We start from the raw sequence: 136,441 nt of genomic DNA on the forward strand, positions 1-136,441 counted from the left end.
TAGGAAGCTGGGGTCTCCACCCCCACACTCTGTGCAGCCTGATGCTCCAGCTGCTCCCTGAACTCCGTCACCGGCGGGGTAGCAGGGTCCACACCGGGGAAGACCGAGGCCCACCCGCGTCTGCTTCCACGGGGAAGCTCCCAGCCCCTGGCGCCGCTGCCCACGCCAGAGCGCCGCCCTCTCCCCAGGCCCGCGTGCCCCCCCCCCCTGCCCCGGGCCAGCAGGCCTCTCCTGCAGCGGCCAGGGCGGCGTGGCTGAGCCTGGTTGTGTGGCGTGGTCAGGCTGTGTGTCTGGGTACTAGGTCATGGAGTGCAACATGAATTGTGGTGACGAGGGCACCCAAAGTGGGGGTGGGGTGGGGGGGCACCCATGGTAACATGGGGAGGGCTGGCCCCAGATACTGTAAGTAAATATAGGAACCCAAGTTCAGAAAGGCCGGTGACTGCTCTGAAGTGTCCAGACTGTGGGCAGACACCCCGGAGGTCACTTGGAAGGACACGGAGGAGAATCAAAGGCGAGGTCCCTGACCTCCGGGGCCCGCAGCCGAGGGTAAACACCAGACAGTCCGCCGCGGGCACGGCTGTGGCGCAGGCTGAGGAGCTGGGTGGGGGGCAGGGAGGGCCCGGGCTGGGCTCGGGGCTGGGGCACAGCACGAAATGGAGCTCAGAGTCTGGGGGGAGGCAGACAAGCAGAGCCAATCCAGGCCCTGGCGGAAGGCCTGGCAGAGGTGTGTGCGCGGGGCCTCCCCTCGGGAACTTCCCGAGGCAGCGGGGCCTGCTGTGATTGTCCAACATCCCCGGGCAAGACGCTCGACCTCAACCTCCTGGAAAAGGGGGCCGAGTACCTAGACATTCGGCCGACATTGCTCCACGGGTTTCCAAGAAACGGCTAAGGACAAGCCGAGTCACGGTTGCACCATCCAGGAATGTACCCGAGCCTTACTCAGTCTTGTTTTCTCCAGTTTCGAAATTCCTGAACTCTGCGTGCTTGCACACTTCCCTCCACGTAACTTCGGGGGATCCCAGACATTTAAAGCACCGGCTCTCCGTTAAACCGTATCCAGCCCGTTCTCTCCCAGGCGCCCCTTCCCGGCCTGTGGCGCTTCTTCATGGCCACCAGCGTGGCATGGTTTGGGGCTCCGCTTTTCCGTTAGCATCATTTCACACACACATCCCAGGAATAAATGCAGTTTTCAAGAGCCATGCCATGTTCCAGCACGTGCCCTGTCCTGCAGGGTAGCTTGTTTCTGCCAGTGACTATGGCCTGGGACAAGCCCTGGCCTTCTATGGGACTCCCACCTCTTCCTTCCTTCCTCCTTCCTTCCTTCTTGCTCTCGCTCTCTCTCCTTCCTTCTTTCCTCCTTTTTCAAATATATGTTTTTATTGATTTTTATAGAAAGGGGAAGGGAGAGAGAGAAACATCTATTGGTTGCCTCCCGTATGCACCCCGGACCAGGGATTGAACCCACAACCCAGGTATGTGTCCTGACCGGAATCAAACCAGTGACTTTCCCACGCACAGGAAGACGCTCAACCAACCGAGCCGTCCGCCAGGGCTCCATCCACCTCTCTATCTGTAAAACTCTAAAGCCTTCCTAAGCCTTGGTATTCTATGGCTTTTCCAGCGGTGGAATGCTAAACGGTATCCCACAGCAACAGTCCCGGGGTGTGGGGAGAGCCCCAGCATCGCTGGAGAACTCCCTATGAGGCAGGAAGGCCCTGAGCGGGGTACTGACCTAGACCCCTTGTCCTGCAGCCTGGGCAGCCAGCCACAGGAGGAAGTGGGGGTGCTCGCCCGCCCTCCCCCTGTAGTAAAGCCACAGCCCTCCAAGTCTTCCCCCCTCCCTCCATGACCAAGCACTTTTGGAGCCTGGGCCCAGCCCCTGAGGACCAGCAGAGTGCTGAGTCACGGTGGGACAGCAGCTTCCACCCCCACCCCCACCCACACCCTCCTCCAGAAACATCGCGGCTCTTCTCGCCTGTGGCTCCGCCCACGGAGGCTGCTGCCCTGGAGGCCAGCCAACTCCCCGCCTCAGAGTCACGAGGAGCTGGGCCCAGGGGAGGGAGGCTGAATCCTGGTCAACAAAGGTCCAAAGACCAGGCCCTGGCTTCGGAAGACTCTAGAAGCTCCGAGTTGGCAGTTCTGACACCTGGGTTCCCAGAAAGTGGAAATGCCCTAAGAACACACCCCCACACACACACACCCACACCCACACACACACACACACACACACACACACCCCAGCACAAGATGTTCCTCACTCCTCCCAGCGACCACCACAGCCCGGCCCTCGGCTTTGCCACAAAGCCCTCCGCAGCTGCTGTGCGGCCCAGGGCCCAGCCCACCCCATGACAGAGCCGCCTTCCTGCGGGCCCAGCTCCACCTGGCTCTGTCCACCTGGGAGTCCTGGGGGCCTGGGACTCGGCACCTCCAGTCCGAAACCTCTCTGGCCTTCCCCCAAACTGCATGTCCTCCCGCGCTCCCTGTCTCCGCGAATGGCAGCGGCAGCCCAGGCAAGACGGTGGGGGGCTCTCTTGCCCGCCTCCCACTCCTCACCTCTACCCCCCCCCCCATACCCAGTCAGCCACCTCATCCATCCGGGCTTCTCCAGGTCTCCCAGACCCGCCTCTGTTCCTCGGCTAATGAGAACTGGGACTGCTGCCTCCCAGCCAGCACCCAGCCTCTGGCCTGACCCCGTCCATCCTCCACATTCAATCCACGCGGCCATCTGTTCACCCCACAAACACTGAGCACCGAGCAACAAGCCCCTTGCCGAATGCTTGGAGCCCAGGAGGAAGACGAAAGTGCCGCCTGCTCCCAGCAGCTCACCGCGGCGGGCAAGGAGATGAAAAAGGCATCCGAAGGGGTGACTCACACAGATGGACATACGTTATGGCTATTCATCTCCACTACTGCTGGCCATGTGAACTTGAACTTCGTCTATGGCATCTTTCGTCTCACAGCTTGTCATTGTTCAGCATCAGATCTGCCAACTGCCCTCTTATGGCCCTCGACAGGCTCAGAAACATACACCCTGCCCCCAAACTCTAAGGACATCTGTACATTCGAGTAGCCTCCTAGGCTTCTTCCTTTCAGGCTCGCCTGCTCCGTCCGTCTGGAGCATGTTTTGAAACACAGTGAGTCATTGTCTTCACATGACTCGCCATTGTTCCAGCGTGATCTGCGCACCCGCTCGTTCCCTCGTTTGAAATGCTGCTTCAGCTCCTGCCGAGTTCCCTTTCCTGCGGGCAGGGCTGTTTTGTTGCCCGTGGGCTCATGTCTTCCGGGGCCAGTACCAACCGCTCGCAGGACTTCAGTGATTTTTAAACTATGTGCCAAGAGGGCGAATCTACCCTCGTGCCCCCGGCCCGTGCTTATCGTTTATTCTATACACGTACTCTTGCCGATGAACGTCCGAGATTGTCAATTTCCCCCAAACCACTGCGTTTTCTAGAAATTGCATTGGATGTACAGGTTCAATTTAGGAGAATTGACATCTTTACACAACGGAGGTTGGCCCTCTGGAAACATGGTCTCCTCGTTGATGCCAGTTTTCTCACCTGCCCCGCAGTAAACACGTATGGTTTTCTCCCCACACTTCCTGCTGACTTTTCCCCTCGGGACTCGAAGCCTTTGTTGCCAATGTAAAATGATGTTTCTTTCATTACGTTTTCTAACTGGTGGTGACTGTTATACAGGCAAACTTTGCAACGGGTCACTGTGCTGTCCTCTTACCCTAATTCATTCTTCTGATTCCGGGTAAGGTTTCGGAAAACAAAACCAGCCTGGCATCTCCCTGGCTAGGAATCCCTAAGTGTCTCATGTCCCCCGGACAACATTTAACCCCTTTCTAGGGCACGCGGCCCTTCCTGGCCTGGCCCTGCACACCCCCCCCCCATCCCCCGCCAGCCTTCTCCAACAGGACTCTGCTCTCCAAGCCAGTGCGCTGCCCCAAGGCACCTTGGACGCGGTGCATGTTCACACCTTGACACCCGCGTGCACGTTCGCACCTTGACACCCATGTGCACGCTCGCACCTTGACACCCATGTGCACATTCACACCTTGACACCCGTGTGCATGTTCGCACCTTGACACCCGTGTGCACGCTCGCACCTTGACACCCGTGTGCACGCTCGCACCTTGACACCCGTGTGCACATTCACACCTTGACACCCGTGTGCACGTTCGCACCTTGACAGCCGTGCAGTGGCCTTCTCTGCCTGGAACCCCGCCTTCCCCTTCACCTGTCCTTGAACCGGTTCTCCCAACTCGGCCGGCCGGCCGAGCCTCGCTCTGAGGGAAGCCTCCTGTCCGCTTCCTTCAGTGGGCGCTGCCCCCTCTCACCTTCCCCCCAAAGTGACCCGCGCTCGCTCTGAAATGAACCAGGACCCAGGAAGTGCCACCTTTTGGGCTATTTTAATAGAATGCCCCCTCCCCCGCCTTTCTTTAAGGTGAAGTCCAGCTTCCAGCTTCCAGCTTCCGTTTGTGAGCGTCCTGAGCGGGTCCTGGGCCGGTCCCCACCCCCGTGCCCACAGTGAACCGGGCAGCCGGCGGGCGGGGGGCCGGGGCGCGGCCTGGCTCCGGTCCGCCCCCCACGAGCCGCACGCAGCGGGCCTGCCCTCGCCCCGGGCGCCCGTCCCGCCGAGGAAAGAGGCCCCTTCAACATGGCCGCCGGCCTCTCCAGCTCCCAGTCGCGTCTCCTTTTTCCCTGAACTCCGATCGCGGAGTTTGAAGCGCCACCTGCGATTTTCTCAGAAACCCGGGCGGCTCCCCGCCCCGGGCTCCCGCGGGGAGACAGCCTGTGTGCCCGCCCCCCCCCCCTCCACCCCCGCTTTTGTTGCACAAACTGCCCGGGAGCCATGTTCGCTTCCCGCACAAGGAAAGGCGGGCGGGCCCGTCCGAGGCGGAGCCGCCGCCCGGCTGCGTCCCAGCCCGGGGAAGAGAAAGTGCGCCCGGCCCGGCCCGGCCCGGCTCCCTGGCCTCCCACGTCCCCGGGATCTCGGGGCGCGGTAACCGCCACTGAGACCAGGCTCCCGACCCGGAGCCTCGGGTGCCGTTAGGGACCTCCGGACGCCCCGACGCCCCTGGGCCAGGGAGCAGGACCCAGGACGCCACTGGGGTCCGGGCCCGAGCTGGGCCCCCCACCCCCACCCCCGCCCAGGTCGTCCCTCCAACCCCACCAAGCGTTCCACACGCGCAGAGCGCCCCCTCCCTCCCTCCGCCCCAGCCTCACCCCCTCCCTCCCTCCGCCCCAGCCTCACCCCCTCCCTCCCTCCGCCCCAGCCTCACCCCCCCTCCCCCCCGCTCCGCGGCGTCTACGCACCCCCCGGCCCCCCCACGCGCCCCCTCCACCCCTCCGCCGCGCGCGCAGGGGAAGGGGCGGGGCTTAGCGGCGGGCGGGCGGCGGGATTGGCCAGCGTGGGCGGCCGCGGCGGCCGCTATAAAAGCCCGCGGGCGGCCGCCTGCGCCACAGTCTCCGCGGAGAGCGGCCGAGGTTTCCTGCTTCAACAGTGCTTGGACGGAACCCGGCTCCTCCGCCCCTCCGCCGCGGCCCGCCGCCCGCCGCCCGCCTCCCGCCTCCTCGCAGCGCCCTCCTCGCAGCGCCTCGGACCCCGGACCACCCCCGGCCCCCGCCTCCGCTCCAGCGCCGCGCAGCCGCCGCGCAGCCGCCGCCCGCCATGACGTCCACCGCGCCCGTCTCGCAGGTGCGCCAGAACTACCACCAGGACTCGGAGGCCGCCATCAACCGCCAGATCAACCTGGAGCTGTACGCCTCCTACGTCTACCTGTCCATGGTGAGGGCGGCCTCCCCGGCGGGGCGGGGGGCGGAGGGCGGCCGCCGGGCTGGGCTCCCGCTCCCCCCGCGCCCCTCGGGAAAATGGAGGCCGCGCGAGGCCTCCCGGGACGCTCCTTGGCGCAGAAATCCCGGGCGCCGGGCCCTTCCCGACCGCCCCCCGGGAGGGCCGCCTCCGCGCCCCGCCTGTGTCTGCGGGGAGCCTGGCTGCCGGGCACTCGTGCCGCGGACACAGCTCTGCAGTCGGGAGGGGTTTTGCCTTTTCATCCCTTCCCCTGCGTCCGATCACGTGCCCCGATGCCCTCGGCTCGCCTGGCTAACGGGCCGAGAGGTCCGGCTCCCCCCCCCCCCCCCCCGCCCAGGCTGCGCCGGAGCCTTCTGGGTAATGGTGTCGAATAGCAACTTGGGGGCTGATGCGAAGAGGCTTATCTTCCGTGGGCGCCCACTCCCGAGCCGCTGCCTCCACCCCGCGGCCCTGCTTATCTCGGAGCCCCACTGGAATGGGAGCGAACCCCTGAGCCACCTCCCGTTTGGGGGGACACCAGGTTGTCTTCGTCACCCAGCCTGGTGTCTGCGTCCTTAATTTTTTTTTATTTTTGGGGGGTCTAAGAACTGTAGCCCTCTAATCGGACTCTCAGTTCTTGGATAAAATCCACCAACAGTTACTGGGCAAGTCATTTTTGTCTGTAACGGGTGGGGGTCAGTTTCCCAAAATCCTGGTTTAAGGGGGGGTGGGGTGGGCGGGAGTTTGGTTGGAGTTGCCTGATTGAGCCAGTGACCCGAGCTTAGCCGCGTCCCCGGTGGCTGGCGAGCAGACCTGGATTTCTGTGTTAGGAGCTCCTCGCACAGCGAGCATCTAAAAACCGAATCCAGCGCCGTCCACCGACGTGAGCGTTGCCACAGTGGCGACCTCGCCTCGTGGGTTAATTTTAGAAATCCCTGTCTGCCTGCAAGCCGCGCTCATGCTTGAACGTGTCGCCAGGGAGGAGGGGGCGAAGCTGGGGAGACTCTCCAGCACCCTCCCCGGGGGATCGGCCACCGGCACCGGCTGGGAGAACTCCGCCGCAGCACGTTCCACACGGAGGCAGTTCCTCCAAAGTCCCCACAGCAGACTCTCCATTTCAAAGCCCGGGCTTCCTTCTTCCATTTTAGAGTAGAGACTAATGATTGTGGTGTTCCGTCCAGGGACACAGCCTGCCCCTGACCTAACTCGCTCCTGTTCCACTTCAGTCTTACTACTTTGACCGCGATGACGTGGCTCTGAAGAACTTTGCCAAATATTTCCTTCACCAATCTCACGAGGAGAGGGAACATGCCGAGAAGCTGATGAAGCTGCAGAACCAGCGAGGCGGCCGAATCTTCCTCCAGGATATCAAGGTGAGCGGCACGAGCTTCCTAGATGACCTGGCGGCCTCGGGGGTCGGAAACCGCTCAGATGCTAGCAGTTGCCCTTTTATTTTCATTTTTTATTTTAAATGTTTTTATTGATCTGAGAGGGTTGGAAACTTAGATGTCCTTTCACCAAAAGGTTTGCCTGCCAAATTGTCACGGTGTGCTTGGTAGAGACTCGGGGTGCCTTGCCCTAACTTCCTCTCCTTCAGAAACCGGACCGTGACGACTGGGAGAATGGGCTGAATGCAATGGAGTGTGCTCTGCACTTGGAGAAAAGTGTGAATCAGTCGCTGCTGGACCTGCACAAACTGGCCACTGACAAGAACGACCCTCACGTGAGTCGGCCTGAGGGAAGGGAAGGAACAGCCTCCTTAGGTGCTGGCGGTTGACCGGCCTTCTCCCCGTTCTGTGTTTGCAGTTGTGTGACTTCCTTGAGACGCACTACCTGAACGAGCAGGTGAAATCCATCAAAGAACTGGGTGACCACGTAACCAACTTGCGCAGGTTGGGGGCCCCTGAAACTGGCATGGCCGAGTACCTCTTCGACAAGCACACCCTGGGCAGCTGTGACGAGAGCTAAGCCCCGGCTGCTTCCGGGAGCCTCGGGTGCCTTCCTGCTCACCCAAGCCGTCTGCATGTTGGAGTTACCTTGACCTTTTCTATGACTTGTACCAAATCACCCCTCATGTCTCCTTTGTACCCTCCCTTCAAATAAAGGAGTTTGGTACCCAGCTGTTGTCTTTGAATCCTTGGGATCCGCTTGCAGTGTATCCAGGCCACCTTTGCTAATTCCGGAAATGCCCGGCTTCACACTAGTTACAAATGAAACGCCCAACAGGACGTGTGTTCGTGAAAATCCTTAGTTTATTAATCCTTAGTTACATGAGACTCCTGAGTTTGTGAAAGATGCCAAGGCGTGGGGGTGTGGAATTCGGATAGGACTCTGGGACTCCTGGTCCTGAATTACATGTTTCTAGTGGCTCATTCTAGCTTTCGTTATTTTTATGTGCAAGAGGCATTTAAAGGCTTAGCCCTGAAACTAAGGGTTCTCGTTCTCCATTGAGCTAACCATTTGATTCAGGCTGTCGGGAACGTCCGTGTGGACAGCTGTCTGTCTGACTGGGTCAGGGTCCCGCTGGTGTACACACGGCTGGGACCAGGCCGTGACGCCGCCCCTGGGGAGACGGGCTAGGAGTGTGCTTCGTCCCTGTGGGAATGTGAGAAAGTTCACGTGAATATGGAAAGTACCTTCATCCCGGTACATCAGCTGCAGTGACATCACTGCGGCGGGAGAGCTGAGGTTGAGGCATCTGAAGTACTGAGAACGACTAGTGCCGGGGTGCTGCAGAGCTGGTACCACCCACCCCCAGTCAGCCACAGTGATGTTCAGGTTTCCATCTAGCCTGGGAGCTAGGCAGATGGTGGCCCTTTTAAGATCTCAGCTGTGTATTCTGACCACAAGTAACTTCTTGAAAATCTAGAAATAGGAAGTTAAACTTCCCTCCCACATGATGGGGGTGGGGCGGGACGGATGTATAACAGGGTGAGTCTGCTAAAGATGGGATCAAGGGGGAACTGGTGGGTGTGACAGCTTGGATTGACCCCAGGAAGCAGGGAGAGCGCATTGAAGTTAAGTCTTGCTGAGGTGCCCAAAGCAATGATGCCCCCAAGGGACCTGCATGCCCTCAGCCCTCCAAAGGGTGGCCCTTTGCCAAGCTTCAGGCCCGTGAGCGGTCTTGGGGGACTGACTGCTCACACAACCTCAGCTAACCCTGGGCAGGGAGGTGAGTTCTTGGGCTACTACTAGAGCCCCCAGCTCTGCCCCATGGGATTCTGTGTCTCCACGCTTTCCAAGCGAGCTGGACCCAGGGATAACATCGCCCCATCGAAGCCTGGGCTGGGAGCCCTCCCCAGCGTTCCCGTGAGCAGCCGCCGCCTCCCCCGAGGTCGCAGGGACTTCCTCCTGGTGACGCCAGGCTCTCGGGTGAAATGAACAAAAGCCCCCAACGCTTTCCCAGGGCCCCTGCCCAGGTGGCCAAGTGTGTGCCCCAAGCCAGTGCTGGCACAGGTCCAGCCTGCTCGGCAGTGATGGGACCACGAGGAAACCATGGAGGAAGGGTAGGCTCAGAGCAAGGGGAGCTGGGGCGGGGCTGGAGGGCGCCCAAGGAGGGGGTGCGGTGAGCCTGGTCGGCGGGGAGCACAGACCTGCTTTCCAAGGCCCAGTAGGGACCGTGGTCTGTGAGTGCCGTGTGGATGCTGCTCGTCGATCGTGTATGTGGCTCTCGGAGATGCCTCTCGGGGGCCGCTGACGTGTCGGTCAGGTTAAACTCCACAGTTTTCCTCTTGATGTGACACAATTCCAGGGGCTCCATCGAGGCCCCTGCACACTCTGGGAGCAGCGCCAAGCTCCTCCTGGTCCCTCGCGCCCCAGGCTGCGGGCTCTGGTCTGCCAGGACGCCGGGGCCTCTGCGGAGACTGGAGGGCGCCGAGGGTCCTGGTGGGAACACCATGGGGGTGGGGCTGAGCGGCGTCGGCGGGGCACTGTGGTAGCCGGACCTCCCATACAGTGCAGGGGGCTCAAAGGCTTCCTCCCCCCTCAGCTTGCAGGCCTCGCTGTCTTCCGGGTCCCCGGAGCACTTCCTGGCACCCCGGAGCTGCTCGGGCTGGCCCTCAGGGCGGAGGCCTTCCTTCCTGGGCAGCAGTAGCTTGGTCTTGGAGCTCGTCCTGGTGGGGGCGTGGGGGGGGCTGCAGCCCCAGGAGGCGGCCGAGGATGCCAGCGTGCGCGCCCTCCTCCCTGGCCTCCCCCGGGCTGGGCTGGAACTCCATCTCTTCCTTGTGCAGACTGGAAAGAAGCAAGACGCTGAGGGCTGAGTGGGGGGACAAAAGGACCAAACCTGACCTTATTTCTCCCTCCCCCCCCCCCCCTCGGGCCCCAGGTCAGGGACACACAGTCTTCCTCTCAATGCCCTGACCCGCCTCTCCTGACCCACCCTGTACCCCCTCAGTCACCCCTCCCGGCCCAGCTCGCCCAACTGCTCCGCGGCTCCCTTTTGCCCGTGTTAACATTCAGGCTCCCTAGCCTGGCGTTTGTGGTTCCGCCCGGGGAGCAGCATCCCCAAGGAGAGAAGTCTGGCTTCCAGAGCCCCAGGCCTCTCCTCTGCAAGAGAAAGCCCCCCGACCGACCGCAGAGCGGCCTGCCCTCGCCCTGTCCAAACCCCCAGGCTGCAGGCCCTCCCTCCAGGAGGTCACAGTGACCTCTCCTCTGTCCTGTCCCTTCGCAGGCCTCCGGGACCTGCGCTGTGTATCCAGTTTCGCTGAAGTGTGTTCCCTGGAGGCCAGGCCTATGCATTACTTCCTGTTCCTCCCCCTCCATCTCCACAACCTTCAGTGGCTGGAGTGCAGATCGGGCAGATCGAAGGCAACCTCCAGAAATGTCCCCATTGGTCACCTTCCCAAGCCTTGCTCACGCCGTTAGGGAACCCAGCTAATTCTGGTTCCAGCTAATAGGATGTTGTGTCCTTAAAAGAGCAAGGAGAGAGCAGAGCCCAACACTGGGGAAACCTTGATAGACTTGCACCAGAGTCCTCTCCACTCTCACCCACGTGGGCGGCCGAGGCCTCCACTCTGCAGCACAAAGTCTACCCAGACGGTACCTGTGAGGACCCAGCTTCCTGCTGGGGCGTGCCTGCCACCCCGCCCCATTTCAGGGACACCCCATCCCACCGCCACCAAATGCTCCCAATGCTCCGGCTTCTCAGAGAACAGTCCTGGACCTGCGTCAGGAACCAGGCCCTGACACCCCAACGTGTCACTGGTCACTGGCTGCCCTCGAGTAAGTCCTTCCCTCTCTGGCCTCAGGGTCCCTCTGTGGGCACAGGGGCTTAGACTGGAGGGCCGGAAGCAGGACAGGGACAGAGTGCAAGGCGTGGCGGTGAACCAGACAGACTGGCCCACCGTGCTGCCTGCTAGCGATGTGACGGTGGGCAGGCAACTGCCTTAACCTCGCTGAACCTGGACTTCCCCATCTGAAAACGAGCTGGCCAACCAAGGTTCCTGGGAAGAAGGGCTCAGCACAGCGCCTGGCACTCAGTGGGCCCCCAGTGTGCGCTAACTAGGCCAGCGGTCGGCAAACACATTAGTCCACAGAGCCAAATACCAACAGGACAACGATTGACATTTCTTTGGAGAGCCAAATTTTTTGAACTTAAACTTCTTCTAACGCCACTTCTTCAAAATATACTCACCCAGGCCGTGGTATTTTGTGGAAGAGCCACACTCAAGGGGCCAAAGAGCCGCATGTGGCTCATGAGCTGCGGTTTGCCGACCTTCTGTTCCCAGGCAGGCCCACGCACGGGGGTTTTCTCCCCACCAAAGGGGTTCCCTGGTACTGCCCACCTGATGTTGAAGGTGGAGCCAAAAAAGGAAGGTCGGCGAGACTGGGCGGACGCGGCCGTGTAGGGGGGCTGTGGCTCCGGGTCGTTCCAGTACATGTCCCGCTCCACGGGCGGCAGGTCCTGGTGCATCTCGTCCACGGCCAGCAGGGACACCTGGCCGCCGGGGACAGAAGCAGAAGTCCGACAGAAAGGTCAGCCAAGCAAGACCAGGAACTTGCCAGGTGACTGGGAGAGGCCACTTCCGTGTCTCTGGGCCTCAGTTTCCCTACTTGCGAAATGGAGAGACTGACACCTACCCGAAGCCTCAACACCTGGGGTGAGAATCCTGGGAGGGGAGAGGAGGCCATCCAGGTGAGGCCTCTCTACAGAACTTCAGGGTCCCCGTCCCTGGGTCCAGTGTGGGGAGAGCTCAGAGCACGGGCTCCCTCCCTTCCCCCATACCTGCAAGCTCCTGTCCACAATCCAGTTGGTCTCAAAGTCATCGTCATCTTCTCCGAACGGGTTGATGAGCTGCTCTGCCACCTTGGGGACAGGGGAGGCCCTGGGAATCCTCCTCGCAGCCCGGCAGCCTTGCTCCCCTCGCTTAAACCTCAGCTCCTGGCATTTCCACCCCTGCCCCTCTCCCAGGACACACACACCCCGCCCCCCCCACGCCCCCCGCCTGACCACTGTCTCCAAAGCCACTGTGTCAAGGCTCCAGCCCCCCACACAGGGGACCCTCACCCACATTGCCTTTCCCTCTGGCACACCGGCCCTTTCTGACTCCCCTGAGCCAGGCAGTGGTATAATCTTTTCATTTGTTCAGTTACTCATTCATGTTTTCAGACATGTATTTATTCATGACCTTTGGATGCGACAGACATACATGCTGTGGCTGTGCTGAATGAAAGGGTCGGCCAGGCGGGCAGACTCCCGGCACTGACTTCTGCCGCCTCCCAGGCCCTGTATGGTGGTGAGTGCAATGCGCTAAGCATGTCAAACTCGCGGCCCACAACGAATACTTTGGCGGCCCAGGTATGTAAGAAACGTTTTAATAAAAATTTCGTAACTTAACTTTTACAATATCCTGTTACGCATAATTATTAATAACTACAGCATTCGCTAATGACTGATGACTATAATCGTGTTGCATTCATTTCCCTTATGCGCCTTACGCGCAGGCGCACCATTTCTCTCCACTAACACCAGCAGCGAATATTTTAGCAGCCGATGGCCACGTCATTAGTCTTGGACTGACTTGTTCGGTGTGCGCAACAGGAAGTAATTCGCTTTCGGAGAACAAGAAAAATAGGCTTATTTGCATTACGCTTATTAATTTGTGCAGTTATTCAGTGTCTGGTAAGTGAATGTTCAAGAAAAAACATTAATTTTTATTAAAATGTTCTATTATTCTATGCTAACGATGACTCATTCATTTCAGCCCTTTGTCTTCAGCGTGTCTCTATCGAAGTAAACCTACGTTTCTATGAAAATGAAGCTTTTGTTTTTTGCGGCCCACACACACTTACCCCTTGTGTATTTGGCCCGTGTCAGCCTTTGAGTGTGACAGGCTTGCACTAGGGCATCAAGGGATATCCTGCAAGCCGCGGGGCACCACAGGGGAACTGCAAGCAGCAAAATGGTGTGGTGGGGCCTGGCCGGTGTGGCTCAGTGGTTGAGCGTCGACCCATGAAACAGGAGGTCACCATTCGCTTCCCAGTCACGGCACATGCCTGGGTTTGGGGCTTGGTCCCCAGTAGGGGGCGTGCAGGAGGCAGCCCATCAATCATTGATGTTTCTCTCTCCTCTCTGAAATCAATAAAGATATATATATATATATATATTTGTAAAATATATATTTTATTGATTTTTCACAGAGAGGAAGGGAGAGGGATAGAGAGTTAGAAACATCGATGAGAGAGAAACATCCATCAGCTGCCTCCTGCACATCCCCCACTGGGGACGTGCCCGCAACCAAGGTACATGCCCTTGACCGGAATCGAACCCGGGACCTTCCAGTCCGCAGGCCGACGCTCTATCCACTGAGCCAAACCGGCTTTGGCGATATATATATATATTTTAAAAATCTATTTTATTGATTTTTTACAGAGAGGAAGGGAGAGGGATAGAGAGTTAGAAACATCAATGAGAGAGAAACATCGATCAGCTGTCTCCTGCACACCCCCTACTGGGGATGTGCCCTCAACCAAGGTACATGCCCTTGACTGGAATCGAACCTGGGACCCTTGAGCTTGCAGGCTGACGCTCCATCCACTGAGCCAAACTGGTTAGGGAAAGATATATATTTTATAAAATGTTTTTTAAAATGGCGTGATCCGGTTTAATCTGTAGATAACTGGGGGGCGGGGGTAGCTGTGTGTGAGTGTGTGTGTGTGTGTGTGTGTGTGTGTGTGTGTGTGTGAACATGGACAGAGGTAAGAGAGGGAGGCACTACCACCATCACTGTTACCAAGAAACAAAGGACGAGCGGGAGAGTGGGCGGGAACTGGACAGAAAGAGCGGACAGGCCACTGTCAGTCAGAGTTCCTGTTAGAAAGAGCTGGGCGTGATGGGAAGGAAGGCTTGGATGAGCCACGTGGAGTGGGGACAAGGACCCCCAGTCGCCACGCGGACAACCTGAGTAAAGAGAGACGGTGCTTATCTGCCTTCTGAAGAGGGGGGCAGGGCCGTCAACCTCAGGGCTCTTGCTTACTAAGCAGAGGAAACATATTGGGGGCCTAATCGTGGGGGACAGGGAGAAGGTGCCTCGCCAGCGCGGCCTGCCGCTGCCACTTATTCCGTGCTCACCCCTTGTTCTGGACAAACATGAGGAGACCATTCCCTTGAGGAGGCATCGAAGGTGTGACAACCGAGCGTCCCTGCGTCTCTGCCTGCTGAGCCCCAGCCCTGTGTCCCCTCAGACAGGCTCACGCATCTGCTCCCCTTGGGGTCTCAGGTTCTTTGTGTGTAAAGAGACGGAGCGACTAGAGGGCCGGGGTCAGGACCCAGTGTCCTCCTCCCGCTGTGGAGACTCCTCTCCTGCTGGCCTGAGCCCTCCGGCCACGCCTCGCCCCGCGGCTCACCTTCAGCCAGCCAGCGTAGAAGAAGAACTGCAGGCATGTGAAGACGGGGACAACGAGGTCCAGCTCGTGGCCAGGGTAGGCCTTGGCTGGGTTCAGGAACTGCCGCCCAATCAGGCACGCCAGGAAGAAGCTGTACACCGCCACGGTCACCACCTGGGCAAGGAAGGGGCGGGCAACGGGCTGGGCGGTGGGGTCAGACCTGGGGTCAGGCAGCTCCCAGGCTGGGAGGACAAAGCCTTGCTCTGACTTACACACTCACGGGACTTGGGGTCTCTGCGATCCCCTCTTTAAAATGGGGATAATCACACTGCCTCCCCAGGCTGCACCAGGCCGAAGCCTGGACTCGTCCAACTGTCACCTGCAAAGTCCAGACCCAACTCCCAGGTGAGCCTCTCTCGGCCTTTAAGTGGGTCCTTCCTGGGTCCGCCTGGCCTCGGTCTCCCAAACGGGCAGCTTCACCAGCTTTGTGCTCACCTGCGTGTACACCAGCGGGACACTGATCCAGTCGTAGGCATACAGTTGTCCACACTGCGTACGCAAGGTGTTCATCTCCTGGGGGGCAGGAGGGAGGGCTGAGGTTCTGACCACCACCTGCTCTCTCCCAGGCTCCTCCCCAGGTACCAGGGTCTGGTGCTCAAGGTCCAGCCCTAGCTGTGTGGTCATGGGCAGCCCACCCAACCTCTCTGTGCCTCAGCCGCCAAATCTATCAAAAAGGAACCAGGCTCTCAGAGGCTCACTTTACGGCAGGGAGGGGAGGGGCCTTGGGAGGGGCCCATGGGGCTGGGAATCCTATTGGAAGAGAGCCTTCTGTTGGGAGCCTTGTTCCATTGGGGGCACAACCCTCCCTGCTCTGCAGCAGCCCCATCAGCGTAGCGGGCTCACGGTCAGCAGGCTCTGGAGCAGGACAGGGTCCCGGATTCGACCTCCGATCCAAGCTTTCATTGACAGGTTGGCAAACCACACCCAGGGCACCCAGAACGTGTTGTGCGGCAAGCTCAGTTTTTCCAAGTGCCTGTGTTCCGCGGGGGTCATGAAGCCTGCGGGGGTAGAGTGAAGAAGCAGTGTGTGTGTGTGTGTGTGTGTGTGTGTGTGTGTGTGGTGGGGGGGGGGTACCTACAGAAGGGGTGGCTGGCCAGGTGGCCAGGCCCTGTGGGGTCCCAGGATTTAGGCCCAAGTCCCTGCTGAGCCCGTAGGGACCTCGAAGCCTCTTTGCCATCCATCCTCTTTCTTTCAAAGAATAATTACAGAGTCCCTACTATGTGCTGTTCTGGGCTGAGCACGTGAGAGGGGTCTGTCTTATGAGCTGGGACCTGGTCAGAGACCGAGGTCCCAGATGCACAGGCTTGGACACCGAGAACAGGAGAACGGGATGGGGATGGCGGAGGGGGCAGACCCTGGTTCCTCAACTCTTCCCAAGACGCCCCGGTCCCGCTCCCCACTCCCAGCCTCTACCTGCCCTTCCCTTAGCCCTCAGGGTCCTCAGCCCTTACCTCCAGCCCCCTCCCCTCCCCTCCAAGGGTAGCTCCCTGGCCTGGGCCCACCTTCAGGCCCCTGACTCCACCCCGCCAATTCGCTGACGTCTAGTCTCCGCCCCGCTCCCGGCCCCGCCCAATCGTCAGCCAGGGGCCTCTGGTCCGGCCCCGCCCCGCCCCGCCCCGAGGCCCCGCCCCGAGGCCCCGACCAATCGTCAGCCAGGGGCCTCTGGTCCGGCCCCGCCCCTCCCCGAGGCCCCGCCCACCTGCGGCCACCAGGTGCTGGGCGGTGGGGAAGCGCTTGTAGACCGCGGCGCTGACGCCGCGCAGGGTGAGCACGCCGCCCAGGTTGGCGTAGCGCATGAGCGTCCGCCGCAGCCGCCGGCCGTGCTCGTCCTCGCCCTCCACGAGGCCCGACACCAGGTTCATGAGGCGGTCGGGCCACGGCAGGTTCTCGTACTGGCTCCACCAGCGGGTCACCACCAGCGTCACGTAGAAGCCTGGGCGGAGGGGCGGGGCGAGGGCGACGCCTCGGTGTCTCCAGCCCCGGCCCTCCTGGAAGGTGCTCGGGAGCCGGCCGTCGGAGCCCCGCGTGGAGGTGGAGGGCGGGCCTCGAATGACCTCTCCCGCACCCCTCCCCGCCCCCCCCCCCAGAGATCCCGGACCCTTCCCGCCCGCGCAGGCTCCGGGCGTGACGTCAGCGCTCCCCGGGAAACAGGTCTGGGGCGCTCCCAGCAGGAGTCCTTCCCCGTGTCTGTCTCAGTCCCTGTCTGCAGTCTCCCCGAGAGGACTGACATGACCCTGGCCTCCCCCTGCCGTCTCCCCATCTCCCGGTGCAGGGCCCCCCTAGCAGCCGCGGGACCGACACCCGGGAGGGGGCTCACCCAGCACGAAGGAGATGGGGATGAGCTGGATGTAGCTGTCGCAGTAGAGGGTCAGCTTCTCAAACAGCAGCTGCTGCTCCTCCGTGAGGGCCATCCTGGGGGGGGGGGGGGGGTGGCGAGGCTGGCCCGGCCCCAGCCAGGCCTGGGGGAGCAGTGTGGCCGCCCCCGCCCTCCAGCCTCCCTGTCCCTTGGCTGCCGCCCAGGGCCCTTCCTGTGGCCTGAGCCGGGTCCCACTCCTCCTCTGGGGCCCTGAGCCCCAACGGGCTCCGTGACTGCAGGAGGCCCCAGGAGGCTTCTGTGAGGGGTCGGCACCTCCCCACCCCCCCACGGGCCCTGCCAATCCTGCCGTTTTCTGGGGCCCTTTTAAAGGATCCAAAGGACAGTTGTTTTTTTAAGTGGATTAAAACAAAGGGTGTTGGTCTTTTTAAAAAATGTATGGAGGGAGGGGTGGCGAGGCAGAGCACAGGGTTTGAGGGCTGTGGAACTTCTTTACAACACGGCGATGGTGGGTGCAGGCCATCCGTTACCCACAGAATGCGCACCCCCAAGGTGCACCCTAACGTACACTGTGAGCGGGACTGGGGAGTAATGGTGTCCGTGTGGGTTCATCTGTGAAAACAAGTGTACCATCTGCCGGGGGTGTTGATAGTGGGGGAGGCTGTGTGTGGGGGGGGGGGGGGGTTAAATGGGGACTCGCTGTACCTTCTGCCCAATTCTGTGATGAAAGACCGCTCTAAAAAAGAAATCTAGCCCTAGCTGGTTTGGCTCAGTGGATAGAGCGTCAGCCTGTGGACTGAAGGGTCCCAGGTTCGATTCCAGTCAAGGGCACATGCCCGGGTAATGGGCTCGATTCCCAATAGGGGGTGTGCAGGAGGTAGCCGATCAATGATACTCTCTCATCATTGATGTTTCTATCTCTCTCTTCCTCTCCCTTCCTCTCTGAAATCAATAAAAATATGTATTTTTAAAAAAGAAATCTATACTAATAAAGGGGTAATATGCTAATTAGACCGGACATCTTCCGGGCGACCCTCCGGATGTCCTTCCAGGCAAAGTCACGGTGGCAGGGCCAAGGCAGAGGCAGTTAGGGACGATCAGGCGGGCAGGGGAGAGCAGTTAGGGGGATCAGGCCGGCAGGGGAGAGCAGTTAGGGGGATCAGGCCGGCAGGCAGGTGAGCAGTTAGGAGCCAGCGGTCCCGGATTGCAAGAGGGATGTCCAACTGCCGGATGTCCAAAACCGGCAGTCAGACATCCTCTGAAGGGTCCCAGATTGGAGGGGGTGCAGGCCAGGCTGAGGGACCTCCCCTCCGCGCCCCGTACATGAATTTTGTGCACCAGGCCTCTAGTTCTAATAATAAAAGAGGAGTATATTGGTGCCCTGGTAAGAACTCAAGAAAACCAATGGGCTTTGTGATTAGTATTACCACTATGAACTAGAGAACTTTAAGTATTGGATATTTCCAATCCATTCCGTCATGAATGCTTTTCCCATTTAAAATGCTATCATATATTCAGAGATTCTATCTGTCCTATATTTTATTGTTTAAAAAAACATTTTGTTGAGGAATAACAAAGGTACAGTCTGGACCTGAGGGCCCGTGTGGGGTTCGGGAAGACGGGCTGGCTGAATGGGACCAGGGCCGCCCTGGGCTGGAGGGATGGTGTCTGAGATGCTCCCTGTCAGTCTGCCTCCTTTCCCCGCCCCCCCAACCCCAGCCACCCAACCCCCACCCCCGCCCCCTCCCCACCCAGGGCAGGCCCACAAGCTCAGCGGAGCCTTTTAGGCCTCGGTACATGGCCCCTGGATGGTTGGCGGTCTCCTAGGCGCTCGAGGCCTCCGCTGCACCCCGAGGCCCCCCGAGGCCCCCCTGCACCTGTAGATGAAGCGGATGGTGTAGTAGCTGAGCAGGAAGATGAGGAACTCGCCGTAGAGCAGCTTGTAGATGCTGCCTCGCCAGCACAGCAGCAGGCGGGAGAAGGAGCCCAGGCGGGCGTTGGCCACTCGGTGTGAGTAGGTGACGGTCATGGTCAGGCCCGGAGCTGCAGCAGGTGGGCTGGTGGGCAGAGAGGACACTGATGGGGCCGGAGCGAGCAGGGGCCTTGGTCAGAGCCTGAATGGGGCTCCTGTGTGACCGGAGCCGGGACCTGTCCCTGCTCTGGACCGCAGCTCTTCCTCAGGAGACCGGTGTGCGGATGGGGTGGTCCCTCCGGCCCGCCCGGCTCCGGCTGCCTGTGGGAGGAAGGCGTGGGCCCAGAGGCCGCCCACAGCCTCGGCAGGGAGGACAGAGAGAAGTCTGTGTCCTTAACTGGCATGGCAAGGACAGCGACAGTGCACACACTGGGCCAGCCTTCTGTGCTGAGCCCATCCCGGTGGTTAGCGCCCCCAGCGCCCCCAGCGCCCCCTGGAGAAAGGTGGGTAAGAGGCCTGGGCAGTCTTGTCCACTGTCCTGTCCCCAGAGCCCAGAACAGCATTATAGGACAGATAGAATCTCCGAATATATGATAGCATTTTAAATAGGAAAAGCATTCATGACCGTTCAAATACTGTTCAGATATTAACATTTGAATGGCAGTGTTCAAATAATGCTCCCGCAGGGTGGCCCCGGCCTTGCCCCTGCCGTCTCCCTGCCGGGGACGCTCTTTCTGATCTATTGCTCGCTTCCACTTCAGCTCATCTCTTCAGGAAAGGTGTCCCCGGCCCCTACCCGGCAGCAGCCGCCCACACTTCCGGTCCCTCACGTGCCCAGCGGTCCTACCCGGCACGCAGTTATCTTACAATCATATTTGCAACTATCTGCTTGTTGACGGCCTGTCTCCCCCTAGCCCAGTGGTCGGCAAACTCCTTAGTCAGCAGAGCCAAATAGCAACAGGACAACGACTGAAATCTCTTTGGAGAGCCAAATTTTTTAAACTTAAACTTCTTCTAACGCTACTTCTTCAAAACAGACTCGCCCAGGCTATGGTGTTTTGTGGAAGAGCCACACTCAAGGGGCCAAAGAGCCGCATGTGGCTCGCGAGCCGCAGTTTGCCGACCACGGCCCTAGAGTGCAGGCCCCTATTGTTTCTCAGTGAAACTGTGTTGAAGCCATGACTGACGCTCACCCTCCCCCCCTGCTCTGAGCAGCCACACGGCTGCCTCTGCCTCGCGCACACCCAGCCCATTCCCGCCTCAGTGCCTTTGCACAGACGCCAGCGCCCACAGCCCTGCACACGTGTTGCCTGTGTGTATACATCACACACACACATGCGGGGACAGTCATCGACCCCAAAGGCCCCCACAGCCCCCGCCAGCCCGCCTGGGCGACCCCTACTCACAGGAGGGGCTCCAGGCTGGCGGGGCGATCCCGCCAGAGGTCTGGCCACTGGGCGGTGGGACTCCCTGGGGTCCTGTGAGCAGTGCCCCCGCCTGCACTGGGGCCTGGCCCTGCCCGTGCGGGTGCTAAGCCGTCACCTGACTCCCTACGGCAGCACCTCCACAAAGGAGCCCCGTGTTCCTTCCTCCCCTAAGCCGCCCAGAGCACAGGCCCCTGGCCCTCTAATTCCTTCCTGGGTGGGGCGGGGGCGGGGGCGGGGGCTGAGATTTCCGGTAACCCCCTCCACCGCGGCCTGCCAATCCTGCGTCTTCTTGGGGCCCTAAGACCCCGAAGCTTCTGGCAGGCCGTGCTGCGGGGAGGGGGCGGGAGCTGCCGCAGAGGGCTCCCCTCCCTGGCCCCGGGCGCTGGCAGCACCGGGGGACCCCCTCTGCATCCTGGCCGTGCCCGGGCCCCCCTCAGCGGTCCTGGCCGTGCCCCGGTGTGCGGGGCTCCGGCCTCTGCTCCTCTCCGGCCTCCGTGCCGCTCTCTGCAAAGGATGGCGTTTCTTCAGAGCCCGGCCCCGCAGTCAGAGCCAGAGTTCACGCATCCCGCAGGGAGTCCGAGTGGCTGCTGGTGACATGGCTGTGACATGGCTGTGAGGGCTGTGACATGGCTGTGACATGGCTGTGAGGGCTGTGACATGGCTGTGAGGGCTGTGACATGGCTGTGACATGGCTGTGACATGGCTGTGACATGGCTGTGAGGGCTGTGACATGGCTGTGACATGGCTGTGAGGAGTTAGCAGGCTGGCTGTGAGTGAGGAAGGAGAAAGGCCTGGGAGCGTGTGGGCCCTGCGGGGCGGATGGCACGGTGGATCGGTGGGCAGTGCGCTCCCGGCCTCCCCGCGGCGGGTGCGGGGCCCAGGTGAGGGCAGCGGTTAGCGGCTCAGTGGCTGCCCCTCCCGTCGCCCTGCACCCCCCGCTCTGGGCTCTCCTGGGCGGAGGATGGAGCCGGCTCTGGGCTCTCCTGGGCAGAGGATGGAGCCGGCTCTGGGCTCTCCTGGGCGGGAGGATGGAGCCGGCTCTGGGCTCTCCTGGGCGGGAGGATGGAGCCGGCTCTGGGCTCTCCTGGGCGGGAGGATGGAGCCGGCTCTGGGCTCTCCTGGGCGGGAGGATGGAGCCGGCTCTGGGCTCTCCTGGGTGGAGGATGGAGCCGGCTCTGGGCTCTCCTGGGCGGAGGATGGAGCGAGGACGTGTCCCCGAGAACGCAGGGATGCTCACAGCGGCGGTGGCGCTTGGTCTTCAGGGGCCCAAGGATGGCCTCTCGGGTCTTTCTCCAGGGGCCGCGGGGAGCGAGGGGCCGCGGGGAGCGAGGGGCCGCTGCACGTCTAACAGCGGTGGCCTTCGAACCCCCTTCCAGAAGCCCCGGCTCGCGGTCTGACCCGGAGCCTAACATGAACCCGCCCTCCCTCTCTGACCCCCCCCCCCCCAGGGGTGCACGCTGAGACGCAGGGGACTGGGTGCCTGCTGTTTGGCCTCCAGAACTCAATGCCTTAAAAATGACAATCCTTTCCCGGTGACCTTGGTGGTGGCGTTTTCTGTTCCCGGCAAACAACACGATGGAGTCTCCTCGGATCCGGGGCGCCCTGGAGGGTGCTGTGAGCCCTGCCCCCGGGCTGGGGGGACACTTTCCCACCCGGGAAAGGGGCGGGTTCACGTGGACCTCAGTCTCCTCATCTGGGAAGTGGGACCGTAGCACCTCGCTCGGCAGCCGGGTGAGAATGCGGGGCCAGAAGCGTTTTAGTCGGCTCTCCAAACCGGAGACTCTCACGTCCCACAAACCGGGGTGCCTCTGCCCGCGCTCTCCCCCCGCTCCCCCCCCCCCCGCGCCATTCGTCCGCACGGGGTCCTGGCGCTGGTGTTCTCTCTCAGGTTCCCCCGCGAGTCCAGTGCCCGTCGGGGCCGAGAGCCCGCTGTAAGGAACACTGCCCGGCCCTGCACCCCTCCCCACCACACAGCACCCGAGAGCGCCTTCCATTCGGCAGGTGACTGACCAAGGTGTGTTCTAAGCTGGAACGTGTGCCTGGCACCACGCCCGGCACAGACACGCTCACTCCGTGTTGGTCGAAGGAGCACAGGAAACACGGGCCGCTGTGGCGACAGGAACAGGGTTCTGCCTCCCGTGGCCGCTGGAGGGCGCCCGTGACCAGCGGGCTCTGGCCGGGCCTGGCAGCTGGGTCCGCGGCCTGGGATCTGTGTGGACCTGGAGCGGGCATGGGTCCCTCAGCTCCCTGACCCCGACCGGCAGCTGTGGGGCCGTGAGGGGAGCGGGGAGACAATGGAGTCCTCCCTCCCTTCCCCCGAACTGGGATTCCTTCACAGTATCCCCAAAGTCCCACCGGGACCAGCTGGCAGAGGGGCCCGGCCTCCCCCCCCTCCCTCCCCCCCAGATGCCCCAGGACATCCCCACACACCGCGGGCGCTGCGTGCTCCGGGCACCACCCCAGGCACGGGGCTTGGCATCCCACTGCGCCTTGGCCACGAGCGTCCCCAGCCGGGCGGGGCACCCCGAGCGGATGGAAGGGCATCGGGCATCAGGGACAGCCCGTGGACAGTCACCGAGGAATTACGGAGAAGCGGGTTAGTCGGCATGACCCGCCTTCCAGGAGAGGATGCTGAAGTTCACGGCCTGCCCTGCCCAAGGTCACACAGCCCTGAGGGCCAGGTCGGGACTGGAACATGGGTTTTCTGTTTTGAATCCTGGGCCCTTTGCATTTCCCGCCATCGCCTCGCAGCGGGGGCTGGATTCTGAGCCCTGCGTGGAGGGCAGCGGTCCCTGCGGGGTGAGGGGGGCTGAGGGTGCCCGGGAGAGGCTCTGCCTCAGCAGGGCCCGTGCTCTCGCGTGCCCTGGCACAGCGCCGTCCCCGCGGGCAGGCAGAGCAGAGCTGGCCGGTGGGTGGGGGTTCCCACGGCAGAATGCTGTGGCCTTCTCCTCTAGGATCACCGTGGCAACAGGATCATCACAGAGGGTCTGCCACTGTGCCCCCCCCAGGACCTGCCTCAGCCGGGCAGGAGGAAGGGGGACCCCGCTTGGCTGGGGCAGTGGGCAGGGGCCGTGGGGCAGGCCTGGATGCTGCCTCCAGGCTCGACACAGGGCACCTGCCAGCCCACATCCCGCTCTTGGGCCAAACAGAACAGGGCAGAAGCCAAGACAGACAAGCAGGGCACAGCGCACGGGGAGGGGAGGGGTACGCCAGCCTGAGGCCCGGAAGCAAGACAGACTCCTCTGCCCTCGGCCCCGAGGTGCGATAGGCTCAACAGTCCAAGAGATGGACACGTAAGCCGTGGCTCCTGCGGAAGGACCGGGGGCTGAAGAGGCAGGGAGAGCGGGACGCCTGCCGGGCCCGGCTGCGCCAAGCCCAGGCCTTCCCCTGCCGGCGGAACAGCATGGACTAGCCAGCGCCAGGCTCCGGGCAGGGCATTCACCGCCGCCTTCGGAGGACGCTGGGCTCCGAGCCACCCCGTCCCCATGGTCTCTGCCCCGCTGAGGCCAGCCAGGTGAGGCACGGCCCCGCCACGTCCCCACCCCTCCACCCACCAGCGGGACCTGGGGCCGGTGGGCAAGTGAGGAGGAGGAGAAGGAGCATCCTGGGTCAGGCTCTCCTGGGCGTGAGGAGACCTGGAAGCTGTCTCGCATTCACTACAAGCCGGTGGCCTCAGCTTACCTCCCCTGTCGAATAGGCACGTTGAGGGTTTGACGGCTCTGGGAGGACATGAATGGCTTCTCCCCCAGCTGCTCCCTTTGCAGACAGACACCCGGGCCTAGAGAGAGAAGCCGGCTCGCCTCGAGTCCCCAAGACTCCACTCGGAGCTGGGAGGGGAAGGAGGTCGCTGGCTGAGTCGGAGCAGGGTGTCTCTTTACTGTTCCAGAATGTTCCTGTGGTTTTAGCTCCACAAGCACACGCTGAATGCAGCAGTGCTTAGCGCTGTGGTGGGCCTTTCTCCCCTGTGCTGCCTCCTGCACGCCCCCCACGGGGATCGAGCTCCAAACCCAGGCATGTGCCCTGACTGGGAATCGGACCGTGACCTCTTGGTTCCTGGGTCGACGCTCAACCACGGAGCCACACCAGCCAGGCAAAAGTTTTTAGTTTTGACGAAGTCCCGTCCATCGAATTTTTTCTTCTGTTGTCTGTGTTTTGGTGTCATAGCTAAGAAACGGTTCCCAAATCCAAGCTCGTGTTTTCTTCTTCTTTTTTTTTTTTTTTTCGTGTTTTCTTCTTAAAACCTTTATAGCTTTCGCTCTTCCTTTTAGGTCTTGGACCTATTTTGAGTTAAATTTCTATGGGGTGTGAGGTGCAGGTCCAACTTCATTCTTCCACCTACAGATATCCAGCTGTCCCTGCCCCATTTGTTGAAAGGACAGCTCTTCATGCATTGAACGGTGTTAGCACTCCTGGTGGAAATCGATGGGCAATCGATGTGTGGGTTTACTAGTATTTCTGGACGCTCAGTTCTGTTCCATTGACCCATACACTGAGTGGCCGGATCATTATGACCCCCCCATCAGTACTTCGTGGGCCACCTTTTGCCTTCAATACTGCGGCGATTCTTCTTGGCATGGACTCCACGAGATGTTAAAAGGTGATGCGAGGAATCTGACACCATGCCTGATGGACAGCACTGTCCAGGTCTGTGAGATTGGATGGTTGTGGAACCAGGTGCCTGATGGCTCTTTTAACTTCGTCCCACAAATGCTCAATTGGATTGAGATCTGGTGATGGTGGGGGCCACCTAAGCAAGGTAACGTCTCCCTCATGTTCTTGAAACCACTCCTGCACAATATGAGCACCGTGGCATGGCGCATTGTCTTATTGGAAGAAGCCATCTCCATTGAGATACGCCATCAACATGATAGGATGAACTTGTCAGCAACGATACTTAGGTATGTTGTGCTATTCAGACGTTGTTCCACACGAATTAAAGGACCCAAATCATGTCAGGAAAACATGCCCCAAACCATAGCACTGCCCCCACCAGCTTGAAGGGTTGTACTCATGCATGTGGGGTGCATGCTTTCATGTTCTTTCCACGAAATTCTCACTCTGCCATCTGCATGATGCAACTGGAAACGTGACTCATCGGACCACGTGACTTTTTTCCAATGCTCGACTGTCCAATCCTTGTGTTCCTGTGAGAACTGGAGACATTTTATCTCGGTAACTGCAGACAGCAAAGGTGTTCGAACAGGCCTTCGGCTTCCATATCCCATACGATGCAGGGTACGGCTAATGTGCCTACAAACGTCAGGTGGTCATAATAACCTGGCCACTCAGCGTATGTCTATCTTTATGATCTTTATGTACGATTGCTCGATTCAGTTTGCTAATGTTGCATTTAGAACTTCTGCATCTAGAATTAGGGATATTGGCTTATACTTTTCCATTCCATACATCCTTGTTGAGTTTCTCTTTTTCTTTTTAAAATTTTTTATTTGATCAAAGTAATAACGTGTATATAATTTCAAAAGTCGACGGTCACAAAAGGGTTTATAATGAAACACAGCAGTTTCCTGCTCAGCCACTCCCCTCCCCCCTCCAGCCCCTTCAGGCTGTGCCTCCTGGGGTTCACCCATCTTCATTGTCTCTAAGTAGCAGGAGTATACGGACCACCTTTTATTACTCATTTCATCTGTTGTCTTCCTCCCTGGGAGAGGAGGGTTACCTGATACCACTGTGGGTCAAAACAGTAAGGGCTAAGGAAATGTTTGGCCTTCACCTTTTAATGCTTTTATTCAAATGCTCTCAGTTGCTGAGCACTTTAGATTAGAAGGCATGACTATATTTTACACTCTTGGCTTTCCCCAAAATTAGTAATTGTCTTGTTTTTGGATTTTTGTTGGTTTGTTTGTTGTGCCTACTTATTGTTGGTTCTTCCCACTCCTTCCAGTACCTTCAGTCCCAGCAGTGAATAGGTCAGTTCTGACTGTCCATGGAGACATGGCTTCTAAGGACCAGCATTCTTCTCTAACGGGGCTGCGTGCTCTCTGTGCTGCTGCACAGCCTTTGTCCCGGGACTTCGCTCTTGTCCTGGGAATAGTCTTTCTCATTGGCCGGGGTCGGCTCCTTGCTTTCCTGAGCCCTCTGTCTCTCTCTCCGTGGTCTACTCCTCGGTTTTGGTTGGACACACGCTGTGAGGGGGCAGCGGCAGGAGGCACGGTGATGGCTGCGCTCAGCACCCCAGCGCCTGGATCGTCTCTCCCTCAACTCGGGCTAATCCTCGTCGGGGCCCACACAGGATGCCGAGATCCGCCCTCACGGGCATCCTGGCGGGGCCCTTTTCTTTCGCCCCATGGGGGTGGCTTTCCTGGCTCCTGACCTAGGGATTCCTTCCTTCGCCTGCTCCTCATTGTGCTGGAGGGCAGCCCTCAGGGGTCCCCGAGGAAGAGTCTGCTGAGACTTGCGCTTCCTGAGACCTGCATATGCGCGGGAACGCTAGTTTGGGCGGCAGGGAGGTCCGGGCTGGGAAGAATTTTCCTTCAGAATTCCGAAGGCGTTGTCGTCTGGCTTCTGGAGGCGCTGCCAAGAAGCCCACATCGGTTCTGATCCCAGATCCTTGGGTGTGAAGGACGCTGAGCTTGTAAGACCCTCTCGTTGTCCCCAGTTTCCTAAAATTGTTCCCGGATGCATCTCAGCATTTTCATCGACTCTGCTAGACACACGTGGGCCTTTGCAATGTGAAAACCCATACCCTTCCGTTCAGGGAAATGACCTTGACCTGGATGCTTTATTGTCTCCAATTTCTTCTGTTCTCTTTTTGGAATCCTTGTTTTTCAGATGTTAAATCTTCTAAATGTGTCCTCTAATTTTCTAATTCTTTATCTTTCATTTTTTTAGTGTTGTTTATTTTGGGAGCTATTCCCTCCATTTCTGTCTTCCAACCCTTCTTCAGAGTTTTTATTTCTGTCATCGTGATTCCTGAAAAATATTAATTCCCAGGCGTTCTTTCTGTTCTCTGGATATTTGCTGGTTTAGAATCCTATTCTGGTTTCATGAATGCGATTCTCTCTCTCCTCTCTCGGCACAGCCAGGATAGATTTTCCTTCTCTCGACAGCGTCTGTTTCTTGCACGTTGCTTTCCTCCCGCTTATCGGGATCGATTTCTGTCCTGTCAGAGTTTCTCGTTCGTTGTCTAGTCGCTTTCGTTTGCTCATCACTAAGAATGGGAACTTAAAATTCATGGGAAACTTTAAGCAGGCTGCCTTGTAAGCATGTCAAACTCGCGGCCGGCGGGCCGCATGCCTCGTTTATTTCGGTAAACGAGTTTGACATGCTTGTACGGTGCTTCCGAGGGCATTTCTTGGGCAAGGCTAGTCTGAGGGCTTTAGTTCTCTGTTCTCGGCCACAGCCCCCAGGAAAGGCTCTTCCAAGCTGCTGCCCGAAAGGTAAGGTCTGGCTGCCACGATCCTGGTGCCACGAGAGGAAGAGGGTCGGGGGTTTTCAGTGTGTCCGCAATCTCTTCGTCCCCTTAGTCAGTCCCCGGCTCACAGGCTCTGTTTTATTTATTTTTTAATATATATTTTTATTGATTTCAGAGAGGAAGGCAGAGGGATAGAGAGACAGAAACATCAATGATGAGAGAGAATCATGGATTGGCTGCCTCCTGCACGCCCCCTACTGGGGACCAAGCCCACAACCCAGGCATGTGCCCTGACCGGGAATCGAACCCAGGACCCTTCAGTCCGCAGGCTGATGCTCTATCTACTGAGCCACACCAGCCAGGGCCACAGGCTCTGTCTTACAGCTCAGAGACCAAATTTCCAATCTGATGCTGGACTTGGAAAGAAGGCGTTGCTCGATGGCATGAAGCCGGGGAGGAAACGTAGGCATTTAACTGCCTCTCGGCAGCTTTGAGGGCGCCCTCCGCGTTCCAGCCGCCAGCGCCTGTGCTGGGGGCTCTGTGGCTGTCAGTTACTGCTGTTTGGTCTCCTTGACATATTCACACGTGAGAGGGCTTTGTTGATACCTCACATAATTATACATTTGTCCAGTTTTCCCTGCGGCTCCGACGATTTTTACTTTAGGCTAATGATTTTTTAGGCTATTTTATTAGGCACATATCCTATATAATAAAGAGGTAATATGCAAATTGACCATCACTCCAACACACAAGATGGTCGCCCCCATGTGGTCAAATATGGCCGCCCCCATGTGGACACAAGATGGCCAACAGGGGAGGGCAGTTGGGGGGGACCAGGCCTGCAGGGGAGGGCAGTTAGGGGCAATTGGGCCGGCAGGGGAGCAGTTAGGCGTCGATCAGGCTGGCAGGGGAGCAGTTAGGCATCAATCAGGCTGGCAGGCAGAAGTGGTTAGGGGCAATCAGGAAGGCAGGCAGGCGAGCAGTTGGGAGCCAGCAGTCCTGGATTGTGAGAGGGATGTCCGACAGCCTGTTTAGGCCCGATCCTAAACGAGGGGTCCCAGATTGGAGATGGTGCAGGCTGGGATGAGGGGCACCCTCGCCCCCTGTGCACGAATTTTGTGCACCGGGCCTCTAGTTAATTTAGAATTGTCACATCTTTCTGGTGAATTTAGCTTTTATTTTGCTTGACATTATTACTGCATAGTGGCCATCTCTACCCTTAATAATGACTTTTGTCTTAAAGTTCAGTAATTAATATAGGCACGCTACCCTTCTTCTGTGCTGTATACGTTTTTCAAGCTTACCTTTTCTATAGCCTTACTCTGAGGTGTGCCAGGTGCATGTTTTTTAAAGCCATTGTCACCATTTTAAGGGTACAGCTTAGTGGCATTAAGCACATGTCCCTTGTTGTGCAACCATAACCATAGCCATCATCCATCTCCAGAACTTTTTTCATCTTCCCAAACTGAAGCTCTGTATCTATTAAACAAATGTCACCTCCCCTCCATGCTTTCCCCCTCTATGCTTGGATTTTACAGACCTTATCAGTCTATGTGCTGTATCCCTTTTAAACTTCTTTTTCATATTTTCCGTGTGTGACTCTCTGTGCTGCTTTCTGATGAATTCCTTAGCTGTATCTTCCAGGACTCTAATTCTCTCTTTAGCTGTGTCTAGTCTATTTTGTTGTTGTTGCTAATCCCCACCGGAGGATATTTCTCCATTGATTTTTAGAAAGAGTGGAAGGGAGGGGAAGAGACAGAGAGAGAGAAGCATCGATGTGTGAGAGACACATCAATTGGTTTCCTCCCACTTGCGCCCAACCAGGGCTGGGGATTGAGCCTGCAACTGAGGTTTGTGCCCTTGACTGAACTGAACCTGGGACCCTTCAGTCCACAGGCTAATGCTCTATCCACTGAGCCAAACCAGCTAGAGCATGTCTCATCTATTTAATCCGTTGTTGTGTATGTATATGTAATTTGGTCATCTATCTAGATAAAACCCTAATATGCAAATCAACTGAACGGTGGAACGACCGGTTGCTATGACACGCACTGACCACCAGGAGGCAGATGCTCAACCCAGGAGCTGCTCCCAGCCTACAGGCCCTGACCAGCTGTGGCGGGGATTGCACCACTGGTCGCCCTGCAGAGGGAGGCAACCTAGTGGTGGCAGTGGCGGGGGGGGGGGGGGTGGCAAGCAGGCAGTGCCAGGCTAAGGCGGGTGTGAGTAGTGGCCCCGATCACCCCTCCGGTCACCCCACTGATTTGCCTTGATTGCTGGCCAGGCCTAGGGACCCTACCCGTGCACCAGGCCTCTAATATATATAAATAAATAATTTGGTCATTTAAAAATCTTCTTGGACCCTGGCTAGTGTGGTTCAGTTGGTTGAGAAGGTTGCCAGTTTGATTCCTGAGCTGGGTGTATGCCCAGGTTTGGGGCTCAATCCCTGGTGGGGAGTGCGCAGGAGGCAACCAACCAATGTCCCGCTCTCACGTCGATGTTTCTCTCTCTCTCCTCTCCCTCTCCCCTCCTCTCTCTCTAAAAATCCATTAAAAATATTTTTAAAATACCTTCTTGGTTCTCTTGATAATCTCTTGTTGCTTACTCATCTTAAATCCGCACATAACCTTCCCATATTGTGTATAAGGGCCCGGATATCTGAAGTCCCAAAGCACGTTAGTTAACCTGTTGTGTTTTGTTTCCGCTGGTTCTTACCCAGAGTAAGAAGGCCAGCCGCCTTCGGTGCTGGTGATCTCTGACTGTGAGCTCGTTGATCCATGTTAACCAACGGGAATCCTTCCGACGTGAAGCTGGACACTTTCCTCCAAGGGTACTTGCCTCTGCTTCTGCCAGGAGCCGGGCACCACCGGCCGGGGGCACTTCAGCCCTCCTTGAGGGTCCGGGCGCAGCGCAGCTGCTCAGGACGCACCTGGCCCTCCTCCTGGCTGGCCTCTCGGCGTCACTCCCACTTTCTTTGGTGGGTGAGGAAGTGTTTGGAGATCTTGGTAGACAACAGAGCCGCGAGCAATCGTGGCCTCTCTTTCCGGGTTACTGTTCTTCTGTGGTCGGAAAGGTCCCCGCTGCTCCACGCCCACCACGTCACTGGAAGCAGAAATTCGCCCGTCCCGTCCGCTCCACACGCATCCGCAGGGGCCACGGGAACGAGTAAATCCGATCACATTACGCTCCTGCGTAAGCCCTTCAGCGACGCCCCCTCGTCTTCCCGTATGAAGTCTGAGCAACTCACCCAGCACACCAGGCCCCTGGGACCGAGGCTCTGTGCTCTTGCCAGACTCATCCCTTCAATAGTCCCTCTTTCATATTCTCTTGGGATATGTCCCAAGTCCCAAGTCTAGGTTAGGATTCCTCGAGGCCCTTCCCAGCCCTGTGCCGGTCACACGGTGTTGGAATTGGATGTCTGCATGCCTCCACGTTCACCGCCCCCCAAACTGTACGCTTCAGGAACCCCGACTCGCCCACCGCCATCTCCTCGGCACCGGGCGCAGGTGCGCGTCACAGAGCTGCCGGATGAATGAATGAGCGTGTGCACTGAGCTCCCAGTGGCTTTTCTTACTGTTTTTTTGTGTGTGAATTGTTTATACAGCAAAGATCTTAACACCGCTGTTGGCTGGCAGTACTGTCCCCAGGCTACCTGCCTGTTGACGTTGGCTGACTTTGGAGGTGGGAGGGACACAGGGAAGCTTTAAATCCGAATGTAAGCAGATCTATTGGTTTTCCTCTCGAGAACACTTCGATTGCCTCTAAGGTTAGAAAGTCCGTCCCTCTCTGGATACTTGATGAGTGTCCCTGTGTGCTCTGCGCGCCGCTCGCTGTCAAGTTCATCTCCCCAACTCAGGGCTCTCCTGCTCGGCGTCTCCTTGGAGCCTTTAGAACAAAGTCCAGACTCGTCCCCTTGACCCCCCCAAGGCTTTCCGTGATCCGTCCCGAGCGGCCCCTCTAGCCTCTTCCTCGATGTCCCCACATTAGCTCGAGCGCCCCAGGCGACGGGTCCACGTCTCTCTCTCTGGGCCCTGCCCGCCCACCTCCACGCCTTTGCTCTGAGGGCCTCTGCGTAGGATGCCCAGCCTCCATTGCTTTTTCCTCTTTCTTCATTTCTATGTGTTTACGTCGTGTTCTTTCTTCAAAAGAGCCCCACCTCACCCCTCCTCCCGAGAGAGCAGATGCTGGAGGGTGAGAGCAAGAGCGTTGGAGTCAGACAAGCCTGGGTTAAAATCCTGAATTATTTAACCCTTCCAAGTCTCAGGTCCCTCATCTTTTTTTTTTTATTTTTAATATAGTTTTATTGATTTCAGAGAGGAAGGGAGAGGGAGGGAGAGACAGAAACATCAATGATGAGAGAGAATCATGGATCCGCTGCCTCCTGCACGCCCCACACTGGGGATCGAGCCCACAACCTGGGCATGTGCCCTGACCGGGGATCGAACCGTGACCTCCTGGTTCACAGGTTGACGCTCAACCCCTGAGCCACGCCGGCTGGGCTCAGAGTTCCCTCATCTTGAACACGGGAACAGAAGGCAAAGAAGGACCCCAGTGGGTGGTTGCGAGGGTGAACTGAGTCTGGTATCAAATGCCAATAACCCAGCATGGTCCCTGCCGCACTCCCCGCTCTGCCATCCGTTCGGGAGGCAGTCCCCAGGGGCTGTGGTGGGGCACGTTCCCCCCCCCCCCCCTCCAGCCACCTCAGCCCCGGAGGTTTGGCCGGTTCTGGAATTCCATAGGCCAGTGGTCGGCAAACTCATGAGTCAACAGAACCAAGTATCAACAGCACAACGATTGAAATTTCTTTTGAGAGCCAAATTGTTTAAACTTAAGCTTCTTCTAACGCCACTTCTTCAAAATAGACTCGCCCAGGCCGTGGTATTTTGTGGAAGAGCCACACTCAAGGGGCCAAAGAGCCGCATGTGGCTCGAGAGCCGCGGTTTGCCGACCACCTATGGCATAGGTGACTGCTTTCTGCTTGGGAGCTGGGGGTGAGACCACAGGTTCCACCCCAGGGATCCAGCCCAGGCCACAGGCACCTTGGAGGGACTCCCAGCCCCCTCAGGCCCCCAGGCCTCTCCTCCCTCCGTTCTGCATGGAGCGCGAAAGGTTTTGTCACTGGGAAACGTTTCAGTCTCCAAAGGGGTCCACCGGCACCCCTGCCCCTGACGATCAGAGCCCACAAATACGGCGCGTCAAGTAGAGCAAGGGCGAGCCTCCCAGCTTTACACACCCCCCCCCGCCTTACACCCCCCGCCTTACACCCCCCGCCTTACACTCCCAGCTTTACACCCCTGCCTTACACCCCCCGCCTTACTCCAGGGACTCAGGGGGCCTGGCAGCGGGGGCAGCGGAGATGTGGGGCGCTCTGCCCCGCATCCTGGCTCTCGGGGCCTCCGCCCTGTCTGATGCGTCCGAGCTGGCGGGGAGCCCAGGGCCTGTGTGTTCTCTCTGTGGCCCCAGCACTGCACTTGAGCAGCGGTCATTTGGGGAAGAGCAGGGATGACGACAGTTCACTGGATCGGGGGGGGGGGGGGGCGGGGGGGAGGGGGTCAGAGTGGGGACAGCCTGGACGGCCAGAAGAGCAAGCTTATCATCAGGAGCCTGCAGCTCAGCCCAGCTCTGCCCCCACCTGGGGAGGATGCCTGTCCCCTCTGGACCTCAGTTGCCCAATCTGTAAAAAAAAAGGGGGGGGCATAGAACAATCCTTATGGTGGGAGCCTAAGGTTCTCAAAGTGCTGTCCTGGGCTGGCCCCTCCTGGAGCCCAGCCCGTCCCTGGGGCCTGACCTCATGACCTCACCAGGGTGGCCCTATGGACTATCGGACGCCTTTCGGCTGCCCCCGCTCCGTCCTGTCCTTCCCGGGGGGGCGGGGGGCCCTGACTCCAGCTCCCGCCTCGCTGAGCCCAGCCGGAGGGCAGTGTGGTGGACAGGCCTGGGAGGGGAGCCTCTTCCCCTCTCCCTGGAGCCGGCGTCCCCTCCTCCCGCCCTGAAATCTGAGCTCGGGGACCCAGGAGGCCTCTCCTCGCAGAACATTCCATCCAGTTGTCCAAACACTGCACAGCTGGCGGAGGGAGGGGCGGCAGGCTCCCAGCCCCGGGCTGATGGAGTGGTGGAGGCCTCCCGGGGAGGGCAGCCCTGGCCGCCCTGAGGGGTGCCCTGGCCCGGCCCCTGCGGGGAGGGGGAGATCAGGGCTGCTGGGCGGCGGGAGGAGGCTGAGCGGCCGGGGCAGGCAGCGGTGAGCCTCCCCTCGTGACCAGGCTCCTGGGGGGGTGGGGGAGGGGGAGGGCGCTGGGATAGCATCCCCGAGGTGACTTGGGGCTGCAGCTTTGATTGGCAGGCAGTCTCAGCCGCCTCTAGCCTCCGGCTCACCTGTGACGGGACAAGTCTCGGAGCCTCGGCTTCTTCACCTGCCACGGGAAGGGGGGTGGCCTCTCGGGCTGGGATTTGCCTAAGAAGTCCCAGCCCCCTCCCCCCCCCCCCCCCCCCCCCCGCCCCGCAAGCCCCGCACAGCGTCCCACCTGCCCCAGCGGTGCCACATGTCCAGAGAACAGTTACACTTTCTACACACTTCCCAAAGCAACTCTGACTCAGTTTCCCCCAACCCCCCATGGCTGGGGCGTGGCAGGGAGGGACTGTCTCTCACATAGCCCTTCCCCTCCTGCCACGTTGGGGTGACGCCCCCCACCCTTTTCACACATCCTGTTTTCCATTAATTGTTTCCAGGTGGGCCTGGAGGTCGCCCTGCAGAGGAAGGTGGGGGCACAGAAGAATTTCCAGGGGATCAGTGAGGAGCGAAAACAGGAAGGGGGTGGGAGCAGGCCATGGAAAGTTCTCCGCCAGGAAAGGGAGGCCACATCTGGTTTGCATTAGGCTGAGAGCTTGGAGCCGGAGGCCGAGTGGGAGATACTGTTATCCGAGGGCAAGGGCGGGCGGACGGCGGGCAGGGCGTGACTGCTAGCCGAGACCGAGACCCGCAGCCCCTCCCAGCGGGAACTCGGAGGCTGACCGGAAAGAGAGGGAAGCAGGGGCGAAGGGTCGGAAAGGCCGGTCTCCACCGCGGCAGTGGAGGGGAACCGGGCCACCCTGGAGAGGTCAGGCCCAGGAACGGGCTGGGCTCCAGGAGGGGCCAGCCCAGGACAGCACTTTGAGAACCTTAAGCTCCCACATCTTCACAAATGTCACAGGGCAGAATCGTTCCCATTTTACAGATGAGGGAACTGAGTCCCAGAGAGGTTAAGTGACTTGCCCAAGGCCACACAGCCAGGGCATGGCAGAACTAGGATTCGAATTCAGGCCGAATGAGATGGGGCGAAGCAAGCAGCCCCTCCCGGTGGACTGAGGCCGGCCGTGAGCCGGGGAGGGGCCCCGAGGGCTTGTGCTGTGTGTCAGCCAGCCTCGCTCGCCCTGGGGTGTCCGCCAGCACCAAGGGGCGCTCACCATGTGTCTGAGGGGTAGAGCCCGACGCCTGCAGAGGAAGAAAGCAATCCACAGAGGAAGGCTCCCTGGAGGAGGGGCCATGAGCAGAAGAGAAATTTACCAGCAGGGTGGGACGGGTGCAAACTCGAGGAAGAGGGGTTAATGTGAGGAGAGGGAGGTTGTAGGCCATATCTGGGCAGGAACATCTAGGGGTTGAGATGCCATTGTACAGTTGGGGAAACTGAGGCACAGAGAGCCCAATGTGTCCAGAGGTTCGTAGTCTGGGAGTGGGGCTGACCCCTGGCCGCTTTGCTGAGCTGTCCCTTTCTGCGGGTGGTTACAGGTTTGGAGGGGACAGGGAGGCCAGGGGTTAGGGTTGGGGGGCAGGGGGCCTTACCCAAGGCCACACCGCCAGCGAGGGAGCGAGCCAGGGCCATCCAGGCTGCCCACTGCCCAGGCGGGCGAGCAGGGCAGGCCACCACGCTGTGGCCTAGCTGAAGCCTGGGGCCTGGGGAGGTGGCTCCCGCAGCCTTTGAGGGCCCCCCTTCCCAGGCCCAGAGCCCGGGAAGGAGGGCCCCAGCATTTTCGGGGCCTGCAGAGGCACAGGAGTTAATAATTACGGGTCGAGGAGGTAGAGGCCTGTCTGGAGGCCCCGCCCTCCCAGGCAGCTGCTCCGCAGAGATAGCAAAGGTTAGTGTGAGCCGGGGGCGGGGAGAAGGCTCTGCACCTGCCCGCCCGGCGGCTCCAGAGGGACCCTCGGTCCGCCCTCCAGCCATGAACCCCCCTGAGGAACGCACCAGGTGCCCTGCCCGCGGGAAGTGCCCCGTGTACCTGGCGGTGAGCTCAGGGACTGTTCGCTATGCCCCATCAGGTCTGGGCCCTGCACTTGAGGGGAACTTGGGAGAGGAGCCCCGGGACACAGACAGGTAAGCTGGACCTGGGACGCGAAGGGGGGGTGGGGAGGCGGGGATCTTGCCACTCTCCAGGGGGCTAGGGGAGAGGTGAGATCCAAGTTGAGCACAGGGACTGGCCTGGCGCTAGGAGGAATGTCATGAGCCTCTTACGAGGTCAGCCGAGGGGGTGGCCCTGATTGTCCTGTCCAACTTGGTGGTTATGCAGACGTAGAGTCCGAGGCTCAGAGAGGAGCAGACAGTGGGCCGAGGACAGAGGCAGGAGCCGGGTCGTCCAGGCGGGCAGTTCCGCTCCACACCTCCCTCCAGCCAAGGGTCGGAGCTGGGATGGGGGGGGGGGCAGGATGGCCAGGACGTTGCGGGGGAGGGGGGTTGGGGAGGCAGTGGCTTGGGGCAGAGGACACGCCTTTTTCTATTTCTCCCACGCACCTAGTAGGCGCCCCTTGTTGCCTGACTGTGAGCAGCGGTAGCTTCCAGTGGTTTCTGGGCTGTCTTTTCAGGAAACTGGTACAAGGGGTCTCAGCCCCGTCACCTCTGGCTGTGTGACCTCAGGCAGGTGCCTTACCCTCTCTGAGCCCATCCTTTCCAGTTGGGCAGGAGAGCTTACTGGGCGGTGGGAGAAGCTGGTGAGCCTGTGAGTCCCAGATAACTGGATCCATAGGTGGTGGGATATTTTTGGTTAGTAATCGGGGTGTCACTGCTCCCAGAATCGTGACCCCACACTCGTCTGTTGAGGCCTCGCTCAAGCACCTCCACAGCCCACCAGCCCTCCCACACGAGGATTCTTCCTCTGGAGCCGTGGCCCTCCCCCGTCTGGTTGTCTCCGGTCCGGGCTCGTGAGGATGGAGGGGAAGGATCCTACCCTGAGCTCCTCAGTGTCATCTCCTCCCTCTTCCCCTAAACAGTAAACAGAGCTAGGGCCAGGCAGGCAGCAGATTTGGTGACAAATCAACAAAAGCGATGACATCTGCTCTCAGCCAGACCCTGGGGGCTGGGCGGGGCTGGGATGGGCGAGGCGGGGCTGAGCTGGGCTGGGCTGGGGTGGGCTTGGGGTGGGGTGGGGTGGGGTGGGGAAACCCAACACCAGGAAGGAGCTGGTCCCTGTCCTTGGGGAACCATTGCCTTGCAGAGTGAAGGACCTGGGGGCCTGGGCGGAATGGTTCTGGGAAGGACTCACCCAGAGGAGGCCCCCAGGGGTCCCCTGTCCCAGGAGCTGGCCAGGGGAACGAGGGAGCAAGGCAGGAAGCTGGCTGCTCCCCTCACGGAGCCCTGAGCCTGGGTGTGGGCTGCGCACAGAGGGAAGGAGCCCTGCTTTCCATTTTGGACAGACAGACCCCTCGCTCAGCAGCAGGTGCGCCCTGGGCAAGCGATGGCCCTGGAAGTGGAGGGCTTGGGAGTATGGCCCCGTCCTCCCATCTCCCCACCGTCCCAGAGCCGTTTCCTTTGGGTCCCCAGCTCTTGTAAGGTCCCCAGTTTGTACTTTGAATGAATGACTGAATGATTGAATGAAATACAGAGGTGCCCCCAGATGAAGACCTGACCAAGCCAAGCCTCGGGCCCTGTGGGAAGTATCTCCTTCCAGCCCTCCCAGGCCTCCCTGGGAATGGGGGTGGGAGCCATGGTCCCCGCAGGAGAGGCGGGGCTGCGGTGTCCCTGGGTCCAGGTCACAGCTCAGGACGGGCCGCGAGGGTCAGGGAGGTTGAGGTGCGGGAGGGCCTATGGTCTGGGGTCAGGGAGTTTCGCAGAGGCTGGGGGACCAGGCAGGTGTGTGTGGGGGGGAGGGGACGGGGGCGGGGGAGCATTGCTCCAGAGAGAAGACTTGGGCCAGGATGAGGGCTGGCGACTTGGGCCAAAGGTGGCTCCTGCCTGGGACCCGGCTTTGGGGTCTGTCCCCTGCCCACAGGCGGGCGGCGCGGGCCGGGAGCGGGGCCGGTGGCGGTGGAGGGCATGTGCTGACCTAGAGCGCAATCCGGTCGGAATCAGGAAGCAGAAAGCGGGGGCCCTGGTGGGTTCCCGAGCGGAGCGGCCCGAGTGGAGCCCAGGAGCCTGGAGCCCAGGAGCCGCGGGTGATGGGTCCGGCTCCTCCCCGCGCTCCGGCCGGCCAGTCCCGCGGGCCCTGCGGCGGCGGAGGGCGGGGCCGGGCACGTGTCCCCCGGCCGCCCCTGCGCCACGTGACCCCCGAGGGCAGGGTTTGGGGCTGAACTGGGGCCGGGGCGCGAGCAGCGGCCGGACCGACGGACAGGCTGCGGGCGGGACGGACAGGCGGCGGGGCCGGCGGCCGGCGCGGGGCGGAGCCGGCGGCGGCGGGGACGCGGCGAGGACGCGGTGCCCGGAGGTCCCGGAGGCGGCGGCGGGGACGGACGCCCCGGCGCCCGGAGGCTCCGGGATGTGGAGCGGGTAGGTCCCGGCGCGCTCGCGGCTCTGCGCGGGTTGGGGCGGCGGCCTCCTGGCTGGGAAGGTCGGGGATCCCTGCCGGGTCCGCACCCCCGACTGGGAGGGGCTCTGTCCCAGCACAAGGACGGGGACACGCCGCGGGGGCCGGGAGGGTGTGGGGGCGCGTGGGGAAGGTGGCGGCAGACCGTCCCAGGCTCTGACAGCGCCAACTCCTCCGGCTCATCTGCAGAGCGGGGGGCGGGGGGGGTAAGTCAGAGAGAATCTGGGGTGCGCACCCAGACGAGGCCCCCCAGGCTGGAAACACCTTGGAGGGCAGTGCAGTTGGGAAGGAGGCTGGTCTCTGCCAGAGTCGCTTGCAAGTTGCTGAGCCTCCGTCTGGGCTCCTGGGCGGGCGGGCAGGGCTCAGAGGTGCGGGTGGGAGCCCCTTGGCACCCACGTCTGCTCGCTGGCTCTCAGGGGCGTCCCGCCCCGGCGGCTGGAAAGGCTGTGGCCTTCTCCTGGAGCCGGGCAGACACTTCCTCTTCCCATGGAAAGACCAGGTCCCGGGCGGGATGTGGCCAGAGTGAGGGTGGGTTGCATTCCTGTAAAGAACCGGGCCAGATGGACAGTCCCGGGCCAGGGCTCCCAGACTCGGCTCCCTCCGGTACTGGTACTTCATGGGGGGGCGGGGAGCTGAGAGAGTGGGCTCCTGGGAGGGGAGGGGGGAGGTGTAGAGAGGCTGGAGACTCTTTTTAAAAAAGATATATTTTTGTGATTTCAGGGAGGAAGGGAGAGGGAGAGAGAGAGAGGAACATCAATGATGAGGGAGAATCCTTGGTCCTCTGCCTCCCGCACGCCCCCTACTGGGGATCGAGCCCACAACCCCGGCATGTGCCCTGACCGGGAACGGAGCCCTGACCTCCTGGTTCTTAAGTGGACGTTCAACCCCTGAGCCCCTCGGGGTGAGAGGCTGGAGGCTGTTAGAGGGAGGCGTGTCTTTGGAGCTGCACCTGGAGGGAAGGAGACTGCGTTTAGGGAGGAGGAGGAGGAGGGGGTTGGTGGTACCTGGGGAGGAGAGGGGAGGGCAGGCCTGCCTGGGGTTAACTGTGCCTGAGGGGCAGCCTGGCCAGGAGGAGGCAGGGGACCTCTCGTGGCGGGTGTGCCCAAGGCAAACTACTGAGCGTAGTTGCTGTGTGACCTTGAGAGTATGGGCTCCCTTCTCTGGGCCTCTGGGTGACATGAGCAGGTTGGGTGGGGAGTGATCCAGGCCCTGGAGGCATCCAAGGCAGGCCCGGCAGACGGACAGACGGACCGACGGACGGGACGGGCCCACTGGGAGACGGCCCCTCTCTTTAAGGACAGAGTGGAAGAGACGACTCAAGGTGCTGGAGAAGCTCGCCGCCCAGCCTCCCTGCTGTATTCCCAGGAACTCCGGATAAGCCCGCTGCCGAGCCCACCCCCACGTGACCCTGCGTAGTCTCGCTTCTTGTGTGAGCATGGAACCCCCCAGGTCTAGCTGGGGGCCGAGCACCAAGTAGGTGCTTCCTAAATGCAGACGGAGATGAGGGGGCAGGATGGGGAGCTGGGTGCCGGGGCGTGAGAGGCAGGGTTTTGGGGTTACCTTGACCACTGCCTTTTTATGGACCCCTCGCCTGGATATTGGAGGCAGGGGTGGGCAGATCCGGGGCCCAGCTGCCAGCACCCACTGGGGCCCGGGACCTAGGAGCCCACCCAGACCCCAGCAGCAGCTGGGGGGACCCGGCGTGGGGGTCACTCTTGCCCTCGTAACTCTGGCGAGCTGCTTGTGTGCGTGGCGCCCGTCGCTCATGGGAACTCTGGGCAGCCGTGCACTTGGGGTCCTGCCTCCGAGCTGGGAGAATCCCGGCGTCCTCGTCTGCAGGATGAACTGACGCATCGCTCTTGGGGTGCCTGCTGCTCGCGGCCAGGGCAGGTGCTGGTCAGGACTCTGCAGGGGCTCGGGTGCACCCTCTCTTTTGGGACTCTGAGCGTGCGCCATAGCTCTGGACCCAGAGGCAGCCCCCCCAAGCTGGCCGCACCCCTCCCACCCCCCACAGGGCCCCAAGTCTATAGTTTTGGGCACCACGCCTGCTCCGAGGGGCTGGGGCACGGACAGCATCTTGGGTACTTGCGCCGCTAACGCTGTGCTAGGCACTTGGGACTTGGTCCGCAGAGGCCAGAGTCTGGAATCGGCCGGTTTTTGCCACCGAGTGGCCACAGGACGTCGGTGTAGGCCCTCGGTCTAAGCAAACCTCTCGGCTCTGAGGGCTGCACCAAGGGGAGGGGACGCCCGGACCCCAGGGCGGGTTGTGTCTGCAGCAGGCGGGGCGGGCGCTCCAGGGCCGCAGAGCGCGGTGGGTTCTGAGCAAGTCACTTAACTGCTCTGGGCGGCTCCCTCGTGGGCTCTTGCCTGAAGGCCTAAGTCAGTGATAGCGAACCTATGACACGCGTGTCAGCACCGACACGCGTAGCCATTTCTGATGACACGCGGCCGCCTCAGGATGAAACATTTGCTGCTCCTGAGGATGAAACATTTGCGAAATAATGTTTTTTCCTCAAAGTGACACAGTACCCGAGTTATTCTCAGTTTTTTGGCGAAGTTTGACACACCAAGCTCAAAAGGTTGCCCATCACTGGCCTAAGTCATGGGGACTCCAGCTCTAAGCCAGTTCTTTTTTTTTAAACTTTTATAAGATTTTACTTGAGAAAAACTCACCACATTGTCAGGAGGCAAGATCTCAAATGCCTCCCTGAAGTATGGCCTGGGGCTCCCGGGACGGGAGCAGGGGGAGGGGGCTGTGCCACCCTCCGTGGCCGCCTCGCCTCCGGGCAGCCCTCAGGAATTCCTACTTCCCCTTCCCCTCAGCAGGTGTCTCTCCTGCTGGGCCGCAGCCAGCACATCTGTACTGGGGACTCACGGTGTATGGGTTGGATGTCTGAGGTCGTGGGTGTCAGGTTCTCTTCGAACCGGACAGGTGGACCCGAGGCACGTGCTGGGTGCTGGCTCTCAGTGGAGACACGGCTGGATTGCCTCTTGGGGTCGCGCTGGGCCGGCAGGCCTGGGCGGGGCGGGGAGAGGCGTGGCCTGGCCCACCTGCTGCAGGCGTCCTGACCTCACTCCTTAGCATCCCGAGGCTGCCCCGCCCCCCCTCCTGCTCCTGCTCCTGCCCCTCCCTCCCTGCTTCCCCTTCCAGCAGTGGGCCCGGCCCCACCCCCCTCCGGAGTCCTGCTCCTCTGTCCCATGTTGACGGCGTTGTCCCCCTCTTCTGGACCCCCCACCTCTCCACCGCCTGGCAGGCTCCTCCAGGTCCCCAGGCTGGCTCTCTGGCCTCCCCGCCTCTGTCCCCCATCCCTCATCCAGGCTCAGGCTGCGGCTGCTCCCTCTGGCCGGGTGACTCCCTCCAGCCGCCCCCTCCCCAATGCCTCAGCCACCCCCTTTCCTTCCCGGAAAGACCCCCTCCCAGCTCCTCAGTGCTGCCGGGTACCACTGTTCGCCTCATTCCCGGGGTTTCCGATTACATTAACTAATGGCTGCAATGTCCTTTGTTCTGTCCCCCCGGCCAGCCCCTGGCTTTCCCACGAGCCCCCTCTCCGAGTCCTTGGTGCCTGCATGTCCCCTCCTAGCTCAGAGCCTGCCTGGCTTCTCAGCAGCCGTCGGGGGAGCCCACCGCCCCCACCGCCGGGGCACCATCTCAAACTTCCTCAAAGCCGTCTGCATCCTGCCTCACTTCTCCGAAAGCGCCTCCCCACCCCACCCCGGGGCTTCTCTGGGTGACAGGTCACATGACTCACGAGTGCCAGCACTCTGGGTTCAGTTCCCTTCCGGCCAAGTCGCCATCCTTCTCTGAATCGCGTGTCCAAACCGGGATGGGGAAGCACCTCCGCAGCGGCCGAAGGAGGTTCCTCCCCACGGTGACACCTGCGGCCCGTAACCCTCCTCTCCGTCCCGGGGAGGGCGGGCCGGCGCGGACCTGCGTGGCCGGGGCTCAGGGTTCCCACCGGCTGGGGGTTTGGAGCTGACGACCGGGCCCCTCCTGGTGAGGTGAGCCCGCTGGGCTGGGAGGCCGGTCAGGGAGCCAACGCGCAACCTGTCCTGGGGTCTCGGCGTCTGGTCTCCTGATGAGTGTCACCTGACTGACGGCCTCATGCCCTCGGGGCTGCCTGGGCGCCGCTGAGTGCAAGTGGGGAGTCTCCACTGGCCCCGTGCCCGAGCTGGGCCCGGCCGGGGTTCCTGCTGACCGGACCGGCCGCAGCCCCCTGGCCCCTGGACCCGGTGGCCCCAGGCAGAGGGGAAGGTCCCTGCGCCCCTCCAGCCCTCGTCTCCCCCCAGGTCCGGAGCTCTCCTCGCTGGCCACTCCGCTGCCTGTTTCACGAACCTGTTATGCCCGTGAGCTCAGGGGCCTTGGGCTCACAGAGGTGACCTGGGCACCGGTGGCTGCGGAGGCAGAGGTTGGGGCAGAGGGACCGCGTGGCTGGCTGGGCTGGCCGGGATGGCCGGGGCTGCGGGGCACAGGGGACCCCCGTGGGGCCCTCCTGGCCTCAGGAATGGCCTCTGGTCCAGTGGGGATGCTGGGTGACGGGGCCATAGGATCCAGGGTCCTCACTTTTTGGCCCATTTTTGTGATTGGGGACAGAAGCCCGCTGCCCTCCTGGGCGGCCAGGATGGGGTGTGGGGGCACAGTGGCTGCATCCCCCCGACCCCAGCATGCTTCCAGGGGAAGTGACCCCGCGGGACGTTTCCTGTCTGAACTGCCGGGGCTCGCGGAAACACCCCCACCTGTGACCTTGACTCTTCCCGTCTCCTGCCCCTGAGCCGACCTTGCCAGGCGCCCGGATCCTGGACGCTGGGCTCTGTGTCTGCGGGGAACCGGGACCGGGAAGGTCTGGCAGAGGGCGTGGACCTGGGCTGCGGGGGAGGCAGGGAAGCACTTCCGTGGGAGCCCCTGCTCCCCTGAGAGGGCGTGTCCTCCCCACGCAGGGGCTCACGCCCAGGGCACCGCCGGCCTGTGCGGAGGCTGAGTGTGCAGGACGGCATTCTGGCCTGGGCTGGACCCAAGGAGGGAAGGGCCTGGGTCCCTGCTTAGCCTGAAGTTTCTGAGTCACAGAGCTGGCTCGCAGGCCGGAACTGGGAGGAAGAGGGTCCTCAGGTCGGAGCTTCCCTCCCGGGACAGGGTGGGTCTTGCCTGCCCCTGCGCCTGCGCCCTGGCCCCGGCCCCGGCACTGGACAGCTGGACAGCTGGAGACCACAGTGAGGTCCCGCTGTCCCCACGCTCTGCCGCTAGGCTGTGCGCTGGGCTTTTCGGGGGGGAGAGGGAAGGGGGGGTGACGCAGAGACTGTCTCGGGGGCTCCTGTCTCCTCCGATGGCAGGACAGGGTCCCATCCCCCTGGCAGCGGGCTGCAGTGAGGGCCGGTTGGGAAAATGATGGGGGCCTGTCTGGCCACACCCCCACCCTGCCCTTGGGACCAGCGGGAGAGGCCCAGCCACACTGGTGGGCAGCGTTCGGTGCTCCTGGGCGGGGCTGGCGCCCGCTCCTCCTGGGCAGGCCCGTGGGACAGGGCGGTGGGCCTTGCAGAGGGACAGGCACGGAGTCTGGGCGCCTGAGGCCTGGGATCCTGTCTGTGTCCTGTGCTGTCCCGTGGGTCACCCCCACCCTTGGCCTCTGGTCTGGTTCTTGCTTATTCCATCCAAGTGGGCGACTCCGAGGTGGCCTGCTGCCCCCCGGATGGAGGGCCGAGCCCCTGACCTCCGCACGGCCAGTGGGCGCAGCTCTCCGGGCCAGAGGGTTCAGCTGCGGGACCCAGAGCCTGGCAGGCGTGGGGTGGGGTGGGGTGGGTGTCCGCCAAACGTGGCTGTGGACTGCACCCAGTTTCCCTGGTGCTGTGTCCGGGGACTTGCCCTTTAACCCCCAGCCACAGGCGGGAAGCAGGGGCAGGGGTTTCTGGGACATTCCTGGGGGCTCACGTGCGCCCCGGGCTGCAGCTTGGAGTCAGGCGTGGCCTTGGGCTTGCCCACCGCTGGCCCCTGCGCTCCCTCCGCTGCCCCACGCCCAGCCCTGGCCCTCCCCGCGGGGGGCGGCTTCCGGGCCTGAGCGGCGGCTGGGAAGGCGGTTGGGCAGGAATGTGGTCAGATTTCCCTGCTACAGCCACGGAGGAGCCTCCGGGGTCCCCTGGGCCCAGCGGTCCTGGCTCCGGGGCAAAGCGCCCATCCCACCACTCACACCCCGCCCACCGGGGGCGCTGGCCTGGGCTGGAGACCTGGCCCCCTGTCCCAGCACTGCCACCGACCAGCTGGCTCTGTGACCTGGCCAGGTGTGGTCGCTCGCTGAGACGCCGCCCTCGTCTGTGGGACGGGGCCAGGGCCTCGCTGCTGTTGAGTTTGGAACGAGATGCGTGGGCAGAGCACCCGGGCGGTTCTAGGGAGGGTAAGTCCCGGGACGCCGGCTGCAGGCCTGGGCCCCCCGCCAACGAGACCCTTTCCCACGAGGGAAGTAGGAAGCTCTGTCTGGCGCACCCTCTGCTGATGGAGCGGAGGAGGTGTGTTCCATCCACTCACCAGGGCCCCGCGTCCCCGCCAGCAGGACCAGCCCCCAGACCTCCAGGCCACACTCTGGGCCGGCTCCGGAGCAGAGGCCGGGCTGGGCTGGCGGGCTGGACGGGGCCATGTGAAGGGTTAGGAGAGGGCTCGTTGCTGGGCTCCCCGGGTGCCCAGTCCCTCCGTGTTACCCTGGGGGAAACTGAGGCTGAGGGGCTGCTTGGTGACGGTCCCAGGGTCCAGAGGACAAGGAGGAGGCCAGTCCCTGGCCTGGCCTTTCACAGTTCCCTGCAGCAATCCCGAACCCCACGACTCTTTGGCCTTATCTCTCCTCCCTCCTGTGTGGGCCCCTCAGAGCCCCCTCCCCTCCACTTCCGCATGTTACCCGTGGCCTGGCCCAGCCCCCACCCTCAGCCCAGTCACGGCCGCTCAGAAGCTGCTGGCTCAGGAGCCGCCAGCTTTTGCTGAGTGAGCGAGTCCAGAGGTGCTGTCTTGGCACAAAACGCCGCTGGCTAAGGCCGCCCCCTCCCTCCCTCCCTCCCTGCCCTGCCCCCTCCCCAGGGTCCTCTTGGAGGGGGGAGTGTGGATTGGCCAAAGGAGGTGCACACAGAGGGGAGGAGGGTCCTGAGGCCCAGAATGGGGTGGGGGAGGCCACTAGGCAGGCCAGGGAGAGCTGGTTCTGGGGGGCAGGAAGTGGGTCTGCCTTGCCTGGTGGTTGAAGAACCTTTGGGCCTCAGCCCTGCCGGCCATGGCTGGTCCTTCTTCTTTGATCCGTCCTTAATTTGCATAAAATTTGCATTGACAGTAACAACAAAAGCAGTTCCCACTTAGGTGCCTCCTTTTTTTTTATGCACATCTCTCTGCATTCAGTGGCCCTTGAGGCAGGACCCTGGGGATTGTCCACACTCTACAGAGGTGGAGACTCAGGTTCTCAGCCCTGATGAATGGACAGTCACCTGTTGGACACCCAGAGCCGAGCACCTACTGGGTGCTGACCACCTACTGTGTGCCACACAGAGCCCTAGGCCCTGGGCTGGAGTGGGTGTGGTGGACAAAGATGAAGGAGTCTTGCCCTCAAGATATTTCGTGTTTGGCCATTCTGCCCTCGTGACAACCCTGGTGCTGGCATCCCCATTTTATAGATGGGGAAACTGAGGCCCGGAGTGGCAGGCAGAGGCGTTGCCCAGGGCGGGTCCCTGGGCTCAGCTCTCTAGGTCTGGGAACTGCATCCTATGTTTGCTGTTTGCCTCGCAGCCAGCCCCACCCGGACGAGGGCTGCCCACCGCCCCTCGAAGCTGTCCCGGTCTCCTGGAAGAGCCAGAGCCGCAGGGAGCCCCCGGGAGCCCTGGTGGGGACCCCTGCAGGGGAGGGGGCCCACGGCGAGGAGGACCCCGCCGCCCAGCTGGACGTGTCTCGCCTGCGCAGCTCGTCCATGGAGATCCGCGAGAAGGGCTCAGAGTTCCTGAAGGAGGAGCTGCACAAAGCCCAGAAGGTGGGGGCCGGGGGGCCTGGGAGAGCGGGGTGCCCCCAAATGCCCAGAGGTCTCAGGCACCTGTCCAGGCCTGCGCGGGCACGGGGAGGCAGACACAGGACAGAGCAGCTCTAGGGTGACGTGTAGAAGTGTGATCCCCGGGGTTTCCTCTCCTGCCAGCAGCTGAATGGTAAACGCCTCATAGACTAGAGCAGCAGAGGCAAGCTCAGTCCCCGCCCCCGCAAGATGACCCGGGCATGGGGCCTGGTCGCCCCAGTGTCAGGCCCGAGGGCCCCTGAGGGGCTGACAGCCGCCCACCTGGTGCCCCAGGAGCTAAAGCTGAAGGATGAGGAGTGTGAGCGGCTGTCCAGGGTCCGGGAGCAGCTGGAGCGGGAGCTGGAGGAGCTGACGGCCAGCCTGTTTGAGGTACGCTGGCCGGCGGGGCCGCTGGGGCCGGGCTGCTGGGCGTCCATCGGCTCCTCACCGCTGCCTTCTTCCAGGAAGCCCACAAGATGGTCCGAGAAGCCAACACGAAGCAGGCGGCATCAGAAAAGCAGCTGAAAGAGGCTCGGGGCAAGGTGAGCCCCGACACCTGCCCAGGCCCGCCTGCGCGCCCCCCGATTCAGTCAGACCCCGCACGGCCCGGCGGGGCGCCAGGGATGGGCACACCGAGGCCCCGAGGGTGGGGCTGCGATTCCATCACTGGAATTCACGGTGCCACAGAGACCTGGGGCCTTCCAGGGGCTGGGAGGATACCACGGTCATTGTCATCCTTCCCCCCTGCACCCCCTTCCCCGCAACACACACACACACACACACACACACTCACACATACACACGTACACACGCACACACACACATACACACGTACACACACATGCACGCACACACACGCACGCACACGCACGCACACACACGCACGCACACACACACACATGCACGCACACACACGCACACACACACACACACACATACACACTCACACATACACACGTACACACGCACACGCACACGTACACACACCCTCGACAAAGCGGGGACCTCCGTCTGGCTGTGTGAGCCTGGGCAAGTAGCTTCCTGTCTCGGGCCCATTTGTGCGTCTGTAAATGGGAGGCCGGGCTGTCCTGGCTCCTGGGTGCCCCTCCGTGGGGGGCCAGCTCCCCGACAGGGGCATCTCAGGGTCCGGCTTACAGTGTGGTTACCGGGTGGGGGTGGGTGCTCCTGGCTGCCGGGCGGGCGGTGGGCGGCCTCACCCTGGGCGGCGGTTGGCAGCCATCTCGTCCTGGCCAGATCGACATGCTGCAGGCGGAGGTGACAGCCTTGAAGACGCTGGTCATCACGTCCACACCCGCCTCTCCCAACCGCGAGCTGCACCCCCAGCTGCTGAGTCCCACCAAGGCCGGGCCCCGCAAGGGCCACTTGCGCCATAAGAGCACCAGCAGTGCCCTGTGCCCCATCGCGTGCCCTGCTGCAGGCCACATCCTCACCCCGGACAAGGAAGGCAAAGAGGTGAGGGGCGGAGGGCGGGCCGTGGGCGGGGCGTGGGCATGTCCCTCTGTCAGCCAGGCAGTGGGGCCCAGTGGGACCAGGCCTGATGTCCCCCCCGCCCCCCGCCTCTGCCGTGTGGCCTGGAGCCTGCCCTGCCCTCTCTGGGCGTCTGTGTCCTCCGGCCATGAGGGCTGGCAGGCTCCTTGTAAAGGACACCTATGGCCCTCAGCTCCCGGTGCAGTCTGGGGGCCTGGCACCCCTCCCCATTCCTCCACGCCGAGGTGGCGCCCTGCACCGAGCTGCCTCGGGCCTGAGCGCCTGCCCTCTGGCGGTGGTACTGGGCCTCCGCGGAGGCGACGGGCCGTGTGGCCGCAGCCCTGAGGCCAGCACTACCTGTGTCACCCCTGCACTTGAGGGTCCTGGGGACCCTCTGGCTGTGGTGCCGGGACAAGCATGGCCTCCGAGGTGCTGTCTCCCTCCTCGGCCGGGTACACGGAGCACGTGGGTCAGGTTGGACGATGGCCCGGGATACCCTTGTCCTCGAGCAAGTGGGGGCTCTGGGCGGAGAAGAATTGAAGAGCGTGGGTGTCGGGAGCTCAGCGCGAGGCTGTACCCAGGAAGCGCCCATGAGGCCTCCAGTGGGATCCGGCTTCCTGGGGTCTCTGATGCCCAGGTGGCCCCCAGCCCCATCCTGTCCGTGGCTCAGAGCGTCCGGGGAGGAGGCAGGCCGGGCCTCGTGTCCCCCTTCTGCGTTCTGAGCGTCTGACCGAACACTAACCTCTGCTCCCTCCCTCCGTCTCCTGCACCTGTTGTCTGTCTGCCCTGCTGGCCCCACCTGCCCAGCTCGGGCCGCCCCCCCTCCTGTCCCTGCTCCTCTGTGTGGTCCCCAGTAAGGCGGTCCGCCTCACCTACGAGCCGGCCTGGCAGCTCCCGCCTGGGGAGCGGCCCGCAGCCCCCGCCTCCGCTACCTCTCTCTCCTGTTCCCGCCAGGTAACGGCTCCCGAGGGCCCCCCTCCGTCCCCCTGCCTCCTCACTCACTCCGCATGCACCCCCAGCGCCCTGTGCTCCCTCCTGTGCGCGTGCTTGGTGTGCGGGGCCTGGTGGGCCTGTGGGGGCACTCAGCTCTTCCTCCTGGAGGAGGCGGGGTCTTCCCGATGAGGCCTGGGCCAGGTGCCTCCGGCGGCGCGGGCACGGAGACAGCGCAGGGAGCCGAGCCGGCCAGTGGCTGTGCAGAGGGAAGCGGGAGCTCCTCCTCGGACGGACTAGCTGGAGGCCCGGGGGGGCCCTGGGACGCCCCGGCATGCTGCGGCCTGCCCTGCATCCTCCCTGCTCCCACCTCCTCGGCGCTGCCGTCCCTGGCTCTGCCCCGTGCCCTGACCGCCCCACCTCGCTCCCTCCCCCGCAGGTGGACACCACCCTGTTTGCGGAGTTCCAGGCCTGGAGGGAGTCGCCCACCTTGGACAAGGACAGCCCCTTCCTGGGAAGGGTGTACCGCGAGGACGTGGGGCCCTGCCTGGACTTCACGGCGCAGGAGGTGAGTGGGCGAGGGCAGCCGGCGGGCCCAGCCCCTCCGCCCGGCCGCCCTCACCGCCCAACCGCGCCCTGGTCCGCGCAGCTCTCGGCGCTGGTGCGGGCGGCCGTGGAGGACAACACGCTCACCATCGAGCCCGTGGCTTCGCACACGCCGCCCACGGTGAAGGCAGCCGCCGCCGCTGGATACGGCAGCACCAAGTAAGCCCGCTCCCTCCCCCTGCTGCCCGGGGAAAGCCCCCGCCCAGGGCCTGGCCAGGGAGGATGAGCTCTGCCTGCCGAGCAAGCGCTGCAGTGGCTCCGGGGTGGGCAGGGGGCCGGGTACAGGGGCACCGGACAGAAGAGGGACGGTGGCTCTGCCCACTGACCAACCTGCCCCTAGTCACGGCTCCAGACTCTCCAGGGAGTCCGGGGGCCGGGGTGTCCCTCTTCCTGGTTGGCCTGGCGCACCGTCTCCCACCCCCTCTCCCCACAGCGGGTTCCGGCCCCGATTGACGTGAGTGGTGTCAGTGGCCAGCTCTGCCTTCTGCACCTACGGGCCCAGTGGCCCTGGCCCCTGTCCTTCCTCAGCTCAGGCCGCGCTGCGCAGGGCTAGAGCAGAACCACGTGGCTGCGGGGAGCAAGGGCGGAGCGTGGGGAGCAGTCCCCTCGGCAGCCAGGGGTGGGAGCCGCCTTATCGAAGGGGGCCTGTGAGGCAGCTTTGAAGGGTGAATAGCGGTTTGCCAAGGAGGGAAGGGCCTTCCAGGCAGAGGGAGCTGGGTGAGTACCGGCAGGAGAAGCTGGGGTGTCAACGGAAACACCTCTGAGTGGGCGGGCGGGCGGAGCAGTGGGCGGGCAGGGACGGGGGCTGAGGCTGGAGCCAGAATGGAAAGGTTCTCCAGTGAGACCTGGGCTTCAACCTGCGCGGCCAGCCTTTCCTCACCCACAATCAGCTGTCCCTGAAAAGGGGTTCCCTGGTCCAATCGGAGGCCTCGGTGACCCTGGAGGCAGCAAAGGCTCTGATAAGTCCCGCAGCCAAGCAGCCGGTGTGACCTTTCTTTGCTCAGGATTCTCCGTGGCTACTTCCTGGGCAGTGGGGAGCAGCAGGGAAGACGAGGGGCTGGGTGTGGAGCGTTAGAGGCGCCCGGCTCCTTGGCACCCACGGCCACGTGAAGGAGAAGGCACAGGGCTGCTAGGAGCTGAGGGGAGCTGGCAAAGGCCCTGCTGGCATGGCCTCGCCTGGGGCCTGGGTGACCGAGTGGAGGACAGCGTGGACTCCTGCTTAGTCCGGGAGGGGCTGATGGTCTGAGGTCCCAGGGAAGTAGGAGAGGCATCTCAGGGGCTTCTCAGTACACCCGGCATGAGGTTGCCCACGTTCTGCCCCCCAGGGGTGAGGGCGGGGGCTCTGGGGTGGGGTCTCGCTTAGTTTAACGGTCCAGCCCCGGGGGTTCTTGGCCTGCCCCGTCCTTGGCTGGGCCCTGGGCTCCTTGGGAGGCTGGGCCTGGGGAGACGACGCCAGGTCTGCCCCCACGTCTGTCTGCCGCCCCTCCCCCCCGTGCCTCCTCCCGGCTGCGCGTCCCCCTGCGTGAGCGGGCGGGTGAGCCCAGCCGGCCCCCTCGGCCCCCTCTGCTTCCCCGCAGCACGTGTGCCCTGAGCGGCTTGGCCCGCGCCTGTCGCCACCGAATCCGGCTCGGGGACTCCGAGAGTCACTACTACATCTCGCCATCGTCCCGGGCCAGGGTGAGTCACCGCGGAGAGCACCGCTTGGCTCCTGAGGGGCCCCCGGGCTGGGACTCTGGGCCCCTGACCTTGATCTACAGAGCAGGCTCAGAGAGGTGCGGAGACGGATCGGGCCACACAGCCACACCAGAACAAACGGCCATAACGCCACGGCTCACAACACCCATTTATTCTCACCTCCCTGGTCAGGGGTCGGGGCCCAGCTTAGCGGGGTGCCCCGCTCAGGTCTCCTGGGCAGCAGCCGAGGTCTCCGCCGGCTGCACCCTTTCTGGAGATGGGGGTCCTCTCCGCGCGCACGTTGGCAGACCCGGTTCCTCAGTGGCTGAAGGACGGCGGTGCCCGTTTTCTTGCCGCCGAGACGTACTCATGGGTGGCACCTGCCATGTGCGGTTTAATGTAGCCGGTGGAGGCAGTGGCCTGGCGTTCAGAGGACAGCGCCCGCCTCGGCTCCAGCCCTGGCTCCGGAGCGTGTTCGTCACAACGCCCGCAGTCAGCCGGGGCGCGGGGCCCTCTGGGACTCCCAGCCCTGCCCTCTGTTGCCGGGCGACCGGGCTGGGTCGGGGGCCTCAGCGAGCTGGGGGTAAGGGCGGGGTGGTCCCCACGCTTCTGTCCCCTCATGGACGGCGAGGAGGGTTGTGAGGGACGAAGGAGTATGAGCTCGGTGCAGAGGAGGACACTCCTCCCCTTGACCTCCGGGGGCGCCTCTGGGGACCGAAGGGGCTAACGGCCACGCCCCTGCAGCAGGCTGGTCAGTGAGCGCAGCGTGTCCGGTGCCGACAGCTCCCCAGGGCACCCGAGTATGTCGTCCCGGGGACCCCCTCCCCCGCCCCCCGGGAGTGAGCTGGACTCTCATTTACCCAAAGGGAGTCTGAGCCTTAGAAAGGAAGGGGTGTCCCTGGGGCCACTCAGCCTCCGGGTCGCCCCGGGTCTCCCCGCTCTGAGTCACGGAAGGATGCGTCCCGGCATCCCCGGGCCCGGCAGTCACGTTTGAACTCTGTTCCCTCAGGGCTGTGTGCCCGCTCTGGTCTGGGCGATGAGAAGGGGTGACGTTTTAGGTTGTGGTCCCCTAGGACTGGTCCCCATCCTGAAGAGGCCAAGGCGTGTGGGGTCTGCAGGGAGAGGAGCTCCGTCCCCCAAGCACAGCCCCGGCCAGTCCCGGCTCCCGAGCCTCCCGCAGGGGCCACTGGCCACGGCCACACGTGGCCTCTTCCTGCCCGACCTCCGCCACATCCCGCCCCGCCCACCACATTCCGGCCTCACTGGGCTGGTTCCTGACTTGGCCACTCTCTTCACACCTCCCCGCCTCTGCCTGGGCCACCAGCCCCCCTGCACCCGCTTTGTCCCTGGCAAGGGTTCCTGTGTGTTTGAGGGCCCAGCCAGAACAGGTCCCCTCCTGTGACCTTCTCCATGCCCCGTCTGGGGCCCCCACACACTGGACACCCCTTCCCCAGAGTGCTGGACGTTCAGTGGGGGCTGCTGTGGGCGCTGCCAGCTGCCTGCCATCCTGCCTCAGGGCGGTTCACTAAAGGCTGAGCCTCAGAAACGCTGGGCACGGCTCAGGCGCTGGAGAGGGCAGCAGGATGGGGTGCAGGCGAGGGGACGTGGTGGAGCGAAGCGGGGTGTGGCCGTGGCTGGGGTCTGGCTGCCGCTGAGTGGGTTCCAGTCTGAGGCAGGGGGACTGGCCTTTTATACCCCCCATGCCAGTTAGCCATTGGCAGAGGGGCACCTATGAGCCGTGAGCGGCCAACGCTCTCAGCATCGGGGAGATGGGGCCCCAGCCTGGGGAGGGGCCTGGCAGGGCACCAGCAATACCCTCTCCACCGTGGGAGAGTGTTCGTGGCAGGGCCCGGGTCTGAGCACAGGACGGGGCAGAGCAGGCCTCAGCCGGGCTGGGGCTCCGGGCATGGGGACCCAGGGCCGCCAGGTGAGCAGCTTCCGGTCCCCTTGTCTTTCCTGGTGTTACCAGGAGCACCTGGCTGAGGCCTGGCTGGCCCGGGCCTCGGCCTCCAGAGCAAGCCGCCGCGGGGGTGGGCGTGGAGGCTGGGCAGGCTGCCTGGTGTCATGGTCGGCTCTGCCAGATTGGCTCCGTGACCTCCACAGTTGTTGTCAGCTGGCTTCGTTTCTGGAGCCTCCGTTTTCCCCGCATAACAGGGCATGAGAAGCATGGCGGCCTCCCTGGAGGTGTGCCCCTGACGAAATGCTAGTTGCTGCTATTGTTTTAGTAGAAGTGGTAATAGTACTGCTGTTCTTAAACAGCCCAGCCCCGTTCAATTCAGGCTCTGACGGGACAGGACATGGGGCTTCCCGCTCTGGTCTCTGACCTGCCCTGGCTTTTGAGGGACCCCACGTCTGAGGCCTGGCTGGTCACTTCCTCCCCGCTTCTTCCCACAGATCACTGCTGTGTGCAACTTCTTCACCTACATCCGCTACATCCAGCAAGGCCTGGTGCGGCAGGATGGTGAGCGCCCCCTGGTGGCCGCCGGGGGGGGTGGCGCCCTGGGGGATGGGGCCGGTCCGCAGTGGTGGGGTCAGTCAGAGGCCAGGACTCCGGGGGGAAGGAGATTGTGGGTGAGGAAGGGGCTGGTAAGCCTGGCGCTGATGTGAGCTGCAAAAGGAGCCTCTGAACCCCGCTTTACCGGAACGCTAGCCTGATGCCACCCCCCTACCTGGGTCTGACCGCTTTCTCCCTGGCCCAGGGCCCTGCAGGGACAGCTCCCTGTCACGGGCCTGGCGTTTGAGGACCTGCATGAGGGGCCTCCCCTGGGGACCCCTCTCCTCCAGGGGTGGCCTTCGGATGTCCCCTGGCCCCCTCCTCCCATCCTGCATAGCCCGGCTTCCCGCTCCTCCACACTTGGTTCCCTAAGAGTCTCCTGAACCCGTTTGGGGGTGTGTCTCTCCCCCAGCCTGTGGGGGCCAGGTCCCTCGGGAAGGCCACAGCCAGGCCAGGGGTGAGCCCGGAGGGGCCACCTCCTTCCAGCTGCATGGACTGTACCTGCGCCCTGCGCCCTGCTCAGGGTCCCGGTGGAGAGGGAGGGAAGGCATTGCGAGTGTGTGGCCGTGTGACCTGCTCAAATGTGTCCGGCTGTGGGAGCGACTGCCCCTGCTCCCGGGACAGCGCAGCTCCTTCCCGTGTTCGCTCAGCCGTCTGCAGAGCCTCAGACGGGGGCCTCAGAGAGTTCATCCACTCGCCGAGGCCATCTGTCCTGGGGGACGGGGGAGCCCCAGGGTGCCTGCCCGCTGCCCTGCCCAGAGCCAGGGGCGGGCCAGGCCGTCTGCCCAAGGTGACCCTGAGCTGTCGCCAAGCTCCCCCCCTCTCTCTGCCTGCAGCAGAGCCCATGTTCTGGGAGGTCACGAGGCTGCGGAAGGAGATGTCGCTGGCCAAGCTGGGCTTCTTCCCCCAGGAGGCCTAGGCCTGGCAGGGGCTCAGAGCCGGAGCAACAGCTGCCCCCGGCCCGGCAGGCGGACAGGAAGACGGCGCGGGAGCCAGCCCTGAGCCAGAAGCTGAACAGCCGGACAAATGGCCGGGCCGAGGAGGCGTACTGAGCCGGCACCACGCGCCCATCCCAGGAAGACAGGACCTCATGGGATTACCTCCCTTCCCAGTGGCACAGCCACCACGAGACTCTAGAAGGCACCAAAGACCAAGGACCCGGACCTGCACTCGGGGCTCAGCCTTCGGGAGGGGACACCTGGGGCGGCCAGCACCCTCGGCCCCGGGTCCGGGAGCTGCTGCCTGCAGGCGCTGTGGCTGCTGGGCAGCCTGGTGTCCTGGTATTGCCCACCCCAGTTCCCAAGCCCTGCGCACCAGCACCCCCTTGTGGCCATCCCTCTCCCCGACCCAGTGGGCCTGCCATCCTGAGCGCCCATGGGGCAGTGGTGCTGGGAGGGGCCGCCAGGGACGTCCATGCCAGCTGGAACCTGCTTGAAAACTGCCTCCAAGTTCCTCCGACGGACAAGGGCCCTCCCATTTGACCTGCCCCGCCCCTCTGAGCCCTGTGCTCCGGGAGGCACGGCCCCCGCCCCCACCGCCGCTGGAAGGACCAGGCACTTTTCCCCAAAGCAGAGCACAGACGGGGCCTCAGGGCGCCATGCCTGCCTTCAGCCGTGGGTGGCCCTTCAGACAGCGCGGACCGAGGCCACCAAGCCCTGCCCGCAGGATGGGGGTGGGACAGGCAGGCCCCAGGCCCTCCTCACCCCTCACAGCCCATTCGGGACCCGGGTACCACCGGCCACGTCGCTGCCCACGTCCAGGGTCCGCCTCTGAATGGAATGCAGCGCATCCCCGTTGAATAAAGGAAGCCTTTGTTGGTAGAGGCGGGGCGGCCACGCGCCTCGCTCCTGTGCCCCGGGGCTCGGGCCAAGGCTCGGGCATCTACAGGAATGAAACCAAATCCTCTCCGCGCCCACCCGCCCTCGTGCTCGGGATTAAGCCCAGGTCCTGCAGGGTGGCTGTAGGGAGGACTCCTCGGGTCCTCCCGGGGTTCCGTGGGGCTGTGGGCTGTTGGGGGAGGAGCCCGCGTCCTCTCCCCTGGGGAGTGGCTGCTGTGGGGAGACTGGCTGGCTAGGCCGGTGCCTCCGGAGGGCCTGGGCGGGTCCCCCTCCAGTCTCGCTGCCCCAGGGCCTGGGGCCCAGAGTCAGCTGTCGGGCGCTCAGGGGACAGTGGCAGGATTGACTGGTGGTGTCGCCGGCAGCACAGGCAGGGACCGTGGCAGCCACCAGGGACAAGGGAGGATGAAGGGCTGGGGCCTGGTACTGCCCATCCCTGCCCCCCGCGCCCGTTGCCCTGACTCGGTCACACCCGGGGCCAGGGAAACATTGCAGAGGCCTGGCCGAGGGCCCCACCCTCCAGGCCTGCTCTGCCTGCCCCTCCGACAGAGGGCACTTCTGCCGTCAGGCCCACGTGGGGCCATAGGAGCGAGCAGTAGCTGAGATACCCGGGGGGTGTGAGGGGAACACTCTCTGTGGCCCCATTATCTCCCAACATTGCCTCATTTCTGAGCACTTGTCCCGTCCCAAACCTGGTGTCAAGCCCTTTGAATGAACAAATTCACGTAACCCTCACAGCAGCCCCAAGAGGTACTATTATCCCCGTTTTGCAGATGAATCGACTGAGGCACTGGGAGGTCACACAGAGGAAACGGTGTCCCCACAGCCTGAGTCCGGCTCCAGAGTGTCAACCAGCATCCTAGACTCCTTTTACTAAACATCTCCATGAAAAAGTTGCTGGTTCGGTTCCCGGTCAGGGCACGTGTCTGGGTTGTAGGCTTGGTCCCCGGGAGAGGGTGTGCAGGAGGCAGCCCATTGATCTCGCTCTCTATTGATGTTTCTCTCCCTCTCCCTTCCTCTCTAAAAATAAAAATCTTCAAACCCCTGCCATGTTCCTGGTGAGGAACCAGGCCCTTCCCCGGTTCTCGGAGGTGGAGAAGCTGAGGTGCCGGCCGTGGCAGAGGCAGATTTGAGTCTAAGTTTGTTTCCCACATTTTTACCCCGTGACACCTGCCCTGCCCTTGTTCTTCTGGTTTGGGGTATGGTGGGGGCTCCCTGAAGGAGCTCAGGGGGGGGAGGGGACAGTTAGCTGACATCAGCCACACGGGTGTTATTCCTCTTCAGTGAATTTTCTAGATAACCCACTTGGCCCTGGCACATGAGGCCACCTCTTGAAAGCTAGCACCGACCAGGGCCATTGAGCCGAGCCCAGCCACCACTCTGCCACATTTCACAGCCTGCCACGCCTGTCCTGACCTGATCCTGCCGGGGCTCTGTACCTGGGCCTGGCGCTCCTCTCTGGGCCTCAGTTTTCTCATCTGTGAACTGGGAAGATTGGCTGACGTCCCCTTTACCGTCCCCTCCCTCTTTTCTCATTTATTTTATTGTGGTAAAAAACACCTAAAGTTTACCGTCTTAACCATTTTTAAAAATATATCGTATTTTTATTGATTCCAGAGAGGAAGGGAGAGAGAGAGAGAGAGAGAAACATCAATGATGAGAGAGGCTCATTGACCGGCTACCTCCTGCACGCCCCCCGACGGGATGGAGCCCGCAACCCGGGCATGTGCCCTGACCAGGAATGGAACCGTGACCTCCCGGTTCATAGGTCGACGCTCAGCCACTGAGCCACGCGGGCCGGGCACCGTCTTCACCATTTTGGGGCCACAGGCCAGTTGGGTCAGGTGTGTCCACACTGTGAAACGTGGCCAGCGCCTTCTCATCCTGCCAATCGGCAGCTCTCCCCTTAGACGCCCCTCCCCCGCCGCTGGCGCCGCAGGCCACGCGCTCCTGGGACGGGGACGGCTTCAGACGCGGTCAGTGGGTCGTGCGGTGTTTGTCCTTCAGCGACTGGCTTGTTCCGCGTCGAGGTTCACACGTGCTGCAGCACGGGGCCGGCGCCCTCCTCGGGGCAGGGAGCTCTCCGTGGTGCGTGCGGACCCTGGGCCCATGTTCCTTGTCCGCCCATCGATGGACACGGCTAATGCGGCTGTGGCGTGGCACGCAGCTCTCTCCTCTCTCTCTCTCTCTCTCTCTCTCTCTCTCTCTCCCCCCTCTTCCCCCGCTCCCCCCCCCCTCCACCTTGCTTTCCATTCCTTTGGATGTTCGCCGAGAGGTGGATGGGATGGCAGGTGCGTTTTTAGGTTTGTCAGGAACCTCCACACCATCTTCGATGGCGCCGCGTCCCGGGCACCTCCTCCCTCGCTGTCTGGTAATGGCCTGCTAATGGCTCTGGGGCGTCTCCTTGCGGTTCCGACTTGCATTTCTCTGATGGTTAATGCTGCTGAGCATCTTCCCTTGTGCCGCCGGCATCTGTGCAGCCTCTTCGCTAAGGGGCATGCGTTCTAAGGAGCTCCGTGCGCCATCGCGGCCACGAGTCTTGGGGAGGGCGGGCCGCGGGTCTGGAGGAACCCGGGGGCCCTGCCTCCCAGCCCCCCGCCTCCCAGCCCACCTCCCAGAAGAGGATGTGCAGGGCCAGGCGGCGGGTGGTGAGCTGGCGCTGCCAGGCGGATCCTGGAGCTCAGTGGAGTCCGCTGTGGGTGCCGCAGCGTCCGGGCTCTGTGGCTGCCCTCCGGGGGCCTGGCGCTCCCAGAACGCACCGGGGCGCCCCTGCCCTTGCCCAGCCCGCCGGCGCTTGGCTCCCGGAGCGCCTGGCAGCTCCGCAGGGTGGAGATTCGGTGTCCGACAAGAGGCCTGTGTGGCAGCTCGGGGCCGGGGCAGCCCGGCAGGGGCTGGACAAGGGCCGCATTGGAGTGCCCCCTCCCACGATGCCTCGGTGCCCGGACCCTCCCTCGCCTTTGGGCCAGGCCCCCCCCCCCCCCTGAACCCAGCACTGGCCGCGGCCCAGCGGCCGCTCAGGAATGTCAAGCGGGGCCTCTCCCTTTCCAAGTGGTCAGAGAGGACTCGCTTGCTCTGCGGGGTGTGGGGACCATGGAGTCCCAAGTCGTCCCCCCCCCCCCCCACTCTAGGAGACTCAAGGAGCCACTGGGTTGCAGCCCAGGGAGGTGAAGGGACCTATTGAAGCCCCGAGGCCTGCAGAGCAGTCACGTGGGGCGCGGTGGGGAGGAGACACGGTTCCGGCTTTATGGGCGCGGCAGGGCTGGAGCACTTGGTTCTTGCCGGGTGCGGTGCCTGGAGGGGTGATGGCACTGGGCCCTGTCCCTGCCTCGCCTCCGGGGGGGCTCTGTGCTGGCCTCACCTCCCTCTCTCCGGGTGCAGCTGGGGGTGGTGGAGGATCTAACTCACCCCAACCCCCCAGCTGCCTCACGCCTGCGCTGAGAGCAGGCCAGGCTCCGGAGGGCGTCAGGGGTCGAGGCCGGTGTGAGGGCCTGCCCCCGGGGAGGCAGTTTTCGGGTGAATACAGCAGTCACTACCGTCACCACGCTGCCCCTCGGGCCCCCAGAACTTCGTCATCTCAGCACTGAAAGCCTTTACCCTTTAGCCGACATCTCCCGCTTCCCGGGCCCCCTCCGCTGCCAACCGCCATTTCACGCTCTGCCTCTGTGAGCTGGCTTTTGTAGATCCACCTACAAGGGAGATTGTACGGTATTTGTCTTCCGCTGTCTGACTTACTTCACTTAGCAAAACGCCCTCCACGTTGGCACCATGGCAGGAGTGCCTGCTTTCTCATGGCTGAATAATATCCACACTAGAGGCCCGGTGCGCGAAATTAGTGCATGGTGGGGTCCCTAAGACTGGCCGGGGATCTGGGCCCGTCAGGTTCCCCACCTCCCTGCCTCTCACCCTCCGCCTTCCCTCACTGCCCACATCCACCACCACCCACCCCCCCGGTTCCCCATCCCAGCCTGGGGCCCGGCCCTGACTGGGCAATCGGGACCTGCCATCCCTGGGGAGAGACTGGGAGGTTGGCCAGCAGGCCCCATCAGCGATCAGGGCCTGCGGGCTGGGGGCAGCTGCTGCGGTAAGCGTCTGCCCCCTGGTGGTCAGTGCACGTCATAGTGACCAATCATTCAGGTCCTTCGGTAGTTCTGTCGTAACAGTTGCTTAGGCTTTTATATATATATATAGATTATCTCACATCTTCTTCATCCATTCATCTGTGGACACACGAGATGTCACAGCATAGCTCAGCTACTGTGAACAGTCCTGCAGTGAACATGGGAGTGCACATACCTCTTTATTTTTTTATTGTTTAAAGTATTACAAATAGTAGTACATAAGTCTCCTTCCCCCCCCCCCCCATTGACCTTCTCCCGGCCTTCCCTACCCCCACGCACATGCCCTCACGCCCCCCACCCCAGTGTCTTGCGTCCATTGGTTATGCTTATATGCATGCATACAAGTCCTTCGGTTGACCTCTTATCTTCCCCTCCCCCTCCCCTGCACATATCTCTGTAAGATCGTGTTTTCATTTCCTCTGGATATATACCCGGAAGTGGGGTGGCCAGGCCACATGGGAGTCCAGTTTTTAATGTGTGAGCGGCCTCCATGCTGTTTTCCACAGTGGCTGCACCAGTTTCCACTCCCACCAGCAGCGCACGAGGCTCCCTTTCCTTCACATCCTCGCCAACACTTGTTAGCTCTCGTCTTTTTTACGAAGTCTTCGAACAGGTGGGAGGCGACACCTCAGTGCGGTTTTGATTGGGGTTCCCCTGGGCACCTTTGATTTGGCAAATCTCTGTTCAGTTCCTTTGCTCGTTTTAAAATCAGACCGTTTGCTTTTTTGCTATGGAGTGCTTTACATCTTTTGGATGCTAACCTCTCACCGGAGGTAGCACTGGCAGGTAGTTTCTCTCATTCTAGAGGTGACCGTTCCATTTGGCTGTGCAGAAGCTCTTTGGTTTGGTGTAGTCCCACTCATTCGTTTTTGCTTTTGTTGCTTGTGCTTTTGGTGTTATGTCCACAAAATTGTTGCCAAGACCAATGACAAGGGGCTTTCCCCCCATGTTTCCTTTAAGGAGTTTTTTGGTTTCATGTCCTATGTTTAGGACTTTAATTCCCACCCCCCTTTTTTTTGGCCTAAGTGTATATATTTTACCAGGGCAAAGGTATACTTGTGAATGAACTCATGCAACACACACTATGCAGTTGCATCACTTAGAGGCATTTGCAGGGACAGGGGGTGGCCCGACTCCTCCTCCTGCTACTTGCTGACCCACTTCTGCCAGAAGGAGCAGGCAGCCGGCACGGACTCCACCACCCCGGAGGGTTTTTTCTTTTTTAAAAAAAAATATATATTATTGATTTCAGAGAGGAAGGAAGAGGGAGAGAGATAAAAACATCAATGATGAGAGAGAATCATCGACTGGCTGCCTCCTTCACACTTCCTACTGGGGATCGAGCTCACAACCGGGGCATGTGCCCTTGACCACAATCGAACCTGGGACCCCTTCAGATGCTCTATCTACTGAGCCAAACCGGCTAGGGCAGCCCCAGAGGCTTTTTTGTTGTTTTTTTCACTCATCCCTCCCCCTTTGGCAACCATCAGCTTATCTATAACAATAAAAGCATAATATGCTAATTAGACTGGACAGCCGAACGGCCTTCCAGATGTCATTCCGCATGTTCTTCCGAACGAAGCCACCACAGCAGGGACAGAGGCAGAGGCAGTTAGGGGCGATCAAGCAGGCAGGCGAGCAGTTAGAGGTGATCAGGCAGGCAGGCAGAGGGGTTAGGGGTGATCAGGCAGGCAGGCAAGTGGTTAGGGGCAATCAGGCAGGCAGGTGAGTGGTTAGGGGCCATCAGGCAGGCAGGCAGAGTGGTTAGGGGCCATCAGGCAGGCAGGCAGGCAGGCAGGCGAGCAGTTAGGAGCCAGCGGTCCCGAATTGCGAGAGGGATGTCCAACTGCCGGTTTTAGGCCCGATCCCACAGGGGTCAGACATCCCCCGAGGGGTCCCGGATTGTGAGAGAGTGCAGGCCGGGCTGAGGGACCCCTCCCCATGCACGGATTTTGTGCACCAGTCCTCTAGTAGCTCTATATTTCCTTTAAGAGGCTGCTTCCTCAAACCCGCTCCACAGCCTGTGTGTGTGTGTGTGTGTGTGTGTGTGTGTGTGTGTGGTGGCGGGGGGCGGGGGGTAGGGGAGTGTGGCTGGCAGCTGAGGCTGGAGGTCACTGCAGATCCCCCTGCTCCCACCATGGTCACGAGGATGGAGGAGGCAGCCCCACTGGTGATGACTTCACAGCCTTACCGGTTGTCCTGGCAACCAAAGCAGGTGCTCCTGGTACCAGGGAGAACCCAGAGGCCTCCTCAGCCCTTCTTCTGGGCCCTGGTGTGCCTGCCCCACAAATGCTAGCCGCAATGGTAGCCCACCATTGTTAGACCAAGACAAAGTATTAGCATATCGGAGAACCATACAGCTGACCCTTGAACAACACAGGGACCAGGGGTGCCAGTGCCCTGCAGCCGGAAATCGCCATGTACCCCTGGCCGGGGAGCTCAGCCGGTTCAGATGTCATCCTGATAGGCCAGGGCTGCCGGTGTGACCCCAGGTCAGGGCACATACAAGAATCAACCAACGGATGCGTGAATGAATGGAACAGCAAACCCACGTCTCTCTTTCTCTTCTTTCCTCTCTCAAATCAATGCGTAAGAAAAAAATTGTTTTAAATCTACGTATCACTGTTGAGTCCCCCCAAACTGTAGTCATCCACGGACACACTAGGAGGGATCGGCCCCAGGACCCCTCAGATACCAAGGTCCGTGGATGCTCAAGTCCCGTATGTGAAGTGGTGTAGAACGAAGCATCCGGTCGGCCCTCCGCGTCCCGGGATTCCCAGCCCGGCAGGGAAAGACTGCTTTCCACCCGCAGTGGGTTGAATCCGTGGGTGAGAAACCCAGAAATATGGAGGCCCACGGTGCGTTTACTGAAAAACATCCACCCACGAAGTTCCAAGCCCTGTTGTTCAAGGGTCCACTGGGCTTGGGGGTCTCGAAGTGAATTCCTGAACGCGACCATCAGCTTTGCCGGGGGACTTGCCCAATCCCTGAATCCCCGTCCAGGTGGCCCCGCAGCCCCTGGGAACCTGACCCGCAGACAAGTTTGACCACTGCCCCAGCACGGCCGCCTGGCTCCATCTGCCTTGGGTGTGAACTCTTACGGCAGGGGCAGAGATCTTTATTCAAAGGCCCACCAAGTCGTTTGGAGAAAACCTACACTCTCAAAAGAACTTGAGTTTATTTAAGTAAAAAATGGGATGGGGGGTCGTAATAAGCAAGCCTCCCAGCCGAGCCCCCAGTGAATGGCAGCGCCCCCCTACTGACTCCGGTGCCCCTCCATCCCTTTCGCCCCAGTGGGCACCCCTCACTCACCCTACAGCCACAGCAGCGGGAAGACCACTGCCCCCCGACCCCAGCCCACCCCACCTCACCCCAGCCCCCCCACCCCAGCCCGACACCCCGCGGGACGGGGCCAGTCCCTCAGCCCCACAGGGCGGCCTCTTCGCGCAGACGTTGGGGGTCTGTTGTTTGAACGCTGTTTGCGGTCACCCCGAGGTAGCGTCCCCACCTCTGCGCTCTGGGTGCCGCGTCCCGGGACGCGAGGCAGGAAGCCCGTTACGGACAGACAGACCGGACAGACGGCTGTTCCAGCCGGCAGGGCGCAGACGCGGCCCCGAGGGCGCGGCGGACCGGCCGCGGGTGTTCGTGCCCGTCCCCTCCCCCTCCCGCCCCGCCCTGCCGAGCGGGGAGCCCGCGAGCGGACGGAGCCCAGGACGGGCGGGCCGTGGGGGCCGCGGGCCCGGGGGCGGGGCGGGCCCGCCGGGACTCGGCCTCCCCGGCCGGAGCGCCCGCAGCCAATGGGGCCCGCGGGGGCCGGAGCGCGGCGCGGGGATTGGCGCGCGGGGCGGGCGGCGGCTCGGGCCGGGCCGGGCCGGGCCGGGCGGGGCGGGCGGCGCGGGTAAAAGGCAGGAAAGTTCCGCTCGGAGGGCAGAGCCGGCGCGCGCTCCTACGGTGTTGGCATCGCCGGGCGCGGCCGCGGGGAGCCGGTGGCGAGGGCAGGAGCCCGGGGAAGGCCCCCTCGCTCGCCGGGGTGCCTCGCGGGGACTTCGGGCGGACCCCGGTGTCCCGGGACTTGTGCGCGCAGCCATGGGCAGCGTCGGGGAGCCTGGCGGGGGGCCGGGCGCGCGCGACGGGCCCGCGCAGCGTGGGGTGCCGCTGCCCACCTTCCGCTGGGACCAGATCCGCCCGCACAACCTGCCGGGCGACAAGTGGCTGGTCATCGAGCGCCGCGTCTACGACATCAGCCGCTGGGCGCAGCGGCACCCGGGGGGCAGCCGCCTCATCGGCCACCACGGCGCGGAGGACGCCACGGTAAGGGAGCCCGATCCTGGGCACGGTGCCCCGCTTCACCGGCGGGGGTCTTAGCGCCTTCCCCTAGCTGACCTTTGACCTCCTGGCCCGGGACCCTGACTTGGGATGGGCTGGCGAGGGCCTCATGTGGAGGCAGGGGCCACGTCCCTGCTTGGAGGACCGCACCTCGGGCCATGGGCCGGGGCTGGGCTGGAGGGGGGCTGGGCTGGAGGAAGGGGCTCTCAGAGGTGGGTGTGTCAGGACGGAAAGAGCCCCATAGAAGAGCCCCCCCCCCACCTCTGAGATTCCTCCTCTCAGTTCTGGGTCCCCCCAACCAGGTCCCTCGTGCCGGGTGCCAAGGGCAGGGCCAAGACCCTGGGGGCTGGGCGAGGATGTACCATCGGAGGCTGGGGGCTGGGCAGCAGAGGCTGGGCTGGGCCCAAAGGTATGTGGCTTGCCCAAGAGCTGCGGTGAATGTCAGAGGGTCAGTGACTCACCTCTCCGGGGCTGGCAGCTGCCGTGGGAGCCCTCTGCCAGCCAGGCTGGGTGGGCCTCCTGGGGAAGCACAGTCACCCCTGGAACAGGCTGGCTCCTGGGGACCCCGACTTCCCCTTCCCAGCCCATGTCTAGACTTGCCTGGGCCGTGAGGGGTGTGGCCTGGTCCAGGGGGACCATCTGGCTGGAGCCCATGGCAGAGCAGCCAACTAGGACTCCTCACGGCCGTTCCGAAGTCCCCGCGGGGGCACAGGAGCGGGCCCTGCTCTTCTGTCCTTGGCCTTCGGAAGTACCAGGTTCCAGGGGATGAGTTCCTAACTGTCAAAACTTTAGGCGGCAAAAGGGAGTGTGTCCCGTCCCAGGAGGGACAGGCTCCCTGTGGCCCGGCCCCTGCTCCCTGCCCGTCGCCTCCCGCCGGCTCCCGCTGCGGGTTGCCCAATCTTCACGGGACTCTAGAGCAGCCTCTCTCATCGCCCAGCACCCGAGCTATTACAATTCTGCGACACACCAAAAATCACAGCGTTCCCCTCTGACCACACACACACACACACACACACACACACACACGTATAATTTTGATTCATTCACACCGGACAACCATTGTGCTAGCTGTTGTCATTTTTTAAAAATTTGACAATCAAAGGCAAAGAGGTCAGTGCCCCTGACTAAAGAGTCAGGTATTGCATGTTTTATTATTATTATTATTATTTAATCCTCACCCAAGGATATTTTCCCATTGATTTTTAGAGAGAGTGTAAAAGAGGGAAAGACAGAAACATGGAGGTGAGAGAAACACATCGATGGGTTGCCTCCTGCACGTGCCCCAACCAGGGCCCGGGCCGGGGAGGAGCCTGCAACCATGACGGGAATCGAACCCGGGACCTTCATTCAGTCTGCAGGCCGGCGCTCTATCCACTGAGCCACCCCGGCTGGGGCAGATATTGCATGTTTTAAACATCCTTCAGTGCGCCGGTGTACCTGCCGTGGCACACCGTTTGAAAAAGGCTGTTTCTGAGCAAAGAGATCGTCCTTCCCCACTTCCACCCCAGGAGGCTGAGGGGTGAGGGTCCGAAGACCCCCCAAACCTCCAGAAACGGGCAGAAAGCCTTGCCCTTGGGCCGAGAGGCCGGGTGGTGGCCACGGAGGTGAAGCTGACCATGGCCAGTAAGTGTGTGACGGTGTGCAGACCTGCTTGTGTGAGAAGGCTGTCCGTGTGTGCACTTCTGTCAAGTGGGGGGGGGGGGGACCAGGCGCCACAGCCCGCCCCTCTCAGCCTGGCGGGGCTCTGGCGCCTCTCACGGATGCTGTGGGTGCTTGTGCTGGCCTTTCCCAACCCCTGGTCCGTAGGGCAGGATGCGAGCAGGTGAGAAGTCGACGGAGAGCCTTCAGTAACTGCGCTTTCCTCCTTGCTGCCCAGACCTGTGCTGGGGACCCTCCCATGTGGTGTGGGGACCCCATCACACAGTTAGCCCTTGACCCTGAGACCTCCATCTGATGGTTTTCTTATTGATTCATCACCAATGAAGTTTGTCTCTTGTTTCAGAAAAAAATATATATATGTTCCCTGGGGCTGGGTCACGGTTCAGCCATTGGAGGCCCCGAGTGACCTTGAACCAGGCATGTCATTCCTCTGAGCCTCAGTTTCCTTATCTGTAAAATGGGGAGAGCGGGGCCAGACAACAAGCAGCTGAGGGCAGGACTGGGCCTTCGCAAGTCTGTGGCCAGTGGGCTGCCACGTCATTGTTCCTGGTCAGTATATGTTTCTGCCTGATGAGTGTGGGTGTGCCCTGCAGACTGCGTGGTGCGTGGGGCGGCCATGGCATAGCCACCCCTGGCTGGGTGACCATGTCTGGTCCTGCCACATCTGCCACAGGAAAGAGTTGCATTGAGCCACCTCTCAGCTTCCTCAAGGCCCCAAACACTGGGCGGGAGTGGCCAGGAGCACCTGGTCTGTTCAGGCCAAAAGGGTTATGAGGTGGCTGAGGTTGGGGGACCCCATCTTTGTCCATAATGGGCCCACCAGACAGACCAGGGAGTGGACCAGCCCAGTGCCTGCCCTGCGGGGTCTAGCCCAGACCCCAGGCTTCCGATCCCAGGCCCTGGAGACCAGGTGGGGGTGGGCAGCTGTCTTGCCAGGGCCGTCCATCAGCTGTTCTCATGTCCAGGCAGCAGGAGCCTTCCTGCCAGGAAATTCCCAGAGTTCCTGGGCCATTAAGTCAGCCCGTGGCCATCCTGGGATACAGAGCGGCACCCCGGGGAGAAGGCTCTGGGCCTGGGGCCAGGTTTGTCTAAGAGTCATAGGCAGCCTGAAGGGAGTGGAACCAGCGGGGAGAGGCAAGTCCTGGCTGTTGCAAAAGAGGCTGCGTCCTATCCCAAGAGCTCCCGGGACTCCACGGACAGGATGTGCCGGGCCGGGGCCGAGCACCCACCGTGGCTCTGAAGCCAGATTTATAGATGCTCTTTCTTTCCATCCCCAGGTCCTGTTGTGATCATTCCCACTTTACAGACGAGGAAACAGGGGCTCAGCCAGGCAAAGTGACTTGAAATTAAGAGTTAGATCTATGGCAGGGCTCAGGGGTTGAGCATTGACCTATGAACCAGGAGGTCACGGTTTGATTCCCAGTCAGTGCACATGCCCGGGTTGTGGGCCCGATCTCCAGTGTGGGGTGTGCAGGAGGCAGCCGATCCATGATTCTCTCTCATCATTGATGTTTCTATCTCTCTCCCTCTCCCTTCCTCTCTGAAATTACACACACACACACACACACACACACACACTGAGTGACCAGATTATTATGATCTCTGAACGCATAATAATCTGGCCACTCAGTGTGTGTGTGTGTGTGTGTGTGTGTGTGTGTGTGTGTGTGTATTAGAGGCCCAGTGCATGAATTCGTGCCTGGGTGGGGTCCGGCCAGCCTGGCCAGGGGTAGGGGACATGGGCCTGCCTGCTGGTCGAACTCCTGGTCGAGGGGACAATTTGCATATTAGCCTTTTATTATATAGGATAGACACTGAGTGGCCAGATTATTATGCGTTCAGAGATCATAATAATCTGGCCACTCAATGTGTGTGTGTGTGTGTGTGTGTGTGTGTGTGTGTGTATATATATATATATATATATATATATTTATATTATTTATTTATTTTTAATTTGATTTTTTAAAAAGTCAGGTCTGGGGTTTGAACCCACAGCCCATGCTCTTTGCCACATGCTACACTGGACTTAGCTGTTTATTCCGTTCGTTCGTTTGCTCGCTCGCTCGCCCGTTTCCATGTTGAGTCGCTGTGCCCGTCAGCGGAGAGCCAGGGAGCAGATCCGCGTGTCTGTCCTCACTGAGGAGACGGCTGTGGAAACTCTGCGGAGGGAGCCCTTGGCAGGCGACCGGCCAGAGCACCGGCTCCCAGGGGACCTGCTCCGCGTTCAAGGACCAGCAGGCAGTCTGCGGGGCTGGCGTCGAGCAGGGGGGAGGGGCAGGCGGGCAGGTCCAAGGGTAGCGGGCGCTGCTCCTGCCGGGCTTCTGCGTCCTTGGAAGCGGGGCCCCGCAGGGCACGGCAGGGGAGCCAGGGGGGTCAGATACAGACCTGAAATGACCCCTCATGGGGAGGGGGAGGCAGAGCCGCCGGGAAAGGGCGGGTGTGGCCAGGGCAGAGGCAGGAGGTGCTGGGTGCAGGCGTGCCAGGGGAGCCGTGGGGAAATAGCTCCGTGTGGCCCTCAGGCAGCAACCTGCTGAGGCAGGCACCAGTGTCGGCCCATTTTGCAGATGGGGAGACTGAGGCTGACTATGGGTGATGGAAAGGGACCTTCTCGGGGCCCTGGAACAGCAGGGCCTTCCTCCTTGGGCTTGGAGGGTGGGGCTGTGTCTGGTGGGAGTTGGGGAGAGGCAGGGCCCATCCTGAGGCTCCAGTGAGGGTGGGTGCAGAGGGGACCGGCCATGACCGCGGAGGACCTGGCTCCGGAGCTCACACCCTGCTGCCTGGTGACATGTGACCTCTCTGGGGTCCGTGGGCGCTTTCTGCATCCCCACCCCCCAGCCCCTTCCCAGGAGCGCAGCGTGCAGAGCGGGGTGCCCTCCTCGTGTCTCCCCAAGGGCCCCACGCTGCCATGGGCGTCTCACGGAGCAGCCGAGGAGGGCCAGAGCCAAGTGGCGGAGAGGACCACCAGCCAGAGTGCCTGCCGCAGGGTCACCGCTGGGCCAGTGACACTTGCGAGGCCGAGGGCGCTGGGTGGCCGAGTCCCTGAGGGGCGGGCCGGCCGGTCACAGGGCCACCAGCAGAGCTGGGAGCCTGGGCGGCCGCCGGGGGCTCTGTCCTTGAGCTGGGCTCTGCCGTGTGGGTGGGGGTTGGATGTGCCATGTTCCGAGCTGAGTGCCCTGCGGCCTCTTGTGCCTCGGTTTTCACATCTGCAAAATGGGGTTACTGATGGCATTAGTATCAGTATCACTATACTGCCTGTTGGCTGCCTGTGAGGCGTGCCAGGGAGAGGCCGGAAGGGGTGTCTGAGCGCTGGGCATGCGTTCCTGTGCTGTCTTCCCCCGGGAGAGGGAGGGAGGGAGGGAGGGAGGGAGGGCAGGTCTCGTCTCCCCTCACCCCATCTCCACAGCCACTGCCTCCTCAGCAAAGGCTTAAGGCGCAGGCCCAGATCACCCCGCCTGCCTGCTCCACCCCTTTCTTTCTTTCTTTTATTTTTTGTTACTCCTCACCCGAGGATATTTTTCCATTGATTTTTAGAGAGAGTGGAAGGGAGAGGTAGAGACAGAGAGAAACATCGATGTGAGAGAGACACATTGATTGGTTGCCCCCCGCACGTGCCCCACCAGGGCTGGGGATCGAGCCTGTAACCGAGGTTTGTGCCCTTGACCGGAATTGAACCCGGGACCCTTTCGTTCGTGGGCTAATGCTCTATCCACTGAGCCAAACCGGCCAGGGCTCCACCCTCTGTCTGATCTGGAATATTCCAGAATCTTTGGAGAGTGGCCAGAAATGGTCCCTTGCCCCCACTGTATCTCTGGGGTGGAGGGGTGCCCCCCTCAAGCTGCCGGGACCTGACCATGCAGGACCCACAGCACGTCCTGGCGTGCCACCCCTGCGACCCAGCCTTCCAGGGCTCCAGATCGGACCGGACTCGGGTCAGGCGGCAGCGGCTCAGGTCCGAGCTCGGCTGGGAAGCGCTCGCCGGGCGCCAGGCCCCTTCTGCGTGCTCCACCTGTGCTGGCTGAGTCCTCCCCGGGCCACGGGAGGGGCGTTTGTGGTTCCCGATGAGAAACAGAGTGGAGGGGTGATGTCTGGGACTCCATGCCCGCTCAGAAGTGGCGGCTCACATTCCATGCCCGGCAGGCCGGCCCGGCCCCTCAGCCAGCCGCGCGGGGAGCTCAGGGCTGGGCGGGCGGGAGCCACTCCCAGGGGCCCAGGGGCCGAGGCGGGGCTGGGGGAGCTGTGCCTGGGAGGGCGTGGGCATCGCAGAGGACCTGGGTTTTGCCCCCAGCTCTGCCCTGCACGCTGCCCTCGGCTCCCAGCACCCGGCCCCCGTTCCTCACCCGCCTCGGGGCGGTGCAGGGTCGGCTCTTGTCCACCTCCCACACCTGCTCCCAGCGCCCCCCCCCCCGAGCCCCCGCCCGGGACAGCGCTGTGAGCAGAGCCGGGCCTGCCGCCGGCAGCGGCAGCGTATGAGGGGCACAGTGTTACCCCCAGCTTTGCCCCGAGACCCAGTGAGAGACCTGGAGGGCCACCTACGACTCGTCGGGTGGGAGGGGGTCCTGGGGTTTGCACACACGTCTCTGGAAGGACACCTCTGAGCGCCCCAGAGTGGACGACAGGGGTGCCCCCGCTGCTTCCTGAAACGCGGTCAGTGTGGCCAAGAAACGCCAGCACCCCCTCCTGCCCCCCAGCCCAGTCCCAGGGCAGCGGGTCCTCGGCTGGTGGGACGGTGACCAGCATCATGGTGAGGACCCCACACACACCTAGTAGGGCTAGTGGTGGCCACAAGCACCGCTGTCCAGTCGGACCCGGTTCTGAGGGCCCCCATCGCAGGGAGCTGGACAGCGGCTCAGCCTCGCCGCGGCCTCTGCGGCCGGTCCTTAGGCCGCGGCCCGGGCACGGGCTCACAGGCGGAGCCAGGCTCCCGGAAAGCTGTTCGCCGGAGCATCAGGATGTGGTCTGCGGCCAGGGACCCACCTCGCTGGGAGCACAGGGCAGGGGGCGCCCCACCCGCGCCGCCCTGCTCTCCAAGTACCTGCTGCGCGCCCGTCCTTGCGTGCGCCCGTCTGTGCGTGCGCCCGTCTGTGCGTGCGCTGCCAGGGGAGGTTCAGAGGGAATCAGAGTCACTGCTTACTTGGCCTTAAAGGAAGGAAGTTCTGACACAGGTTACAACAGAGACGAGCCTTGCAGACAGGATGCTGAGTGACAGTCAGTCACAAAGGGACAGACGCTGTATCATTTCTCCTCTGAGGTCCCTAGACCATCACATTCATGGGGACGGAGCGCAGAACTGCGGGGCCGCGGGCTGGGGAGGGGGTTCGCGTTCAGTGGGCAGCGTTGAGTTCGGGAAATGAGGAAGCCCTGGAGGTGGTGGCGGTGATGGTTGCCCAGCAAAGTGAATACACGTCATGCCTGACTGCACCTTGGGAAATGGTTACCGCGTGCATTGTATGTAGCTCTGCTGCGATGAACACGTTAAAGCCCTGGCCCCGTGGCTCAGGGGGCTGAGCGTCGCCCCGTGCACCGGAGGGTGCGGGCTGGGTCCTCAGTCGGGGTACGTGTGGGAGGCAGCAGATCAGTGTCTCTCTCTCTCTCCCTCTCCCCTCCTCTCTCTAAATTCAGTAAGAACCTATGTCTGCTCGTATTTAAGGAGAACAGCCTTAGCAGTCGGGAGCCAGAATGGCCGGGAGTCTTGCCCCTGGATTTGCCTAGTTCCAGGCAGAATGGACTCGCTCGAGGTCACAATGAGGGTCCGCTGAACCCCTCCCTGCCCCCTCCAGCCCCTCCCCCAGCCGTGTGCCCCTCCATCAGGGTTCCTCCAGGAGAGGGTCTGCACCCCTGTTTCCACAGCCGCCTCTTCCCTTCCCATGGGCCTAGGTTATTCTAGAAGCTTCACCTTCCCAGCTCCCTCCTCCTCCGCCCCCTCCCTGCCCCCCCCCCCAGGCTGCCAGGCCAGTAAGAGAGCAGGCCTCCTGCAGGTGTGGCCCCTGAGGAGCCGGGGCGGGGGGGGGGGGCCAGGGTTCCCAGGCTGCTCCCTCCCCAGGACCGCAGGACGCCTGGCAGTAAGGACAGGCCCGGCTGCCACTTCAGTTTAACACGCCCAGCAGCTGGAGGCTCACTAGTGAGAGGCCAGGAGGCCGCCCCGTCCAGTCCCCTTCAGCGGTGCCTCCGTCAGCAGCCCAGTCACCTACCGGGCTGGTGGGTCAGCACCGCCGGGTCCCTGCCTCCTCGGCTCGGCTGCTGGGGGCTGTGGCCGGCTCCTCCCGCCTCTGAGAGCCCTGAGGCGACAAGGCCAGATCGGGAAGGCTGAGGGGCCCCATCGTGCCGGTCAAGGTCACGGCACTCAGCAGTGCCCAGGCCCCGCCCCGGCCGGTGTCTGGCCCGTTACCTGCCTCCTCGTCTCTCCCTCCTATCCCGCTGCTCCCACCCTCCCTGCTGTTCACAGAGAAGGTCAGACTTACTCCATTTACTTGTTGAGAGACATTATTTTCTGCTCCTGCTTTTAAAGTCAAACGGGTTTGACTGTTGAGTGTCCTCCCTGCAAACCCCCGCGAACTCAGCCTGCGTGGCCCTCCGCGGAGCGCCCCCTCCCCCCGCGGCCAAATGGGACGCCCGTGACCCAGACCTTATTTTCGACGCCGCAGAAGAGCATGTGATTTCAGAAAGCTTTCCAGAGATTTGTTTTTAAGGTTGTAAACTATCATAAAAGCAATCACGAGGCTTTCAAGGAGACCTCCTAGCAAACCCAGAGACGGATGCGCCCCGCAGGTGGGGAGGCCTGGCTGGCGGGGCCTCGGGGCCGGGGGGGACCAGGCGGCTCCTGGGCGAGGCTGACCCCTGTGCGGCTAGTCCCGTGGCCACTGAACGGCCCGCTGAATCCGCCCGTCCGTCTTGTCTGCTGTGCCCTCCCGTCAGCCGTCCTCCAGCTCGCCGGCGGCCTCCGGGCGCTGCTCCGCGGTCGGTCTGTCTGTCTGTCTGTCTGCCCACCTGACTGTCTGCTCTCCCTCAGGATGCCTTCCGTGCCTTCCACCAGGACCTCGGCTTTGTGCGCAAGTTCCTGCTGCCCCTGCTGATCGGAGAGCTGGCCCCTGAGGAGCCGAGCCAGGACGGAGCCCAGAACGTGAGCAGGGCCTGGTGGAGGCTGGGCCATCGGGGGGCATGGGGGGCACGGCCATAGCAGCTCCACCGGCAGTACCCCAATGGGACCCAGGGCCACGGCTGTCCGCCGGCCCCTCCTCGGCAGGCAGTGGAGGGTGAGCTGCTGGGACGCCTCCAGGAGCCCTCCCCTGCTCTGGGCCGGCATCCCCGTCTGCAGTGAGCATTTGGATGAGCTGAGCTCGAAGGGCTCAGCCACTCGGGCTGTTTCTGCTTCTCACCGACCCCCACTTTTTGCAGGGGAGCCTTTGCCTCCAGATAGCAATCCAGGTCACACCCCAAGCCGGGTGCTCCTGTCTGTCTGACCCCTGTGGCCACACCCCTTGGGCCTGGCCTGGGAGGAGTGGCTGTGGGCCATTTCTGGGGACAGCTGGGACTTGGCTTCCTCCCCTGACTGGCCACTCACCGGGCAGGCCCAGCTGGTCGAGGACTTCCGAGCCCTGCGCCAGGCAGCCGAGGACATGCAGCTGTTTGAGGCCCGGCCCGCCTTCTTCGCGCTCCTGCTGGGCCACATCCTGGCCATGGAGCTGCTCGCCTGGCTCGTCGTCTACCTCCTGGGCCCCGGCTGGCTGCCCAGCACCCTCACTGCCCTCATCCTGACCGTCTCCCAGGTGACCGCTGTCTTGCAGCCCCTAACCTGCCCAACAGACACACGTGGACATTCCGGACTCATTGGCTGAATGAATGCGTGAATGAATGAATGCACGGACGAGTGAATGAATGCACGGACGAGTAAATGAACGAACGACCGAGCAGAGACTCCATAAGGTGTGTATCTGAGGGTCAAGCTGCATTTTATTGAACTGATTAATTAATTATTTTAAGCCTCACCTGAGGATCTTTCCCCCTGGATTTCTAGAGTGGAAGCGGGGGAGGGAAGGCGGGAAGAGGGGGGGGAGAGAGAGAAGTGTCTACCTGAGAGGGACACATCCATTGGTCGCCTCCCGCACGCTCCCCACTGGGGCTGGGGAGCCTGCCACCGAGGTGTGAGGTACGTGACCTTGACCGGGGAATCAAACCGGCGACCCTTGGGCCGGCGCTCTAACCACAGAGCCACCGGCCAGGCCGCAAGCTGTATTTGAAATGAGCTGAGGAAGCTCCTTCCGTAACCCTGAGCGAGCACAGGGCAGGGAGCCAGAGGGCGCTACCCCAGCTGCATGACGTGCAGGCCCCAGACCGCCCGGAACTCGGTGTTCTGTAAAAAGAGGAAGCTGGCAGGCCGGGCCTGAAAGGGACTGGTAGCTGCGGGTGTGCCCCGTGAGCTGGGGGCTCACTGGGACTCCAGGGCTCCCCCGTGTCCCCCGGCAGCCAGCACCCTCCCCCAAGGCCGGAGTCAGGGGCCAGGTCCCCTGAGCCTGCCCTTCTCCCCAGGCCCAGAGCTGGTATTTGCAGCACGACCTGGGCCACACGTCTGTTTTCCGGAGGCCCCGGTGGAACCACGTGGCCCAGCAGTTTGTGATGGGGCAGCTGAAGGTGAGGGCGGGGCCTGTGGCGGGCAAGCAGGGGCTGAGCCGGGCTGCCAAGCGTGCGGGCACGCGTGGTGGGCACGGCCTGGCCCCCGCTGAGCCCCCTCTCCCCTGCAGGGCTTCTCCGCCCACTGGTGGAACTTCCGCCACTTCCAGCACCACGCCAAGCCCAACGTCTCCCACAAAGACCCCGACGTGACCTTGGCGCCCATCTTCCTCTTGGGGGAGTCGTCTGTTGAGGTTCGTGGGGAGGGCGTGGACACTGGCTGGGCCTCGCTGCGGCGGGGGACTGGCCCCTGACCCAGCCCCCACTCTAGTTCCAGGCGGGGCCCCTACCCCAGAGGTGCCCCTCCCCACCGCCCAGCCTGCTGTGACGAGGGGCGCCGTTGCTAGAATCTAGAGTTGTCGTTGCCCGGTGGCCCCTGCCAGCCCCTGCCCCTGCCTGGGAGGAGGGGGCCCCGGAGAGCCGCCCCCCCAGCCGCCGCCTGTCTCCACAGTACGGCAGGAAGAAGCGCCGATACCTGCCCTACAACCACCAGCACCTGTACTTCTTCCTCAGTGAGTCCCTTTGTCCCCCACGGCGGGGGGGGGGGGGGAGGGGGGGGTCACGCCTGAGCCTGCACCGTCCGCTTGTACCTGCTGGGCAGCTGCCGGCCACCCCTCGGGGAAGGGGCACCTGTCAACCACCCTCCTCACGGCGCCCCCAGCCCCTGCTCTGCCACCCCTGCCCGCAGCCTGTGCTGACGCCCCATCGCCAAGCCTTTGCCCTGCTGGCCCCTCCCGGGGTGCCCTCTGCCCACAGCTTTGGGAATTCCTTCCAGCCCTCATGTCAGGGCGGTCCAGAGCCCTAGAGGGTCAGAGCAATTGTTGGGGTGCCCAGGGTGAGGATTCACGGGTGTGGCCACGAAAGGCTGGCCCTGACCTGCAGGAGGGACACGGGGGCCGTGAGGCGAGGGGCAGCCTGAGGAGGCTCGGCCGCGGCGGGGAGAATGGGGACCAGGCCTTGGGGGTGAGGGGGCCATCCTGGCTGGGCCCAGCACCCAGTCCCCGGGCGTCCCGGAGTCGCGGCCCCACGAGGCCTGCGGGCGCCGCCCTGTCTGAGCCTCTGTCCTTGCAGTCGGCCCGCCGCTGCTCACGCTGGTGAACTTCGAGGTGGAGAACCTGGCCTACATGCTGGTGTGCCTGCAGTGGCAGGTGAGCGCGGCGGGCGGGGGCGCGGGCCGCCAGTGTGCGCTGAGGGCGGGCGGGGGCTGGGGGTGGGTGTCCTCCCTGGGGGTGGGGATCCGCCGGGAGGACTCCCAGGCAGGGGTTCCCCACCTCAGCCCCTGCAGGGCACCCTCACTTCCGTGCTCCGTGGGCCGGGCAAGGGCCCCTCCCTCCCCCTGGCTGCGAGGGGCGGTGTCCTGTCCAGGGCTCCGAGGCACCTCACGCAGGAAGCGGGGTGAGCTCGGCGCCCCGCCGGCTGCTTCGCCACCTCTGTCCCCCGCTCTCTCAGGACCTGCTCTGGGCCGCCAGCTTCTACTGCCGCTTCTTCTGGTCCTACACCCCCTTCTACAGCGTCTCCGGGGCGCTGCTGCTCTTCGTGGCTGTCAGGTACGCGGCTCACACACCGGCAGCAGGGCCCTGGCCACAGCCCTCCGCCCTCAGAGCCTCCACTTGCCCATCTGCAGGATGGGCCAGCAGGACGGCCTCCCTGGGTGTGGAAGACTCAAGTGACACGGGAGTGGTGGGCTCCCCAGGACCGTGGGTCTGGGGGGAGCGGCCCCGTGGATGTTCACCTCTGGGCTCACACGTGGAGCCTGCTCCTCCCAGCGGGGGAGGGGGTGCACAGCCCCATTGTACAGATGAGGAAGCTGAGGCCGGGCCGGCGGTGCGGGGTGAGCCGGACATGGGGCAGCGCCTGAGCCTTCCCCGCAGGGTCCTGGAGAGCCACTGGTTCGTGTGGGTCACGCAGATGAACCACATCCCCAAGGAGATCGGCCACGAGAAGCACCGGGACTGGGCCAGCTCGCAGGTGGGCAGCGGGGGGCCGGGAGGGGGGCCTCCCAGGGTGGGGGCGGGGTCACAGCTGAGAGGGAAGGGGCCCTGAGGGGGTGCCGGGTTCAGGGCACGCCGTGTGCTCAGGGCTGCGTGCCAGCCCCCCTCACCTGAGCCCCCGCCCGCCCCGGCAGCTGGCGGCCACCTGCAATGTGGAGTCCTCACGCTTCATCGACTGGTTCAGCGGGCACCTCAACTTCCAGATCGAGCACCAGTGAGTGCAGCCAGGGCCCCGCGGGGTGGGCGTGCGGCTTCCCACGGCAGGTCCGGCTCCCTGGGGCCTGGGAGGGTGGTGAGCAGGGCCGGGGGTGGGGGATGGGTGGTGGTCCCTCTGGCACCCCCTCCTCCGGTGCCAGCACATGCCCTCCCCCCCCCCCCAGCCTCTTCCCCACGATGCCCAGGCACAACTACCACAGGATCGCGCCGCTGGTCAGGGCGCTGTGCGCCAAGCACGGCCTCACGTACGAGGTGAAGCCCTTCCTCACCGCCCTCGTGGACATCGTCAGGTGGGGCTCCTGGTGGCTCCCGGGGCCCTGCCCGCCTGGTCCCCCAGCCCCGCTCTGAGCCCCCAGCCCCCCTGGAGCTGACCGGGGAGGCCTTGCCCAGCAGCCTTTCTGTCCCCAGCCTGCGGCCTCCCTTCCCAGCCTTCACGGCAGGCCCCCTGCCCTGGGCCCAGGCCCCGTCCGAGGTGCTACCAGGCTCCAGACCCCTGCCTTCTAGGCCTGGCATCCCCGCAGGGGACGCAGAAAGCGAGCGCCTAAAATAAGGAAATGACAGAAGACACGAGAGGGAGTGGTGCTTTGGCAAAAAAACGAAACTGCAAAACCTGTGGATGGAGGCAGGAGGGGCGGGGAGCGCCGGGCAGGGCGACAGTGGCCAGTGGTGGGCAGGGGGCTGGCATTGAGGTGACAAGGGAGCAGACAGGCAGGAGGGGAGAGGGCTGGCCACCGAGACGTCTGGGGAAGAACATTCTGGGCGGGGAGAGCAGTGCAAAAGCCCTAGCAGGTGCTGGTGTGTGGGCGCCACTGAGCGGGGACAGGGGCGGGGAGGCGGGGGGGGGGGGGGGACACGCAGGAATTGGATTCTGGGAAGATGCTCTGGCTGCGAGAATGCGCGGAAGGGGCGAGAGCGGAAGCAGGCAGAGCGGGCGGTCCCGGCGAGGGACGGTGGGCCGGGCGGCGGGAGCCTGGGCAGTGGGGAGCGGGGGCCGGACTCCCCAGCCAGAGCCCTCCGGCCTGTGCCCTGACCCGCGCGGTCCCCTGCACTCGGCCGCCCTCCCTCCATCCGGTGTTTGGACTCCTGCTTCTCCTCACGGCCCCTCCCGGCCTCATCCTCTGGCCCGTTAGGACGCGGCTCCTCTGCCTGACCTTGGGCTGCTGGGGGACAGGGCCGGCCTCACCAATCCCTGGGCTGCAGGGCCCAGCAGGAGGCAACAGGCAGAGCAGGGGAGGAGGACAGGCCCACCCTGGCTCCTGCCTGGACTCGGCCTTGGCTCCTCCCCTCCCCCTGCTCCCACGCCAGGCCTAGATCCCACTCCAGTTCCCGAGAGGGTGGCCTCACTTCTCAGTCCACCCCTTCACCCCCACCCAGCGGCCTGCCCCAGGGGGGTGGGGAAGGGGAGGGATGGGGGCACCTCTGAGCATCGGGGCACCTCTGAGCATCCTCCTGGGGGGAGAGGTTGGTATGCAGTTGGGTCCCCAACACCCACCCCACCCCTGCCTCCCAGGTCCCTGAAGAAGTCTGGCAACCTCTGGCTGAAAGCCTACCTCCAGCAGTGACGGCGGCACCGGCCGCTCCTCCGCCCCGCCGCCTCCTGGCCCTGCCGCCTTCCCTCCGCCCTATTGCAACCCTCCGGCCACAGCCCTGGGCCCTACAGGACGGGGGCGAGGGGGGTGGGACAGGAAGCCACAAGGTGAGCATGACCCGTTTTCCTGGAGCAGAAGTTTAGGCAACCTGTTATTTTTATATAAAGACAATCCCAGATCTGAGATGGAATAAAGTATTGAACTTGCATGAATTTTGGAGCTGGATTCTGCCGAGATCCCCAAGAGGAGCTGAGGGCCATGGGGGTGCTGAGGCGGGAGGATGGGGGGACGGTCCCGTAGGGAGCTGCCAGCTGCTGGGCTTACATGGCCTAAGGGCCTGGCTCCTTCCTGTGCTTCACCCACTGCCCAGCAACCTTGGGGGGGTCACATGGGCTCACCTCACTTTACTCCCGGGCACAGTGGGGCAGGGGCTGGTCCAGCGGACAAGGGCCTAGGGCTGAGGGCCACTGTGCAGATGGCCCCACGCGGGATGGAGAAGCCAGTACATCCTGGACCCGCACTGCCTCCTCCCAGAGCCTCCGATGAGGGGCCTCAGAGAGCATGCACAGGGGCCACCTGCCCATCTAGGTCCCACCCCTGTCATCGCACTGGAGCGGCGCAGCCTGGCTGGGCTCAGCCCCCACACAGGCGATGCCGGCTCTCCCAGGCCTGCTGGGAGCCGGTGCTTTGCTGCAGCTGCTGCGGGGAAGGCTGGGCCCCTGAGACTGGCCGATCCCATCCCTGGAGTCTGAGAGCAGCGTGTGGGCCGCATCCCTAGGCAGCCACTGCCCTTCCCTGAGCCTCAGGCTCCTCATCTGAGAAATGGGTGGGTTGGCCCCCTCGGGGCTTCCTGAAGGTGGGAGGGAGGGAGAGCTGGGCCGCTGGCCCCCTGCAAGCCCAGTCCCCATGCACTGCAGCAGCCCCAAGCTGAGGGGAAGGTTCCATTGGTGTGTTTTGTTTGTGTTTTTTAAAAATATTTTTTTATTTATTTTTTCAGAGAGGAAGGGAGAGGGAGAGATAGAAACATTAATAATGACAGAGAGTCATCGATCAGTTGCTCCTGCATGCCCCCCACTGGGGATCGAGCCCGCCCGCAACCCAGGCATGTGCCCTGACCGGACAGAATCCAACCTGGGACCCCTCCGTCAGCAGGTCGACACTCTATCCATGAAGCCAAACTGGCTAGGGCTGAAGGCTCCATCTGAAGAACGGCAGCAATTTTTAAAAAATATTAAAATGCTGAGCTAGACTATCGGAGGGCCTTTCTGGGGTGGGGGCCGGAGTCTCCCCACCAGCTGCAGGCCTGTCCCCCACTCTATGAGGGCCCCCACTGCCTGGGACTGGGCTCCCCCAGGGAGCGGAAGGGGCACAATACTTCAGTTCTTGCTCGGTCCTCCCTGGGGTCACTCAGCCCCTCCCCGGTCCATTCCACAGGGTCCCCTCTGATCTGGAGTCTGGCAGACCCGGGCAAGTCTTGCTTCTGTCAGGACTGAAGGCTGTGTGACCTTGGGGAAGTTATTCAACCTCTCTGAGGGTATAGGACTTCCTGGGCTGATGGAAGATAAAAGATGTTGTGGGAGGCTCTTGGCATAGGGCCCAGCAACTGAGCTGAGAAGTTTATTTACAAGTTTTGTGCCTGTGATTCAACGCCTTAGGGCCGCCGCCTACTCTGACTGGGACCTGGCCCCGGTTATCTGAGCCTGTTTACTCCTGAAAGGTATTCTGCCTCCAAGGCAGATTCCTTCTGTCTAGGGCCAGGCCCACACTCAGGGCCCCTGCATAGGCCATTTCCTCTGCCCGGAGTCCCCTTCCGGCGGGGTTTCCCCGTGGAAGCCCTGCTGGCTCCTGGTGCCAAGGGTGCCCTTGGATGGCACCCCCCGTCTCCTGCCTGGGCAGCCGGGCCCGGGTGTTTCCTGCGGTGGCTCTGATGCCTTTACCGGGGAGGTACTAACACCCTGGCCTGGCTGGCGTGGCTCGGTTGGGCGGTGTCCTGTGCACCGGAAGGTTGCCGGCTTGATGCCCATTCAGGGCACACGCCTGGGTTGTGGGTTCGATCCCCGGTGAGGAGTGTGCAGGAGGCTAGCCCATTGATGTTTCCCTATCACATTGATGTTCTCTCTCTCCTTTTCGCCCTAAAAATCAATTTTAAAAAATCTTAATTAAAAAAAAAAAAAAAAAAAGCAGTGGTACTTAAAAACAACAGGGCACGGCCTCACCCAGCGCGGACGCTGAGCCTGCAGCGCCACCCAGCGGCGCCCGGAGTAACTGCACCATCGTCGGCAGGCCACGCTCCCTGCTGCCCCTGGTGGTAGCCATGGGGAGTGCGCCTTCATCAGCAAACGGGTGGTTGCCTAGGAACTCGCTTACAGGCCCCTGGGGAACCCCGCCCCCCCTTATGGTCTGGGATCCTGGGGGGGGGGGGGGGCGGTCATCGGTCATCTCCCTCCTCCCACTGTTCCCCGTGCGGGAGCCCCTGGGGACAGGGCACCGCCTTCTGTGAGCGGAGCGCTCCCTTCTCTGGAGCATTTGGGAGCATATGCGGGGCTTGAAAGGGGGGGCCTCTAAGGAACCCCGTGTCCCTGCTTAGTGGGGCGCACAGAGCCTTGGGCCCCGAAGAAAGGCAACACGACCGAGGGAAGCTGTGATTGTAAGAGCCCGCTGTGGGCTGCCCGGCCGGTGGTGGCAGGAGTCACAGAACAGAACCGGTCCCTGCGGGTCGTGTCCCAAGGGGCTGGGAGGGGTGGCAAGCTCTGTGGGGACAGATCCTGGCTCCCCTTGGTCTCCCCCTCCCCCCCCACACCCACACGTCCCGGAGCACTGGGCTGCCCAGGTCCCCGTGGGCCTGTCACCAAGGACACTTGCTCCTAAATGCCTTCAAAATGGCCACATTCACGCCCTGCCTGTGTGGCTCCGTGGTTGAGCGTCAGCCCGTGATCCAGAAGGTGAGGGTTCGATGCATGGTCAGGGCACATGCCTGGGTTGTGGGCTGGATCCCGGATCCCTGGTCGGGGGCGTGCAGGAGGCAGCCGATGGATGATTCTCTCTCATCATGGATGTTTCTAGCTCCCTCTCCCTCTCCCTTCCTCTATCTGAAATCAATTTTAAAAATTAATAATTAAAAATAGTTTTAAAAAAGAAACATTCACGATGGCGGAGGACAAGCATGCTGGGGCCACTCGTTCTGCTTAGGTGCGGCCAGATTGGTTAGAAACAAGACCCCCTTCCCCGAAACATCAATCTCAGCAAAGAGAGACCAAGTCCAGGCACAAGAGCACCGAGCTCCTGACCCGTCGCCTCCCCCTCCCCCTCCCCCTCCGGGACCCACAGCTTCCTGTCCGGAGGGGCGGCCCTGGACAGGGCGGTGCACCTGGGACAGCTGAGGGGTCTGGACTGGCGCGAGGCTGTCACCGGAGCGTGGCCGGTCACTCCTGAGGGCAGCCCTTCCGTCCCGCCCCTTCTCGCAGGCCTCCTCCGAGTTCCCGCTGACGCCGAGGAACCGGCCGGGCCACTGGCCGCCTAGGGGGCGCCAGGTCACACGCCGCCCGCCCGCCCAGGCTGCCCTGCCAGCCCCTCCTCTGCGCCTGGCACCCTGCCCATGCTCCCCCACCCCATGTGACGCCCTTTTATGGGGGCAGCTCCCTCAGGTCCCTGTGGGTGAGCTCTGGTCTCCTCCAGGCTCCACGCCGTCTGGCCCAGCCCCTGGGCCTCCTGGGAGAGCTGACATTTGACGGGGTGAGGGGGGCAGGGATGGGCGGGAAACAGCGCTTCCCTTGTGGGAAGTGAAGGAGGAGGGTAGCCAAACGCTGGGTCTCGGCCTCCGGAGGATGGAGCTTCGGGTCTTGGGCTCCCTCGGGTCTTGGGCTCCCTCGGGGCCTTGCGTGTTAAGGTGGCACAGCTTTGACGGGGCTTGGGGGTCAGAAACCCATGATGCTGTGCTCACCAAGAGCCTCGGGGAAGTACGGGGACAGCAGGTATGGGCGTCCCAGCTTCGTGACCCAAAGGTGAGACCTCAGGGCAAGGCCGGGGGGGGGGGGGAGTCACAGATCCCCCGGGGCCCTCACGGCCGGGCGTCCACCTGGCCTCAGTTCCCCGGGGCCGTGGCTGAGACATCCTGGAGCCTGGAGCCCAGAGGGTCAAGGAGGGCAAAGGACTGGCCCAAAGCCACCCACCGGGCCAGGGCGGTCTCTGCCCCAGCTCAGGCTGCTTCTGCTCCTCGGTCCGGCCTGAGCCTGCGCCCACGGGGGCACCTCACACACCCTCCCCCAGTCACCCCGCTGACCCTGCCGGCCGTACTGAGGTCACAGGCCACACAAGCGGGGGACGAGGGTCTACTGTGGAGATTGGGGGGGCAGGCAAGGCCGGGGGGGCGCCCCTAGGTGGACTACCCTGACCTTCTGGCCTTTCCCTGGCTTGTCCAGCTGGACTTGCCCCTGAGCCAGCTCAGAGGCAGGTGGTCACGGAGCAGCGTGGGGGGTCAGCGCATTCCCTTGGGCTCTTCCCAGGCTCGGGCTGGAGTCCACCTGGGGGACTGCCCCCTGGACCCGTCTCCATGACGCTGCCCGAGCTGGGGAGCCAGGCGAGGCTGGGACCTCCCAGGGTGTGGGGCCCCAATGAGCCACCGCAGGGGCCCGGGCCGCGAAGCAGCGTCTCCGGGGACTTGTTTCCTCAGCCCGGAGATGCTCTCTGCCCAGGGACGTGTGGACAGGAGGCGGGCGGGGGGGGGGGGGGGGGGGCGGCGGGCGGCAGAAGCCAGCTGACGAGCTGTGGGCGCACAGCGGGTCCGGGGTGAGGGGATGGGGATGGCATCAGGGCGGCGGCCCGCACCAGCCCTCCTCGCCGCCTCCGAACACCTTCCGGGGCCTCGGGGCTCCGGGGTGGGAGCGGGGTTTGCCGAGGGCCCAGGAGGGAGGCGGCCCGTTTCTTTGGGTCCTTGGCCCGAAGCTCAGGTCAGGGAGGCGGCGGGGCGGGTGGGGGCCGCAGGGGAGGGGACAGAAGGGCTGCCCGTGGCCTGGCTCCGGCTGCCGCCCTCCCCCACCCCAGCACCAGCGGGCATTGATTGAGCGCATCAGGGCAGTGAGAATAAAATTACCTCTTTATTTCCAAAAAGTGTAGGGCGGGAGCAACAGGATAAAAACGAAGACCAGTTCCCCATGGATCCATCGGCCGCGGAGCGACAGCAGCTCCTCAGGCCTGTTCTCAGCAGCAGGGCCGAGGGCAACGGGGAGGCCTGTCGCACCAGATGCTGGTCCCTCCGGGCTGGGGCTCGGGCTGGGGCTGGGGCTGGCCACTCCCCCGCGGAGCTGTCCCTGCCCCGCGGAGCTGTCCCTGCCCCGCAGCTAAACATCGGTTAGTGGGTTAGGTTTCCAGATGCAGCGGCTCTGGGTCCTCCCAGGGGGTAAGAGGGGTGGGCTCCCCTCCCCCCTCCCACCCCTCACTCCTGTCCCTCAGCTCCTGGCCTCCAGCCCCAAACTCCTCCCACTCACACCTCCACGTGGCCCTCATCAGGCCCTCCCAACCCCCCAGCTCCTTTGCGCCACCTCCTATCACCTCCTGGGCTCCCTCCTCCTCTGCCCCACTGCCCCCCCGCCCCCCCCACACACACACAGTGGTGGCCCCGACAGACAGCTCCTCGGGGAGTGATCCCGGCTCAGCCCACTGGCCGAGGGGCAGGTGGCCAGGGGCAGATTGTCACCACACCAGCCCCAGGGCCTCCGGCAGCAAAGGTTAAACCAGCAGAAGACAGAGCCCGTGGAGAGGGTTCGAATGCTCCAGAATCTAAGGCGGCCCAACTAGGACAAATGTCTGGCAGGGTGGGGGTGGGGCTGGCCTACAGGCCCCTGACCTCTGCGGGGCAGCCCCCAGGCCCAGGTCACAGGCTCTGGAGGAGGGAGGGGCAGACGGAAGTGCTCCAGCCGGGTCAGAGCCAGCCTCCCCTACACAAAGGCAGACCGTGGGCCTCAGACAGTGGGCCGCAGAGGGAGCCCAGCCGCAGGGTCGGGGAGCTCCTGGGACAGAAAGCAGCAGGGGGGGTGGGGTGCTGAGGGGCAGAGGAAGGAGGGAGGGGGGGCCCGGCTGCAGGGGCCAGGCAGGGGCCTCCGGTCAGCAGACGTGCGGGGCGGAGGGAGGAGGCAGGCCTGGGCCACCTCTCTGCTCCGGGACGGACTGAGGGCGGCCCCCCGGGGAGGGTGCTGAGGGCGCAGGGAAGGAAACCAGGAGAGGAAGCCAGGAGCAAGACCAAACCTCGGGGCTGTGACGGCGAGTACCCGCCTCAGGGACACCCCTCAGAACAAAACCCCACCCCCTGCGGCCGCCCCCCACCTGCTCCCCCTCCCACGGCACCCGCGGGCTGTGGTGTCATTTGTGGAGGTAGGCGTCCAGCCACAGCTCCCCAGACTTCTTCAGGGACCTGGGGAGAAGGGGGGGCGGTCAGGGGCCAGGAGAGAACGGGGAGCCCGAGGGAGAGGGTGGGGAGCCCTGGGAGAGGACGGGGAGCCCGAGGGAGAGGGCGGGGAGCCCCGGGAGAGGAGGGGGAGGCTGAGGGAGAGGACGGGGAGGCTGAGGGAGAGGACGGGGACCCCCGGGAGAGGGCGGGGACCCCCGGGAGAGGACGGGGAGGCTGAGGGAGAGGACGGGGAGGCTGAGGGAGAGGACGGGGACCCCCGGGGGAGGACGGGGAGGCTGAGGGAGAGGACGGGGAGGCTGGGGCGGCCTCGCTGGGGTGCAGGTGCTTCCTCTCAGCTCTCAGCCAGGGGCTGCAGGGCAGGGCTCCCCGGGGCCCGAGGAAGACAAAGGGAGGCCCCTCCTCTGCGGGGCCCGGTCCCCCGGGGCCTCACCGGACGATGTCCTGCAGGGCCCTCAGCAGCGGCTTCTCCTGGTACTGGACGCCGTGCTTGGCGCACAGGGACCGCACCAGCGGGGCCACCTTGTGGAAGTTGTGCCGCGGCATGGTGGGGAAGAGGCTGGGGGAGGGGCGGAGGGTGAGGCTGCGGCCCAGGGAGACCCCGCGCTCTCCCTGCGCCCCCGGGCTGTTCGTGGACGGCTGTGTGGGCCGGGGGACGGGACGTCGATGTGAAGCTGGAGACAGAACTCCGAGCTTTTCTAAAAAGGGAACCAGCGCCCGGCCGTGCGGCTCAGGGGTTGAGCATCGACCTATGGGCGAGGGGGTCCCGGTTCCATTCCCGTCGGGGCACGTGCCGGGGGTGGGCTCAGGCCCCAGTGGGGGGGCGTGCGGGAGGCAGCCGGTCAATGTTTCTTTCTCATCATTGATGTCTCTCTCTCTCCTTCCCTTCCTCTCTGAAATCAACAAAAATCTATTTTTAAAAAATTGAAATCAATAAAAATATATTTTAAAAGTAAAAAAACAAAAAGGAAACGAGTGAACTGGAGGGTGAGAGGAAAAGGAGGTGGTGGGAGACGAGGATGAGGGCAGCAGGGATGGGGCCTCGGGGGGAAGCCCCTTAGCATCTCAGCTCCCGGCAAGCTGGGCCTCAGTTTCCCTCCAATAAAGGGGACGGACGCCCTGCCCGCCCGCCAGGCGCACGGACCAGGGGAGGCCCCGGTGGACGCTCCAGCCACACGGGCGCTGTCCCCCCGACGGGAGCACAGAGCGCCCCTCCCGGCCTCAGGGGGGCTGGCGGTGGAGCATGCTCGAGGGCTGGGAGGTGGGGGTCTCCCCAAGTGGGGGAGAGAGGGAGCCCCCAATACTGCCCTCTGCCCAGGTGGGGCTGGTGGCCACGCCCTCCCACTGCCAGTGGCCCGCCCCCGGCCCCCCCTCCCCGTGCCTCACGCACTGGTGCTCGATCTGGAAGTTGAGGTGCCCGCTGAACCAGTCGTTGAAGAAGGACTGCTCGACGTTGCAGGTGGCCGCCAGCTGGCGGGGAGGGGAGCGGGGGAGGGGGGAGGCCAGGGGTGAGGAACGAGGGGCCTCGTCTCCTTCCCACAAGGCCCAGCCTCCTCGCCCAGGTCCCAGGGCCGCCCTCCCCCCCCCCACCCGCCCCGTGCCATACTGTTCTGCCCGGAGCCCTCATCCCGCCGAGTCCCCGCGGGCCCTCCCAACGAGCCGCCGCCCTTTCCTGCGCCGCCCGGGCCAGCAGCGGGCCAGGCAGCCCGGCCGTGGGCGAAGGGCCGGGGACCCACCTGGCTGCTGAACCAGTCCCGGTACGGCTCCCGGTCGATCTCCATGACGATGTGGTTCATCTGGGTGACCCACACGAACCAGTGGCTCTCCAGGAACCTGGGGGGGGGCGGGGGGGGGTGCTCAGCGCGGGAGCCCTGCCTGCTCTCCCGGCCCGGCCACGGGGGGAACAGCTCCTCCCCCCACCCCAGGCGGCCCAGGCGGGCGAAGGGGGTAAGTTGGGGTGCCAGGACGTGAGGCCCAGGGGTCCCTCTTGTCAAAGAGGCCGCCAGCACTGGCATGGGCCCAGGGAGGGGCGGGGAGCCGGCACCTGATGAAGTTGAGGAAGAGGATGGCGCCCAGGACGCCGTAGAAGGGGCTGTAGGTGACGAAGAAGCGGGCGTAGTAGCTGATGGCCCAGGCCAGGTCCTGCCGAGAGAAGCGTGATGAGACGCGGGGGGGCCCTGCCTCCGGCACCGCGTCCCCACCCGGGCGCGCACCCCCGCCGCCGGGCAAAGGCGTCCCGGGGGCGGGGCGGCTCGGAAGGGGGGTCTCGTTTCCAGGGAAACGCTGAGTCTCAGCCGCAGGAGGGGAGCTGCGCGGTCTGCTCTCAGGGACAGAAACAGGGATGGGGACCGTGGACAAATGAGGGGCACCCACAGGGAGGGGTCAGAGGTCAGCAGTCCTCTCGTGGGCCGGGGCGTCTGACCGTGCACCCGCACCCGGCAGGCTCAGGAACAGCCCTGGGGTCCTGTCCGGACTCATGGGCACCTGGGAACCCCTTCCTCCGTGCTCACCCAGCACCCGGGAGGGGGTGGGGGGGTGGGGAGGGTGCAGAGGACAGAGTCACGGCCCGCCCGCCTCGGGGACCACAGCGGAGCCTCGGGGGGCTCCGGCCCTCCCAACACCAAGCACCCCGTCTCTCCCTGCACCCTCCCCCGCCCAGAGGAGCCCAGTGTCACGGGGGAGCAGGCGCCCCGCTCCTCAGCCGCCTCAGGGCCTCTGCCCGGAATGGGGTGCGGAGCCAGGTCCCCCTCACTCTCCTCCCCAGAGGAGCCGATTCCAGCGCCACCGCCCGCTTCCTGTGGCTGTGGGGGCTCCCTCACCGCCCCCCCCAAGGACGGGGAGAACCTCCCACGGGGGCTCCGCAGGGCGTGAATGCGGAAGGGAGCGTAGCCGCATCTGAGCTCTGCCCGCTCGGCCCGCCCCCGGCCCCACATGGCCGCCCAGAGGTCTCCCTCCCGCGCACACCCGGTCACGCACCGACCGCCACGCTCGGAGCCACCGCGGCCTCGTTCCCTGCCGGGGCCCACGGGTCAGGTCCAGCCTCCGGGCAGGACCCACGAGCCCTTCCCACGCCTGGCCCCGGCCCTGCCTGCCCGCAGCCCATCTCCCGGCCCGCGTGCGCCTGGCCAGGACGTGCCGTGTCCAGGCCGCGTCCCCGGCGGCGGCTGCTACTCCCCTATCTGCCCAGCAGCTCGCCCTGCAAGGCAGCTCTGTTCGCTCAGCTCCACATCCAGCGAGGGCTTCTCCGTGTCAGAGGCTAAGTGGGGTGCTGGGGGCAAAGGTCATTCAGAGCCCGGGCCTCCAGGGACAGGCTCAGAGAGGTCCCTTGAACACCCCACGGAAGGGGGCTGGTGGTCCCGGGGGATCGAGACCCGGGTCCCGGGGCCTCCCTGGCATTTAGGAGCCTCCACAGGAGGGGGGCCTGAGCATGGTCCCCGTGAGTCTCAGCACCGAGTCTGGGAGCGGTAGGAGGCCCAGCCCTCCGGCCCGGCTGCACGCTATTTCCGGGCAGAGCGAGGGCAGGCCCTGCAAAGGCCGAGGCCGATGGGGTTCCCGGGCCCTGCCCTCGGAGCCCGTTCAGGTGCCGTCGGATCGGCTTTCCTGCCGCCCCTATTTAATTGCTTTGTTCCTTAGGGAACAGAGTAAAAAAAAAAGATGAAGTATTCCTATCACCTGCGTGAGGCAGATTAGAATACCCAGCAGAGTGGCCTGCCCGGGGCCGCGGCTCACGTTGCTTCTCGGCCCGCGGCCACGGGCCCAGGGAGCCCGGGGCAGACAGCGGTCGCGTAGGCTCAGGCCTGGGGTCAAGTTCCCATCACTTACTGACCCAGAAATTCCATTCCTCCAGCCCCTCCGGCCTCCCTGGCAAACCGGATTAAACGACACAACGTAGGGGTCAGAGCCGGACTGTTCTAGAACAGCGTCAGTCCTGACGAAACGCTCGCTTTGGGGAAAAGAGCGCGTCTTGGAGGTGAGCGGGCGGGTTCTACCAGCGCGGGCCTGGCGGACGCGTGCAGAGTCACGCCTCCTCCCCAGCCACCACCCGTCTCCAGAGTCCAGTCCGTCCAGACCGGCTCTCTTAGCAGAACCAACAGCCACGGGCAGGCCATGGTTCAATTCCCGGTCAAGGGCATGTGCCCGGGTTGCGGGCTCGATCCCCAGTAGGGGGCGTGCAGGAGGCAGCAGACCCATGATTCTCTCACCATTGATGTGATGTTTCTCTCACTCCCTCTCCCTTTCTCTCTGACATCAATAAAAATATATCACAAAAAACAAACAAACAGGAATCCACAGCCACGGGCCGACCGGTCCTTCCAGGAGAGGATGTAAGACGAAGTGCTTTGCGGCCTTCAGATGCGATACGGACTCGGCCCTGTCGCTCAGAGGCTGTGGCGGGTTGGGGGGCCTCGGACGCGGCGTTGGCCAGGCCTGGGTTCTAGAGCCCCCCACCCCTTGGTGTCACTTCGGGAAAGTCCCAAACTCTGAGTCTCACCCTCTTCATTCATGAAACCGAGTGAGAAAAAGTGAAGAGAGACTAGCAGTCCCTGCACCAGTGACGGGGAGAGCGGGGCCCTGTCCCTGACCCCCTGCGCCCCGCTCTGCCCGTGCCGACCGCTCCGTCCAGGTCACGCCGCCGCGGGCACGGTGCCCTCTCAGGTCTACACAAAGCCAGGCTGGTGGGAGGCCCGGGTGCCCCACGGGCGGTGCCCTTCTGAGGGGGCATTGGGCACAGACGCAGACCACGCACGGGGCAGACGAAGTGAGGGGGTGCGTGGAGAGGGTGGCGCCGGCCAGGAGCCACGGACTGCGGCCCGACCAGCCCCTTCCTCGCCGCCTCAGGACCACCCCCCGGCCACAGCCCGGGACGTGAGAACACGGTTCTGCTGCTAACAGACCTGCCACGCAGCCCGTGGCGCTTCCCCACGCAGCCCGGCAACCCGCACACCTGCGCCTCCGCGCGAGCCAGCGCCCGCTCGCCCCGCCCAACGTGTGACCGCGCGTGGGTCTCAGGACACGTGGACACAGGAGGCCCCGCTGAGGGCTCTGCCAGGCGCTGGCTCCCAGGGGCCCCTGTGCGTGGGGCCCTTCGGGGTGGGTCAGGGCAGCCCCAGAGCAGGTCCTTTCCCGAGCAATGAGGCAGCGCCCCGAGGGGAATCGCCTGGGCCCACAGAGGCAGGAGGGCACAGGGCAGGCCCGGGTCCGCCGCCCAGACCCCCTCCGCGCGCCCCGGCTCACGACGCCCTTCGACTCACCACCCAGTCTTTGCGGACGATCATGGTCATGATGATCTGGTACTGGAAGTACATGGGGATGAGCAGCGGCGGCCCGACTGCGGGGGAGGGCACAGAGGTGCTCAGAGCGTCCTGTCCCTCCTGGGCCGCCCTGCCCCCCATCCCGTCCTGTCCCCATCCCGTCCTGTCCCCAGACCTGCCGTCCCCGTCCTGTCCCCGTCCCGTCCTGTCCTGTCCCCCGACCTGCCCCCGTCCTATCCTGTCCCCGTCCTGTCCCCATCCCGTCCTGCCCCCCGTCTCGCCCCGTCCTGTCCTGTCCCCCGACCTGCCGTCCCCGTCCTGTCCCAGTCCCATCCTGCCCCCGTCCCGGCTGGAAGAGCAGGAGGGGCCGCGGCCAGCACACAGGCCTGCAGCTCACGCGGAGGCGGCCGGGAGCAGACAGCACCTCCACACCCCCACCCGGGATCAGGAGCAAGGGCCCTGCCGGCCTTGGGGCCCGTCTGTCTGAGGGCCCAGGAGGGCTCTGCAGGGAGGCTGCTGTGGGCCTTTCCTACAGGGTCAGTGTCACTTTCTGAGTCTGCAAAGGGTGTCGGTGGGAGAAGAACAGAGGGTGAGGGGTGAGGGGTGAGGGGTGAGGGGTGAGGCTATGGCGCCCCGCACTCACTCAGGAAGAAGTACTCGTGCTGGTGGTTGTAGGGCAGGTATTTCAGCTTCTTCTTGCCGTACTGAGGAGAGAGAGGGAGAGAGACAGAGGAGAGAGAGGGAGAGAGACAGAGAGAGCAGAGGAGAGACGGTGAGTGCCGGCACCCGCACCCTGGGGCCCCGCCTCCCGTGCCTTCCCCACCCGCTCTGCAGCCGCCACTGTCCCCCTGTCCCTCGCCTGTCGATCTGCCCCTCCGGCTGCTCGGGCTGACCCCAGGCTAACCGCGCCAGCACGTCCTCAGCCGGCTCAGTGCGTCCCCTGCGCGCAGCCTCAGCTCCCGCTCCACGCCAGCCCGGGAGCCGGGAGCCGGGAGCCGGCCCTTCCGAAGCTGAGGCTCAGTGCCAGGTCCCTGCCCTCGGCCACAGGGGATGGGCCGCGGGGATCCGCACTGAGAGCGCAGACTCGGTGCCCAGAGACAGTCACTAAGGAGTGTGGGCGGTGAACGCACACCCCAACAGCGCACAGGCACAGCCCCGCAGGGAGTCCCGGCTCCCCCGCTGGGAGGGAGAACGGGCCGGCCCTCCTGGGAGCTCCCGAGGCCCAGTGAGCAGCTGCCGGACCAGGCAGGGCCTGGGCATTTCCCCGTGGGGCTGGGAGCATCTGCCTCCTCGGAGCCTCCCGCAATTTCGTTTGTTTTTTTTTAATATATTTTATTGATTTTTTACAGAGAGGAAGGGAGAGGGATAGAGTGTTAGAAACACTGACGAGAGAGAAAACCTCCCGAAATGTCAAAGCCAAGCACTACTCCCAGGCCCAGCGCCGTCCCCACGGGAGCCGCCCCTGGAGGAGGGCTGGGCATCCTCACTGCACAAAGCTGCTCGGGCCCCTCTGAGCGCCAGCCAGTGGGAGAGCCACGGCCCCACAGGGTCCCCTCGGCCCTTTAATCCTAAAGCTCGGCCCCCGGGGACCAGCCACCCTGCTGCGTGGAGGCCGAGACCGCAGATGCTGCGTGCAGAGTGCACCTGCTCTGCCTGTCGGGCTGGGTCTGTGGGGGGAGCCAGGCCAGGCGAGACCCTGCCCAGGTCACTCAGCCCGAGCCCCCTTTGGCATCCATATCACTGGTGGTTAAAAAACAAACCAATGAGCTGGCCGGTGTGGCTCAGGGGTTGAAGGTCGACCTAGAAACCAGGAGGTGCCAGTTTGACTCCCCGTCAGGGCACAGGCCCGGGTTGCGGGCTCCATCCCCAGCGTGGGGCGTGCAGGAGGCAGCCGGTCCGTGATTCTGTCTCGTCATTGATGTTTCTCTCTCTCTCTCTCTCCCTTCCTCTCTGAAGTCAATAAAAATAAATTAAAAAAGCAAAAGCCAATGAGCCCTGGGCAGTGTGGCTCCGTGGGTAGAGCGTCGGCCTGTGGACCAGCGGGTCCCGGGTTTGATTCCGGTGAAGAGCATGTACCTCGGTTGCAGGCTCCTCCCCGGCCCGGGCCCTGATTGGGGTCGTGCAGGAGGCAACCAGTCGATGTGTTTCTCTCACATCGATGTTTCTCTCTGTCTCTCCCTCTCTCCACTCTCCCTAAGAATCAATGGGAAAATATCCTCGGGTGAGGATTAAAAAAAAAAAGTCGATGGTTCAATTCCCCGTCAGGACACATGCCTGGCTGCAGGCTGGACCCCTGGGGGGGCGGTGCAGGGGGCAGCCCCTCGATGTCCCGCTCTCACACCGATGTGCCAGGTGCTGGCCCCGGGACACTGCTCCTGGGCAGCCCTCCCCTGGGCCCGAGGGCCCGAGCCGCCTCTCCAATGCGTCCATTCCCACTTCCTGCGGGACATCAGAGCAGGGGGGGGGGCGGGGGGAGACGCCGGGTGCCGTCAGGCCAACGCCCCTGGCTCCCAGGTGAGGACAGAGGACAGTGACTCTCAAAACCACAGGGAGTCTGTGGGCTCCTGCACGGAGGGCCCCGACGGGAACAGAGCCCGGCTGTCCCAGGCCTCGCCTCCTGGCGCCAGGGGCGCGTCAGCCCCTCGGCTCCGTGCGGCCTCCTGGGCTCCCGCAGGGCCCCCCTCACACCCAGAAGGCGTGTCCATTTGCTCCAACACTGTCATTAAGGCCAGGGCTGAGGCTGGCCTTGGAGGGGCCCCAGCCAGGGAGGTCTCAGAGGTGGGTGGAGGGGCCCGCACTTGGGGGGGGGAGGGGAACCCCGAGTGGCCATTCAAGGAAGGGGGGAATGCAGCTGGTCCAGGGGCCTGGGAGGCATATGACCCTCAGAACAGGCTCGGTCCCCAGTGGGCGGCATGCAGGAGGCAGCTGATCAGGGATTCTCTCTCATCGTCAATCTCTCTCTCTCTCCCCTTTCCCTTCCTCTCTGAAATCAATAAAAATACATTAAACACACACACACACACACACACACACACACACACACACACACACACACGAAAGCTGGGATGATCAAACAAACACATTATTTCCCTTAATGTCCACTAGGGGGTGGCCCCGGGCAAGGCCCCATGGGACCCCGAGCCCTGGCGTAGAGCAGACACAGGGGTTTGGTTGCTGGCGCTTTTTCTCGCTGTGACCTGGCAGGAGTTACTCCATCTCTAGCCTTCGTTGTTCCATCTATAAAATGGGTTTGTGGGGCGCTCCTGCCTCAGGGTTAAGCAAGGATGAAATGATGACCTGCACGCCGCGCTCAGCTCAGGGCCGGGCCCTGGACTTGCTCAGTAGGAGTGCCCCCCTCCCCACTGGGCCCCCACACCCCTCTCCTCCAGGACAGCCCGCACCGCACAGGGAGAGGGCTTGGGGCGGTGGGGCCATCAGAGGGGAGACGCAGGGGAACAGAGGGTGCTTTCACCCAGGGAGGTACGGTTGCCCCACCCCCACCCCTCCCTCCCCGTGTCCAGACCCCAGGAAGGAGACGGTGGCGCGCAGGGCTCTCTCTGCCGCATTCCCAGGCGGAGGCTGACCGGGGACGCGGGCCAGGGGCACGGGGAGGGGGGCACTGCCCGCGGGGGGCCCGGCTTCCCGGAGTTCCGCCGCCCTTTGCCCGGCCGCTGGCCCTCCCGCGCCCAGCCTCTCCAAGGACCACGAGGCCAGGCTCGGGTGCCAGGGGCATGTACAGGGGACTTGTCAGCGTTGGAACAAAATGTCTGAGGAGGACAAGGGCCTTCCTTGTCTGCCCAGGAGTGGGGGAGGGGAGCTGTTGCAAAGTCCAGCACCCGCCTCTGGGAACCTGCGAACTCCCACAGAGAATGAGCAACAGCCCCCCCTCCGCCCCGGGGCACGCGCAGAGCAGCAAGACCCCAAACCCCAGCTCCGGCCTCCAGGAGGGCCCCGGCCATTCCCAGGGAGGACTGGCCGCACCGGGGGCTGCCTGACCCAGGAAGCGAGGGTCAGTGGGGGACGGGGGGGGGGGGGGGGCGCCCAGGCAGGTGGAGGAGGGTCTGGGCAGGGAGGTGGAAACAATGGCCCGAGGACGTGGCCCAGAACGAGGAGGAGCAACGCCAGCCGCCGGAGATCACGGCTGTTTCATTCTGCTCTGGACGCTCAGCTCCTAAACCCAACGCAAACACAGAGCGGGAGCTAGTAGAAAGGACGGGGCTGCGTTTTCACTGCTTTCTTTCTTTAAAAAATAAAATAAATGTTTTTACTGATTTCAGAGAGGAGAGGGAGAGAGCAACATCAATGATGAGGGAGAATCATGGATCGGCTGCCTCCTGCACGCACCACCCTGGGGATCAAGCCCACAACCTGGGCCTGTGCCCTTGACCGGAATCGAACCCGGGACCTTTCAGTCTGCAGGCTGACGCTCTATCCACTGAGCCACATCAGCGAGGGCTAAAAGTACAGATTCTGCCCTAACAGGTTTGGCTCAGTGGATAGAGCATCGGCCTGCGGACTCAGGGGTCCCAGGTTCGATTCCGGTCAAGGGCATGTACCTTGGTTGCGGGCACATCCCCAGTGGGGGGTGTGCAGGAGGCAGCTGGTCGATGTTTCTAACTCTCTATCCCTCTCCCTTCCTCTCTGTAAAAAATCAATAAAATATATTTTTAAAAAAATAAAAGTACAGATTCTTTCTAGAACAGGGAAGGCGGCCCACTCCAGTGAGTTACTAGGTGCCCAGTCACCCAGAGGGGTCCGCGCAAGGACAGGCAGCTCAGCCCGGCGCCGGGCTCAGGAACGCCCCGTGCCGCAGGGACGGGCTGAGCAGTGCACCCCACTTCGGGAGCTGGGGAGAGATGTGAAGGCAGGACATCAGCTCAGCCCAAACCCACTGGGCAGAAGCGAAACATCCAGAAGCGAAACTGCAACCCCTGGAAGTAGTCTGTCTGAAGAGCGGTCTACGCATCAAAGAAATGAAAGGACCTTGGCCGGGGGGGCGGGGGGGGGGGGGGGGCGCGACTTGCGAAAATCAACCAAAAACGTTCTCCCGGAAGTCATAAAGCCCAGAAGGCAGGAAGGCGCCTGCTGCCTGCGGGCGGCCCTTTGGAGCGCCGGGCCAGCTGGTTTATGGCCTGGAGATAAGGGCGGCCTGGGGTGGGGGTGGGTCTGGCATAGGACAACCTATCAGGCCCCGAGTCCTTTCCAGGGCACAGCTCAGCCAGGAACCCAGAAACAGCCGCCCTGTCCCCCACAAGTGAGAGGGGAGGACTGCACGGAGCACGTGGCTGTTCAAATGCTACGGCAACTGGGCTCCCCGACCCCAAGCCTCTGCCCGCCCTGCCCACCAGCGGCCCTGGGCTCCCCGACCCCAAACCTCCGCCGCCCTGCCCACCAGCGGCCCTGGGCTCCCCGACCCCCAAACTTCTGCCCGCCCTGCCCACAGCGGCCCTGGGCTCCCCGACCCCCAAGCCTCTGCCCGCCCTGCCCACCAGCGGCCCTGGGCTCCCCGACCCCCAAACCTCCGCCCGCCCTGCCCACCAGCGGCCCTGGGCTCCCCGACCCCCAAACCTCCGCCCGCCCTGCCCACCAGCGGCCCTGGGCTCCCCGACCCCAAACCTCCGCCCGCCCTGCCCACCAGCGGCCCTGGAGAGGCGTCTGCAAGGAGGAGCCGCCAAAGAGCCCTCCCTGCCAGCTCTGCTGGGGACGCGGGTCTCGTTGGGGGCCCAGCGCTGTCAGCACGGCCGGAGGCTCCACAACAGGCAGGCCCCTCAGCAAGGGCGGCCCCTGTCCCCGGAGGCCCGCCAGTCAGGCCGCGGTCGAACCCTCCTCAGAGCAGCAGGCTTTGGCCCGGGGACCCCCCTTCGAAGCACGGGGTGTGGGCTCATTTCCTCTGCACTGACCAGGCCGCAGGCATCCGCCGTGGCGGCCGGGAGACGGAGGCCGCTCCTCCCGGTGGCAGCGAGGGTGCCCGGGCCGCGGGGCACAGCACGGAGCTCCAGGCTCTGCTGCGGGGCCCACCCGCCGCCCCGGGACCCCGCGGAGCCAAGGATGGCCCGTCTTTGGTCAGCAGTGGGCTTCCCCCAATCAAAGTGGGTGTCGGTTTCCTTTCTGGGGGGAACTGAACCCTAACACAGGCCGTCACGGAGGGGTTCGCGTTCTTAAAAAACGCCGTAAAGAAGGACGATGCTGCCCTGACCGGTGTGGCTCAGTGGGTAGAGCGTCGGCCTGCGGACTGAAGGGTCCCGGGTTCGATTCCGGTCAAGAGCATGGACCTTGGTCGCGGGCACATCCCCAGGAGGCAGCTGATCGATGTTTCTCTCTCATCGATGTTTCTAACTCTCTCTCCCTCTCCCTTCCTCTCTGTAAAAAATCAATAAAATACATTAAAATACTCGGGGCCTGATAGGTTGTCCTATGCCAGGACAAAAAAAAAAAGAGGACGTTGCTTAAATACATTGGGGGGGTTTTGTTAAAAGGAAATTGTAACAGCAAGGTGGGCGGTAATCATGGAAGAGGGACGGAGCAGAGCCCGGGACAGCCCCGGGCGGGCCGCGGGGCTGGGACTCCCGGAGGCCGGCTGGGCGAGGCGCGAGCTGCAGACAGAGCCTCCGGCTCGGTGTTGGCTTCTGAAAAGCCAGCGTGCGCGCTCACACACAGAGGACATACGAGCCGGCGTGCGCGCTCACACACAGAGGACATACGAGCAGGCGTGCGCGCTCACACACAGAGGACATACGAGCAGGCGTGCGTGCTCACACACAGAGGACATACGAGCAGCGTGCACACTCACACAGAAGACATACGGCATGTGGTCACGGGCCACCCCGGCGCATGGCGTTTGGGGAAGGGGGCGGTGGAGACAATAGGAAACGCGCTTTTCCGTTTTGTATATTTTTGTGCCACTTAAATGCTTACAGTGGGCATGTGCTACGTCTATAATAAAAACTGCACTGATGTTCAAACGAGGCCGTGAGGCAGAGCGGGGGAAGGGGGCGCTGTCAGGCCTGGGCCTCACCTCCACGCCCCGTGTGACCGGAACCGCCCCTCCCGCGGCTGGCACAGGGCGACGGCGCCCAACCAGGCCCTCCGCGCCCAGGCCTGGGACTCCACGCCAGCCTTCCTGGAGCGGGCCCTGGGACCGAGCTCGAGCCCCGGATGTGTCTTCCTGCCCCCCGTTCACATGCCCCCCCCCACACTGTGCCTCCGTCCACCCCCCCACACACACACACACCCGTCCACACGGCCGCCTGTCCTACCTCAACGGGCTGCCACTCGCCCAGCACGAACACGTGCCGCATGTTCACGTCCGGGTCCTTCTGGAAGACGTTGGGCTTGGCGTGATGCTGGAAGTGGCGATGGTTCCACCAGTTGGCGGAGGCGCCCTGTGGGGGAGGTGGGGTGAGGGGTGCCGTCCGCCGGAGGGGCTGGGCTCGCTGGCCACGAGCCCTGCTCAGGACCAGGTCCTGGGACCAGCACCTCCGGCTCAGGGCCCACTTCTCCGTTACACACGCCCTGCCAGTGCCGAGTCAAGAAGGCGGGCATCCGCCACCCCCCCCCCCCAGGCCCGTCCCCCAACAGGAAGGTGGCGAGGCCTCTGCACGCCTCCGCCAGGTGTGCCCTCCGCGCCCTCACCCCCTGCGGGGCTCCGTGCCCCTGGCGTGAGGAGAAGGGGTCTCAGGGGCAGGAAGTGGTCTTGGTGGGAACCCGAGAATGAAAACATGGCCACAGCCCTGGCTGGGTTGGCTCAGTGGGTGGAGCGTCGGCCTGCGGAACGAAGGGCCCCGGGTTCGATTCCAGTCAAGGGCACGTGCCTGGGTTGTGGGCTCCATCCCCAGTAGGAGGGGGCATGCAGCAGGCAGTCAATCAATGATTTCATCATTGATGTTTCTAGCTCTCTCCCTCTCTCGCCCTCTCCCTTCCTCTCTGAAATCAATAAAAAAAATATACTAAAAAAAAAGAATCAACCAATGAATGCATAAATGAAACAACAAAGCGATGTTTCTCATCAATCAAATAAAATGTTTACAAACAAAAACAAACACGTGGCCACACAGAGCCGTGTCCAGGAATGCTCCCGCGGCATTCTTCCCAAGAGCCCGGAGAGGAAACAGCCCATCGGATGGAGACCCACCAGCCGACAAGTGGGTGAGTAAGACGTGGCCGATCGTACAATGCGCTCGGCCGGGCCTTAAACGGAACAACACGCGTCACCGCATGGACGGCCCTTAGAAACACGTCATGCCAGTCCCACAGGACCACACGGATGACCCCATGTCTACGAAATGCCCGGAAGAGAGAAACCTAGAGACAAGTGGTTGCCCAGGGCTGGGGTTGGTTTCTTTTGGGAGTGACGAAGAGCCTGTGATGATGGTTAAGTCAACGGCTCGTACACTTTTCATATGTATTTTTCACTGATCTCAGAGAGGAAGGGAGAGGAGGGAGAGAGAGAAACATCAATGAGAGAGAATCATGGATCGACTGCCTGCTGCACGCTCCACACCGGGGATGGAGCCCGCAGCCTGGCATGTGCCCTGACCAGAAATTGAACCCTGACCTTCTGGTTCAGAGGTCGACGCTCAACCACTGAGCCACGCCGGCTGAGCCACTGGCTTGTGCACTTTAAATGGGCGAATGGGACCGTATGTGAATTGTATCGCAATGAAGCGTTTTAAACAAACAAGGACCTGAAGCCGTGGGCCAGAGACCGCCGACAGCCGGACACGCTATGCCTGAGGGGGCGGCCCGGGCCCGGGCGCTGCAGGGCGGACTGGCTCCCGCTAACACGCGCAGGCAGGAGCCCCCGCTCCAACACGAAGCCTCCAGCAGATGAGAGGCATCACACGCGCACGTCTTTCCCGGCCACGGAGCGTCTCCCCCGCTCAAGCCCCTGACGCGTCCCGAGGGCACGTCCCTCCACAGCGGCCCCAAGACGCACAGGCTCTGAGCCGTCACTCAGACTCCGAGGGTGAGCTCCATGGCCCAGGGGCCGGCCACCTACAAAGGCCTAGTCGCTACGGACACGTGTCGCCAGGGAGATGCTGTGGACTCCGTGGGCGGGACCAGCCAGGAGCGGCGGTGGGCTTGGCGGGACCTCAGGCCGCTACACGCAGGCGCCTGAGCCCCCCAGATCAGAGCAGAGTCAGCGAGTGAGCGCTCAGAGGATGAAGCATCCGAGGACACATTCGTCTCTCCAGACAAAAGGAACCAAATTCCCAGTAAGAACGAAAAGGAAAACCTCTGGGACAGAGAAGCGAAGACGCCAGGCAGGTCCTGAGCGAGCACGATGCCGGCTGCATGGGCACCGGGGAGGCTGCCAAGATGGGCCGTGCCCACGGGCCGGGTGGGGCCGTCCCGCACGCGCGTCGGGTGGAATGACCAGACCTTCGATCACGCCGCGCCTTTGCTGCGATTCTCCCTGGTTATCCTCCACCCCCCTCCCCACGGGAGGCCCTGCCTGCCCGGGACAGCGGCCCAGCCGTGTTCTCAGAACGCGGTGGCGAAGCCGGTCGCCCCGGGATGAGGTGGGGAAGGAGAGGTGCCCTTGTCTAGTGTCGGGCATCACACCGATGGGGCCGATGGGCCGGACGAGTCTCAGGCTGCTCAGGACCGCGCTGGGTCTGCAGGCTGGGGACGGGGGAGGGGCCAGGCCGAGTGAGGGTCCTTCCTGACAGAGGGAAAGAGCCTGGGTGAGGGCCTTGGGGTGGGGGAGGGGACTGTGGGCCGCTCCAGAAGCCACAAGGCGCCCCTCGCTCCCCCCCGCAGCCAGCCGTGCCGGCCGGGCCGTCGCAGGGCCCGAGGGAAAGGGCACATGTGCCCCTGGTGCTGGCAGACGCCACCTCATTCCAAACCACTCCCTCCGGCTCATCCCATCTCCTATCGGGACAACCGCCACGTGTGACGCGTTAACAACGTGACCACGTTAAGTGATCTTCAATGAACCGACATGAAACAGTAAATTCTGTTTTGGTTTAAATAACATAGTTAGCCCTGACCAGTTTGGCTCAGTGGATAGGGCGTCGGCCTGCGGACTGAAGGGTCCCAGGTTCGATTCTGGTCAAGGGCATGTGTCTTGGTTGCGGGCACATCCCCAGTGGGGGGTGTGCAGGAGGCAGCTAATCGATGTTTCTCTCTCATCGATGTTTCTGACTCTCTATCCCTCTCCCTTCCTCCCTGTAAAAAATCAATAAAATATATTTTTTAAAAATAACAGTTAAACTTAACGTAGGGCTTTTAATACACGGACTCCCCAATTCTTAAGGATCTGTCAACGATTCTATGCCCCGAGGGGGGAAATCAACCGCTGAGGAGAGAGCAGGCGGATGTGTGTCCAGGGGACCAGCCTCGGGTTCCAATGGCTCCGCCCAGTCCTGGTCTTCACTCTTTTTTTTTTTTTTTTTTTTTTATTGATTTTTTACAGAGAGGAAGAGAGAGGGATAGAGAGTCAGAAACATCGATCAGCTGCCTCCTGCACACCCTCTTGCACACCCCCCACTGGGGATGTGCCCGCAACCAAGGCACATGCCCCTGACCGGAATCGAACCTGGGACCCTTCAGTCCGCAGGCCGACGCTCTATCCACTGAGCCACACCGGCTTCGGCTTCACTCTTAAATGTTGGTATTCTGAGCCCCGGCTGGACTGCTCCGTTGGTTGGAGGGTCGCCCCGATATGCCAAGGTCGCAGGTTCGATCCCCAGACAGGGCACGTCCAAAAACCAGCGAATGCATCAGTAAGTGAAACAACAAATCCATCTCTCTCCTCTCTCTCTCTCTCTCAATACATTAAAAAAAATTTTTTTAAGTTGACATTTTGTCCGTTGTGAATTTCTTCTGCATTATTTTTGCTTTTTCAAGAAAAGATTGCATTAAAACGTTACCTCGATGACGAGTATTTTGGGGGGTTCCCTTAAACTTTGCACCCTAGCAAAAGCCTCCCTCACTGGCCTCACCCTAGTCCTGGCCCCGGTGGCCCGGGAAGAGCCTGCGCCACGGGGGCCGGGAGGCCACCTCCAGGAGCCGCGGGATGGCCGGGCCTGCCGCTGCGCTGCAGCCTAAGCGACCGGACACCCCGAGGCTCTGGCAGGTGCGACTGCGGCACAGTCTCCACACAGAGCGCCTCCGGGAGAAGCCCGCCGGGGCGGGGGCACGGGCTGCGGGAGAGGGCACGGGGCGTGGACACCACACGGAACCACACGGAACCCCCCGCCGCGCAGGACGGGCTCCCGCAGCCAGAACCTGGCCCCGCGGAGGGGCCCGAGGGGCGGGGGGCCTTCTCGGACTTGGCTGCGGCGCCTTCCCGGCTGGGCGCCCCGGCGAGCCCCGCCACCGGCCCGGGCCCCACGGAGGGCGGCGGGCAGGGCCCTGGCTTCCTCTCCTGCGAGCCGGCCCGCCTCCCGCCATCTAGGATCCCATCTCCTGAGACGGGCTCCGTGCAGGCCGCCCGCCCTGGCCTCGTCTTCCCCGACCCAGGCGGCCCCCGGGGCCCCGCAGGACACAGCCCGCCGTCGCTGAGCGCGTGGGGACCGCATGGCCGGGCGGGAAACGCTGCTTTCCGTGCCAGGGCGTCGTATCCACCAGAAAGCACGAACGAGACAAAGCGCTCCACGGTGCACACCTCCCCTCGCCCCGAGACCCTGGGGAACCACGGCTCTCAGGCGGCTGCAGGGTCAGGGCCAGGCCAGCCGCTCGCTGCAGAACCGGTGACCAATCCCATGTGGTTCACCCCCAGCCAGACCTGAGCCTGCAGCCAGGCCCGATGCGTGTGGGTCACAGTGGGAAGACTTAACCCCGACGTGGCTCTTCCCAAGCCAGGGTGCGGGGAGGGGAGGTGGGAGGGTGGAGGGTGTGGGGTGGGGAGGGTGCAGGGTGGGGAGGGTGTAGGGATGAGGAGGCTGTAGGGATGGGGAGGGTGTGGGGTGGGGTGGTGGGGAGGTGGGAGTCTTCAGGACACAGCCTTGCCTAGGGAGCAGCTGGGCGGGGAGGGTTTGAGTAGGGAGGGTGCGGGGGTGGGAAGGGTGGGGGTGGGGAGGGTGCAGGGTGAGGAGGGTGTAGGGATGAGGAGGGTGTAGGGATGGGGAGGGTGAGGGGGTGGGGAGGTGGGAGTCTTCAGGACACAGCCTTGCCTAGGGAGCAGCTGGGCGGGGAGGGTTTGAGTAGGGAGGGTGCGGGGGTGGGAAGGGTGGGGGTGGGGAGGGTGCAGGGTGAGGAGGGTGTAGGGATGAGGAGGCTATAGGGATGGGGAGGGTAAGGGGGTGGGGAGGTGGGAGTCTTCAGGACACAGCCTTGCCTAGGGAGCAGCTGGGAGGGGAGGGTGCAGTGTCAGGGAGAGAGCCGGCAAGGACGGATTTCTGAAGCCAAGGAGATAACGCTATCAAATCAGCACAGGCCCTGGCACGTCCCGCTGGGGTTTCACACGCTGGCCGCTGCCGGCCGCCTGGTCTGGAGGGGCCCTGAGCCGCCTGGTCTGGAGGGGCCCTGAGCCGCCTGGCCTCCTGGGCTGTGAACAGCTCTGCTCGCTGGCTCGGCTGAGCCTTGTGCTGCGTGATGTCCCTTGTCTGCAGACCCCTTTTCCGACCCCAAGCACGTCGAGATGGCTCATGACCCAGGACTCCTAACAAAATGACTAAAAGGCGGTAAATGACGCGAAGGACGCCTCAGGGGAGGGAGGACACATTCCACAAAAGAAGGAGGAGGAGGAAGAGGAGGAGGAAGAAGGAGAAGGAACTCCATGTGGTAAACGGCTCACATTGCTCCAGTTCATCAAGAGAAACGGTTTCTCTACCGGCCTCACAGCGACGGGGCAGCTCAGATAAGGAGCCGTCCAGCCGCTGAGTGACAGACCAATGGGCCAGGGTCTGTCTCCAGAACTAGCGGGGCTGGTGGCTCTAAGGAGACAGGGAGTCGGGCTCCGGAGGGGAGGGCGGAGCGGGGAGGGGGGAGCGGCACAGCTGGGCCTGGTCTCAGAGCGGCAGCGCTCCAGCCACTGCGCACGGCGGGGCTGCCCCCGGGCCACGGCCTTTACCTTCAAGTGACCGATGACGAACTTGTGGACGATGTGGTTCCACGTGGACCTCTTGTAGACGGAGAGGTGGCCGTAGTCGTGCTGCAGCCAGCCGGCCTGGGCCTGCGGGGAGAGCCACAGTGCTTTCCCAGCGGGGGGAGCGGGCCTCCGCGGGCCGGGGCCAGGCCTGCGGCGCCGGGGGGCGGGGGCGGGGGGGGGGGTCACGCCTCACCTGCGAGGTGGCCAGGACGAAGGCCGTGATGACGGTGGGGATCCAGCCGTTGCCGAAGTAGAAGACGGTGAACCAGGCGAGGCTCTCCATGACGACGATGTGGGCCAGGAGGAGGAGGAAGAAGAGATGGTTGCTCTTGAACAGGTTCATGTCCTCGGCCGTCTTCCTCAGCGCCCGGAAGTCCTCGGTGATCTGGGACTGCGGGGCGAGGGCACGGGACGCGTCAGCCACCGGAGGGCTCAGCGCGCCCGGCCACATGGCCACGTCCTCGCCACCGCCTGCCCGGGCCGGGCCAGCCCTGGGCTGTGCGTTCGTCCCCAGCCGGTCCAGGGGCAGAGAGAGGCGTCAACTGCACAGCTTGCCCCGTGCCCATCCCCGCTCAGCGCCGCATTCACAACGGGCAGACGGCGCAGACACGTCGGCGGATGAGTGGCTGAACGAGCCGAGCCCATCCGTCCAACAGAATGAATGCTCTTCCGCCTTAAAAAGGAAGGCCCAGGGGGCGGCTCAGTGGTTGAGCGTTGACCTGTGAACCAGGAGGTCACCGCTCAATTCCTGGTCAGGGCACATGCATGCCCGGGGGGGGGGGGGGGGGGCGAGCAGGAGGCGGCCGATCGATGGTCCTCTCTCATCACTGGTGTTCCTCTCTCTCTCCCTCTCCCTTCCTCTCTGAAATCAGTAAAAATCTCTTTTTTAAAAAAGGAAGGGAATCTTCACACGTCAGACGCTGGGCTCAGTGCGATCAAGCCCGACACTAACGGACACGCCCCGGTGGGCCCCGCTCCCGAGGTGCCCGGCCAGAGGGAGAGCAGTGCCGGCCACGCTGGGCGGGGGGGCGTGCGGTCCGGGGTGAACAGTGTGCGTGGGCTCCGAACCCCTGGCCTGCACCCCGGGAATGGCAACCACGGCACTCCATCTTCTGTCCGCTTGGCCCCGCCCCCACAAGCTTGCAGTCTCTGCTCCCAGACACTTGGCCTGGGTACCCTGTGGGGCCTTGAGGAGGTGGAGGTGGGGGAGACACATGACCAAGTCCCTGCCCCCCAGGGCTGGGGAGGGAGGCAGGAGAGGACCGGTGGGGCGAGGGGTGACGGAGGCAGAGCCCGGATGGCTCCGAGGAAGAGTGGGCATCGCTGGGAGGCAGGGCAGGAGGGGAGGCAGGGAGAGCAGGTGCAGAGGTAGCCACAGGGACTCGCCCAGGGTCCTGGGACAGGCAGACGGGAGGGGGGCGGGGCGGGGGGGAGGCCAGATCTGGGCGCCTTCGAGGTAAGTGAAGACTCGGAAGAGTATCCTGGCGACCACATACGCAGCAGTGGAAGGGGGAAGGGCAGGAGCCGGAGAAGCAGGGTCAGGAAGGGGCCTGTGGGACTGCCGGGTGGGAGCCCAGCTCAGCTGGGGAGGCGGCCTCATCGGCCTCGAGGAGAGGAGGGGCGGACGTGGGGGTCAGTGGGAGGTGGGGCTGACCAGAGGACGCACGGACAGGAGGGGACCACCCTCTGCCCAGCCTGGGCCCACTGCCCGGGGGTGGAGGCTGGGAACGAATTCCTCCACGTGGGGGTCAGCCAGGCTGGGCGGGGAGGGGCTCCTGCAGGGGCTCTGGGTCCTCCATGGCCCCAAGGGCTGGGCGGTGGCTCCCCCTGGGCTGGCACAAGGCTTCCCTGCCCCACACCAGCACCCTTCACCTGGGGTGGGGTGCTCATCTCCCCCAAACCCCCTCCTCCGGGGTCGGTCTGACTCACGTTCTTGCCGCGGTCCTGGCTCGGCTCCTCGGGCGCCAGCTCGCCGATCAGCAGGGGCTTCAGGAACTTGCGCACAAAATCAAGGTCACGGTGGAAGGCGCGGAAGGCATCCTGGGGAGCAGGGGGTGAGCGGTGAGTGGGGACCCCAACCTCAGCCTGCACCCCTATCGGGAGGGCAGGACTCACCAGCAAACCTGTGTGCCTCCCACGAACCGGCCCAAATGCTCCCTCAGGCCCCATGCAGGGCCGATCCCTCAGCGCCCGGCTCCCCCCGAGGGGCTGCCTGGGCCTCTGCCTTGATGGGGGGCCACTGAGCTCGCCAAGGATGCCCCCCTGGCAGGGCCCCCCGGGACATGCAGGGAGCGGTCCCCGGGCTGGGCAGGGCCGGGGAAGGACGTGGCCTCGGACTCCTCCGCTGGGTGCCCGGGGTCCCGGGAGGTGGCCACCCACACCCCGCACGCGGCCGTCAGTGAGAGGAGCGAGGCTGGCGAGGACAGGGCGACAAGAGGTGCCGGGAGACGATGGGAAACCAGAAACCAGCGCAGACTCGGGTCCGAGCGCGGCCGACAGAGCTCTCTCACCATCTGAAGAAGCATCGCGTACTCGAGAGAAGGGTGTTCACGGACGCGGCGGCATCACGGCTGCTTTACCCCCACTACTTCCCACGCTTCCTCTGACATTGCCTTGGAGCATTTACAACCGAGCAGAGGTTACGCATTCTAACGGTTTTCCCCTTAGAAGGTAACAATGTGCACAATTTTGGCAAATTTAGAAAAAGGACAGAACGAAGAGGAAAACGCCCCCCAGTGGCGGCCACGGTGGCTGGTGGCTAGCACGCTCGCTCCCAGGGCTTTCTACACACATCGCGTAAGGTCACAGGTCAGCTCCCACCGACGTGGAGCCGCCGTGGAGGAGCGCCCCGGGGCCCCGATGGGCTGCTGCCCGAAGTCCCCGTGGTAACGACCTCCCCCCGCCCGGCGCCAGCCCCGCGGCACCGCCGGGACAGGAGCACCCCGACGGCACCGCGAGAAGCACGCGGGAGTGAGCGCCGCGAGGAAAGGGCGAGAGGCAGCGTGGCTGTCGGTGCGTGGGCGGCGGTGGTGGGTGCCTCGATGAAGAGACTCAAAGAGATGATAACAAGATAACAGAAAACTGCAGCCGAAACCGGTGTGGCTTGTCAGGAACCAAGAGTCCGTCAAAGGATTAACTCTGACCTTCAGTAAGTTACTGAAACTAGGCCCACCTCCTCTTGCCTGAGGACAAAGCATTCCTTCTGTAGCCGCCCTTCCACCGCCACACCCTTTACCTACAGTTACGACTTTAGCCGATTATCTAGGTCAGCCCCCACCCCTCCTAGGCATCCACCCTTCTAGAAATCACATAGAAGGAACGCTGTAAAAATAAAGTTTTGAGGCTTGATCAGAAACCCCTTTGTCTTGCCTCCATTCTTTGCGTCCCTTGTCTGTCTCTCATTCTCTTAGGTGCGCCGCCTCGGTACCCCCGTTAGAAGACCCCGCAGGTCGGGGAAAGTGGCTCAGTGGATAGAGCGTCGGGCCTGCGGACTGAAACGTCCCAGGTTCGATTCCGGTCAAGGGCATGCACCTTGGTTGCAGGCACATCCCCAGAAGGGGGTGTGCAGGAGGCAGCTGGTCGATGTTTCTCTCTCATCGATGTTTCTAACTCTCTATCCCTCTCCCTTCCCCTCTGTAAAAATCAATAAAATATATTTTTTTAAAAAAGAAAACTGCAATGCTTGCCAGGGCTGGGTAGCTCAGTTGGTGCATATAAGAAGCAACCAACAGATGCATCAGTAAGTGGAACAACAAGTTGATGTTTCCCTCTCTCCCTCCCTCTCTCTAAAAATCAATGAAAAAATAATAATTTTAAAAAACTGCAATGTTTGACTTGAGAGGGGAGAACCCAGCAGTTACCAAGCCGCTTTCGGGCTGAATGAGAAACCGTGAATCGGACGGGACGCCGGATCACATGCAGAATTGTTAGCTTTCCCACATGTGGCCCGGGCACTGCGGGCGTGCTCCAGGCGGTCCCGTTCTTAAAGACGGTGACGGGGCGCGACACAGCTCCCGCTCCTGGGATTCGGCCAAAGGGAGTCGCCTGTGCATCGCGAGGGAGAAGGAAAGCCACACCGCGAACCTCCTGTTCACTCAGCCCCCCAACTCCCCTGCAGGCTCAGAGCTTTTCAAACTAAGGGAAACGGGAGAAACGGGAAATGCCGACAGACAGGACAATGCTTCCCCTCGCCGACCCCCCAGCAGTGTCCCCCGGGGTCATGGCCAGTCTCCTCCCATCCTCCCGCTCCCCTGCCGGGTCCTGCGGCCTGGTCTTTGTTCTATCTGTGTCGGGAACAGACTCACAGAGCGACCCGGCGCAGAGGGAGGCCGGCGGAGCCTGGGAAAAGGCCTGAGCTCGCCCTGCGAGCGGCACGGGAAGGGAGGCGGCCAGGGCCCTGATGCCCATGGTCAGAGGGGAGGGAGCCAGGTGCTCATCCAGGGGCCCCGGCAGGCGGCGAGGGGCTGCGGTCGGTCCGGACCAGCCGTGCCCACTCAGGGCCAGCCGTCCCCCTAGCCTCAGCCTCCTCTGCAAAGGGGGGCCCTCCCAGCGGTGGGTCTCAGGCCCCGGAAAGGCCCCGCAGTGCGGGGTGCGGGGGTGCCACGGAGGCGATGGTGGCGGCGTCGTGCGAGCAGAGCTGCCTCCCTGTCAGGGCCCATCCCCGCCGTCACTGTCCCCCACACGTCAGACCACGGCTTCCGAGACGTGACCAGGGAGGCCTCACCACAAGGCGGCTCCTGGGCCCTGCCTCGTCTCACAGCTAACGGTGCCTCTGCTGTCCACAGAGGAGGGCCTCAGCACAGGGGTCTGTCCGCAAGTGCCCCCCACCTTCCAGCTCCCCCCGCCCCACCAGGTCTGGGGCCGTGGCTCCAGGCCCTCCTTGCCTGGCCTGGGGACCTGATGCGCTCAGGGGCCTCACCTCCCGGGGAGGGAAGGCGGTGGCAGGCAGGAGCCAGAGCGCAGTCGACAACGAAGACCCCGGAGCTCAGGCCAGTGGCCTCCCGTGCCCCCCAGGGCAGAGCCAGGATGGAACCCAGTTCCCCTGCCACTGGGTGCCTCCCCACACCCCGGACGCCGCCCGCCAGCAAGAAAGCTGAGCGCAGTCGGGCTGTCTCGCTGTCCCTGGGGGGAACTGCCATTGAGCCCGGCAAGCTCGGTCTCACACCAGGGCCTCGGCACGGCTGCTCCCCCTGCGGAGTCCTGCGCCCGTGTCCCGGGCCGGCTCCATTTGGGCTGCACCTCAAAGAGACTTTCCCAGCCGCCACCTGCGTCGCCACCCGCCAGCCCACACTTTCCCTGAGACATGCTTACCTTCCCCGGCAGCCATCAGGGTCCGAGGCTCTAGCCCGGCCGGCCTGGCTCAGTGACTGAGCATCGACCCAGGAACAAGGAGGTCACGGTTCGATTCCCAGTCAGGGTACAGGCCCGGGTTGCCGGCTCGATGCCCAGTGGGGGGCGTGCAGGAGGCAACCGATCCATGATTCTCTCTCATCACGGATGTTTCTCTCCCTCCCTGACATCAATAAAAACATATATTTTTTAAAAACCACAGGCTCTGTTCTGAAGAGACGCTCCCCGACTTTCAGTAGGGTTACGCCCCGAGCTCCGCCCGGCCCCCCTCCGCGTGCTCAGAGCACACACGAGCTCATCGTGGGGAAAAACCGCGCCACAAACAAAGCCTCTGATAATAACGTGCCGAGCACCTCGTGCAGCTCAGGCAGTCACTCCACAGCATCGGGAAGGAGGGATCCCGTCAAACCGCCTGCGCTCACTTCTCACCGTCTCCCGCCAGGATACAGCGGCGCCAGGAGGGCACGCCTGCCTCCTTGGCTGCCGCAGCCCCGGGGCCTCCCACAGAGCCTCACCGGAGGGCTCACAAGCAAGCGTGGGGACCCAGGACCCCACACCGCGTTCCCCTAGCCCCCGGAGCCCTCCCCACTCTGCAATCGTGCTCAGACTCCCCGCCGTTCCGCACAGCCCGGCGGGGGCTGCCGGAACGTTCCCCTCCCCCTTCCTCACGGGTGGCTGTGGGGGGCCTAGCCACTGAGCCACGGCGGCTGCAACAGCCACCGACCTTCCCGAACGGGGACAGGCCCGTCTCAGAGAGGAGAGACGGGAGACGCGCTCCCGGCCCGCCCCATCCGCGGTGCCTAGAGGCCTCCCCGGGTCACACGAGGGCCTCGGTCAGACTGAGCTTCCTCCTCCCCGGGGAAGGGCCCTCCCGTGCCTCCCCTCGAAGTGTGGCCGGGCCGCTCACACTGCAGGCTCCCCACGGCCGCTCCGTCACAGAAGGGCCGGCCGGTGCAAAGCAGGCGGCGGCGGGCAAGACGGGGAAGACCGTTGGGAACAAGGAGGGGAACCAGGCTCCGACAGGGAGAAGCCACAGACCTCCCAGCGAGAGCCGGGCCCCGGGAGAGAGGAGCAGCCACAGGCTGACAGGGCAGCCGCCCCCGCCCCCAGGAGGGCATGTCAGGGGTAAGGCGGTCAGGCCGCAGGAGGCCAGACCCAGAGCTCCGACTCCCAAAAGGAAGACGTATGTGCGCCACTCGTCCCGCCGGCAGTTCCTGCTTCTGCCATGGCTGCTCCAAGGCCAGCCAACTCCTGCGGGACAGGCCCAGCCCCCAGCCCCGCCCGCCCCCGCGCACCCCGCCAGGCTGTCTCTGCTGTGTCCCCCTCCTCTGTAGGGCACGCTGGTCCCTAATCCAGCTTCGCACACGGGGCACCGAGCGGGCACGGGGAGCGTGGGACCCAGAAGTGTGGGAGGAGCCACCTCCTGGCAGACAATGCTGCCAGCGGCGGCCCTGGGAACCGGGACCTGGGACACGTGGTGAGAGGGAAGCCGAGGGGGGACCCCGGGTTCCCAGCTGGAGGCAGGGAGGCCGACTTCCTTCCCAAGCAGGGGTGCAGGCGGGGCGGGTCCCCTCCGCGGAAGGAGCAGCGGAGGCTGGGGGCAGTGCTGTGCCCCAAGGGCCCGTGGCAAGTGTCCCTGCGGGCGCTGGGCACAGGCACGCACTGCGGGTTGGGAAGGGCAGGGCTACCCAGGAAGCTGCCCCCCCCGCACCCCCCCGCCGGCAGCCTGGGGCTGATGGGGCACAGCGGGGACCAGGACGGTGAATCTGCCTGAGAGACTGGAACCCTGGGCTGGGCCTGGGGTCTCCCCTCCTCCCCGGACCTAGTTGAGGGAGCTGAGCTGCCCTCCAGGCACAACCAGGAGAATTTCTATTTCGGTAAAGGTGTCTCCTTCGGTAAAAGTGGGGACACGTGGGTACCCCTTCTTCACACCCCTTCTCCTATGTCCTGAGCCCCCCGCCGTGTGTGCCGGGAACACGTACACAGTAACGTTTTTTCACACCCGCAGAGCGTTCACAAGTCTGAGCAATGACCTCACGCACAGCCCACTCGCGCCTGATGATCACCGTCCCGCGTCACAGGCCCGGGAGAGCGGCGTCCGCCCGGGAATTCACACCGAGGTGTCCTCTCCTGTGACCTCCCGCCCTGTCGCCCTGTCGCAAGAGGGCGAGAGCCTCCCTCTTTCAATCTGCGGCCTTTTCGTTTTTCTTTTTAAATGTTTGTATTGGTTTCAGAGAGGAAGGGAGAGGGAGGGGAGAGATAGGAACATCATTGATGAGAGAGATCATCAATTGGCCGCCTCCTGCAAGCCCCTCACACTGGGGGTCGGACAGCCTGCAACCCCGGCCTGTGCCCTGAATGGGAATCGAACCGTGAGCTCCTGGTTCATAGGTCGACGCTCCACCCCTGAGCTGCCAGCCAGGCTCTGAGGCCTTTTCAGGACATCACAGGAGCAAGTGAAAAGCAGAGCCAGTCCTGACCCCTTCTCTTCCCTCTGGGTTCTAAGAGGGGGCAGGGCAGGAACTCGCTGGACAAGAGGGGGTGGAGGGAGCCGGGATGAGAGGCAGAGAATGCCCATTCCAGTCCCCGCTGGAGAGGGAGGAGGGAAAGTGGATTCCTCCGTTAGTCACCCTTTGCCCGGGCCCAGCTCTGAGCCTTGGAGACGCTTGGTGAAGGTGTGACGAAACTGGAGTTGGAGATTAAAAGTCCCCACGGAGAGAGCTCCGCAGAGGTGGGACTACGCCACGAACAGAACAGACTCCGTTGGGGCACGGATGAGGGTTCCTTCTGCCCACAGCAAAGCCTAGAGCAGAGCCCAGTCGGGGTGTGGCTCAGTGGCTGAGCGTCGACCTGTAAACCAGAAGGTCATATAGTTCGATTCCCGGTCAGGGCAGTTGCTCAGGTTGTGGGCTCAATCCCCAGCATGGGGCGTGCAGGAGGCAGCCGATCCATGATTCTCTCTCATCATTGATGTTTGTTTCTCTCTCTCTCTCTCTCTCTCTCTCTCCCTCCCTCCCTCTCCCTTCCTTTCTGAAATCCAATATATATATTTGCGAAGAGCCGAGAGCCAGAGGACCAGAGCGAGAGAAAGCCGAGGTGAAATAAGGGAGGGAGGGAGAACTCAGTGATGGCAGGTCCCGAGTTTAGGCCCAGGGGCCGGGGAACCAAACCCAAAACCTTGGCGTATTGGGATGACACTCTAACCCAGTGGTCGGCAAACGGCGGCTTGAGAGTCACATGCGGCTCCCGAGCCGCGGTTTGCCGCTCTGTTGACTATGCGTTTGCCGACCACCGCTCTAACCAACGGAGCGACCCGGCTGGGTTCCCTGACCGGGGCTTGGGCAGGTTTTTAAGTCAGAGGTGCGTACAGGGCTGGCCCCGCTCGGTGGAAGGCGGTGGGCAGGAGTGTGGTGTGAAAGCTGTTCTTCTGACGGGCGGGGCGTTCTAACGCCTGCAGGAGGCCCAGATGGCCTCGGCCCGGCCCTTCTCTGGGTCCTCTTTCTGGGGAAGAGGAGGTGCTGAGCCCTGAGGTCGTTACTGGGGAAACGCCCCGTTGAGAACCTGAACTGTCCCCAGCAGTTCCCGGGACTTTCAGCCTCCTGAGGACCCGAGTCCCGCCGGACCCCTAACAGTGCATCCAGGGCTGCAGGGGTGCGACCTCTCTCTGCTGGTCGGTTCCTCCCCAAACTCGAATGGCCCATAATACTGCGCTCCCCAAACCCTGGGGCTCCCCAAACCCTGCCAGTCCATGCCCCAAGGGGCAAAGCACCTGCTCAACAGCCTCAAAACAAAACCCTCGGATTCCAAGCCAGTTTCTAACCTCTTCAAGTCCCCTTCCCATTCTTCCCATGTTGGGGGGAGGGCGGGAAAGGGGGGGGGATGAATGACTCTCCAGTTGGTCACGTCACATTATTCAACTGTCCCCCCAGTTAGTACATTTCACGTTTCATGCCCTGCGAGTCCGATCGTAGACGGAAGGAGGCTCCTGGGGCAGGGACTGTGGAGCGGAGAGCGCAGGGCACCCCTGGCGGCCGGCAAACAGAGGGCCATTGAGTTGAACGCCCCCGAGTAACCCCGAGGCCGCCGGACCTGTTGCCAAGCCGGCCTGGAGCTGCCGAATCCACGCGCTCGGCCTCTCCACCTGGCTCTGCACACTGCAGCCCCTCTCCCTCTCCAAGTCCCCCTCGCCCCCCAAGAAGGCGGGTCCTGGGGGCGAGGCGGCCCCTGGGAGGCTGAGCGTGGGCACAGGGCTCCGGGCGGCCGCTCCGGGCGGCATGGCGGCCTCCTCGGGCCAGACTCCAGGCAGCAGCGGGCGGGCCGGGCCGGCTCTCCTTCCCCCGCCCCGGCCGGCCGGAGAGTGAGGACGGCTCCCGGGCCGCCACCTGGCTCCTTCCCCGCTCCTCTCCGCGGCGCCGGGCGGCCATCTTCCACGCTGGGGCGCCAAAGCTCCAGGGCCCGAGCGCCCCCTTTGGGGCGCCCCTGGTGCCCGCGAACCCCGCGCAAGAAGCGGGCGCGTGGGTGCCCGTGCGCCAGGCAGATCCTGCACGGTCCTCCCCGCTCCGGTCCCCCCGCGGCGCTGCCTCCCGCCCGGGGACCCCCCACCCCCCCATCCGACCCCACCGCAGGGGGCCCCTCTGCCCCGCGGGACAAAGATTCGGAGCAGGAGGTGAGCGCCGGGGACACACTTTCTCCCGCCCCCCCCCCCCCGGGGCGCCCCAAGCTCCAACAGCCGTGGAGTTTGGCGCCCTGGGAACCATGGCTCCCGGCTCCCGCCGAGAACGGCGGCGGGGGAGCTCCGACCTTACCGTGGCGTCCTCCCCCGCGTAGTGCCCGATGACCCGGTGCCCGCCCGGGTGCCGGCTGGACCACTGGGTGATGTTGTAGACCTTGCGGTCGATGACGAGCCACTTGTCGGTGCGCAGGTTGTGCTTCTGAATCTCCTCCCAGCGGAAGGTGGGCATCGGCGCCTCGCGCTCGGGGGCCCCCTCGCCCTGGTTCCCCCCCTTCCCCATGGTGCCTGCAGACCGGAATGCCCCGCGCCCCTTGGCCTCCCGGCGCCCGCTGCCCGAGAGTGCGGCCCGGCCCTCCGCGCCCTCGGCTTTTGTCTTCTCCTCCTCCTCCGCCCCCCGCGCCCCTCCCCCCACTTCCTCGACGTTGCCGGGGAGCGCGCTGCCCAGTGTCCCTCGGAAGATCCCTGGCTCCCCGGGGCCCCCACGCTGTCGCCGCCCCCGCCCGCCGGCCCGCGCTGGACTTTTGCCGCCAGTGAAAACTCCCGGCGCTCAGGGCCTCGCCGCCCGCCCCCGGGGTCCCCCCCGCCCCGGGCTCCGCATCCTCCCGCGTTCCCCGCCGCCCGGTTTCCACAGTGATCAGCAGAGCGCCTGCACCAATCCGCGCGCGCCGCCCCGCCTGCCATTGGCCCAGGAGGATCTTTCGAAGGCCAGCGGCGGTCCCGCTCCCCCGCCCGCCCCGCCGGGGCCGCCCTGCCGCAGGCGGGCTACGTGTCCACCCTCCCCCCTCCCCTGCCCTCGCCCGGGGCGCCGGAGGAGTTGCCAGAGGGGACGGGCGGGCGAGCGGAAGCGCAGCCAGGCTTGGGGGGGCGGGGAGAGGGGGGGGGATGCGCGCCCGCGCGCGCACGGCGCGTGCTCGCACGGTTCGCACCTGATGCTGCACAAAGACGGCTCGGTCCTGGGGTGGGGGGCGCCCGGGCTGGTGGCGCGGGGCCTCCGGCTGGCGAGCTGCACCGGGGGCTGGCTCGGCTGGGGACTCCCCTCCCCGCGCCTGGAATCGGGATTCCCGTCGTGGTCTGCGCTTCCCACTGGCGCCTTCCCGCAGCCTCCAGCCTCCCGGGAGGGCGCGAGCAGAACCCCGAACCCCGTCACCTGCGGCCGTAGACCGGGAGCGCGGCACCGCTGCTCAGCCTCCGAGTGCCGAGCGCCTCGGGGCAGCGGGACGCGGCCATGAACAGGACAGGTCCTTGCTCTGGGCTCGGGAAGCGCACAGCCTCGTCGGAGACGGACTCGTTACGGGACCACCCGCGGCTCACGGGGTAGTGCTGGGCCCGGGCGCCAGGAAATAAAGATGGGGGCGCTGAAGGTAGAGCGCCAGGCCCCCGGCCCCCGCCGGATGGAGCTGCTTAGCGCAGTGCCCCCAGGAAAGGGCTGGCAAGGAGCCCCGGACGCAGAAGGCTGGCTGAGGACGAGGGGAAGTCGGGGTGAAGGGAGGGAGGGGTGTGTGTGTGTGTGTGTGTGTGTGTGTGTGTGTGTGTAAGGCCTTGGGAATCCGGAGTTAATGAGGGGCCCTCAGATTTCAATGGGATGTGCCCAGGTGCCTGGGGGGTGGCACACTCACTCCAGCCCTCGGAGGTGACCAGGTCCCTCTTGTTCTATGCAAACACCGAGGGGCAGGCCTAGGAGAGATAGATACAGGAGGGCCAGCTGGGCGGGGTCCAGACATCACTCACATTGCCCCCCCCCCCCCCCCCCCGCACTCCTAACACGCTCAGTGGACAGGAACCATTGCACAGACTTGGCTGGGTTGCAACCTGATGCAGGGGTGATGTAAGGAAACTCACTCTGGCCCACTGGTGGGGGACAGGGCAGTGGGGGCCACTCGGACCCTGCCGTGCCATTCCCGCAGGGGCTGGCCTCCTCTGTCGCCCTGTCATGTCATGCTGGTCTCCGTCCCCAGAGTCCTTCCTAAAGCCCCAAACTCCGGGCAGGAAGAGGACAGGCCTCTCGCGCACGAGATGAGAAGATGAAGCAGTGGGAGGGCACTGGCTTCTATGCCTCCTTACCGGAACAGTAACCAAGATCGCCATTTTTTCTGGAGGAGGATAGCACAAAACATAGACAACTTTAATGAAGAAAAAAAGTCGAAGGCCATGGAGCTCAGAGAAAAATGTGCGATCTGGAAGGGAGACGTGGGGCCCGGCAAGCGTGGCTCAGGGGCTGAGCATCGACCTAGGAGCCAGGAGGTCACAGTTCGATTCCCGGTCAGGCCACATGCCTGGGTTGCAGGCTGGATCCCCAGTGTGGGGCGTGCAGGAGGCAGCTGACCAATGATTCTCTCTCATCGTTGGTGTTTCTATCTCTCCCTCTTCTTTCCTCTCTGAAATCAATAAAAATATATATTTTTAAAAATGAAAGGGAGACCCAGGGACTAGCTCCTGGAGGGGCTCGCAGGCCGAGAAGAGGGTGTGTGAGAAGGCCCCAGGCCCTGAGAGGCAGCCAGGGTGTCGGGTGGACAAGAAGTATGAGTGGGCCAGGGTGAGGGGTTCCCAGCAGAGCCTAGCACAGTACTACCCAGAGTAGGCCCTGAAAAACCATGGCTGAAGACACGAATGAATGGATGAATGAATGAATGAATGAATGAATGAAAAGACAGCGAGGAATGGCTCGGAGGGGGGTTCTGAGAGAGCTGGGAACCGGGTACAAATTGGGAAAAGCCTTGCGTGCTTTGGTAGGGATGGAGGACTTGAGCCTGGAGGAGGGGGGATGCATAAAGCAGGGATGTGCTAGGACGAGGAGGCCCATGGTGTGGGCAGATTTCGGGAGGCAGGCTGAGGGGGGGGAGGGGACGTAGGGCAGAGACCCCGGAGACACCAGGATCAGTCCAGGGGCCACTGCAGCGCTCGCTCCGCTCCGGGCGAGAGAGGAAGAGGGGCCTGAACCACGAGAGAACTGAAGGCTGGAGCCCACAGCAGACCCTGCTGCCTCGCCCCGTCTGCTCTCTTCCTACTCTATTATTTATTGCTCTCACTACTTAGATGGGCCGATAGCACTGTTCCCGTAGAGGACAGCCCACAGCCTCCAGCTGGCCCCAGTCACTTGGGAAAAGGGGTGATCTCGGGGAGGGGTGAGGTTCGCCTGGCTTCCTCCTGCCCCACAGAATCCCTCCCCACGGCCTCCAGCGGGACCGAGGACCGCAGCTTCCCGGGGAACCAGCCAGGAATTCGTTGACATCATTGCACCTTGTCAGAATCAAAAGAGAGCAGCCTGCGTGGCTCGGAGCCCACATCCTCAGCCAGCGGGTGGAGGCTGGGCAGAGTGGACAGACAGGGCCGGAGGAGCGCAGCCCGAGGCGCCGGCCCGCGGAGAGCCAGTGAGGGGCTTCCCATCCTTCCCTCCCCGGCAGCTGCTGTGTCTGCTGGGAGCCGGCAGGGTCAGGAAAGGTCATCAGAGGGAGAGAAAGTGAAAGCGAAAGGCACCCAAAGAGGGAATCTGATGCGGGACCAGCTGGCCGGCCCAGACGCCCTGCCTTTCCCGCTGGATAAATACAGCAAGTGGCCCCTAACCTTCCAAAAAAAAAAAAAAAGATATAAGTCGATGTCTTCTCAAGTCACGGCCCCTGTTTTTTTTTGTTTGTTTGTTTTTGTTTTTAATATATTTTATTGATTTTTTACAGAGAGGAAGGGAGAGGGATAGAGAGTTAGAAACATCGATGAGAGAGAAACATCGATCAGCTGCCTCTTGCACACCCCCCACCGGGGATGTGCCCGCAACCAAGGTACATGCCCTTGACCGGAATCGAACCTGGGACGTTTCAGTCCGCAGGCCGACGCTCTATCCACTGAGCCACACCGGTTCCGGCTACGGCCCCTGTTTTGTGAATGAGTAGTCAAGCCTGCCTTTCTCTGACCATCACAATCTTCTCCGACTCTGACAGGCCAGGGAGGGCAAAGGACTCAGACCGTGGGCGATGCCTGGTGCAGACCGAGGGCTCAGCCGATGCCCAACTCCTGATCTCACCCTTCCCATCAAGGACGAAGGGAGACCACAGGCCTAGCCCTCAAGCAGCAGGAAGCCTGACTTCTAGTACGCAAACTCCAGGCCCTGCTCCCATGATGCCTTCTAGAACCCTCTCTGAAAGGTCACCAGCAAGTCCAAGACCTCTTCGAGGCACCCGGCAAGCCAATATCCCTTCCCGCGTGCAATCCCATGCTCCCTTGGTCCTTGGACAGCGCACAGCCCGAGTCTACGGCTGGGCAGCCCCTTGCGTGTTCCTTCCACGTGTTTCTCTTCCTCCGCCTCCTCCCCCGAGATGTTCCTGTCCGGGGCTCCCTCCGTAGTTTCTCCTTTGGGGCCCACCTTTCGGAAGCCTCTGTGTCTTGGATCTACGTCCACTCTACCTGGCGCTCAGGCAAAGCTGGACGTCCCACTAACACGCTCAGACCTGCCAACGCCACCTCCCTGAGTCACGGGCAGGTCTCAGCGAGTGTGTTCTTGGGCCCAGCCAGGTCTAACCGCCTTCCAAACCCAGCCCCTTCCCGTGAACCTCTTCCTTCCTGCTCACGGCCCCCCTCCTCTTCCTTAAACGCAGTCTCGGAATTTCGGGACGTCTTTGACTTCTCTCCTCTTGTCTCCCATCCTTGCAAAGAAAAGTTGTTGTGTTCCACGGATTCTACCTCCCGCAGCGTTTCCCCTCCGCTCCTTTTATTCCGCTGCTGCCACTGGCCACACCGCCTGGCTCAGGGTCCGAACACCCAACCACTGCAGCCACTGCCGCCATGTCATTTCGCTGGGCCCAGGTCTGACGGGACTGCTCCCGCCCGTGGTTTCTCCTGCCGAGTGAACTGAGCGTGGATTGGGGGGGGGGGGGGGGGGTAGCACGTAGACACTGATAATGTTCCCTGATGACATTGGCCTTGCCATAAGGCCCAACCCAAATGGCTAAAAACATACAGGAGGTCATCAGAGAGGATGCTGGGGGAAACTACACAGTCACGTAATTCTGATCACGAAGTCAACGAATGACTAAGGAGATGTAGGTCTTGTGGCAAAAGGATGCTTCTCGTGAGTCTGCAGCCCGAAAGGGGAACACGAAATCCTGAAGACGGAGCGGAGGGGGGAGCGGAGGACCAGACGGGCTCGCTCAGTCCTGGGACACCACAGGGGAGCCTCCGTGAAGACCCGAAGGGACGGACACAACAGCACCTCTAAAGGGAAGGCTGGCTGTCTGGGGGAACCAGGGCAAGAAGGGCCGGCAGCTGCCTGCTCTAGAACCCTCGGGGAACCCAGGCTGGGGGGACGTGTGACCTCCCTTGACCAGGCCACTTTATTTCTCTGAGCCTCGGTCTCCTCATCTGTGAAATGGAGGTAATACCTACCTTACAGGATTATAAAGACAACATCAGACAAATGCAATAAAAACTAAAAATACTCGACAGTTTACGAAGTACTATACCCAATCTGTTATAATTGCTGCTGTCGGATCTATTATTATTATTATTATTATTATTATTATTATCATCATCATTGGTGCCCCTGCCAGTGTCTGTCTAGGCTATCAGCACTGATCATGAACACTTCTTGAGCATTTACTATGCCCTAAGCACAGTGTTAAGACTTTTAAATCCATGATCTGTTTTAATCTTACCAACAACCCTACCAGGACCACTGAGGCGCTGCGGCCCAGAGCGGTAAGTGGTCTGCTCAAGGCCCCACAGGTTGTAAGCAGAGATGGAACTTGTCTGACCCTGTAGCCCATGCCCTTTCCAGCAAATCGCACTGCCTTGATGAGAGTAGCCTCCATGTTAAGTGGGAAAACCTAAAGCCATTCATTCATTTACTCACTCACTCATTCATTCATTCATGCAGCAGCTCTCCGGTGAGGTCCACTCGGGCCAGGCTCCGAGTGGCCGAGGCAGGCAATGCCCATGGACCGGACAGCCCCGCTGGGAGGAAGAGCTGCCCTGCAGACCTGCGGTTCTGTTTCGAGTTTGCTGCGTGCACACGCTCATTTCCTCATGTCATCGAGGGCCGCATTGCACCAACAGGATGGCAGAGGCCCAGCAAGGATGAGGGGCTTGACCAGGGCCACACAGCCATTTAGTGGCGGGACAAGAACTAGACATTCTGGTTGTCTGACTTAAAGGTCAGCGCTCATTCATCCATGACCTACTCATTGGCAACGACCAAGACAAACACAGACGGCAGGACCCGGTCCAACACCCCAGGACATGCACATGCGTGGGAGCATGATGCTCATGGCGTGTAAGAGCTCCAGAGTCTCCGAGCCTGGACCGAAGGCTCCTCCTGCCCGCGCCCTTGGCTGGGCCTGGGCCCCCTCTCCTCACCTTGGAGACCCCGGGGTTAGGAGGCTGCAGCGCACTTGGGGCAGGGACTTGCGGGGCCCTGCCAGGCTAGCCTGCGGCCCCCCAGCCTTTGGCTCACCACGCAGCTGGCTCGCACCGCTAGGGCGCAAACCTGGGGTGACAAAAGAGGGAACTGACTGAGCGGCGGACGTGGAATTGCTGTCCTGGGGTACAGTTGGGAAATCAAACTCAGCCAAGTTATGTAACCGGCACAAGTGGACTTTGGCTTTCAGTTCCAACACCGAAGGAGGAGCTCTTTCCAAACTGGCATCATTCAGGCAGCTCAGGTGACACTGCTGATGCTCAGCATTCCCGCTGGCAAAAAGGGGGGACACCCCCCGCCCCCAGCTCACCTCCGGGGCTGTGAGGCAGTCTCCTGACCTAATGGGGAGGAAAGCGCTTTGTTAGGAATGCAGGCTCGGCCACGGAGACGCCCGTCTACAGCGGTGCCGCTCACACGCAGCCGTAAGGCTGGAGGCAGGGTGGCATCGGAGCGAATCGCCCGACCGCACGTGGGTGGTGGCTGGTGGCCGCTGCCCTTTGCCGTCTGTCCGGGGCTCGTTCCTGGCAGGGCCTCCGGGAGGCAGCAGAGCCGGGCAGGAAGTGGCCGCCTCGCTCCAGCGGCTGCCTCCCACGCTCACGGTCAGGTCCTCGGAGTCCAGTCCGTGCATGACCGACTTCGAGAGGCGCTGCCGGGAAAGGAGCTGCAGGTGGCCACGCGGAGCTGACCACGCAGGAGCGCGGCCCGGGCCTCGGGGCAGGCGCCCGGTCGGCTTGCACAGCCCACGGCGTCGCCGCGACGGCGGGGGACAGGAACGCTAGGAGCACAGGAGAGCCAGCCGATGCTCTGCCTCCCCTTTCCCAGGGACACTGAGGCCCAGAGGTTGGCTTGTCCAAAGAGCACCCAGCAGTTAGGAACCTGAGAGGGCCCTGTCCCTAAGCGGTGGTCTGGGCGCCTGGTCCTGTCCTGTGGTGGACGTGAACGGAAAGCCCCGGTGAAATACGGAAAGCATCGCCGGGATGCAGCCGCCACCAATGCCCTCCGCGTGCCAAGGCTGCTCAGACCAAGGACCCGTTCTTGTTCCAACGACCCTGTGCTCCGGGTCCTGCCCCGGGGTGATGCCACCTGCCCTGGCACTGCCACGCAATGACCTCAGGCATCTCCAGCTGGAGGCCAAGCAGAGCAGGGGTCAACCAGAGGACTGGGGAGTTGCACAAGCACCAAACACGGGCAGCGAGGCCCAAGTTCATTGTCCTCACTTTGCACCTCTTGGCTCGCTCCTTTCTTACAAAGAAAAGGCTTTTGAGCAGATAATCTAATTCCCTCCCAACCTGAGCGTCTCCTTTCCCCGGGAGCGACAGGTTGCTTCCTGTTAAAGGCGCCGCCTCCCCTGTTTCCAGGCGGCCGGGCGGAGGGGCTGTCCGGCTGCAGGAGCGGGGCCAGCCGGCCCAGGTGCTGGCTGCTGGGAGGGATCGCCTACCAGGCTTCAGAGGCCTCGGGGAGCCGTGTCAGGACTGGCATCAGCAGTTTGGCAGACGCTAAGGGCCTCATGCCCACAGGAGGCTGCCACGCTGGCCTCGCCTCTCCTCACCTCCTGCCCTTGGCCCTGACACCGGGTGTGACTCAGGCAGAGGCTGTGGTGAGGCCCTGAGTTCAAACCCACGCCTCTCACGCCCTCAAAGTGCGCCCATGGGTCTTCCAGCTGAACTCTGCCTCTAATCGTCTCTGAAGTGCATTTCCTGCCCCCCCCCCCCCCACCAAGGCGCCCATGGGGTCCTTCATCTTTGTCTTCCTGCCAGGGTCCCGGCGTGGGAGCTCCTGAACGATGCATCACCCCCCGACTTTCCTGCTCAGTCCTCCCCTCGGCCATCCGATCGCAGCCATACGGAAGCGCTCCGTGTCCCCAGCATGGCCTTGACGCCTCAATCCTCCTGGCTTTGTGGTTAGTTGGAGAATACGTTCATTAAAGCGGGGGCAGGGACACAGGACGGGCTTAGCACAGGGGAAGCAACAGGAGAGCCCGGGCGGGGCTGCGTCAGCTCACGGAGAGAAGTCCCGGTGACAGAGTGAGCCCAGCGCGGCTGCTGTCAGCTCACTTGGAGACGGGGGCAGGGGTGAGCCGGGGAGGGGCTGCTGTCAGCTCACTTAGAGATGGGGGCAGGGGTGAGGTGGGGAGGGGCTGCTGTCAGCTCACTTAGAGATGGGGGCAGGGGAGAGCCGGGGGCAGGGGTGAGGCGGGGAGGGGCTGCTGTCAGCTCACTTGGACACAGGGTCAGGGGTGAGGCGGGGAGGGGCTGCTGTCAGCTCACTTAGAGATGGGGGCAGGGGAGAGCCGGGGGCAGGGGTGAGGTGGGGAGGGGCTGCTGTCAGCTCACTTGGAGAGGGGGGCAGGGGTGAGGCGGGGAGGGGCTGCTGTCAGCTCACTTGGACACAGGGTCAGGGGTGAGGCGGGGAGGGGCTGCTGTCAGCTCACTTGGAGATGGGGGCAGGGGTGAGCCCAGGACAAGCCGCCTCTGCCCGTTGCTCCCCTGGTTGCAAGCCTCATGGGGACCCTTAGAGTTTAGGATATGCTGCCTGTGGGGGAAGGAGAGGGAGAAGGGAAAAGCAGGGGGTGCTCCCAGGAGGGAGAGCGTGCCTCAATCCTCCTGGCTTTGATCTGAGCTCCTCTCCTGGCCAGAGGCCCTGCCCTCCTCCTCTGCTGGCAAGGCCTACTCGGCCTTAAGATTCAGTTTTCAAGTCGCTTCCTCTGCGCTCCCAAAGCACTTCCTATATGTAGCCTCAAAACCACTCCTCCCGCCCTCCATCGCCGGCCCGCAGGCTTCTGTGGGGAGAGCCCGGCTCTCAGAGAGCACTCCTCGGTGTGGGCCCGGGCTGTGCTCCTGAAACATGTGCGAAAACCGCAGCGAGAGCGGGAGGGAAGGATGGGGCTGGGCAGGGGCACTCACACCAGACGGTGGGCTGTCCTGCCTGGTGGCCCCATTGCTGGGCTGAGCAGCCGGGTCCTCTCCAGAAGGAAGTCACGCCCTGGGGCTAGGAGACTCCCCTCCCCCCTCCCCCCCCCGGGAGCCAGGCTTCCATGACCTTGAGGCTGTGTCAGCCTGGGCTGGAGACCTTTGAGCTCCGTCCACGTCTACCTGTTAGCTCGGCCAAACAACCACCACGTGTTATTTTTCTTTCTTTAGCCCTGAGGTCACAGACCTTCCAAGCTGTGTGTGTGAGGTGGGGGCACGCGGCCTCCACAAATATCAGTGATAAAGGACGGGCTTAAAAAAAAGTCCAGCCAATCACAGATCGATACTTTTGTAAAATACAATGAAAATGAATCAGAAAACTGAAGCAAAAAAGGCACACACAAAAACCAGCGTCCGAGGCTGGAGTTATTATTAGAGGCAGCAGGCATAAAAGTCCCCCATCAAATCGCTATAAACACTTCTGGACACTTACTCCCAATTTCTGCACTTACCTCGGAGCGAGCAGGCCATCAGCCTGTGGCCAGGTGTGCTGTGGGGACCGCACTTTGAGATGGGGCAGCGGAGGCCAGGGCAGCGAGGGGGCCCAGCTCCCGGGGGTGCAGGCACCGCTGTGGAGGCTGCGAAGAGAAGAGGCCTTGCCCACTCACTCTGATCTGCTTCAATGCCGAACCCCTCGGGTCTCGGGACTCCCACCTGTGAAATGCACTGTTATTAGAGCAGACATTGACTTAGCGAGTTGAGGGACTATTGTCAATGCCCCATTGTCCGGTGAGACCAGCTGAGCCCGAGCTGGGATTCAGCTGTGGCTGCTGATCTGTAGTAGCTAAGAGGGATCCCCCAGAACCATCTTTCGGGGGTCCTGGGGCAGACAAGCAGCCTAGAGACAGCAGTGTCTGCTCCCCGGCCTCAAGGCCGGCCTCAAGGTCAGTCTCAAGGCCAGCCTCAGCTGAAGGATCGCTGTCATGAGGTCTCTGAGAATAAGAGCATGCACGCTGCCTCTGCCCAGAGACCAGACTACACAGAGGGTAAGGCATGCAGCTCCTTTCTGTGGGACACTGTGGAGGGCGGCTACAGCGTTTAGGTTCAAGCCTCGGACTGATGAGATGGCACGATTCTCTCGTGGCAAAGCCAAATGCACGTCCAGCACAATTATAGCCAAAGGTTATAGTTGTAAACTCAACCTTATGGTTCAAACCTGTGGTCCCAGGAGGCTGAGTGATGTGGGCTTGATAGAGTTCAGGTGCGTGTAATTGAGTAGATTCGAAACCCACAAGAACGTTGTAAACATCTTGACCACGCCCTTACTTTGCCTTGTGGAATCGGGCTATAAAATAAAGACTCAGCTTGCAGGCCGTGGCACTCTCTAATCAGAGAAGAGTGTCCCACCTAGCCCCAGCTTTATTTTCTTTATTTAAAAAATATATTTTATTGATTTTTTTACAGAGAGGAAGGGAGAGGGATAGAGAGTTAGAAACATCGATGAGAGAGAAACATTGATCAGCTGCCTCCTGCACACCCCCCACCGGGGATGTGCCCGCAACCAAGGTACATGCCCTTGACCAGAATCAAACCTGGGACCCCTGAGTCCGCAGGCTGACGCCCTATCCACTGAGCCAAACCGGTTTCGGCATCAGCTTTATTTTCTTGAAGAGATGGGCAACCAAAGCAACACAGGAAACATGGGACTTGCCAGAGTTCTTTAGGACATTGTGTCTTTTCTTGAAATTTCACTTGAGTCTTCAATTGCTCGATTGACTGAAAAGATATTGCTGCTTATGTTCAATATCAGGACATTGATAGAAGTAGAAAAAATAAGCATAAAATGTGGGGGTTAATTACCCAAACTTTTTTTTAAATAAGACTTTTATTGTTCAGATTATTACAGTTGTTCCTCTTTTTTTCCCCATAGCTCCCCTCCACCTGGTTCCCACCCCACCCCATTCCCTTATCCCCACCCCATTGTCCTCGTCCATAGGTGTTCAATTTTTGTCCAGTCTCTTCCCACACCCCCACACCCCCTTTCCCCCTGAGAATTGTCAGTCCACTCCCTTTCTATGCCCCTGATTCTATTATATTCACCAATTTATTCTGTTCATCATATTTTTTATTCACTCGATTTTTAGATTCACTTGTTGATAGATATGTATTTGTTGTCACTTTGTTGTTCATCATTTTTATCTTTACCTTTTTCTTCTTCTTCCTCTTCTTAGAGAATACCCTTCAGCATTTCATATAATACTGGTTTGTCAGTGATGAACTCCTTTAGCTTATCCTTGTCTGTGAAGCTCTTTATCTGACCTTCAATTCTAAATGATAGCTTTGCTGGGTAGAGTAATCTTGGTTGTAGGTTCTGGCTATTCATCACTTTGAATATTTCTTGCCACTCCCTTCTGGCCTGCATGGTTTCTGTTGAAAAATCAGCTGACAGTTGTATGGGTGCTCCCTTGTAGGTAACAAACTTTTTCTCTTGCTGCTTTTTATAATGTCTCTTACTCTTTTGCCCTTAACATTTTAATTATGATGTGTCTTGGTGTGGTCCTCTTTGGATTCCTCTTGTTTGGGGTTCTCTGCACTTCTTGGACTTGTAAGTGTATTTCTCTCACCAGGTAGGGGAAGTTTTCTGCCATTATTTCTTTAAATAGGTTTTCAATATCTTGCTCTCTCTCTTCTTCTGGCACCCCCATAATTTGGATGTTGGTACCCTTGAAGTTGTCCCAGAGGCTCCTTACACTAACTTCATATTTTTGGATTCTTTTTTCTTTTTGCTTTTCCAGTTGGGTGTTTTTTGCTTCTTCGTATTTCATATCTTTGACTTGATTCTAGGGGTTCTCTAGTCTGCTGTTGGATCTCTGTATATTATTCTTTTTTTTAAATATATATATTTGTATTGATTTCAGAGAGGGAGAGAGAGATAGAAACATCAATGATGAGAGAGAATCATTGATTGGCTGCCTCCTGCACGTCCCCCACTGGGGATTGAGCCCGTAACCTGGGCATGTGCCCTGACCAGGAATTGAACCTGGTGACCTCTTGGTTCCTGAGTTGATGCTCAACCACCGAGCCCCGGCTGGGCTGTATATTATTCTTTATTTCAGTCAGTGTATGCTTAATTTCTAATTGGTCCTTTTTCATATTGCTGGGGTTCTTGTTCCAGCATTAAAAAAGGTTCAGCAATCTGGAGAAAGGCTATGTGTAGATTAAATAAGAGTCGAAAGACAAAAGATAATTTTGAAAGGCATTGGGGGTCAGAGGAGCTTCAGCTAAAGGAGCTAAAATTCCAAGTTCTTCGTTCTTAGTTCTCCTTGTCTCAGGACCCTTGCTTTTTTTTTTTTTTTTAATTTCTTTATTGATTAAAGTGTCACATATTTGTCCTCATCCCCCCATTCCCATCCCACACCCCTCCCCACGGATGCCCCCACCCCCTGTTGAACTTAACCATTAGATAGGCTCATATGCATGCACACAAGTCCTTTGGTTGATCTCTCCCCCCCTCCTCCCAACCTCCCTTATCCTCCCTCTGAGGCCCGATAGTCCGATCGATGCCTCCTTGTTTCTGGTTCTGTTCTTGTTCCTCAGTCTATGTTGTTCATCATTTCCCCTAGATGAGCGAGATCATATGTCACTAGATATATACTTATAAGAACTGAATGTGAGACAAGCAATAATAGTTATGCTGACAGGCAAATGAATCAGTCTGTAGTGAGTTTCTTTCTGGACCAACAGTTCTTTTCAGACCCAATTTCAATGTCCACCAGTTCCTTATGTGTACATGTCAGCACTGACCCCTCAGCTCTGGATGGTGGACAAATGGTGGTAACGGAGGTCCGACTCCCTCTGGTTTGGTCTCGGCCGGACCCAGGGGCACGGCTTCACCTGGACTAAGGGGAACGTGGCCTCACCCAGACCCAAGGGGCGCGTGGCCTCACCCGGGACCGGGACCCAGCCTCACCCGGATGGATCCAGGGGCACACGGCCTCACCCGGACCCAGGATCCAGCTTCACCCATACCCGGGGCGCAAGGCCTCACCCGGACCCAGGGGCACATGGCCTCACCCGGGCCCAGGGACCCAGCCTCATCTGGGTCCAGTGGCACGTAGTCTCACACGGACCCAGGGGCGCGTGGCCTCACCCGGGCCCAGGGACCCAGCCTCATCCGGGTCCAGTGGCACGTGGTCTCACCCGGACCCAGGGGCGCATGGCCTCACCCGGGCCCAGGGACCCAGCCTCATCCGGGTCCAGTGGCACGTGGTCTCACCCGGACCCAGGGGCGCGTGGCCTCTCCCAGACCCAGGGGCGCGTGGCCTCACCAGGACCTAGGTGCGCGAGGCCTCACCCGGATCCCGGGACACATGGCCTCACCCGGACCCAGGGGCGCGTGGCCTCTCCCAGACCCAGGGGCACGTGGCCTCACCCGGACCTGGGACCCAGCCTCACCCGGATCCAGGGACACATGGCCTCACCCGGACCCGGGGGCGCGTGGCCTCTCCCAGACCCAGGGGCGCGTGGCCTCACCCGGACCTAGGTGCGCAAGGCCTCACCTGGATCCAGGGACACATGGCCTCACCCGGACCCAGGGGCGCGTGGCCTCTCCCAGACCTAGGGGCGCGTGGCCTCACCCGGACCTGGGTGCGCGAGGCCCCACCCAGACCCAGGACCCAGCCTCACCTGGATCCAGGGACACATGGCCTCACCCGGACCCAGGGGCACGTGGCCTCACCTGAGGACCCTTGCTTTTTATTAACATAATTTGTCCTAAGGCAAGGTGGAGATAATACACTTCAAAGGGTAGGGTTTACAGAAGCATTGTCAGATTGGGGAATAGTCTACAGTTGTTCAGGTGTTTGGCCAACAGGAGGCAATAACATATAGACTGAGATGCCCTGAGCTGTCTGGCAGCAAACCATCATCCTATCCAGGTGTGGGGGAGTGCCTTTTAGCTATTCCAACAGTTGATTACATATGTGACTCAGTTCTTGTTGAGCCCCAAAGTTTCATCAACCTTTTGATAAAACTCTTGTAATTATGACATGCTGGAATTGGCTTCCGGCACATATCCTTGAGGGTCTCACTAAATTTCTCGGAGGTTTCTAGAAGATTCTTGAGTAACCTTATAACCATAGTTTAGAACTCTAGTAGTTTGCTTTCCTCCATTTCTTTCATTTGTGACCTGTTTCTTTGTCTCCGCATTTTGGCTGCTTCCCTGTGTTGATAGAGTGGCTCTGTGTGCTAGGTGTCATATTGAGAAGGCTAACCCCTATTTTGTAAAACTACTGTTTGGAATTCTCTATTTTTTAGACGGCCTCTTATTCTAAAAAAATAACTTCGCTTTCTAGCCTGCTTTAGCCTGCTTGAACAATGAGGAAGATAAACTCAGCTGTCTGACCTTGTAGGCCAGAGACTAGATATGCCCATACTCTCAAGGCCATGCCAGGTGTATTTTTTAACTGGATAGAACTGTGCTGTTTTCAAGGTCAGCAGCGAGATAACCACTAAGCACATGGAGGGCTGGCTCTTTAATAAAAAGGGAAGTTCTGCTTGTAGCTTTGCTTAGAATTTGAATTCATTTTCTCTAAGCCCACCGCGGTGAATAAAGTGTGACTCCAAACTCTCTGAGCATTGCTTGATTTATTCTGGTTCTCTGTAACACTATAGGGCCCAGTGGCTCAGCCTCCCCAGTCACCTGAGGTGGACACTCTTGGTGCACCCCTTTGTGGGCACTGTGCACAGTCTTGTTGTAGTTGAGCCTTTATTGCTGTTGGTATCACTGGGCGGAATTGACCTCCAGACCAATTGGCTGTGAGGACCAGTTGTGTCTACAATGGGAGAACTGCTGTGCTGAAAACACCCTTATGGGGCAGGACTTGCTTCAGTGGGGCTTTGGTGCTCACTGAGTCTGCCCCCTGAGTGTGTCTCTTATGGATCTGAAGAGTTGTAATCTGGTGTGGTCTCACACTGACCACTGGGTGCACTGGCTCTTGGATCTCCAGGGAGGTGCAAAGTCAACCACTGCCTGAGGCCACCCAGCAGGAGCTACAGAGAGATCTGCAGTTTCCTCCTCTTAAGTTTGGGGTTTGGAGATGCCCAGATAAGGCTCAGCTGTGAAGCAATGCAGGCTGCTGATGAGCCTTAGACCTTCTTTTGGAAGCTCTGGGGTTCGTTGACCCAGCTGCAGTTTGTTAGGTTAGGTTGCAAAAGGCCAGGCCACTCATATGCAAATGCCTCTGTGCACAGCTTGGGTGGGGTTGTAAATTGGGTGGTGCAAACAGCAATGGTTGCCCATTAGCCCTGCCCCGGATAGGTCCCTGAGTCTCTGTGTCCCTCGTTCCATGCAGGAACAATAAATGCTGCAACCATCTCTGAGAGAAAGCCGCCCTCATGTTCCATCCTGATGCCAGACAGTTCAGTTTATCCCCGTATAAGTCTGGGTCCCCAGAGTCTCGCCCGGTACTGGAATTCAGAGCAGTTGGGAGTTTGTATCTCCCTCCCAATTGAAAAAGACCACAGCGCACCCAGTTGCCAGCCCATTTCCATGGCGCCTCCATACCTTCGCTCTTCCGCACCTCTGCACCTCCTACCAGTCTAGATGCACTTTTCTCTTTCCTTCTTGTAGAACTTCCACTCAGCCAGCTTTCCTGTGGTTCTGGATGATATCCATTTTTCTTTTAGTTTTAGTTTTGATGTGGTTGTGCGAGACAGCAAGTTCAGGTGTTTACCTATGCCGCCATCTTGGTTCCTTTACCCAAACTTTTCAATCTTTTTCTAAAGAGTTTATTGTTTTAAAAATATATAGATATTAAAAATATATATATAGATAGATAGATATTTTTATTGATTTCAGAGAGGAAGGGAGAGGGAGAGAAACATCAATGATCAGAATCATCAGATCAGCCGAAACCGGTTTGGCTCAGTGGATAGAGCATCGGCCTTCGGACTCAAGGGTCCCAGGTTCGGTTCTGGTCAAGGGCATGTACCTTGGTTGCGGGCACATCCCCAGTAGGGGGTGTGCAGGAGGCAGCTGATCAATGTTTCTCTCTCATCGATGTTTCTAACTCTCTATCCCTCTCTCTTCCTCTCTGTGGAAAATCAATAAAATATATTTAAAAATAATAATAAAATAAAATAAAATACTCTCCTTTGCAAAAAAAAAAAAAAAAGAATCATCAGATCAGCTGCCTCCTGCACACCCTCTACTGGGGATCAAGCCCGAAATCCTACCGGGAATTGAACCATGAACTCCTAGTTCAAAGGTCGACGCTCAACCACTGAGCCACACCGGCTGGGCTTTATGAGTTTATCCAATTGAAGCAACTGGAATGGAGTGTTATGTTATTTGTACAAGGAATCTAATCACACATAGAGAAAAAAAGAAAAGATGGGATTTCATTTATTTCTTTATAGAGACCTATAGTATAAAATCAGTTTTATTTCTCATCAATTTGGTAGAGCATAGCCAAGGAATTGCTTGTATCCACTTATCTGTACCCAGTATAACTGCACTAATCCTGGAACTGTGTTTTTAAGATTGGAATCCTATCTAATAAAACAGTAATATGCAAATTGACCATACCTTCGCTATGCCCACAGCCAATCAGAGCGAACAAGATGGTGGTTAATTTGCATATGCTGAGGGAGGGAGGAGTGAAGAAAGCAGAAAGCATGGCGGCTGCGTGGGTGGGCGGCGGTGCAGCTGTGGAGCACGCGGCCATGGTTGCCTCTGAGGCGGTGGCGGGCAGTGTGAGCAGCGGCAATGCGGCCACAGCGGTGGCGGCAGCGGCGGTGGGCGGGGCACACAGTGGAGGCGGCAGGCGGGGCATGGCGGGCGGTGTGCGAGGCCGCGGTGGCCTTGGAGGCGGTGGTGGCTGTGGGCGGGGCGAGGCGAGGCGGGTGGCACGTGGTGGGGCGGATGGGCAGGTGGGGCGCGCAGCAGCAGCACGAAGGGCCGAGGAGGTGGCGGCAGCGTGCGCGGCAGGTCGGGGTGATCAGAGGCGGCGGCAGCGCATGGCCACAGAGGCAGCTGTGTCAGCGGGCACAGAGGGTCAGGAGTGCGGGGCGAGGCGGGCTGGGTTGGGTGGGCGGGACGGGCGGGAGGCGCCCCGCCCATTCAGCCCGCCCTGCCCCGCCCGCCGCAGCAGGAGAGGTGGGGGGGCAGGAGGGAAGCCCGCCAGAAGTCTTGCAGGAAATATTCCTGCAACGGGTCCCTAGTTTGTTTATAATGGATTAGTCATAAGTGTAAGAAAGTTTCAATTGATAGTGTCTTTACAAATGACTTTATGTTTGTAGGGTTTCTTGTGTGTTTTTTTTAAATCCTCACCTGAGGAGGAGAAACCAAGATGGCGGCATAGGTAAACACCTAAACTGCTGCCTCGCACAACAATTTCAAAACTACAACTAAAAGACAAAACGGACATCATCCAGAACCACAGGAAGGCTAGCTGAGTGGAAATTCTACAACTAGAAGGAAAGAGAAAAGCACACTGAGATTCACAGGAGCTGCGGAAGGCAGAGGTACGGAGGCGCACGGAGAGGGCTGGCAACTGAGTACGCGGCTGGCTTTCTCAATCAGGAGGGAGACAAAAACTCTCGACTGCTCTGAACTCCAGTTCTGGGTGAGACTCTGGGGACCCAGACTCATACAGGGAGAAACTGGACTGTCAGGCAGTGGGCAAAACTCGAGGGCGGCTTTCTCTCAGAGGTGCTTGCAGCGATTATTGAGGGACACTGAGACCCAGAGGCCTCTTAGGGCAGGGCTGATGGGAAGCCATTGCTGTTTTCTCTGCCCGGAGACTCGGCCCCATCCAAGCTGAGCGCAGAGGCTGTTGCATATGAATGGCCTGGACCTTTGAATTCTAAACTTACCTAACAAACTGCAGCTGAGTCGGTGAGACCCAGAACATCCAAAAGAAGTCCCAAGCACTGAAGAAGGCTTGCATTGCTTCACAGCTGGGCCTCATCTGGGCACCTCCAGAACCCAAACAAAGAAGAGGAATCTGCAGATCTCTCTGTAGCTCCTGCTGGGTGGCCTCAGGCACTGGTTGACTTTGCACCTCCTTGGAGATCCAAGAGCCAGTGCACCCAGGGGTCAGAGTGGGACCATCCAGATTACAACTTCTCAGATCCATAAGGGACACACTCAGAGGCAGACTCAGTGAGCACCAAAGCCCCACTGAAGCAAGTCTTGTCTCATAAGGGTGTCTCCAGCACAGAAGTTCTCCCAGCGTAGACACAGCTGATCCTCACAGCCAATTGGCCTGGAGGTCAATTCCTCCCAGTGATACCAACAACAATCAAGGCTTACCTACAACAAGACTGTGCACACAGCCCACAAAGGGGTGCACCAAGAGTGTCCACCTCAGGCAACTGGGGAGGCTGAGCCACTGGGCCCTATAGGACACCTACCACACAAGGCCACTCTATCAACACAGGGAAGTAGCCAAAATGTGGAGACAAAGAAACATGTCACAAATGAAAGAAATGGAGGAAAGCAAACAACTGGATATAGAGTTCAAAACCACGGTTATAATGTTTTTCAAGAATTTTCTAGAAAAGGCCAATAAATTTAGCGAGATCCTCGAGGATATGAAAAAGGACCAATTAGAAATTAAGCATACACTGACTGAAATAAAAAATAATATACAGAGATCCAACAGCCGACTAGAGAATCCCAAGACTCAAGTCAAAGATTTGAAATACAAAGAAGCAAAAAGCACCCAACTGGAAAAGCAAAAAGAAAAAAGAATACAAAAAGTTGAAGATAGTGTAAGAAGCCTCTGGGACAACTTCAAGCATACCAACATCCGAATTATGGGGATGCCAGAAGAAGAGAGAGAGCAAGATACTGAAAACCTATTTGAAGAAATGACAGAAAACTTCCCCCACCTGGTGAAAGAAATAGACTTACAAGTCCAGGAAGCACACAGAACCCCAAACAAAAGGAATCCAAAGAGGACCACACCAAGACACATCATAATTAAAATGCCAAGGGCAAAAGACAAAGAGAGAATATTAAAAGCAGCAAGAGAAAAACAGTTAGTTACCTGCAAGGGAGCACCCATACGATTGTCAGCTGATTTCTCAACAGAAACTATGCAGGCCAGAAGGGAGTGGCAAGAAATATTCAAAGTGATGAACAGCAAGAACCTACAACCAAGATTACTCTACCCAGCAAAGCTATCATTTAGAATTAAAGGTCAGATAAAGAACTTCACAGAAAAGAAAAAGCTAAAGGAGTTCATCACCACCAAACCAGTATTATATGAAATGCTGAAAGGTATTCTCTAAGAAGAGGAGGAAGAAGAAAAAGGTAAAGATAAAAATTATGAACAACAAATACATGTCTATCAACAAGTGAATCTAAAAATCAAGTGAATAAAAAAATCTGATGAACCAAATAAACTGGTGAATATAATAGAATCAGGGGCATACAAAGGGAGTGGACTGACAATTCTCGGAGGGAAAGGGGTGTGGGGGGTGCAGGAAGAGACTGGACAAAAATCGTACACCTATGGATGAGGACAGGGGGGAGGGGTAAAGGCAGAGGGTGGGGTGGGAACCGGGTGGAGGGGAGCTATGGGGGGGAAAAAGAGGAACAATTTTAATAATCTGAACAATAAAGATTTATTTTTAAAAAATCCTCACCTGAGGATATTTTTCCATTGATTTTTAGAGAGAGTGGAAGAGAGAGGGAGAGACAGAGAGAAATATCGATGTGAGAGAAATACATCGACTGGTTGCCTCCTGCACGAGCCCCCACCAGGCCCCGGGGCTGGGGAGGAGCCTACAACTGAAGTAAGTGCCCTTGACTGGATTCAAACCCAGGACCCGTCAGTCCACAGGCCAACACTCTATCCACTGAGCCAAACCGGCTAGGGCTATGTTTGCATGTTTTTAATCCTCGCCCGAGAATATATTTTCATTGATTTTAGAGAGAGAGGAAGGGAGAGGGAGGGAGAGAAACATCGATGGGAGAGAGAAATTCGGTCAGTTGCCTCCCACGTGCACCCGACCGGGAATCAACCCTGAGACCTTTCGGTGTGCGTGATCCAACCGACTGCTCCACGCCGCCGCCGCCGGGGCGCAAATGAGTTTATCTTAATGTTTTAAAGGCGATGATTGGTTCTTCACTGCAGTAGAGTTCCTACTTCACAGTCACAAAATAAAAGCAATTGGTTAGTTTAGTGGACCTTCAGGTAAGGTATTACAATGTTTGAAGGATGATGTAAATTCCGCGCTTCCTGGAAATGTCTTCCTAAATCTCTCTCAGCCGCGTCATTCTTTAAATTATGGGGTGCCTCTCCCCAAGCGGTGGCCTTGTGTTGGGGTGAGACCTCACTTCATCTGGCGACCAGCACTGTGCCCCCGCCAGACTCCCCGAGTGCTCACTCAGGACTCCCCCCACACCTCTGAAACCCGAAGGGTCCCCACGACACTGCAGCTCGTCCCGGGCTAACCCCCGGCCGGTCCTCCAGCCCCTTTTCTCTGACTTTCCAGGAGCCACACAGCCGGACGAGGCTCCCTCCCTGCCTGGGCCCTGCTTGGCGTCACTGCCCCGGCTTTGATAAACGTCCTCTCAAGACAAACGAACAAAAAATAGAAAGAAAAACATGAAATGAAAACAAAAATAGAAAAGAGAGGGCGGAGGAAGGAAAAGGGTTTGGACACACCGACCTGGAGGGTCTAAGCCCTGCCATTCTGTACCCGACGCAAGAAGCCAGTGGCATGCACTGAGGCCCCCTGCCCAGGTTGCATCCCTAGTAACCACCCCCACCTGCCCCCCAAACTCCTGAGCAGCCTGCACGCCAGGGCAGCACAGGAGCTCCAGCCCCTCCCTTGTCTGCCGTCCTCCCGCACCAGGCTGGGCTCTTCCCAAGTCCTGGCCTGTCCACCTGCCACCCCTTGGCTCACTGTCGCCTCCAAGCTGTCTTACGAAGCGGCCAGCTAAAACAACAACAGCAAAAGCAAAGAAAAAAGAAAAAAACAACACAGAAAAACACCCCACACCCCTTTCCCTTTCTCTTCCATCAGCTTCCAGAGCAGAGCTGCAGGGCTGAGGCTGTTCCTAGGGTCAGCAGATCCGGGAGCTCCCCGCCCCCCATACCCGCCCCTAGTGAGCCTGTCTGGGTCAGCAGCACCTCCAAGATCCTGACGCGTCCCCCACCCCCCCTTTCCCACTGTGCTTAGCTAGCGTCGTCCCAACGCCTCTACTCGGGACTGCTCTCTGGTTTTGAAGTCAAGTTCTTTCCTGTGCCCCGGCCTTGGCCCTCGCTGCTGGCTTTGTCTAAAACATGCCTCCTGCCGAAACCGGTTTGGCTCAGTGGATAGAGCGTCGGCCTGCGGACTGAAAAGCCCCAGGTTCGATTCCGGTCAAGGGCATGTACCTTGGTTGTGGGCACATCCCCAGTAGGAGGGTGTGCAAGAGGCAGCTGATGGATGTTTCTCTCTCATCGATGTTTCTAACTCTCTATCCCTCTCTCTTCCTCTCTGTAAAAAATCAATAAAATATATTTTTAAAAAAAATAAAAAAAAAATAAAACATGCCTCCTCTCCCCCTGCCCAGGCCCGGCTCTGAGGCCACCCTCAGGGTCCTCCCTCACCACCCTCCACCCCTCATTCTCTGCCAACGCTTTGCTTCCTTCCTAGCAGTTGTCACACTTTGTTTCCCGGTCTATTGTCTTCCTCCCCGATAGACTAGAAACTTCCTGCGGGCAGGGACCGGGCCCACTTGCCCACTACTCTGCCCCGAGCCGCGTGCCCAGCCATGGTCAGCGGGGGCAGTGCCCGGCGAGGGAGGGGCCCATGCAGCGAGGCAATGGGGTGCTGGGAGAAGGGCTAGGGTGACTGCGTGCACACGGTCCGCGACCTGGGGGCTGGGGGCTGGCTCCCACGGGCCTCCGCGCCACGGCAGGGCCCCGCCCCGCTGTTCGGGGCCCGCGGGGGAAGGGAGATGACGAGAGGCACTGAGGTCAGGGAGGTGCTGCCCATGGTCTCCGGGGAGTAGGCTCTGAGCGAACGTGGGGGCGTCACGTGCTTCGTCACCCACAAAACGTATTGGAAATCCACCTGGAGGTGTTAGGGTCGCCGAAGGAGGAACGCAAGAGGCCAACGTGGTGAGGGATGATGCATTTACTAGGTTATCTGGACACCGGATGGGCTGAGCCCCAAAACGGCGCCCGCGCCCAGGGACAGGGAGTCAGCGGTTTTAAAGGACCCCAGGCGGGCTTTCCCGGGGGGCGGCGGGGAGAATTCTCTGTGCAGGTCCGGATTCTGGGGAAGCCCGGAGGGAAGAGATAATGGTCGGAGCAAGTGGAATGTGGTCTAAGCAAGTGGAATGTCCATCACGAAGTGGCCCCAAGGTCAGTTCCCAGGGGAGGGGGTATCGATTCAATTATGTGATCAGACCGAACATTCCAGCCTTTCTGTTTTCTGGGATAGGGACGAAGGCCATACCCTCTGTAGGTACTTCCTGCTGAGCAGGGTCATGAAGATTATAGGGGGACGGACTTAGAGAGTCGTCGGCTGGAACACCGTGTGGATTCCTCGTGGTTGGGGCAAGGGTTCGCAGCAGCATGATTTCCTGGGGGACCGGTTGGCGAGGGCTCGAGAGCGGTCCTGTTGAGGGACTTGGGAGGTAAAGCTGGCCCGGAGGCTGCCACAGCGTCACTTGTCTGGTCTTGCTGCTTTCCTGGGCCTGGAGCTGAGGCCTCGAAGTTATCTTTAGGGAGGAAAAGATCAGGTGCCTGATTAGCGATCTGAAAGGGGAGGAGAGGTTACCCTGGGGGCGAGGTTCTCGTTCTCCCAGTTTTGCCCCTTGGTCGGCATCCAGAGCTTTCCTGCAGGTCCTGAGGCAGGATTTCCAAACAGGGTGAGCAGGGGTTAGGCCCCTACGCCAGTCCCAGCACCTGCTGAGGTACCGAGGGTGATGAGGAGAGGGATAGTCTGGACGGCCCTTTTGTGTCGGATCTGATGGGTCACGGGGACAGGTAAAGACTGATTATGGGGGCTACACTTACAGTGGGTGAGAGGTGAGAGTACCGGTTCCTGCCCAGCTGGTCGGGAGGCAGATGGGTGGATTCTTCTCCCCACAGAGGAAGAAGAATCCCTGGTCACGGAGACAGCTGAAAGGTAGAGAGCGAAGAGGTGGACTGAAGGGTATGCGGTTCCTTTTCCAGTTCCGGGCTCCAAGCCGAGAGGCGGGTCGCCATGGCGCTGCAGTAAGAGGTGGCCGATGGGAGTGGGCAGGCGTGCTAGAACGGGCTGTTATCCGAGGGAAAAGCGAAAGGGGAGG

At 61.9% G+C, this 136,441-nt stretch overlaps 5 protein-coding genes and 1 non-coding gene across 12 annotated transcripts; 3 read left to right on the forward strand and 3 right to left on the reverse strand.

Annotated features, from left to right (window-relative positions):
• Positions 1-5,463: 5,463 nt before the first annotated feature.
• On the forward strand, positions 5,464-7,918 carry FTH1 (ferritin heavy chain 1). Its single transcript, XM_008160332.3, has 4 exons — positions 5,464-5,796; positions 7,026-7,172; positions 7,397-7,522; positions 7,606-7,918. Exons 1-4 carry the CDS (start codon positions 5,680-5,682, stop codon positions 7,765-7,767), a joined length of 552 nt encoding a protein of 183 aa, XP_008158554.3. The 5' UTR covers positions 5,464-5,679; the 3' UTR covers positions 7,768-7,918.
• A 156-nt stretch (positions 7,919-8,074) lies between these two features.
• BEST1 (bestrophin 1) lies at positions 8,075-22,868 on the reverse strand. The gene is given in 12 exon segments (XM_054724853.1): positions 8,075-8,394; positions 9,393-9,929; positions 9,931-10,029; positions 11,583-11,734; positions 12,023-12,103; positions 14,644-14,796; positions 15,118-15,195; positions 15,526-15,680; positions 16,382-16,615; positions 17,000-17,094; positions 18,874-19,053; positions 22,766-22,868. Coding segments are annotated over 11 exon segments (1,755 nt in total). The 5' UTR covers positions 19,026-19,053; positions 22,766-22,868; the 3' UTR covers positions 8,075-8,375.
• A 472-nt stretch (positions 22,869-23,340) lies between these two features.
• Positions 23,341-55,480, forward strand: RAB3IL1 (RAB3A interacting protein like 1). Of its 7 annotated transcripts, none has more exons than XM_054725384.1 (11): positions 23,341-23,849; positions 46,216-46,453; positions 46,763-46,858; positions 46,933-47,010; positions 47,723-47,941; positions 48,764-48,910; positions 49,326-49,454; positions 49,536-49,651; positions 51,070-51,169; positions 53,561-53,627; positions 54,571-55,480. In XM_054725384.1, the coding sequence occupies exons 1-11, from the start codon at positions 23,821-23,823 to the stop codon at positions 54,660-54,662; spliced, it is 1,311 nt and encodes a 436-aa protein (XP_054581359.1). In that variant the 5' UTR covers positions 23,341-23,820; the 3' UTR covers positions 54,663-55,480. The 7 variants fall into 7 exon arrangements, with proteins under 7 accessions (XP_054581359.1, XP_027993292.2, XP_054581356.1 ...); XM_028137491.2 differs by lacking the exon at positions 23,341-23,849 and adding an exon at positions 35,901-36,052; XM_054725381.1 differs by lacking the exon at positions 23,341-23,849 and adding an exon at positions 35,901-36,052 and having other exon boundaries at positions 54,497-54,662.
• Positions 55,481-63,533: 8,053 nt separating this feature from the next.
• Positions 63,534-78,266, forward strand: FADS3 (fatty acid desaturase 3). The gene is made up of 12 exons (XM_008160319.3): positions 63,534-63,924; positions 72,605-72,715; positions 73,164-73,361; positions 74,122-74,223; positions 74,334-74,456; positions 74,714-74,774; positions 75,334-75,410; positions 75,712-75,809; positions 76,134-76,230; positions 76,388-76,467; positions 76,634-76,759; positions 77,980-78,266. Exons 1-12 carry the CDS (start codon positions 63,700-63,702, stop codon positions 78,029-78,031), a joined length of 1,350 nt encoding a protein of 449 aa, XP_008158541.1. The 5' UTR covers positions 63,534-63,699; the 3' UTR covers positions 78,032-78,266.
• A 5,532-nt stretch (positions 78,267-83,798) lies between these two features.
• On the reverse strand, positions 83,799-113,168 carry FADS2 (fatty acid desaturase 2). The gene is made up of 12 exons (XM_054724898.1): positions 112,901-113,168; positions 104,676-104,786; positions 102,940-103,137; positions 102,729-102,830; positions 96,967-97,092; positions 90,354-90,414; positions 89,711-89,787; positions 86,503-86,600; positions 86,195-86,291; positions 85,849-85,928; positions 84,892-85,017; positions 83,799-84,464 (listed from the first exon to the last, which is right to left on the reverse strand). Exons 1-12 carry the CDS (start codon positions 113,105-113,107, stop codon positions 84,413-84,415), a joined length of 1,335 nt encoding a protein of 444 aa, XP_054580873.1. The 5' UTR covers positions 113,108-113,168; the 3' UTR covers positions 83,799-84,412.
• A 13,480-nt stretch (positions 113,169-126,648) lies between these two features.
• On the reverse strand, positions 126,649-126,787 carry MIR9279A-3 (microRNA mir-9279a-3). Its single transcript, NR_130575.1, is given in 1 exon segment — positions 126,649-126,787. It is a non-coding gene; the product is annotated as a microRNA mir-9279a-3 (primary transcript).
• Positions 126,788-136,441: the final 9,654 nt, after the last annotated feature.

The sequence above is a fragment of the Eptesicus fuscus genome, chromosome 13, assembly GCF_027574615.1.
Source record: "Eptesicus fuscus isolate TK198812 chromosome 13, DD_ASM_mEF_20220401, whole genome shotgun sequence".
NCBI lineage: Eukaryota > Metazoa > Chordata > Mammalia > Chiroptera > Vespertilionidae > Eptesicus > Eptesicus fuscus.

Excerpts from the sequence above, each read along its gene's own strand:
- FADS3 (XM_008160319.3), top strand. The coding sequence starts at position 63,700 with ATGGGCAGCGTCGGGGAGCCTGGCGGGGGGCCGGGCGCGCGCGACGGG. Across the intron at positions 74,224-74,333 it reads TTGTGATGGGGCAGCTGAAG|GGCTTCTCCGCCCACTGGTG; the intron begins GTGAGGGCGGGG and ends TCTCCCCTGCAG. Across the intron at positions 76,468-76,633 it reads AACTTCCAGATCGAGCACCA|CCTCTTCCCCACGATGCCCA; the intron begins GTGAGTGCAGCC and ends CCCCCCCCCCAG.
- FADS2 (XM_054724898.1), bottom strand. The coding sequence starts at position 113,107 with ATGGGGAAGGGGGGGAACCAGGGCGAGGGGGCCCCCGAGCGCGAGGCG. Across the intron at positions 104,787-112,900 it reads ACGCGGGGGAGGACGCCACG|GATGCCTTCCGCGCCTTCCA; the intron begins GTAAGGTCGGAG and ends CCTGCTCCCCAG. Across the intron at positions 86,292-86,502 it reads CTCTTCCTCAACTTCATCAG|GTTCCTGGAGAGCCACTGGT; the intron begins GTGCCGGCTCCC and ends GCCCCCCCCCAG.
- RAB3IL1 (XM_028137491.2), top strand. The coding sequence starts at position 35,901 with ATGAACCCCCCTGAGGAACGCACCAGGTGCCCTGCCCGCGGGAAGTGC. Across the intron at positions 47,011-47,722 it reads TGAAAGAGGCTCGGGGCAAG|ATCGACATGCTGCAGGCGGA; the intron begins GTGAGCCCCGAC and ends CGTCCTGGCCAG. Across the intron at positions 47,942-48,763 it reads CGGACAAGGAAGGCAAAGAG|CTCGGGCCGCCCCCCCTCCT; the intron begins GTGAGGGGCGGA and ends CCACCTGCCCAG.
- FTH1 (XM_008160332.3), top strand. The coding sequence starts at position 5,680 with ATGACGTCCACCGCGCCCGTCTCGCAGGTGCGCCAGAACTACCACCAG. Across the intron at positions 5,797-7,025 it reads CCTACGTCTACCTGTCCATG|TCTTACTACTTTGACCGCGA; the intron begins GTGAGGGCGGCC and ends GTTCCACTTCAG. Across the intron at positions 7,173-7,396 it reads TCTTCCTCCAGGATATCAAG|AAACCGGACCGTGACGACTG; the intron begins GTGAGCGGCACG and ends CCTCTCCTTCAG.